General features: G+C 39.6%; 3 protein-coding genes across 15 annotated transcripts; 2 read left to right on the forward strand and 1 right to left on the reverse strand.

Moving 5' to 3' along the window:
- The first annotated feature begins 559 nt into the window (after positions 1-559).
- pax6 (paired box 6) lies at positions 560-18,720 on the forward strand. Of its 11 annotated transcripts, none has more exons than XM_020714754.2 (14): positions 560-743; positions 5,578-5,759; positions 8,157-8,210; positions 8,955-8,978; positions 11,138-11,268; positions 11,521-11,556; positions 11,642-11,857; positions 12,222-12,387; positions 14,886-15,044; positions 15,143-15,225; positions 15,342-15,492; positions 15,960-16,072; positions 16,453-16,594; positions 17,605-18,720. In XM_020714754.2, the coding sequence occupies exons 2-14, from the start codon at positions 5,747-5,749 to the stop codon at positions 17,688-17,690; spliced, it is 1,374 nt and encodes a 457-aa protein (XP_020570413.1). In that variant the 5' UTR covers positions 560-743; positions 5,578-5,746; the 3' UTR covers positions 17,691-18,720. The 11 variants fall into 11 exon arrangements, with proteins under 11 accessions (XP_020570413.1, XP_020570431.1, XP_011490368.1 ...); XM_023953523.1 differs by lacking the exon at positions 560-743 and adding an exon at positions 5,075-5,369; XM_020714771.2 differs by lacking the exon at positions 560-743 and adding an exon at positions 7,894-7,967 and having other exon boundaries at positions 5,481-5,759.
- A 3,584-nt stretch (positions 18,721-22,304) lies between these two features.
- Positions 22,305-75,883, reverse strand: elp4 (elongator acetyltransferase complex subunit 4). Its single transcript, XM_023953526.1, has 10 exons — positions 75,674-75,883; positions 74,466-74,501; positions 68,578-68,699; positions 66,175-66,309; positions 64,682-64,818; positions 61,923-62,007; positions 58,860-59,048; positions 54,817-54,925; positions 52,988-53,094; positions 22,305-22,983 (listed from the first exon to the last, which is right to left on the reverse strand). Exons 1-10 carry the CDS (start codon positions 75,849-75,851, stop codon positions 22,855-22,857), a joined length of 1,227 nt encoding a protein of 408 aa, XP_023809294.1. The 5' UTR covers positions 75,852-75,883; the 3' UTR covers positions 22,305-22,854.
- A 29-nt stretch (positions 75,884-75,912) lies between these two features.
- immp1l (inner mitochondrial membrane peptidase subunit 1) lies at positions 75,913-90,542 on the forward strand. Of its 3 annotated transcripts, XM_020714829.2 has the most exons (7): positions 75,968-76,011; positions 81,025-81,092; positions 82,431-82,541; positions 82,642-82,730; positions 83,263-83,389; positions 89,774-89,884; positions 90,384-90,542. In XM_020714829.2, exons 3-7 carry the CDS (start codon positions 82,437-82,439, stop codon positions 90,462-90,464), a joined length of 513 nt encoding a protein of 170 aa, XP_020570488.1. In that variant the 5' UTR covers positions 75,968-76,011; positions 81,025-81,092; positions 82,431-82,436; the 3' UTR covers positions 90,465-90,542. The 3 variants fall into 3 exon arrangements, with proteins under 3 accessions (XP_004067284.1, XP_020570488.1, XP_020570482.1); XM_004067236.4 differs by lacking the exon at positions 81,025-81,092 and having other exon boundaries at positions 75,913-76,011; XM_020714823.2 differs by lacking the exon at positions 81,025-81,092 and having other exon boundaries at positions 75,992-76,015.
- Positions 90,543-134,996: the final 44,454 nt, after the last annotated feature.

Raw genomic sequence — 134,996 nt, forward strand, 5'->3', positions numbered from 1 at the left:
TTTTCACAACACTCTAGATATTCTTTTGACTGTCTTTAAAAAAAATAATGAACACAAGCGTAAAATAAAAATATAAACCAAAATAAACAAACAAATATCTGGGTTTACATTTAAAACCAAGGCGTTCACATCTGGAACTCAATTTATGAATTTGTACCCTCTCAGCCTTCTTGCCAAAGTGCTCTTGAGCAAAAAGTGAAGTTTTTTTAATTGTGAAATTAATAGTAAGAAGAGAAAAAAACGGAAAAAGGAGGACATTTTTACTTAGAAATTTTGAAAACATGACATGGTTTGGGGTACGTATGAGTACCATCCAAATAAAATGGAAGCAAGTGAAAGCAGTGAAGAGTCGAGTCCACATACACAGTTAGTGGTAAGGTTCCAGCCCCTGCTCGCAGCCACATTGTGACAGTAAACAGGCCGGTGCGCTCCACGTGCAGCCTACCCCGCACACTTCCCAGTTGTGCGCTCTTGTCCTAGTCAAGGTGTGACGTCGCCCCGTCGCTCCAGCCAATCACTGCCAACTTCAGGCCGATGCTGAAAGCAAAGTTGCTGGTAAGAACCTCCGATTTTTTTAACCTCCTCTCGCTCTCACTGACATTTCAACTCCAAGACGGATCCAGCGGTAGACATCTTTTATTCAGGACGTACACGCTTCTATCGCGGAGGACAGATCCGCGGGAGGAAGAGGTGTCTTTACGCACACAGGATACACCGGTTCCTCCTCACCGCCTCTCTGTCCGGTAAGTCTGAGCCAAATTTCCTCGTTTTTTGTTTCAGTTTCTCAATTTGGTAAGTTAACCGTGTAAAAAATGAAATCTTAACCAAATCGAGAGTGCGTTTCTAATGAAATCAAGACGGATCAATGAATGCTGGAAAAAGGGAACATGACTGTGCGCTGCGCCGCTCCAGGAGCGTGCACGCTCAATCTGAGCACAGTGTGTTGCTGTCGTTCTTTTATGGGAAAGAAGGCGCGCAAAACACAGAAATAAATGGTTTTTTTTTATAATATGATGCAGGATTTGTAAAGTTCTACTTGGCGGATCTATCAGCACGCCAGGAATGTCGCAACAGCAGAGAGGATTCCACTTTTCACGAATAAACCCAGTAATCTTTTAAAAAAAGTTTGAGAGAAAAGTAATTTTTCACAACAGTTTATGCTTGAGATATGGTGCCCTTTTTTGCTTAAATGTGAGGCCTCCAATGAACTCTTTAATTCCTCTGCGATGGGATGCTTTCCCATGATCATTTCGATTGCAGACTGTGTTCCGATCAGTCTGGGGTCTGTGGTCGCCTCAGGTCCTGCTTTGGCTCCAGTGTTTCTTCCTGTCACGCTTGTCGAGCAGCGCTGTGACACCATTAGCTCCCGTGTTTATCCCAGCGTTCAGCCTTCTGCCAGGAGAGGGCTTCAGCAGACTGCACACCTTCAGCACCCTGCACATGCAGCACCCAGTCCTTCCTCTCTCTTCTCTGCAACTAAAAACTCCTTCCATTTGAAATACATCGCTAATAGCGGGTATCACAAAATTGAGCGAATTTAAAACAAAAAACGTATTTAAGAAAATGCTTTTGTAAACGTATAGGCAGATCAAGTGACAATAGTACACCCGTTGTATATTTTCCCCCTTGTCTTCAGATGGTCTCGTCCCACATAGAAGCAAACTCGTTTTACCGAGAAAACATAGTGCAGAGAAGCAGCTGCAAAATACCGGCAAAAATTGGAACAGGCCAGTGACTCTGACATCTCATATTCTTACCGACAATAAGTAGTAGCCTAATGACAACATTTAAAAAAAAAGTATTGTTACCTTTAAAAAAATGGGCTGAAATGTAATTTTAGAAAAATGAGAATTGCAAACATGGAAACGTTTAAGTGGCAAAGCCCTCATCCTGATTTTTCCTAGATTTATTTAACAGACATTGATTGATGAGGGACAGTTCAGGTTAATTAGCTTATGAAAGGATTTATACAACATTTTAATTTAAAATAAATAAATAAATAAAACAACTGACAAAAAAAGCAACTTTATATACATTATATATATATATATATATATATATATATAAAATGCAATAGGTGTATTTTTTTATTAAAAATGGTTTGATTTAAATGAGTAGATATTTTTGTTTAGTTGACTGAAAATGACCTAATAAATACATTTACCGTTTTAAATGGATAATAAACTTCATCACTGCAAGAATTTGTGTTAAAGCAGAGAGTCTGTAAATGACCTGTTCTCTGAGCAGTTAAATGAAAAACAAATGTCCTGAGACTCACCACTTCTCTGTTTATTCATAAATCGTATCTAATTTCATATAAAATTGTGGTTTTGTGGTAGAAATATAATTAAAAAAAGGTTTAGGGTAAATATTTAGGTATTTTATCAAACAGAAGTTGTTTCAGTTTGAGAAGAACCAACTGTAAAATCCTCCAAAAAACTAAGGTTCATCAATGAATTCCTCCAAACAAAAACAAAGTTTTTTTTTCTTTAAATGTCCCCTCGTGGTTTTCCCCCTCCGTCATTCTTTCTTTTATTCTTTCTTTTTCGTATTTAAAAGTTTCCACAGAGATACAAATACCGCATTGCCTCAGGGGAAAATAGCGACCAGATTAGGCTTTCCTTTCAAGGCCGGTGACATTAGTTGCTGCTAATCCGAATTGGGCTAATTGCTTTCCTAACATCACCCCCACCCCAAATTCTCCCACGCACACACAAACACACACACACTTACTTTTTGTGCAGAAGAAAATATGAAATCAAATTTTATAAAAACAAACTTTCTCTTTTAACACATTTACAGCCTTTTTAATGGAAATAAGACGTCTAAAAATAAATGTAACATCCTTTTATTTTTATTGATACATTTTGTATAATAAATTAGTAATAAATAAATGAATGAAAGCAAAATCCCTTAAGGGTGGAGACAACATCTTGGGTCATGTAGCGGATTTACAGCTTAACCAAAGAAATCAATAACCTACTGGAGGCATTGTCTCCAAAGAAAACTGCTTGATACTCTGATTGGGGAATCTGTCTTTCAGCAGGCAGGCGGGCCGGTTGGTGCTCCGCGTTTTTGACAGATGCAGCCATGTGACAAGTGAGTGGCAATAGCATTAACACAACAAAGGTGGAACACAGGCACAGCACTTCAGGACTGCTGGATAGTTGTTTAATTTCTGGACGCGGTTTTGGTGAAATTTGGTTTCAAGATTACGTCTAGCGGCTGAGGCGCGCATGCAGAGTCTGGAGCTGACCAACAGCCCAAAGATAACATTCCAAACATTGCATCTGTTGCTCCAAACTGTCCTCACCTGCAAGGAAAAACTAATTGAACGCATTTTTTTCCCTTTGATTTTAGCTCCTCCTTAACCAATCCGCATGGTCCTCTCATTGCTTGACTCAAGGGGTGGCAGGATTGAGAAGTAGGAGGAGTATGAGGAGGAAGAAGGAGGGGTGTGTGTGTGTGGGGGGGGGGTGTTTGTGGTCTAATGCATGTCTAATAGGGGGGTTCCTTGACGTGAAAATGTTAGGGAACCCCCCCCCCCCTTAGCTGATATAAGCTGTGCGCATTCATATAGGCTGAGCCACCAGTCTGAGTGAGATGAAACAAAGCAGGCAGTAGAAACAGATGAATGTGTTCGTTTAGTTTACGGGTTGTTTGATGAAGGAGTATTGGCCAAAGTGTTGTTCCTCACCGCGGGACCCTCGGTGACAGTTTGAGCTGGTCTTCTCAGCTCATTATCTCGCCGGCCCACTGTGGGCCCCATTCAAGCATGGCAGTCGCTCAGTACCTCAGCCTTCCTCCCTCCCTCCGTAGCTCTCCTTCTCTCCCTGGCAGCGTCGTTTGTCTACTCATTGAACCAGCAGTCAGGAATGTGATGGTTGTTAGGGAGCCCTCTTTCACCTCCAAAGTGTTTTATTGATGAGCTGTGACTTCTACTACTTTTTCACATGTCAAAGAAAGTCAAGTGTAGGCCTCCATGACTTCATTTCGAGCCCTACCCCACCAAAAAAAAAGTTAAGAAAGAAAAAAAACAGTTCGTTCCCCTCCCCCATGCCATGGCTGTCCCCTCACTCTTTTCCTGCACCCCCTTTCTGTTTTAGTTTGGCTTCAGCCTCCAAACGAACCTCCCCGGTTCGACCCCTCCTCTCTGTTGTAATGACGGGGCTCGTCTGCGCTGAGACTGGTTCTACCAAAAAGCTTCGAGTGCGCGCTCACGCGGGGCTCAGAGGGGTGGCTTTTGGGTGCGTTGAGGTGTGCGTTAATGGTCGAGTTATTAAACCGGCAGTTTGGGAGCGCGTGGCCATGGCTGCACAGTCATTTGCTGTGCTTTATGTGCGCGTGCTATTTTGCTGTCAGGTCGTAGGAGTGACGTCGCTAGGCCTCACAAATGCGCCCCATAAAAAGCAGCCGAGCTTGCCTGAAGGCTGCGCTCTTTACGCACGGCGTTCTTGTTGACAGGAGGGGGAAGGCAGGGGTCGGTGATGCTTAAACGAATAAACAAAAGCACGTGGGGACTCCCCCCCCCCCCCCTTTCGCGCGTGTTTGTGCTTAAAATAGAAGAGTTTGAAGCTTCAAAACCTATCAATAAAAATGTTTTCGGAACTTTGGATCGTTTCACTCCATTTGATGGATCAATTGCTGTTGTTTAAAACAAATATGCCACATTTACAACTAAACTCGTTTTATTAGTCAAGCTGGCTTGCAGATATGTTGAAGCAACTCCAAATTCAACATTGCAGGGGTTTATTGATTTTTTATACTAATGTTGTTGCAGAAACGTTTCGGGGAAAAAATGGAAATGCGCCCCATTCAGAACTAATTACCGGTACGTCTTTCCACCGTCGGCAGCTCCATTAAAGGCATTCTAAAATTCGTTGTGGTCATAATTTGTTGTTACGAGCACCGAACGCGCACGTGTGCGTGGCTCCCGTGGGTGGGGATCTCCGTCCTCCACGCTGCAGCGCTGCAGCCGCCTCAGATTGGAGCTGAGCGCGCCTGCATATTCCCAGCTCAGCCCGGAAGAATGAAATAGCTTTCCATCCAATGGGCATTTCCGAAGCAGTTGCTTTTGCGGAAGGCTGGGTTAGCGCTGGGTGGATATTTGCATGCGTGGGCTGATTAGTGGGTTGGGAAGATTCTCTCTCTCTTTCTCTTTCTCTCTGCCTCGGCCCCGTTTCCCGCGTGTCTTTCTCCCGCTTGACTGTGGTGCAGGGGGAAGTGTTTATATGGGGGATGATGACAGAGGTCGGGTCGCGCTAATGGGCCAGTGAAGAGCGGCGAAGGGAGGCGAGGAGAGGCGAGGCGCGCACAGCAGACCAGGAACACATACATTAATACACTTGTTCCATCACCAATCAGCATAGGTGTGCTCTTTCTCTTTACCCCCACCTCCATCAACCCCCCTCCCTCCTCCCTCCCCCTTCAACCCCCCTCATCACCCTCCCCTCTTTCTCTTCCTCGCTCTCTCTCATCCCGACTCTCTCATTCGCTCTCACACGCCAGCGCACATCCTCGCCAAACTCCGTGCGTCCTGACATCTGAGTTCACTGTCAATCTCTGTCTCCTTCGCAGGGATATTCCTTCCGTCTCCACCGAAGACCACTGGAAACTATTTTTTCCTCGCGTAAACTTCCTGAGAGAGACTGATCCTGGTCGGCTTTAATTTTTTCCCTTTTTCTTCGGTTTGGAGAACCACAGGCGAAAGCCTACATTTTATCAAGGACTTTGACAACGGCCCAGGATGCCCCAAAAAGGTGAGACTCCGACTAAAAGTTTATCCAACCCTTCCAAGTAAAGTATTCCTATTATATGTATTGTTATTATCACTAGTAAAACTATTATGAACATGGGTTGGTAAGGATCAATGGGCTTTTTTCTCTCGCAGTGTGGACTGAACTATTAAAAAAAAAAGTGCCAACAGCCTTTAGCGCCTCTGCCGGTGTTATCCGCGCGATTGCTGCTTGTTGTGCTCAGGCCCTCGGATAGCTTACCGCTTATTTATGACAGCAAAGAGTAAAGAGTCACGTTGCGCCAGGACAGTGATCATCGTGGAGAATGGAGCGCAATGACCCGTTGAGCAAAGGTGTCAGATTGATTCATGCAGGCAAGTCACCCAAGCGCCTTCCAAAAGAAGAAGAAGAAGAGGGAGTTGAAGAGGAAAAGCTCCAAGCAGTAGAAGTGGAGGAATGAGGCCTGCTTTAATGCGTTTGTTCCAGAGAGACAGATGGAAACTATGCTCATTTTTTCTTCCTCTTAATGACAGAATAAAGTTAAATAAATTATAGCATGATCCATTGGTCTTCTCTAACCCACATGCAGGTATTTTATATTTTATTAAATTATAAAACATAAAAACCTTTTAATGATTTTAAAATATTTTTACTTCATAAAAATAACAGAAATAAAATGTACATTTATTTAAATAAATTGTTTTTTCTAAAAATAATATTTGTATGAAATCTCTATAAGCCTTACTGCAAATAATAATAATAAATCCTAGCATTTCTGATATAAAGTATTATCTTTACCTGCGTGGCTCCTGTCGCTTTCATTTTTTTTAAACTTTGCAAAACAACAAAATAAATATTCGTCATTATTTCTGTATTTGCGTGCCTTTAGGTCGCAGCGGCTCCTCTCTAGCCAAAGGCCTGAATGTTGTGAGCGCATTATCCAGCGGTCAGAATAAGCGTGTTGAATTAACACATTGTAGTTTCGGATTACTGCCGGGAAGCACATGCAGATTAGATCGCAGTTCAACTCGAGATCAGCAGCATTTGAGCTTTCGACCCCAAAACGTCTGCGCAGACGCACGGGGGAAACTGTTATTGGTGTGTTTATATTTATACTTGCAAACATTTTGTTTTAAATTAATCAGAATATTTGTGCGTAAATTTAAGGTCCACCGTGTAAAGGAATCCGTCTGAAACGAGTGATTGGATTCCAACTCCTTCTCACAGACGTACAGACTGTTTTACTCTGCACACAACACAAGCCTGCACCGAGGAAGAAAATGAAAACTTCAGACTTCTCCCTCCCTGGCCCCCTTTTTTATCTGTCCCACGCTCAATAGCTTCTTTTCTGCATTTGTCTTTTCCAATTGAGCGCCCCACTGCGCTGTTGTGTCTTTAAACCCGCTTTACAACCCGCACCAGCAGCACCAAATAACAACCAAATATTTATAACAAGAAATTACTTTAAAAAAAACGTTAAGAGCAAGACAAACAAAACCCACATTCACGCACCAGCAGCAGCGGGGTCACGGTCGTGTGTGAAAAAAGAGACAGTTTGTGTGCGTAAATGTGTGTGTGTGAATGGTCCAGGAGGGGGTGGATACATGCCTCCGGCTCTTTGTATTAATCTGAACTTGTTGGTGTGTTTAGTAGGGAAGCTGTGTGTTTTCTAGTCGCAGAGGTCGAGTTTTCGGTTCAAAGTTTGGGGGGATATGGAGGCAGAAAAGGGGGTGCATTGTTGGGGACCAGCAGGCTTTGTGCACTAGTTTTGTCCCCACTCCTGTTCTGGACTTTTTGTTTTCCCGAGCAGTGAGACGAGGTAGACAGCGTGTGTCACTGTATACTCTCCCCCCCCCAAAAAAAAACAAAAAATGAAAAATAAACAAAGTTCAGTTTACCGTTTAAAAAAGACACGAGGCCTTAAGCACTGCTTTCTGTATTTTAACAATTGGTGAACAGAAAAACAATTATCTGAGATTACGGCTATTTGTTCAGGTGGAATTTGTGCAGTATTGGAATCATTTTAAAAATCTGGCCCGAGTTATCGAGTTATACATTTTTCAAGCTAAACAAAACCAACAAAATCAGCATTTTTTTTAGAAATGAGGCTGAGTGAAGCTGAGGCTGTGCTAATGTGTTGTTTTGCTTTGTCCCATAGGGAGACATTAAGTAGTGAAAACGGCAGATGATTGACTAAATTGTATTAAAGTGGACAGTCAACTCTGTTTCCAGGCAAGTTTAATTAAGATCCATACATACACTTAGGATGTTAACCTTCACTGTTCATCTAATGTTTAAAAAAAACAGATCCGCCCAAAGTCCAACCAAATAAATGATTTGACACAGCAATCAATCAAAGATCTGTACATTACATTTATGGTTTGAATCTAACCACTGCTGTTATTTCCTTATGACACTTAGAATACCACAACCAAGCCACGTGGGAGTCTGGTGTAGCCTCAATGATGCAGAACAGTAAGTTGATTTCATTTGTGTTATGCATATATTTTAGTTTTTGCAAAGGCACCTTTTTATGTGGATGCATGGGAGAAAAACCCACTGACATTTTTGCATTGGTTGTTTTTGTGTGTGCAGAAATAAGCGTGAGGAGGGAAAGTGCATGGGTTTAAATAAGAAAAAAAAAGTTTTCCCTTTAAATTAAAAATATATTTTTTGCCTGTTTTTTTAAATATTAATAATTTTTGTAAAAACAGGTAGGGAAGTTATTCTTGAAGGAGTTAATCACATGCCGTCCTTCTCCAGAGAGAAGCATAGGAGGGAGAAGTGGAGAATAGAGGGGGTTGGGTTGAAAGGGAGATTTTTTGTTTCTGCTTGAGTTGGTATTAAATAATTGCACAGCCGTCTGCATTAGCGTTAGAGCTGGCTGCCAGGCTGCATACGAGATTAGCCCCGCACAGAGAAGAGCCCCTGCATGAAGCACGAGGAATAGCAATAATGTCTTATGTAGATGAGTCCATATTCTCCCCGGACAGACTGCATGAACTAGAAAGAAAATGTTCACATTATATCCGCAGGCCTCACTCGTAAAGGCGCAGGCATGAGCTCAGAGCGGGGAAATAAATATTAAAACAACCATGTTGTCGTGGGTGCCCATAAAAAAACAGATGAAGTTAAGTCTGGTGTGTGTTGAATTAAAAAAACAACAAAAACAAAAAGAAGGATAAACATGAAACATTTTCTCTCTTGCTGCTGGACAAGAGGTGTATGACATCAGTGATGAAGGTGTGTGGAATAATTTTATTACATTATTCTCCATATACCTGGATGCTCTGTGTGCTGTAATCTGTGCGCATTAGTCAGAACACTTTGTCCTGGTGTGTACAGGTGTGATTCAAATCCGGAATGTGTCTTCTTTTACGCGCCGCGGCGCGCTGATTTCTTTGTCCTGCCTGCCAGTTGTCCTTTCACAGAGATGATGGAGCCTTATCAAAGCTGTACAATACCCCCCGTGCTCCTGCTTTGCTGTGGATTCATGTTAATGGGATGCACCCCTGGCTTGTGATGTCTGCAGAGGAGATATCATTGGGCCCGGCCCTTTGGGTTGTCTAAAGGTCGCGACGGCCTCGCTGGCTTTTGTGCTAATAACTCCTGGGTGTATATGGTGGGGAGCGTCCAAATTGACACCATATGTTTTCCTATTAGTCGACGCGCAATAGAATACAAGGCGCATAATCAGCGCCAGCGGGCGAGATTGAGTCTGAGCACTTGAGGGAATTGCGCTCATGATTAAGACTTAACCTTGGGAGTGTTTGATTTTTATATGATGGCATTCACCGACGGTTTTATCGATCAGCAGGATTTATAGGACAGCTATAAATCAGAGGTGTTACGGCGGGAACCCGCCGCGCAGGGACGCTTACTGCGGTTTGGCCAATTTCGTCGTAAGAAGTCTTTTAATTCCACTTAATCCTGGAATTACTAAAAACCTGGAGGGATGATAATGGATTTGCCATCAACCCGATCCATACTAGAAGATTATTACACATTGCGGCCAAAAGGGATGTGATGCTCTGTTAAAAAAGCTTTATATTCAGTCAAGAAGAAACAGGTCCTTCTTGGTATTTAATTTAAATACATTTGCGTTTTTTTAAGGCAGCACATTTCAGAGCAAAGACACCCACCGATTGCACACAACAGGACTGCTGTGGCTGTGCGCATTTGTTGTCAAATACAAACAAGGGGGGAAAAACTGCATGTCACTTTTAATATGTTAAGAATCGAGGCGCGCCCTCGTTTGTGTGACCGCGCGTAGCCCCTGGCCACCTTAAAACGAAGTCTCCCTCCGAGGGTAAACGAGTAGCGTCCAATTTTGTCTGAGTGATATCCAAATGCAGACAGAAAGGGTCGTTTTATCATGCTACTATTTGTCGTGACGATGCGATTTTTAAAAGCAGAGCGGTGTCATAAAGTGACATGCCTGCCACAAGTGCTCCAACTGATCTTTTCAATTAGCCTCCCATGCATGATCCGAGGCGACTTCCGCCTATTTCCAGAAATTAAGCTCAAACTTGACGTGCAGCTAGCTTTATTTTAAAGACAAATGTCAGCCAGGCTCATCATATTTTCCCCCTCTTCTATATTTGGAGCTTATTTATTGCTAAGGAGCCTCTGCTCCCGGAGTCAATGCACCGGGCGGCAGCGCAGGGGAAGGCAGCGGAGACTCACAGAGCAGCTCGCGCACTCCGGGGAGCCTGCTCTCCTGTTTGGCAAAAGGTTTGCGCGCTTCTTCATTGCTTTACAGGAATACAGCTGAACAGTTTGAGGGAGGATTTTTATTATTTTTTTTTTATAAAAGCTGTTGTTTTAGAACAATAACATGTGATTCAGAAAGCCACTTTAGAGACTTAGAGTTTCATGGACGCATACTTATGCTGTGTTTTGATGCGCTCAGAGCAAGGATGAGGTGGTTTTTCTAAATTTCCGAGCATGGCGAGCCCTTGAATGGACTCTATTTATTACAGTGTTGTCAATAGTTGACTTTTTATAGGTAAAGATTGACTTTTTGGTCTTGGTAAAAAGGAATGGAATCCCTGTGATAGAATTAGTAGCATTTTATTTCGGAACAAACGATTGCAGATTAATAATCAGAGAGCATTTTGTCACGTTTTTGTTCTTAAATCTTTGCTCATTTGATACTGTTGTGATTTGATTCCTGTTCTGCATGTGTCAGCTGCTGTTTTGGGTATTTTTATTTCGAGCGCTTTTTTCTCCGGCGCGCGGCGGTTTGTATAAAACTGTTTAAAAAACCAGATAAATGAAACAAATTTTTGTTGCCTTCTTGTTCTGTGTTTAAGTCCTGCTTTGATCATCTTCATGCAATTGTTCCTGCTCGCTATGCAGCGGTGTGGTGGGGTGACTCCGATGCTTTGGTCTCCTCGCAGGTCACAGTGGCGTGAACCAGCTTGGTGGCGTGTTTGTTAATGGAAGACCGCTGCCGGATTCCACCAGGCAGAAAATAGTGGAACTTGCTCACAGCGGCGCGCGACCCTGCGACATCTCCAGAATACTACAGGTGACCGCTACTCTCCTGCCGGACACAAGCTTTGCTCAGACATTCATTATAACCAATAATATGACCATTTCCTCCTGGGGCAACAAAGGCATGACATAACCATTTATGTCCCAAATAATGGATTTGTCAACATTTATTACAACTCCATGACTGGAAATGTAACAAAGACAGCAGAGTGAAAAAGGGAACTTTGGCTGCTCTTATTGAAAAATGCCTAATACACAATTCAAGGCATATTTTCTGTGTTTGTAGACCCATGATGAAGTCCAGGTGCTGGACAGTGAAAAGGTGATACTTATTTGAGCCATCTTAATTATTCCAATAAAAGTCATAAATAATGTATGTGAATTGTGTTTTTTTGTTTCCGATCCAGGTATCCAACGGCTGCGTGAGCAAGATCCTGGGCAGATATTATGAAACTGGCTCCATAAGACCGAGGGCGATAGGAGGCAGCAAGCCCAGGGTCGCCACTCCGGAGGTGGTCGCCAAAATCGCGCAGTACAAGCGGGAGTGTCCGTCTATCTTTGCGTGGGAGATTCGTGACAGGCTCCTGTCGGAGGGGATCTGCACCAACGACAACATACCCAGCGTAAGTGTATTGACTGGAAGTTGTGTGCATGATTTCATTTGCCACATGAAATGACTTTTTCTCACGCAGCGGAGGAAAAGGAGATGAGCATCCAACCATTCAGTCTTATTAAATACAGTGTTTTTTTCAAAGAGTGCAGGCGGGGCGGGGGGAGGAGGAGCGAAGGTGCATGTGACCAACCAAAACACTTTTGTGGGGAGGATCTCTGTAGCCAAATTTTTCGCTTTATAGAATCAGTCTTTTCAAATTATTTCTAAATTGCGCACTTGTTTTGCGCATCTTCACCTTTTGTGCGCCACGCCCCCTTAACCAAACCTTAATCCAGATTTTCCTCTTTTATAATCATATGTCATTTGTCATGCAGGTGTCATCAATAAACAGAGTCCTCCGCAACCTGGCTAGTGAAAAGCAACAGATGGGCGCAGATGGCATGTATGACAAGCTGAGAATGCTCAACGGTCAGACAGGAACTTGGGGGACCCGGCCCGGCTGGTACCCCGGAACATCAGTGCCAGGACAGCCCAACCAAGGTGAGCCTCATTATCTCACCGTGGCGACAGAAACACCTTGACGCACAGAGTGGTTCGGTGTCTGAAATGGGACACAGCTCCAGGCAGAGAAAGAAAATAGTAGAGAAAAGAATAGTTCTAACAATAAATTTAGGTCAAACTACTCCACATTGGCAAGCAGGACATTTCAGATTTTCTATCTCGACCAGTTGAAATGCCTCCACTCTCGCAGATATGGATGTGCGTGACTGCGGATTCTCCTTTCAGCAGAGGTGTGTGTCCAAATGCGCGTAGCTTTCCTGTCCTCCTGATAAAGAGGCAGAGCCGGGGAGCGGTGTAACGGGGGAAATGGAGAGGCATACAAAGGAATGTTTTCCTTCACACGCAATGATTGGTTATGGGAACGACCCGCACTAGTGTAATTGCTCATTAGAGGAGCTTTGTGTGTCATTATGGCAACGAGCAGAGGAGTGTGGAGCGGGGAGAGATGCTGTGGAACGGGTTCACTGTGTTGTCGGCCTCCAATAGGCCAAACACTCAGCAGGTTTTTCCCTCAGGCGCATATATTATTATTATTATTATTATCATTATTATTATTATTATTATTATTATTATTATTATTATTATTATTATTATTATTATTATTATTATTATTATTATTATTATTATTATTATTATTATTATTATTATTATTATTATTATATAAAGGAATAAACAATGGATTGTTAAAGTGTTCATTGAGTTTGAAGTATTTTCCTCAGTGGATCCAAAATATGGTTCTTTAGAGGCCCGGGTAAGCAGATAAAAAGCTACATGGAGAGTGACAGGGCCCCAAAAAGAGGCAAGTCTATCCAAAGAGGAACGAATAAAAAAAACGATTTTGCCTTTCATCTACTGCTCCCTCTCAGAGCCTCGCTGCGGCTGCTTCATGGCTCCAAATCCCCGTCTATAGGATTTAGTTTCTCACTTTCTCTTTCAGTTTTAAGCGGTTTCTGAAGTGTTTTGATCCAGTGTGCACAGCTGAAAGGTGCATCAATTGGGTCGGTATTCCGACTTCTTTTTTCCCCCTTTTTCTCCTGCTTTTCCGCCTCACTGACTGAAGCATCGTGATACTGAAAAGAATGAGTTTATTTCCCAGCGTTTTCTTTATATAAAGAAAACAAATCTCATCCTTGCGTCAGTGGGCCTGGCAGAAGGATAATAGCTACGCACTCACTTCTTTTTATGGATTATCCAGAGTGAAGAAACAAACAAATTTGCTCTCCATATGATTATGCAGCTGAGGTTTTCCTCCTCGGACCCTCACATGCGGCATCCTTCAGGCCTGCAAGAATCAATTAAAACTATTCCAGTGAATTGTCAGCATGAATGATTGCGCACGGTTTAATATTTAGTCAACTTTTACGTATTCCAGAAATATACTATCAAGAAATAAATAAATGCAGATCTCTAATTTGAAACCTGCCGACAGGCTTCAGTGAGATGAAGCTCTCTCTCAGAGCACCGGCTGCTTAATTTCGCATTAACTTCTCGGTGTGATAATGACGTCCAACAACAAGACAGACATTAGTCGATAAGCCTCGCCCCGCAACTGAAGGGGGCCTTTGGGCCCACCGCGGACAAGCAGGAGCAGTGAATAGATTGGCCTTATTTTGTGTTGTTCAGGGGGTTGCATGCTCTCTCCTCACTCATTTGTTTCCAATTGAAGACAGAAATCCTGACTGGCGTGTAGCTGGCCGGGGGACGTGATTAATGATGGTAGTGGGTAAGGGTTAACACACTGGACTCAAAGCTCTGTTGACTGGGATCTTCATGCGCACAATGGCGAAGCACTATAGCCTGTGCGCCTCCACAGAGAGAGGATCCTTTTGTCATCTCTCCCCCCCCCCCCCCCATATATTACACCCACCGTGGGCTCAGTACTCGTCCCTGCGCGTCCATAGTTTAATGGTTTCCCTTACTCCTTAAGGCATTGTATCATTCTGAAAAGCGTCGTCTCCTATTCAGAAGATGGTGGTCACCTCAATGGCTCTACCAGCGCCCATGTGGGAACGGACCAATGAGCCACGGGTCTGCCCCAAAAAAATAAAAAAAAGAGAGAGGGTATCTACAGAGCTTTGAGGTTTTTTCTTTAAAGTAGATTTCTTCAGCTTTGAAAAGAGACTCGCCACATCTTGTCACATTTCTCTCTTAACCTTTTCAGACAACTCGCCATTGTTGCGCTCCCTAAACAAGCTTTTCCCACAATATTTTATAAATAAACCCAGAGCCTTTTTGACATCTCTCCTTTTCACCCTGGCACTCGATCTGGCAACATTAGGGGAAGAAATTACATTAATTCCTCTGATTTTGAATTAAATTAACCATGATGGGGGCCTTAATTAATGATGTTGTAGCGCGCTCTGTACAATTATCTGTAGGCTGATGCAACACCAGGCTGGATAATTAATTATTCAATTACCTTAAGTGATTGAATATTTCCATTAATCGCCTCTGTCTCTCTTCTCCTCCACCTTCAGATGGCTGCCAACAACAGGACGGTGCGGGAGAAAACACCAACTCCATCAGCTCGAACGGCGAGGATTCAGAGGAGACGCAGATGCGCCTGCAGCTCAAGAGGAAACTGCAGAGAAACCGCACGTCCTTTACGCAGGAGCAAATCGAGGCGCTGGAAAAAGGTACCAAATTATTAAAGCATAATTCTAAAATGACAAAGCAAACTTTGCGCATTTAAGTTAGATACTTTATTCATTTTTTATATGTTTGATCTGCGCAGAATTTGAAAGAACCCATTACCCGGATGTCTTTGCGCGAGAAAGACTAGCGGCAAAAATCGATTTACCTGAGGCAAGAATACAAGTGAGTGAGCAGCAATTTGGCCCACTTAATGGACAAAGTAGAAAAAAGTTACATCAGAGAGACATTAGCCAAAATAACACAGACACATTATGATCATCTTTTTTTTTAAATTCCAGGTATGGTTCTCAAATAGAAGAGCAAAGTGGAGGCGAGAGGAGAAGCTGCGGAACCAGCGCAGACAGGCCAACAACTCCTCCAGTCACATTCCCATTAGCAGCAGCTTCAGCACCAGCGTCTACCAGGCCATCCCACAGCCCACCACACCCGGTACGTCTCCCGCACTCAACAGGAACCACAATAAAAAAAACGCAACTTTTTTTATGGTTACGGGTCAAAGATACCACACTATGACTGGATGTTTGCGCAATTCCATTCGAACACATTAGAGTTTGGATGAGTCTCTAAACATGTGGATTCAGACGCGCAGAGAAAGGGCTGCTGTGAGTTCACACCAAGAAGGTGCTTTTCTTTTAATGGATGATTGAACAAAACTTCTCAGCTGACTGTCTAAGTAATTACCGAATAAAGCACACCGACAGAGCTGAAGCTCATGCTCACAAGTCAATCACCTGAGACACGCACCGTGCTGTATCTGTCCGGGCCCATCAGCCTGTCAGCTGGCGCGTCATCCTAACGCACGCACCGCTGCGCGCTAATGAGATGAGCTCCCACACCGGAGGAGTGCGTCGGAGAGAGGTTTCTGTGGTTTAGGCTCATTTTCTTCTCACTCACAGTGTCGTTCACCTCGGGGTCAATGCTGGGGAGACCTGACTCTGCACTCACAAACACCTACAGCGCGCTGCCCCCCATGCCAAGCTTCACCATGGCGAACAATCTACCTATGCAAGTAAGTCTGCTATGACAATGCTTCAGACTAGGATCTGTTTCTGTCAAAACAAACTTCCGTAAAGTGTTTTATTTAATAAAACATGTTTTTATTAACCTTAAATTTACTTCTCATATTCAAATACTATAAAATGGGCAGAAAAACAAAGTTTCTTCATTCTGTTCCCTTTCATTTTCTTTGTAAAAAAACTTAAACAAGATCTTTTCTCCTTGTTATTGTGGAAATGAAAATAAATACAAAATTGGGGAAAAAAAATGTCACAAAGTGCTGTAACTGTCTCAAAAAATAAAAAACAAATAGAACAAAATAAAATAAAGTGGCATTGCAAACAGCTGACAATCATGGGTTGGCTAACTGTAATATTCTTTTCTCACCTTTAGCCCAGCCAGACCTCCTCTTACTCCTGCATGTTGCCTACCAGTCCGCCTGTGAATGGGCGGAGCTACGAAACATACACGCCCCCTCATATGCAGGCACATATGAACAGCCAATCAATGACCACTTCTGGTACCACCTCAACAGGTAGGCAGAAAGTTCTTGCTTTGTCTCTAAAATAACGTGATTGGGAGTTAATTCCAAAAAATGGTGCAAGCTGTCAAACAAATCTGCCACCTCTCATGTAATAAAAGGGGGTACTGCACAGCACACATTAATTGATTGAAAAAAAAAAACATCAGATAGGTGGGAAGATCCACTGCACTGCATGTGTTTCAAAATAAAGGCAAAAAATATTATTGTAATATTTTTAAAGTTGCCAAGCTTATTTCCTTCATTTATTTGTGTTTTCTCGCTCATAAAAGCTGAGCTTTAAGTAAAAAAAACACATGTCCTGATCATATTCATGGATTCATTTTGGAGTACACTCTAACCTTCTTGTATGACAGTTTTGCACATTTGCTGCAATATAGTTTCATTTTTGCATGTGGATCTGCACAAAAACAACCCATTTGGTTAGACTAAACCATCTAATAGGTGATTGATGATCTGTCAGAGCGGCGCCTTTTCTCTGTCAAGCTCGTTTGAGACATCTCACAGTTTATACATGTGAGGGTCAATATTTCTACATGGCATATTATTCCCTCTCTGCAGGAGCATGAGCAGCGTTCATTTCATTGGCACTCTAGGCCATCATGTCACCCCTACGACTCTGCCACATAGTTTAGTTCCACCCCATTAGGATGCTGTTTCTGAAAGCCATATATACTGGTTATAGTCATGAAGAGTTAATCATGCATAACCACATTTCCTCTGTGCTAAATTGCTAATTAATTTGATTCATTTGCTGTTGTACTCTCTGTTTAAATGCCATTTCCACCGCCTCAATTTATCGAGCTTGCAAGCGCTTTTACAGTCACAGTCCGCAAGCCCTGTGACTCATTGTAGCCTTGTGCTGCCTGCTTTGCAAGCTTTTAAAGCACAATCATCTGCCTCACAGTCACCAGTCACCCTTTCTATTCTTGGTGCAACTGTGAGTTTTTCTCATTTGACTTTTTACTGACGTCTTGTTGTTTTTCCTCTCATTATTTCTGCAGGACTCATTTCTCCTGGAGTTTCTGTCCCTGTCCAAGTCCCAGGGAGCGAGCCTGACATGTCTCAGTACTGGTCAAGACTACAGTAGAGAGAAGAGCTACTTCACCCTGTAACCACCCACTCCACCATCGCCCTCCGGCAGTGCTCCTCACACATGCATGGCACAGGAGAGTAGAGACAGTTGAGAGGAGGCAACAGAGAGGACAAGGAGGAAAGAAAAAGAGCCTTGGGACGTTTGGGCTTTGTTTTTTCATCGGGACAGTCTGCTGTTCTGTAGGTCTGGGCAAATTCAAATGAGGACAGACGAAAGAACAACGATGGAAAAACGGAAAAAATATGGACCTCTGTAAAGTGCCCGGTGTTAAGTTTTTATGGAACAAAAACTTATCTGTTTTTTTTTTTCTATTTCCATCTACAGTCATTGTTTCCTTTTTTCTCTGGTGTGTTTGTAAATGGCCATTTGTATGTTATTATGAAAAAAAAAAAAATGAAAAAAAAAAACCACGACAAAATCAAGTACTGATAGATGGACTGCTAGAAAACCATGTTGGTTTTGCGTTTGTTTGCAAGAGGAGAACCAGAGAGATTCTGCCATGACTATCTTTTAATCCACTTATATCGAGACTTTGTAGCAGCCTTTGCATGGTCTCTGGATGCTTTCTGCATATCAATGAAGACGAAAAAGCTGGAGTGAAGACTCTTACCATGTTGAAAAAAGAAAAAAAAAGAAGAAAAATATTTATTGGTTATATTTCCTAAGAATGATTATTTCAGAGGGGAAAGTCAGACTCCATCCACCCATGAGGCGGCCTTTAGGGCACTTTCGACACAGGCTTAATTTAGCTGTCTTACTCAAAGAAAGGATGACCATCAGCAGCCAGAAAAGATGGCAAAAGAGTGCAAAACTATTTTGGACCTCTTGTTTCAGTGGCTGGATAGGTTCTACCTGGCGGCGATGAACACTTGGAAAACAGGCATAAAAGAAACCTGTAGTCTGTAAATGGTAGACTGCATCTTCAGTATAATCCAGTTTGTTTATGTCAAAAATGTAAAGTACTTGTCTTCCCGTAAAATCTTCAACAAAAGATTTCTAAAAATAAAAGTTGATTTCATTTATATCCCCGAGAATATTTTATAAATGTTCCATGCATAATGAAATACATTTCTTTAGGGTCAGGTACAATTTGTCTCTTAGGTATAGTTGTAATATAGTGTCCTATGGTCAAAAAATGTGCAACTAGAAATATTTAATTCCTATAATTATGATTAAACATTGCTTGACAGAGTTTTAAACTTAAGTGTTTGGCAGTTGTTTACAAGTACATATCAGATTTAATCATTGTTGATTGTAAAACAGACCAAAGCCTTTGTATTTCATCTAGTACACTGTTTTTTTTGTTTTAAGATATTAGTCTTGTGTTGCAAAAATTTTGTAAACACATTCTGTTTAATTACATTGGCTTCGAGTCCAGAAGACTGCAGTCGAACCCCGCAGTCCTTATTTATAATTGAAGACCAGGGGAGGGTTTTTCTAGCATCATCTGTCATGCTCTTTTGAGTTTTTTTTTTTTTTTTTTTTGCATTTCTATTTCAGAGTGTACAAAGAACATGGACACATAACTGGGTTTACGTCAGCATTGCTTCTGAGATAAAAATGTGTACACGCTGTCTCTTCAATATTTCAATTTAATTTTATTTAAAATGGAGCTTTCTAAATGTATTTTGTGAAAACTATAAAAAACATTTTGTACAGTAAAAATGGTGTCTTAAAGAAAGCCTTTTTGCCTAGTCAATGCTGTGTGGGTTTTTTTACAAAGCGAGCAGATTGCTGCAAATTTGAGCATCTTTTGTCCTGACCGGTTCAGCTAAAACAGCCTGTAAAACAGATTTCAACTCCTCAGATTCCCACCGAACAAAAGTGACCAAAATAACAAACCTCCCTTTCTATAAGGGGCTGAAACCAGTCGACAAAGACCACACAACACACCACCGAAGCACAATGAGAAAGGTCAAGCAATTCACCATCGCTGGCTGTTGTTTTAGTAGAGTTACGATGGTATGAAAAAGAGAAGACAAAAAAATACAGAAGCAATGAGAGGGAGGAGGGTGCAGAAGAGAGCGGAGGAAAAAAAAAGTCATGGAATAAAGCAGTCAGAGCCTGGAGCGAGGCAGAGGAGCGATTGTGTGGCAGAGTGAGTTATTTTGCTTCACTTGCTGCCTCAGCAGGGGGGTTGTGTGTGTCAGTGTGTGTGTGTGGGTTTAAAAAAGGGTGCGCAGAGAGTGACAGCCAATCTCTGAAAGGAGAAGATATCCAGGAGAGAGTAAGGTCAGGTAACATTCACACAGCATGCAACAGCACCAAACGTCTGGCTACAGTGATTAATTGAATTTACACGTCTCACTCAAAATGTAACAGGCAAATTTGATGTTGGAGCAGAGGAGATTCTTTCAATCTTTAAGGAGGATTTTTTTTTTTTTTTCCTCTAATGGAGTGGATTCATTTAATCCAGTTTATTGCAGAAATGGAGGAATGCTGTTTTGAGTGAATGAAGATGGAACGGCGGCGCAGATTACATGACTGCACTGAGACAGAGCGGGAGCATTAATAATTACAGAGAGGGAATGAAAGAGATTCAAAATGCAGGGAAGACTGCAATTAGAGGAAGTCTAAATAATACACAGCTTTGGGGTAAAATGGTTTAAATGTAATTCTCACTCGAAACAAAAGTAAAGTTTCCGTCAAAGTTCTTGAGAGCTTGTTTCGTCTTTCATAGGATACAATGATTTTGGCCTGCAGAAGCCTGAGCGTCAACTTCCTGTTATCAACTCCATTTAACTGATTGCTTTTCTTTTCAAAACAAGCAAGATCTCTGTATTTTGCCAATTGAAATAGCCTTTAATCTCATCTGCAACATGTATTTAATTAAAAAAAGAATAGATTTGACAGAAATATTTATGGTAATTTTTACGTTTGAGTCCTCATTTGTGGGATGCAGTGTGACACACCAGAACATGCAGGACCTCTGTTAAAGCAGCTGTAGGAAAACAGCTTTGGCCTTCATAAAATATCAACAGAACATGAGGGACAGCTGTCAAAATTCCCTGAAATCACACTTTTGCTGAAAACCACTTCAAAGAACAAGACTTATAACATTTCCTTGCTTCAAATCTAAAGCTATCCTTGCATTATTGTGGTAAATGTTTTCATTATGAATGCATTTAAAGGAAAGCAGATGAAAATAATAAATAATTAGGCTTCTTAAGTGCCGGCAAACTTGATGTAAAAACACTGACATCTTGTGAGACATGTAACACCTAGGAGTATGGTATAATTGAAACAGATTTTAACAAAATGTAAGGCAGAGAAAAAAAACAAACAAAAAACTAAAGGGTTCTTTTAAACAAATTTGCTCATATATTTCACACAAATCATTCTTATGTGAAACAACAATAAGATGAAAAGAGATACTGTTAAATTAAGAACTGCTTCTGCCTCTTAATACAAACCATTAACATCCAATGAAACTTAAAATTTGCATAAAAGCTTCTGAAGGTAGGAATTCTTTCTCTTGCTTGACTTAACCAATTTAAAGTTATGTCAAATGAGCCACAAAAAAAAATAAGAATAAAATAAAAACGGTGAAAAAAAACAACAAAAACCCATAATGACCATTTATTGTGAAAATAAGGTTTAATTCCTATGTAAAAAATCCACACAAAAAAACAACTCCTCCACACCAGGTGACATGGCACTAACTTAAAACATTTAGTTTTAAGGCTCCTATACCTCAAATAATGAAAACAGTTCATGTAAATGACACTTTAATATGAAAACAAAAGTGTCCAACCAATAACTTAATAAAAAATACATTCAATTCAATATAACTGCCAATATAATGGTGATGCATTAGGATCTAGATTTTGTTTAATCTAGGATTTAATCACCGTAAAGAGGGATCATTAAGGATTTCTGATGAATTATTGCTGCTCTGCAGAAACTGTGTCATAGAAAAAACAGTTTTTTTTTATTTTGGCTAAAAATGGCACAATCATAATTAAAAGACCACTGAGCACACTTATAAAATAGATCAAAAGATGATCGGAGTGGGACTTTAAAGAAATGTACAGTGTGGTTAGGTCAGTTTTATTATTGGCCAAGATTCCAAAAACAAGGTGGACAGACGTACCTGTGAGTTTAACAAAAGAAAGTTGGATTCACGTTCAAAGCTGTCAGGAAACCCAACACTACCTCAAAACATGCTGCAGATGTTTACCGATACTGCCAGCGTTTAAAGGTAATGATATTCAAAGTGACACCATTGGCAAACCATGAGAAACAAACAAAAATAAACAGACATATTCCCGTTGTTTTTTTTTCCTGTCATCCTATGACCTAATTTGTTCTTTTGGGCTTGTCATTGCAAAGCAGCTCATCTAGCAAACATGCCTGATGAGGTGTGAAGCCAGCACCCAAATACAGCCCTTGCTTGGTGCCCAAACTGCTGCTCCTCTGTGCTTACTGGAGGTTCACGTCACTCACAGGCACACAGGCAGGGTCACATGCAGGCATTCACACCTGAAACCAGTCAGCCAGAGCAGAAATCAGACCTCCACTGACATGATAATGGTCTTAGAGTGGCAGTTTTCTCCTCTGAGTGGATGCTAACATATAGTTACGTAAAGATGGAGAAAAGAGTCCGTGCCAGGTCCTGTTTGTTTATTTGCCTTCTTTTATTTTATTTTAAAAGGGGCATTTCCATTGTCCTACAGAATACATGGTATCCTGACACAACTGTAAGTGGTGGAGCAGGGAAAATGCAGCTTCCTGTGTGGTAAAGTCAGCCAGAATTGATTCAATTATTAAACAAGTTCCAAGCTGACATTTGTAAGCAAACTTGCTAGAGGCAAAGAAAAAACAACAACAACTACATTATCAAACCTTAAATTGTTGCCAGCCTTAGATGAAGTGGCTGAAGTACCACTCCAAATACTTCCCATGACAACTTGGAATATGAGCATTGTCAGTCAAAATAAGAGTTGAAATGTGTGAGTAAGCATGTCCGTTAAGAGTTGAAGTGTTGTGGATGTTTAGATCTTCACCCCTGGCTGGGTCATTTGGCAGGTGGTAATGGCTGGTTGGGTGATTGCAGTTGACACTGCGTGGGTGAGGGAGCAACCTGTTCGCTGCAGCAAAGGGGACATCAACTGCAGCGTTCCAGGTGTTGGTTGCCCGTAGGGACTGTGCGAGGCCTCTAAAAGTCCAGGTGTTTGGCGCTGGAAGTGGCAGAACTGCAGGCCGCAGCCGCAGTGGCCGCTCCTGCCAGCTCCCCCTTGCTCACACGGCTCACCGTCTCGGATAGGTCTGGAGGCAAATGCAGTCGCTGCAAAAAAAAAAAATAAAAAAATCAGAGGAGGCAGTAGGAGGAAGAGTTAATGTGAGGGAATGGAGCACAGCAGAAATCATGACGGAGGATCAGCAATACAGTAGATAATACACTTCAGCAATGTTTATTCACAGAGAGGCATGTTGGGCTGAAATTGCATTAGATGCTTCAGCACTCCCTTTAACACAGGCAGCATGGAGAAAAGCTGCCAGCCTGTTGCTTGAGACAGCTTGTTGCACTGCTGAGAGAAAATACCGTACGATATATGTTGCAAAAGGAAAATCACACAATAAAAAAAGAGACAGCGAGAGCATATGTGAGCACAAACAGACGATCCCGTTCAGCTCACACCACAGTCTTTACACTCAAGTCTTTCAAGCGTTTTGCAGCAAAGCTGATCTGTAAAGCAGCTTCCAAAGTACAAAAACACTAAGCGGTTAATGAGGGCCCCCTCATAAACACCTCCCAACACGCACACAAGCAAACATGCTAACCATTACTAAGCTTTTGATGAGCTACACTGCCCTCCTCTCACCAGAATCAACAAGAAAAGGCCACAAACAAAGTCCTGAAGAGCTCTTCAGAGCGTGAGAGGAGGTGAAGTATCTCCCGAGTCAAGTGAGCCCCCGACAGTGGTGTTGAGTAGCACGCTGCTCGAGTGTCTATCGAGGACGTTTAATCAGAGTAGAGCTGTTCAGGAGACAAGAGAGTTTAAACCCTGTAATTTGCCCCTGAAAGAATCTGCCATGACACCTGAAACCCGCTGGTCAAAGCCAGCGCTCCCACCCCATCCCAGCCCTTCTAAATCTTTCCTGCCTGCCTGCCACATCCTCAGCCCCTCCAGACATCCAGCTTTAGGAGAGCACCTCCACTCCCACAGATACTTATCTTTTGCCAAATCACCTGGTGTTTGGATACAGGCTTTTAAAGCGTCATTACTAAAAGATAGTTAAGGACTACGCAGAGATGTCACCCCCTCAAGGGAAGACCACTTCCACCTATTATTCAGAGGTAAATTTAAAACGTTTTCTAATTTTGATTTGCCTGAAGGACTAAACTCCTGCCCCTAACTCTGACAGTCCAGGTGTGAGCTCTGCTGACATCGTCTCTGCTGTTAAACCTAATGGCTCTGTGAGTATTTCAGTGATGTGCTTGTGAGGTAAGCAGAAGAAAGAAGAGGAGGCCTCTTTGTACTGCTCTGAACATTATCTGAGGCAGGTGGGACACTTCAGACGCTTCTGTAATTTAACACAAGATAATAAAGGAAAGGGTGCATAAAAGACAAGTGGAAGGGTTCCCAGAGGGGGTAAAACAGAGGAAGGCTACATAAACAACACAAATCAGTGGAATTCAAATCAATGCCTGCATTATTACAGAGAATAGAAAACTAGATTCCCTTTTTAGAAGATGCAATAAAAATACAAACACCAAAAGAAGAGATTGTTTGGGAAACACCGTAAATGAGGCCAATTCTTTCTAACCCCCCCACTTTTCTAGCACAATCTCACATATTGGCCTTGAGGAGGCCTCCAGAAGCTCTGCTCTGCCTCCATTCCTGCCAAACCTCACCTGCATAACCTTTCGTGTCTTCAGCTCACTCAAGTGTGATTGAAAAAGTAAAACAATGCATTGATCAAGCCTGGACTCAGTCCTGCTTAGTGCACTGCAGCGGAAACACAGTAGAGAGGGGGGTAGGAGAAAAATCAATCACATATACATCATGCTCGCTGGGTGAGTAAAAAAAAAAAAAAAAAAAGATATCACACCGTTGTCTGGCTGTCATTCACCCACGGGCCTCGCTACCGTGTATCTGTTTGGCTCGTTGCTATTTGGACCCACTGAGCATGTGCAGAGCGAAGGTCAAAGCAATCCAGAAGTGCAGCTCAACTCCTCTAACCTTTGAGTTCAGGGGCAGATGAGAACAATCAATGGTAACATCAAAGTTGCAGGGAGGAGGAGACTAAACCAATCGACCGCTTTGACACAGTAAGGGAAAAGACAAGCTCACCACGGCCAACATCCAATCGCACACATCACTGAGCGCTAATCTGAGGAAATGATAACTACCAAAACTTATCTTTAACTAGAGTCCAACACACGAAAATACTTCAAAACATAGTTTTAACATAGGGTTTTTTTTTAGTTTAAACCCTTAAAGAAATTTAAGGGTTTCTCTTTTTATTTGGAGAGCCACAAAAAACATTTACACTGATGGCAAAAGAATGGGATGAGCACAGGACTCTGACAGATACGACCAGTGAGGCTCTCAGGCGGCTTCCCTGTGACCTGCTCCCTCCATGATGTAAACAAGGACATCCGGAAAACCCTCACAGGCATGGTGGGGTGTATGAGTGTGAAGTCTTTCTCTGCTGCCCGGCAACCTTCATGAGGGCGGAGAATACGGAGGAAAAAAAGAAGACGGGGTGGAGGGGAGATGGTGGGTGTTGGATGGGAGTGGAAAGCAGTAAAATAGACCATTGGCTGTGGTGCGCCGGTGGTGGTGTTGGATGTGAAAATGGATATGTGCCACAATGTTAGTGCGATTAATGTGTGTGCAGGCGTTTGTGTGATAGAGCTGTGATGTCAGTGCTCCCCTCCCTGGTGGCAGACTGGGGTAAAGGTCTGAGGTTCAGCTCTGCTCCACAGCCAGAGGGGCTGGGGCCATGCTGGCAAAGGGGTGAGGGGTGACAAAGCTCCAAACGAGCGCTAAGCACTTCAAATGAGCCCTCAGGGCTGGCCCACAGACTAGCTTTGCCTAAGAGGGTTACTAATATGACCCAACAATGGTGATTCCCTTCAGCTAACTAAACATACCAAAGAGCAGATCCTCTACGGGCTGAATAATAGTGTATTAAAATATACAGTGTAAATATGCCACTTCTTTTCTTTTTCTGTTTGCACTTACGAGACAAAGATTCCTAAAACGTCAGTGTCAAAAGCATTCCTTTGGTGGCAACTGCTTGCTAATGACCGACCGGAGCATTAGTTGCCAATTTAACGAGTCACTTCTTCACTAGAGTTTTTGCCATTCTTGAAAATGCCCATGTCTGTGTGGGGCTTAGTATAATGGGACACTCAACACCTTGTTGGAACACATGACACCCGGTCTGGCTGTTTAGATCAGATTAGCTGAACACAAAGATCATTTCTGGAAGTGACAAGAAATTAACCACCAACACCAACCTAAAGCGGTTTTCTGGTCAGCATTCTTTCTCCAGCGTACATCCGTCGGCTCACGGACCCTCCAAAACCTGATGTTTTCCGATTATTGCAAAGAGCATCATCTAACAGTAGAGTAAGTTTGAGTACATATAATTATTACTTTTCTGATGTGGAAGTAAACCCGTAAATACCAACTCAGATGAAAGTTGTGTTTTCAGCATGTTCCTCTTTCTGATGATAAAGGACATATACAAAGAACATTAAGTTCAAAATTGTATTTCAGAGTTCTGTATTTTCTACTGAGTAGTGTTTGCCACATTATTAGGCACATATAAAGACCTGTGTTTTTAACAAGATAGGGAGTTAACGCATTCAAGTAAAGTTTGTTTTACAGTCTTAGTTATTACATGTTGCAAACAAGGTCGGGAGTTAGAGCTATTGTGAATAATGCAGCTAAAGCTTCTAACATGGCTACCATGTAACATGTTCTACAATTACTGCGAATGCAGTTACTAAAGTCTGACTAATAGATTGACTGATAGATCTCTGACTCTTTTTTTTTGCTTAATGTGCCTTATTGTTTGGTGCACCTCATATATGAGTTTGAAAATAGATCATTCATTGGTGGTGTGACTTATGTTTCGGTGCCCCCCCGATAGCACAGAAAAAGACTGTATGTCTTTATTCAAATCGTTGTGAATCAGGAGCAGACAAAAAAAAACAGTTTGAAAAGGAGCTTTTTAGTAATGTAGAACATGTGAACAGGCGTGCCAAAAGCTCCCTGTTCCAAGCTCTTAGCAACGAGGAGGGGTATGGGGTTGCTCCAGGCCAACGGTCTCGCCCATAACTCAGAAGGGAATTACTGCCGCTCTGCAGAAACTATGTCCTAGAAAATGACACACATTTTTTGATTTTGGCTGAAAAATCATAATTAAAGGATAGGGAATGCTTTTAAAATAGATCAAAAGATTAGCACAATCTGATCCCAGTTACTACTTTTCTATGGTCACATAAAAATACAATTTAAAAAGGAGTCATTCTTTTGTATTTTCTTCAAACCATAGAAAAGTGTTTCTCTGAACAATAATGAGTAATTTGCCAGCCCAAATGGCAAGTTCCCTCTGCATTAATAAGGCACCCTCTCTCTCTCTTTACCCATCTATGTATTCCCCTAATGGCACAGCTGCAGTGTAAACCATTGAGTATGACTGTGATGCCAGGTCACAGTCTTCAATGTCCACCCCTTTTTCAACAAGCAGAAAAAAGGTCAAATGGCAGTGTAATGCTTCTTGGCCGAAACGTACAGTTATTTGCCAGACTTCCCTCTCTGTTAAGTATCTAAAATAAGCTAAATCACCTTCCCAGTACTCTAATCCCTCACACCTCTAAAGTTACACAGCATTGTGTGGGAAATCCTTTGCTAAACCTAAAGGGAACTAGAATTAACTTCACTTCGCCAAAAAGTCACACAATGAGTTGATGGTTTATTTTTTTCAGTTTGAAGTTAAATCAGATTTACGTTGGTAATTTCAGAAAACACTTCCTCTGCTTTGCCTGAAAATAAATGCAGCAACATTTAGCAGAAATCCCATCACTTTGTTTTGGTAATTCTAGCTCCACAGCTCTCAACAAAAGCTGACAAGAAGCTCTGCCTTACCCATTTTGAGATAACAAAGACTGAAACAAGAACCTTGGCTGAACCTCAACAGCAAGTTGCAGTGTAGACAAATCAGCAATAGATCAGTTCATCTAAAAAAAAAAAAGTTTTTTGACTAAATGGACATTTTTTGTTTGGATATTTTTTTTTGCTTTTTGCAGTAACATAGAAATCAGCACTTGTTTAACAGATTTTTATCAACGGAATTTAAAAAGATTCATAGCTTGCAACTCCGTTTTGATCCGTTTACACATGATGCATCATTAAAGTTAAATAGGTGATGGTCAGCTGGTCACTGTGTCACCTGATGCCTGATCCAGGATAATCTGAGAAGCAGGCATACAGACAGTCAGGCACACTGACAGATAGATACAGACACAGGCTCCTCGTCTCTTCCACTTCATGGCCTAATGAATCTGACAGAGTAGGCAGCAGGCAGGCAGAAGGATGAGTAAGCATTTTGAGTGTAATTATATTCCCAAACACAGAAAGAAATGGGAGGGGGGGGGACTAATAAGTGTTTGAATTTCATTAGAAATAAGCATGTCCAAACAGGAAATTGATTAGCTGACAATTTTTTAATACCTCATGGAATGCGTATTCCCTTTTTCCTGAACAGCTTGCTCCTCATTTACCCTTCCTGCCCCCCAGACTGGCAAAAACCAGCATTTGAGGCTATCTGTCATTTTAGCATGCATGACATGCATGGGAACCATCGAGCTCTGTGGTGCTCACCGATGGCAAACAGACAAACAAAGGCCAAAGTGTAACTGCACTGTAACACAACGACTTGACTTGCCATCTCCGCCATCGTCATCATCTTCAACCAGACCCTCCTCTGGGGTACTCTGCTTGGGCCTGTCATGAGCTTTGACAGGGAAAGCAGTGTGGGGCCATTTAGTCTCTTTTCTGTTCAGTTTTGTTTCTCTTTGGAGGGCAGTGTTGGTGTGGACTGTGGGCGTTGTAGGGTGAGGGCATGTTGACCCTTATAACAAGGGGAGGTTTGGGGGGGGTATTTGGTGTTCTGGACGTGGGCACAGCCAGGGAGAGCTGGGATGCCCCTGGAGGGACATGACGCCTGGGGAGAAAGGGAGAGGGGTAGAGGGCGTAGAGTACAAACATATCTAAGTGTTGCTTTCACTACAGATAGGCTCATAGCAGAAAGCAAAGCTGCATGGGTTATGACAGCATGTCTGGGGGACCTCTCATGCCCTCCACCCCTCAAACACATTTGACCCCTTAAAGTATGACTCTCATTCAGATAAGAGCAGGTCTTTCTGTGTTGCAGAGATGGCAGGTTGCAGTAATCAACACTTGTGACTTTATGAAAGTTTGAGGGGGAAGGCTTATAAGCTATGGGGGACTTCCAGAGGCACTGCTGCTAGTTTTTCCCCAAAAGTTTTTGCTCTAAAAATAAGTTTTGACAGTTTAGACAATGCCTTAAAACTTTTCAAAAAGTAGCTTCATATTGAAAAACAAAGAAAAGAAAAAAAAAAAAACAGCTGGGAACGTATACAGCACCTCTGAGGCTAATGTGTAGTTGGGGACCATGCTGGTCCTGAAATCAGCAGGTTTATGGGCTAAAGCCCAGGTACCAAGTACAGCTGTTTTGGGGGCTGCTAATTCACTCAACAACTTGTTTTTCTCCACTGTCACACAAGGAGCAACATAAAAAACCAAACATTACCTCCCAATTTATGTTGAGGAGCACTTGTGCTTTTTTTGGCGTGCATCTTCATGTAGTGTTGCTGAACCAGGGAGAACTGGGAGAAAGGTCCGGACAACAGTAAACTTTCTGAGAGGCCTTCATGGCCAAAGCATGTAAAAATGAATGATGCGTAACTAATGGACTGTAAACATAAATAAGCCAGTATTTTGATACATTACAAAGTCAACATTACAAAGACTAAGTTAAAAGAACATTTTTTTTTGCACAAAATCCACTATAATGCCATAAGGTTGAGGTTTGACGCAGTTTAAGGTGTCAAATTCTTTCACAATCTTGAGCTATTACCCCAAAAGTTAAATCTTCCCTTTCCCCTCTTACCAGTTCCATTACTGTATCTGTCACCAAAACTACAACTTACGAAAAAAGTGTTTCTGAGAATATTTATGCAAGCAATGACTTATTCATGGCTTTTTTTTAAAATGTTGAATTCAAGTGTACACATCCTTGAAAAAGAAATAAAAGGCAGAGAAGACACTCGCTGTCACTCTCCTATGCATGTGTCACAGAAGTATTTACAACACAAGCACACAATGTCAGGTTGTACATCTAAGGTTTCCCAAACTCTGTCATAGCTCCCGCAGAAAGTCCCATTTTTCACCCATCATTTGTCCTGTGATAGAGTTCACGCGGTTTACAGGCATAACATTTGGCAAAGCGAAAGGTCGTCTGGAGGTTACTGTGTCGGGCTGGGTAAGTGGCTGACAGCTTAGGAGGGGTGGGAGGGTGGAATGACTCTCACAGAGGAAGTCTCTTTACCCAACAAAATAAATAAATAAATAGGGAATGGAAGAAAATATTACAGAATATCATTCACAATAAAGAGGTTTTCATGAGAGTCACTACAGGTCTCATGTAATGCTCTTTTTTTTATCCTCTTATTTTTCTTCCACATTCAATAAAACTATGAGAAAAACCACAGGATCTTCTTTGGTTTTTTAACAGCAAAACAGAAGGCAATGTGTAATTTTCTGCAATGACTGACACGAAACATCGACCAAATCCTTCATCATTTATTAGTTGTATACTCAATCAAACTTCCTAGACAAGACCATGTCCTAAACTTCCATAGGTTAGAGTAGAAGAATTAGTAGACAGAAAAATATGGAGACTAAGCCTAAAAAAGCAGAGGACAAAAAACTATCTGAGGCTATAAACAGTATAAAGATGCAAAGACAACTGCACAAGTGATGGTTTGATATCTGCGGCTGTGTGTTTGAGTAACAATATGTAGACTTGTGCGCATCCATGTCTGTCGGACTGCCGGGATGAATAAAGGGGGGTGGGTATAATCCATCACCAGTTGATAGTCCTCACAAAAAAGAAGCCCTTTCAGCTGAGAGGACGGCCCTTGTGCGGACAAAGACCACCATACTGGGGACTTCATAGGACCCAGCTGAAAAGGTGTTGCCCAGAGTAACCTCATTCACATTAACAGGCATGCTGGCCAAAGCCAGTCATTACTGCTGACTTGGACCAGCCGGGCCACACATAGACCAGCCTATAGATGCTGCGGCCATTCACTCCACATCAGCCCACAGGCAAACGGCCTGAACTCTGCCACTGGGGAGCATCTAGAATTGTAACTATTCTATTTCACTGTCTGAGGGAATTTTAAGCAAAGCAGAGTTTTAGCCAATACAAGTTTTGAACACACCATTTATGTTTTATGTTACCGAAATATACTTTGCAGGAAAATCTTTTTCCCCCCACATTTCTGCAACAACAAAAGAGAATAAGGATAGATAAATATGAAGCTTTTAATTTAAAATTCAACAAAATTAATGGTAGGCTAACTAATTTAACATCCATGGAGTAAAATAGGTTCACATCCAACAAGAAACATCTTCCATTTACTTAAAATTATGAGCTTTAACTAATGCTACCGTGTAAGGCATCAGGCATGACGAAAGAGTTTCTACAGAGGGATGGTACCAAAAACATTTTTGTAGTTCCTGGATATTTGAATCTGAAAATGTCCCTGCGTTTAGTTTGTTACACATTTAAGCTTATGTGTCATCATTTAATGTTTTGAATAGGCTCATATTTTTAATAATTAAAGATGTTTCATCAGACCTTTTAAACACGCCACATCTAGGATCAGACTGAAGGGCCTCCTTTGCCTTTTTGCCTTCGCAAAGAAGCACAAGTATTTTTGAAGCTGTCACCATTTTAATTTTTCACAAGGCCTATATTTTTGACTTCGTTCCAAAAATTCTTTTATCAATTAAAAGCACATTTTAATCAAAAAAATGCAAGCATAAATAATTATTGACATTTTTAAATAACGAAATAAATTAATTATGAATGTGATAGATTTCATTAAATAAAAATCTGTGATAGATTTGTTGCATTTGTATTCATATATTGCATTTTAACATTAAACACAGAAATGCAATAAATTTAAACCCCGGAAATAAAAAATAATTTAAGTTGCTAATTTCTTATTTAAAATGTGTTTTCTTTAAAAAAAAAAAACTTGAAACATTTCTTTAAAATAAGCAGAAAATAAAACAGCCACTAATGCTGAAATGTTTGACGGAGAAACTGACTAAGAATGTTTTTTTTTCTTTTACATAAACTCATTGTTCCATTCATTTCACCTAAAGCAATTCTAAATGAAGTTCTTCTTCAACACAAAATGAGAAAAAAACAAGTTTTCACTTTAAGAACACATGCTTCTAAAATTTCTTCTAATTGACTTACTTGGACACAAGTTTTTTCTACAACAGAGCCCTCGTGATACAAGAAAAGTTCAGTCTTTCAAAGAGAAATGAAGTTGGTACATTTTAAACTTTTTTAAGGAAAGCCAAAATGATGCAAACAGAAAAGATATTCCAAATCAAAGATGTAACACACAATGCACAGAATCTTTTGGAAAACAAATTATCATTCATACCTGTTTTTTTCTGTTATGTCTACCCTTTTCCTGCACCCAGTGCTTCCCTACACTCTCCTTCCTGAGTACCCTCCCTGTGGGCAGGTGGTTTTGTAAATTTAGCCACATCTAGGTGAGGTGTTTCCTGGGTAGACTGTTGGCAAAGCCACCTTTAGGGTGTTCACAATGTCAGAGGGAATGAGGCATCACCTCAGCAGCCCTGTCAGAAAATTCACCACCTTCCATTTCCAGCTGAAGCCCTAGGTCCTCGTAGCAACATGGATTATGGGGGAATTTTTTTGGACTAATTTAGCCTGAACACACCAGCCATTACCTAACCTGGAGTGCTGACTGAGTGCTAATTGTGAAGCATTACTAAAGCTTTTAAAACAGTGATCCGGTGCCTGAGGAGGAAACACAGTGGAATTGAAAATCAGAGAGACAATGCTAATCTTCCCTGCAAACTGTCCTTTTAAAGGTGACACTGCAGAGGATTAGCGGTTAAAACATAACGCTGACAAACCACAAGATCATTCAGTCTTGATTGTTTAGAGGAAAATACCACATTTCTGGTACACATATAAATACATTTCAATCTAACAAAGTTCAGAATTCATAACAAAAAATAAAAACCAAACAAAATCAATAAAAAGAACGACTGCAAACAGCAAAACAGCAAAACCCAGAGATCAAAGATTTTTTTTTTTGCTATAACTAATAATGTAACGCAGTGAATGCATACCACCAACAGTTTTTATCAAATAGGAAAAAATAAAGCCATTCCCAGCCAATTAAAATTCATATTTGCTTTACTCAAGAGAAGAAAAAAAAAAACTTAAAAAAAGGAAAAAATATATATATACCCGGTGTATTTTTCTAACATTTTATTTTTAAGTAATAGGGGAAACTGTGGACCAGTGAAATCCTGAAAGGCTTTGCAAAATATCTTTAGAAAGAATAAAAAAATAAAAATAAATGTGCATCATAGAAAAGTCCCTAAAACTTTTCCATCAATAACTGAAACTTTTCTGTGAAGGGCTTTTGAGAGGCTTTAAAGCCATGACACTTTTTGTAAAGCTTGAGCTTTACTGTGGTTTGGATTATTTGTCAAAAACCTTTGATCACAAAACCACAAAAGCTTGAGGCGACTAATGAGTAAGAATATTAGTTTGAACTTTGTAATTAGTGTGCAATTATATTTGATGAAGCACATGAAAAAAGGAAGAGTAAGTGGTGAGATGGATACAGAGTACTGTTCGTCTGAAAAGAATAATAAAATTGGAAAGCGGTCCAATGTGACTATCAGATTCTTCATTCTTCCCAATTTTGAGTTGGGCGTTTTGCTGGGAAATGGGCGGCCTGCCAGATTGGGGCCAAGTCAGAGTTGTCAGGGGATTACAGTTCTGCCTTGCTCACTGCAGGGGGTGCGGAGTGGGCCTCAATTACCCCGGAGCGGCATGTTTGATTTGGCCCGGCACTTTTGGGGACAGACCAAAAGCTGAATAATGCACCATTAGCAACTCAAAATCCTGCTCTAAAATGAGTCCACTTAGGCATCACATACAGTAATTGTGTGTCTATCAAAGGCTGGCAGGTCCACACCAATTACTCTGATAACAACAAAACAATCTATGCATAATATTATAAGCTGAACACCTGTGGGCAACCACACACATCTCTGCTTTACGGTTTCCAATTCCAACTGCCCGGTTAGTTGATAGAATCAACTTAGGATGTGTTACATGCTAATTCTTGCATTTTGTAACTGGAGGGGTTAGATTGTAGACGGAGGGAAAAAGTCTGTTTAGGAAGACTGAGGGAGGGAGATCCCTGCACTCTGCCAAGAGTAAAGGCTGTGCAATTGAATTTCACAGGGTATGAGGCAGCAAATGGCATGTAAAGGCTGAAGCATCAGACTGTTTCTGCTGTACAAAGCAGACAGATAAGGGAGGTGTAAGTGACATCATTAGAGAACTTTGCAGGTCATGGGGGCAGTTTAAAGCTAGCAGGAGACTATGAGAACCCAGAAGCCCTCCTTGTACTCCTCCTCCTTGAACAGCGCCTCGGTTCAATATACTAGCACACATAAACACTTAAAAAAAAACACAAGCTTCCATATAAACAACTAGTCTCTGTTTTCTCTTTCTATGCACACTAAGAAATGTCCAAATTGCAGACTCCTCACCACCAGTGACTGTGTTTGCCCACCTGGGGATAGAGGAGAGATTCTGGTCGGTGTCGAGGAGACAGCAGTGTGGTACTGCTCAAGCCAGAGCCCAGCTAAGTTGCGTCTGTCTCAGGGTTCTTGGGTAGCAGAGCAGCCAAGTGTGGATGCACCTCATTACCTCACTCATCCACACACCAATTACCCCTAAATAAATACACCCAGCTCACAGGCAGTAACAATGACATCCAGCATGAAAAGGAAAAAAGGATGCTGTTCAGAAAGCATTTGCACGCACAGAAAAGTGCTTTTGGATTGTGACGAAGAGAAGAAGTTCAGAGAACAGAAGTGAAAAGAGGAACATGCGGGGGGCTACTAGTCTTTTAAGGAGCCCAAAAAGAAATGGAGAAAGAGAAAGAATGAAACAAGTAGAGAGCAAGCAGAGTGAAGTGATTTCGAAAACGATAATTTCTTGCTAAATTTCACCCAACACATCCGCAAATGATTGTTGTGCTGAGGGAGGGGCAAAGTTTAATTGTTTTAATGCGCGCAGCCATGAGATGGGCTATGCTGCTGACTAAAATGGTGATCACCGCATATTTGCATGTAAGGGGGATCGCCTAATACATAACGGCAATGTGTCTGAAAGCTGTCAACTAAAACAAAACCCTCCTATAGGCCCACACTCCAATCATCTTTTGATGTATTGTAAAAACGTTCCCAGTGGTATTTTTAATAGCGTTATGCTGATTCTAGCCAAAGTAAAAATAAATAAATAAATAAAAACTAGGTTTTTACGACATAGTTTCTGCAGAGCAGCAGTAGAAAGTTGCCTCTGAGTTGCCTCTGTTGGTGCAGAGTGAGCCTGCCTTCAAGCCACAACCGATGCTAGAAAAATGGAAAGCAGTATTGGAGCTATCCAGCCGTACAGTTTTGAGCTGGATGGCAGCTCAGACGATGAAAATAAAGTTGTTCATAGATCTATTTGTCTGCAAGTGGATGCATTGGAATGGTGCGGGGCAGGGAGCTTGTGGCCTGCCGATGGTAGCACCTTCGCCACTGCTACAAGCTTTTCAAATTGCATTTTTTCATCTGCTCCCATCTTCATAACCGTTTGGAAAAAAAAAAACCTGAGTTACCGTTGATTTTCTTTATGTGTGTACTTCGTCAAGAGAAAAATGCCACAGAAATAAGTTACAAACAGTAGAAACATGATTTTTATTGAAATGGGACTTCAAAACAAAAAGGGGGCTCAGCTCCCATGAAGTTTGGCAAAATAAAGCAGCCAGTGTGAAACGTAACAACAAACTAAAGCAATAAACAGGAAAAAAAAGACAGTCTGAGCTGTTAAAGGTGAAAAATCTTTGTCATGGAGTGAGAAGAGGAGTGAGGGATGAAGTAAAAGGTGTGTAAAACAGAAAAGGAGACAGATGTGTTTCCATGGAAGGGAGGTACAAATGAAAAGAGGAAGCCAAGAGATTTTTCATGCCACCCCCACCCTCACCCCACTCTCCCACCTTCTTCCATGTGGGATCTTTCTGCATGAGCGACTCTGTCATACCTGGGGGACAAGAAGCTCTCTCTCCCTTTCTCCGTTTGTCTCTCTCTCTGCCCCAGTTCCCCCCCCCCCCTTTCCTCTTGCATCTCTGTGCTCTGCTGTGTTTGTGGTGAGCCAAGCCTGCCTAGCTATGTGGCTTTGTGTGGTAAAATGCCTGAAGAACTGATTTAGGCCAAAGAATAGCCTCAAGTTTTACCATACAGGCGCAATATTTATCCAAAAAATGTCATGATGCGCGTAAGTCAAGCAAAAAAATATTCGTTTGTAAAATTATTTTGACCAGTTTTCAAATTACCTGGAAGTCAGAGCACATCCAAAACGTCAAAATAACCCATAAATTAACCTGACCAGAGGCAGATTCCTGGTTAACTGAAACAACGGTGAGAACATGTCAGCCTTATGCTCTGTTGATTTGATCTAATGAGGAGAAGTTGATGGATGGAATGGAAGTGAAGGAAGCAGGTTTATTAGGATTCTTTTGTGATGGGAGGCTAATTGAGGGAGGGCATGCTGCACACGACCGGTGCCACAGGTGGGTGGAGTAGCACTGACATGCTGTGGCAGCCTAGCCTGGATTCCTGGTGTACAGCTCACTTCTCAGCTGGAATCAGACTGCGTGAGTATCCCAGGCTCTGTCACACAACACCACTTAGTCAAGGCCTGTGAACACCTGCTGGGATTCCAGAATCTCTCCTACTTCAGGGAATCTATCAGACACATTCAATATTTTTAGACTCTCTGCTGTTAGTACTTTTAGTTTTGAAATATACACTTTTTTCAACAATAGAAAATAGTTAGAATTTTTAAAACAATTTCCTTTGTCAGTGTTTCCCAGCAATAACCCGTGAATATTTCTCACACTACCTCTGCTTAAGAGGAATGCACAAGAGTTATGCAAGATTGTTGAGCACACACCCTCAGACGCTCCATGATCTGTGCATTTACTAAGACGGACAAACGACAAGACGCTTAACTGCTGTTGTCTGCATCCATCAAAACATGTCCAGTGGGCAGGATTACACTCTTCAGTTTCTCCTTCTGTTTAAACCCAAATCATTTTTGGCGTAAACTGTGTTTACTGACACTTTACCCATGCCTGCATGCATAGTTTGTGAACTTTCTAAAGCAGATACACAATAAAGTTTTAGCTTAGTACTATATATTTGTAAAGTTTGGAGAAGAGGAGACAATAAAAGCATGATTTGAACAGATTAAAGGTGTCACTTAAAGTACTCAAGGGAAAAGAATATGGTACCTTGAGGGCATAAAGCAATTCACTACATGACGTTCTACTTGAGCTTTTACAGACAGTTTTACAAATTAAAAAAAATTATGACAGAAAAAAACACTTAGAAACTCAACCCAACAAACTATTTATTAAATGTCAAATGTGCTAGTGAGCAAAATGTATTAGCTGAGGTAAATACTTTAACTATAGCTGGACGCTGTAATAGCTTATTTTTTTGCCAGTATGTTTTTTTTTATACTATGTGATAACAATAAAATGAAAAAAAATGTGCGTGCAAAATAAATGCCATGCAAAGAGTTGCAACAGGTGTGCTTTATCATGTTTGCAAAAATATTGAAAAACATCTTAAAAACATAAAATATTTAGCAGGAACAACATAAATGGTCGCTCTGGTTCAGTTGAACTGTTAGTAGGTTTTTTCGTGTTTCCCAAAAAATACGTATAACTCATCAAATTGGAAAATCTTTTGCAACATCTTACATATTTGTTTTGTCCTCATGGGTAAACCTTACTAGAATTCATTCAGTTACATTTTGGGACCAAGAATGCCAAAAGCACCAGAGGGGAAAAATGCAACAAAAAACAAATTCAGTGCAATATTAAAAATAACGGAAAGTATAAATTGGTGAAAACAGCTTTAAGCAAAAAATAATCATACTTTTAGCGTCTCTTTATCTTACTTTTAAAACACTAGATTACATTCTGTTGTTTTTGGTGATACATTAATTATATCAGTGCTATATTGTCAAAATTAGAAATGTTTCTAAATCTGCTTTTTACAAATTAAGAAACACATTTTACAATGACTTACTGCTGATCACAGATACTGCTTAGGAGCAGAAGTGGAAGGTCTAAACCAGAATCCCTTTTGTGCTTTTTCATGCAAATGAAACTTTGTATGCGTCATTATGATCATGTCAGGTGTGATATTCCTCTATTGTTTTCGCATGCTCGCAGATCACTTCAGGTGCCTGACCTGTTAGGACAGGTTTTGGTGAAATTTGCAGTGGGAAAATAGGGTTAGAATCCTGCCTGAAGTTCTGAATGTCAGCATCCATTTAAGTCATGCATCATAGCTTCATAAAACTCATCTCATAAAATGACTATTTTCTATTTTTTTCTGCTCACCTAAATAACCATAAAAATGGCACAAGGCTGTTAGATAGAAAGCCTACATTTAGATTACGGTAGTTTAAGAAATTACCAAAAACATCTAGATGAGTAAAATATATTACAAGTTTTTCACAAGAATCCTTGAAATTCTGTTTTTTGTATTCAAATTATGAATTAAATAGACCATTATTTAACTGTTGAATGAATGAAGGCAATTTCAAATCCTTTCTACGAGTGTTATCACACACATTAACATGGTCTCATACTGGAGTAGACACAGCCAAAAAGACTTCTGCCAAATCTGCCAAATCCCTAAATTAACACCTTTTTTGGGGAGAAAGCTCAATTTGGAACACATCACACAAACACCACAGCTGGCATTCAAGGGTAAAATTAATTGCTTCAGATACATGTGCTTCCTCTCAAAGTGCCGGTCTTATTTGCATTGAGGAACATTCAGCAGAAGTAATCGATGCACACACAAAATGTGGCCACCCAGTGACCCCGGCCCCGTCTCAAAGTCTCCTCCCCGTCCTCAAAGCCCTGACGGCAAACACAGGTAGTGAGAGCAAATCAGACTGCAACAAAACACAGAAACATGAATGGGAAGCATTACAATGACGGGCTGCATGCAGGACAATGGGCCAGGCATTAAACAAACGGCAAATCCCAGAATGGGCTCCAGGAGTATGATACAGATTACAGGCACCCAGTCCCTGATGGGGAGCAGGGGAGAGGGAGAAAAAAAGAACAATATTGCAATCTGACAGCTGACGTCTTCATATAAATGTATGAATTTACATTCCAATTAGAGGAAATTTACATCTTAATCACAGCGAGCAGTGTGTCGGTCCCCCGGTTAGTGTGTTGCTACGGTAATGAGGTGGGATGCTGCTGTGCTCTCTCATCCAGACAGTGATCTGTCAGCAGACGACACCTCCCTGTTACGAGGGAGCTGTACCCTTAAATGCAGCCGCCACCACAATCCAGTCATATTTGTGGAAAACTTAAATACCAACAAGGTGTGAGCTGCCAGCCGAAGATAATGCGCCAAATACGGACTTTGAAAAATATCAAACATATCTTAAATACAGTGCACTGAACCGGGAGTGTCTTTAACTGTCACTCAAGTGACAAGCTTTCAGCACTCAATGATATTCCATTTCTAATTTCCATACTAATAATGGGTATATTATGTTTAATGGTTTGACTTTGTTTTATGGCGTTTGAAATGGATGGTGAAACTGTCTGGAATTACTAAAATCTTTCATGTAAACAACTCTCATGCTGCTCTGACAAAAAAAACAAAAAAAAAAAGTAATGTAAAATGGTTGAAGAGGGATCTGTGTTTCTCATGCAACCATTTAGAACAGTTCATATTTATAAAGTCCACACTGACCCCAAAGGCCACCCTATGATCGGAAGTCAGGCGGCTTCTTTTATAAACTCTTTGAAAGACTCAAAATTTAGGGCAAACTCAACACTGAACAAGGTTTAAAGTCTCACTTTTTTTTTTGCTTTCGAGCCATTCTAAAAGCGTTCCCAGTGGTCTTTTAAATGTGTCTGCATAGACTCTGCAGAGCGGAGGGAGTTCATCATAAATTTGCCTCCGATTTGTGGGCGGGACAGTTGTTGTGGAGCAACCCCAGTGTATTTTCTACATCACCATCACGCTATTTTCAAACAACAGTTTTTTTGTCTGCTCCTGATTCACAACAGTTTGAATAAAGAAATAGTCAGCAATGAAACTTTAAGCTAAAATTTCTTTGTAAGTGCTCGCCATCATCAGAAAAATGCTACAAGAACATGTTAAAAACACAGTTTTTATTGGAGTGAGTTTTAAAGTTTCAGATGTCTATTTGAGGAAATATTATGAATATAGCCAATAACAGGTGCATAGGTTTTAAAATAAAAACCATGAAGACAAGCTTTTAAAAAAAAGATATATATTTTCAAGAATAAAATTGAATAATTAGTGTCAATTTCAAATCCAGCAAGACCTCTTTTAATGTTAAGGTCAGCTTTTTTAAACTTGAATCCATAGCAATCACTTGTACAGTAGCACTAATTGCTGACAATGCAATCAGGAAGAGCAGATTAGCCACAACCGAACAGAGGATCCCATAAAGAATTTTAAAACAGTCCTTGGCCATCTTCATGCTTGACTTCAACGCAGAGCTATGTTAACAAAAATTGGAAGGAAATGAGGCATGGCTTCTTTATCAGCTACCTCATAGCCAATCAGACTCCCTTGCCAGAGACACTGCTCTAATGGCCGATATCTATGAAAGCAGCCCATTACTGAATACTGCCTGTAATTAAGACAAGTCAGATGACACCAGGCCAGTGCATAGTCTTCTATACGTTGGCTGCTGTAACCGCCTGGAGTGATAAAACACTTGTATAGTACAGTGAGACAAAGAAAATATATGCAGACTTGCGTGACGGGGGGGTTTCCATGTCCAGGATAAGAGTTGAATTTTGAACCAAAACATTCTTGGTGAGGTGTGGCTGGGACTACTCTGCAGTGTGCTGCAGGCTGTTTACCTCAGGTGTTCTGACACCAAAGATCAATTCCCACGCATTTTATTTTTTGACATGTACTTCCTGTCTGATCGTGCAAAGGCAGCACACCTTTTTAAGTGCCCATATTAGCCTGTATGGGCATTATCATAACGACTTCTTAAAACAGACAACAGCTCATCACCAGCGTGACTTTGTATCTTTAAGCAAATGAGGGGAAAAAGGAAGAATAGTGTTCAGTTGGGGCAGCAGAGGAAAGACAGAAAAGGAGAAACACAGACAGAAAGGACCAGACCGTGTATGCAAAGTCACTGTTATAAAAAACATCTTGTATAGGCTGGCTTACACTGCTACAGCTGATGTTGTACACAGTCATCTCAGCACGCAAACTGTCCTCGCGACCACTTCTTCTGCTACATAACTGACTAGCTGTTAATACAGTCCTTTATCTAAAAACACGGATCTAAGGAAAACTGTTTTTTTGTGTTTTTAACATGTGTTTTTTTTTAATGATGGAGGAAATACATAAATAAAATTAAGCTCAAAATTGCATTTCTGAGTATTTCTTTATTCAAATCGAGGTGAATCAAGAGCAGAAGGTTAAAATGCTGTCCAATTATGTTTGTAGTTATGAGGTAGAAGCTACAATCAGCAACCACAAGCTCCCTGCTGCTCCTCTCCATTCTGACGCATTCACTTGCAGACAAATGGATCCATGTACGTCTTTCTCTTTCATCCTCTGAGCTGGAATCTGGCTCAAAAGAAATTGTACGGCTGGATAGCTCCAATATTGCTCGTCATTTTGGTTGCACCAGTAATGTTAGGTTGGGGCTGTAAGCTAGCGGTAGAGAGTGTAGAGAGATGAATGGCGGGAAGTGGGGGCGGGCCAACCCCGCACCTGCAGTCTCGCCAACAACTCAGAGGTGAATTTTTAATAAACACCTGCCGCTCTGCAAAACCTATGTACTAGAAAACGACATAAGTTTTTTACATTTTGGCTAAAAACGGCGTAATCATAATTAGCTGTAAAAATAGATCAAAAGATGACTGGAGTGGGACTTTCTAACTTTAAAAAGTAATGAACTTGGATATATCTATTTTCCCTGAAAAAGCAGCTGATAAGACTTTTACTTTTCGTTTATAAAAATACTTCATACAAAAATACCTAGAACATGATTTGAAACGTTGATGCAAATTTTTTTTATAAAACAACAAATTATGCATGTAAATTACTTAAATCCGAGATAAATGCCAGCAGAGCGACACACATGTTCAAGTACATTCACACTCCCACAGTGGGCGATGAAGCAAGCATACATGACATGGCCATTCAAACAGTCTGTGTAAGTGAGCATACAGCATCAGGCTATCAGATCACTTCCCTCTCCAAACACGAAGCCTTTAATAGATGTGAAACCCTGGATCTTTTCACACCACTGAGTCGCTGCTCACACAGAAGAACAGGAGGCGGAAGAGGACAGTACAATGAATGGATGAAAGACAGAAACAATGAAAGAAATTCCACTAAAGGCTGTACATTTACCGTGAAGGGATAAAGCCGAAGAACATGGAATCGGATTCGATTCAAACAAATTCTTTGAGAATTAACAGAAAAAAAGTCATCGGGGGGGGGGAGAAAAGATTTGGAAGAATCTTCAGACTAACATATGGAGTAACCTTTGTGGCCTTCTGGGACTTGGGTATGGTGGTACGGTTATGTGGGGGGTGAAGTGGGGCGGGGGGTGTAACGCTCCAAGGACAGTAGGCACGCTAGGGAGAAGTGAGCTGTCACCCCCCATTATGATCATCGCATGAACTCAGAAAGGGGGAGGTAGAAGAGGATAGCAGGCAAAAAAAGAAAAAAAGAAAAACACTGCTTCCTTACTAACCGCCATCTACAGCCATCCTTGGGCCTTAACTCTACCGTCTGCAACTGCCTCCTGGGAGACAAATGCACGCAAGTCATCCCCTCACTAGCAGTGGGGCATGAGCCAGGACTTGTGTAACAAGTTTGGCCGTATAAGCGTAATGTATGGATTTTTAAAGAGCAAAATAACCTTGCAGGATGCCCTTAAATGATTCCGATGGAGGACTTGAAGGGAACATTTCAGCCTAACTAATATTGTTTTACAGGACCTATAAAGTTCCTCAAACTGAAACTAGATTGACAAAGTTCCAGCAGCAAAAACTCTAGTTTTGTCACCTGATCTATAATCTGTTGTCATATATGTGCAAGGTTAAGAAGCGTTTTTCCAATTTAACCTTCTGCTGCCTATTGTGTCAGTGTGGGAGAGCTCTGCTTCGGCACATTCTGTTCCCCCAGATCCCAGTCCTAACACTCCTGTCACTCATCATCAGTCATCATTGTTAGGGACAAAAGGAAAGTTTGGTTAAGCCACACACTGGAGTATTCTGTCATCCAGCACCCCTCCCCACCTCTACCTTCACCATGCTTGTGTGTTGGCCAGCGTAGAGGCACACACTGATAAACGCACAAAGAAAACCGCCTCATTTTTGCTGCATAAACAAAAGCCAGTGACTCACGCGCTCACCCCAATACATGGACGGGGTCGCAAACTTTTCGCTAAAACGCCATCACCTTGCACCTCCTTTAACTTCCCTTTTAAAGTGCAGCCTTGTCCTTCCAGTGGCCCTCTGGCTCATCTGCTGCATATAATTAAGTCTATTCAGGGCTCTACGTGTCTCCTGTCCTTCGTCATCTGGTTGGGCCTTTCAGTAGCCACCTGTGAACTTTTGAGGGACAGGGACACTTGCCCTCATAAAATTCATGAGCGTCACACAACATTCAGCAGCCAATAAACTTCCCTCAATGCCAACGCAACTTTAAACAACTCTATGTAAACTGGTGGGTAAATCCTCCTTGAACACAGCCACATTTACAGAGGCAGGGGTTAAGTAGCAATGATTAGCTGAATCGAGTGTCTTTATGGTGTGCTTGAAAATAAAGAAAAGGCAGAAGTATCACAAGACTTAAAGTTTTCGGCATGGGGGGCTGCAATCATAGGAAGTATATACGGTAAATGGGTATGCTGCAACCACATAAGACAGTTGTTTCTGTCTGTATTGACTCTAAAAGTAGTCATTTTTTGCTATTTACACCGTAACCCTCTGTTGCTGCAACAGGGAAAGGAATGTTGCTCTTCATCCACGGCACATGGTAAAAACATGGATAAATCAAAAAAGTCTGTTCTGTCACTGAAACTTCAATTGGTTTATTTTTATTTCAAAATAGGACGCGGAAATAAAAGCAATGTAAATATATATCAAATCTATTTGATTTATATATAAACAAAAAAAACAACAGAAAATGATGCAATTTTTTCACATTATAATTGTTCCAAATCATAAACAGACATATTTCCCTTGTACATACAGTGCACACATATATCAAAGTGAATTGAATTGAGGTTGAAAAAAATGATAAAAGGAAGAAAAGCATGATTATTCAAACCTCTGATTTTGACATCATATCTCAGAATGTTCAGATATTTTTTGTGTTTAATCTGTTTTAAATGGGAATTTATTTGTACATAATTCCGGCCGCCCTGTGAGCCCGAAAGGGATAAAATGGATTAGAAAATGAATGAATGAATAAATAAATAAAAAACACTATTTTCTTTATCATACATTTGCTAATGCCCGTCTTTAGATACAATACATTTTTGAGATTTTTTTGGATTGCATTGAACATCATCAGTGCTAAGACTGCAACTGTCTGGCAGCCAAATAACCTGCTTTGAGCACATATACTTACACAAACAAAATTATTTTTAGCTTCTCTGATCAAGTCGAGTACCTGCTCATACAAATGGAAAAACAAAACATGTTCAGGCTTTTTTTCTTCTTCACACCCTTTGGTGATTGTCATCTCCAGGATAAAAACTCAAATGACATGGAAAAGGTTTAACTCAATTGATCAACATCCCATTTATTATAATGACAATAACACACCAAACCAAAAATGAGAAAACATGCCAATTAATACACATGCACACTCCTCCTCCAAACGTCCGTCTACTCCCCCCACCCCCAAGGACACTGAGTGGTGAGACTGTGGGAAAGTTATTTTTAGGACTCATGCAGCAAGCCTTCCAGAGTTTGATGCTCCTGCTCCGGATCAACATTCCACCTTTGAACCACTCCGACCATGGAGCCATTTGTGCCTAGGATGGCAATTTTAACTTTTTCTGTGGACTGGTGGCAGAACAGACACCAAGTCAGCCTAATTTTTGACCCACACTGCTGTTATCCACTGTCACTTTGTGATGCCACAATACAAAGACAAATAAATACAGGTTGGAAAAACTTTCATATACAAATTTTTTGTGGATAAATATTGCGTTCATTAGTGATTTACTCTATAAACTTTAAGAAATGTGTGTAAGTTTATGATTATGTACTGTATGCATAAAACTAATTTTCAACAACACTATTATAGTCTGTCATCAGAATAAGAGTCTAGAATGAGATACAATGCCAAATGATGAACATATTTTTTTGTGAGTTTTATTTAAAAAAAAACAGGATATGTATTAACTCATAAACATCTAAACTTACTTTGACAGTTTCTGAGTTTAATGCATAAACAGGATACTCACCTTACAGAGTAGGGACTCTCAGTATTACCGACTTGGACAAACAGTTTATGAACCTAAGGCCAAATTTGGAACCATTTCCAGAAACTTACTAAATAACAACAAAATCATAAAGTAAGAGACAGTAAAGATGCAGATAAGTACCAAAGGGCCAATTATACCCCAGTCACTTCCATTATGATAACAGAAACACCATATGAACACACATTCCCTTTGGTACTACAATATTCCCATGGATGTTTGGTGGCTCACATGTTATAGCTTCTTCCCTTTTCTCTAACTGGAGCTGAAGTCAAAGAGGGCTACTTTAATCAGGTCTGAGTCCACTGCAGCCAGTCTAGTCTGATGGGGGCTGAATGGTGCATGGACTATGTTAAAGGTTCACTGCTCACTGAGTAAGCAGCATCACTTCCAGGACGAGTTGAGGCAAACTGCACTCTTACTCAGGCTGGCAGAAGGAGCACATGTGCCGTGTTTTATTTTGCTTTAATAAAGTCCGTTTGAAAGAAACACTGCAGTGTTTGGTTGATATACAATGAACGGCAGCACTTTTAGCTGTCCCAAATACTTTCTTACTGAGCTTTGACTCGAGTGCTGCACACACAAATGTTACTGCTTTAGTCTCCTTCGGGCATTAGATAGAATAAAAACGCTAATTTGACTATTGTCCAAACTAAAACCTTGTTACAGGCCAATCCACTTTAAATTCTCAAACTCAAATCATCTTTTCATAAATTGTAAAAGCATTCAAGTGGTCTTTTAATTATGATTAAGCCATTTTTAGTCAAAATGTAAAAAAAAAAAACAACTAGTAATTTCTAGGACAGTTTCTGCAAAGCGACAGGAGTTCACCAGAAGTTTGCCTTTGAGTTGTAGGTGGAACTGCAGGCACGGAGTAAGCCTGCTTTTATTTCCCATCAACTCTCTGTTTACAGTCTCTCCCGCTAACTTACAGCTCCGCACAACACATCTTCTTCTTCCACTTTCGGCTTCTCCCATCAGGGGTCGCCACAGCGAACAAGTCGCATGGTAAATTTGGCAATGTTTTACGCCGGATGCCCTTCCTGACGCAACCTTCTCAAACCGGGCTTGGAACCGGCAGAGGTAGAGAAGGGAACAGGGAGCAGCCCGGAGTCGAACCCTGGTTTTACAGACGGAAGGCGCCGCAAACCAGCACGAGCTACGCACAACACATACCTAACATTAACAGTGATACAAAATAGGCGAGCAATATAGGAGCTATCCAGCTGTACAGTTTTGAGCCAGATGCCAGCTCAGACGGGGAAAGCGTAGACATAGATGGATCTGTTTCTCTGTGGGTGGATGCATTAGAACGGAGAGGAGCAGGGAGCAAGTGGCCAGCCGATTTTTAAGTAACTACAAGCTTTTTCAAACAGGATTTTTTTTGCTGCTCCTAACTCACCATAATTTGAATAAAGACATACTTAGAAACACAGTTTTAATCTTAATTTTCTTTATATATGTCCTCCATCAGAAAAGTGCAACAAGAACATGTTAAAAACTGACTATTTGGTTCTTTTGTTGTCAGACACGGGTTATGTTGGACACATACTTGACATGATTCGACGGGCGTCTTCCGTCTTCGTCAGAGTTGTCATCAGATGGTTGCGTGTGACGTATGTAAAAACATTGATTGTGACTGATGACGACTAAGACGGAAGACGTCCGTCGAAACAAGTCAGGTATGTGTCAAACATAACCCGTGTCTGATAACAAAAGAACCAAGAAGTCAGTTAACATCTACAGGCACTATGAACTTTATTGCACTAACCTGTTAAAAACACCAGAAGCACAGTTTTCGTTGGAGTGGGTCTTTAACCAGCACACACAGACTTCACGTCGAAGCAACTTTACTACCAAAAGAAGTCATTACGTCTGTTAAATTGAGTTATTAGTGAACAGGACTGATTGGCTTTTTCAGCTGTTAGAATTCATTAAAAAAGGAGTACTTTGGAAAAAGTTAACACATTTCTACAACACGCTTGAATCACTCCATAAGCAAGTAATAAAAATACATGTTAACATCATCCAAGTGGCCAAGACTTGGCAGACAAAATTTACAAGCCTGGTCCTAAGAAACAAGCATGCATGTTTGCCGAGTAGATAAAAATCCATCTTTAATAATAGATGTAGATCTGATGTATGTTGTGAATATTGTTCAGCTGAAGGGTACAATTGCGTGCCACTCACTGGCCTGCACTCTCTTTTTCATGCACGCACATAACCATAAGCACACCTCATTCCCAAATGCAACAGAGGCTGATGTGCACCAAAGGAGGAAGTATAAATTATTCAATTGGAATATTATTCCAAAGGTCCTTTCACATCTGATTGGCTGGAAGCACAGTCGGGAGTCTCAAGTAGTACAAAAACAATAAAGCTTCAGGACATCAGGTAAGTCTCTTAGTTCATAATGTTATCTGCAATTATCCGCACCTCCAAGGTAATCAATTACAAATATCCATTCCTACTTTCCATTTAATTTTCTTAGCACTGGGAATTTACGTTTAAGACCAAGCATTTCTGGACAGAAGCAGACAAAGAAAAATAGCATAGACATACATTTATTTAAATGCAGAAAAAAAGCCCTTAGGACTGAGTTTTCCCTTAACTCATTCTGCCCCGTACAATTCCTCTTTTATCTCCCTTTTTATTTGTCCCAATAAGACTGTCGGTGCCTCAAAGGAACAGCCCTCATTTTAATTAGACCTGACCTGAGAATCACTTAACTGCTTCTCTACGCCTCTGTCTTCCCCCTCCTCTCAGAGCCTTCGCTCTGTTCCTCACATAGGTCCATTAACACCCTTCCCTTGGCACCCACAGGCTTCAACAGGGGGCAGACACAGGCGCTGTCTTAAAGACATTTTGAGGACATGCCAAGAAACATTAACCTACTCTAAACACCTCATTCATTCGCTTTCATTATAGCATCATTTTTCTGTAAATTGTCTCTTTTCTCAGCTCCATCATCCTTTTTGTTTATTTTATTGCTCCTTTTTGCCTCCATTGTTTTCATGAACAAAACTATACTGCTGCAGGTTTGGTTAAGTTGGATGGAGGGTTACTGGTTCACTCAGGAGGACAGATGAGGTAGATTTAATTCACACTCAAAAGAAATCAACAAATCTGCTTCATTACTTTTTTTACATATTAAACCTTTTTCCAGTGTAGGTTAAAGCTTTTTATTTTGATTCAAATTTAAGATGTCAAATATTTGGGCACAGCACCAAGAATATAAAAACATTACACAACATTGTAATGGTTCATATGAACCTAAGGCATATCCAATCCCAGTTCACAGCATCTGATGAAAAAAACATTAACGCACAATCTGACATTGGTGTGTAGTATTTGTATGTAAATCACAGAGGAGCTTTCTGGGGTTTAAAAATTGCCTATTTTGTCTTTGCTGAATCTCTGCTCTGTGAATTATAGAGCTATATCTAATGATTGCTTTAGTAGTTGACTAACCTCTAAGTTATTTGTATGTTTTCCCCGCATTAGCAGTAACAGGAATTTCATCAATTATTTTTAAACTTTCAATATATATACCTATACTTTAACATAGATAATAATGATAGAAAACTCTGTTACACAAACTACAAATTAAGAACAAATTGGTGCACAGCCCTTCTGCAAGGGATTGGGGGTTCAAATCTACTGCTAGACAGTCATTGTGTCCTGGATAAGACACTTAACTTCAAAATTTCCCTAAATATCTCTTTTAGCTGCTTTGTATAAAATAATCTTTGAAAAGTTTCCTAAAATTATGTAAACATTTCTTTTTTATGAATTACACAGCAAGCATAGCACAGTGTTGTGCTACAGGGACCTCCAAATAGGCTCCATAATAGAAGACTAATTTGACACAAATCCCCAACCTTACACTGTATTTGACCCTGTGACCTTCCTCTAGCACCCCAGTACCCCACAGGCACATTGCATGCCAGTTTAAAGGGTCAAGCAAAGGTAAAGGGAATGTAGTTGCATGCCATCTGCATTCTTCAGTGCTTCATCAGCCAAACATTCTTCATTGTGAAACTAATGGCAAGAGACTTTGTCAGTTAAAAAGGACTAAATAAAAAATTTCCCATGTGCTTCAAAGAGCTTTATGCAGAATTTCTTTGATTTTGGAAAATACTTGATTGCATTTACTGCTATGTAAGTATTTGTGTATGAACTAGAAATGTTTGTAAGTATGTGTTAATCTCGTCTAAACACCTAACACTCCCCTACCTGCTCAGACAAGGCCATGGGTTAAATCTGGCCTTAGGGCATCATGGCTAATAACTGCTCATCAACCGCTGCTTGAACTCTTAGAAAGTCAAGTGTTCCAATTGTAACCTTTATGTTAAACTTTGATTTCAATGTTTAATTGTTGCTAAAGTTTAAAATAATCCTATCGTGCAAGTAATACAAACTTCTAAAGATGAAACCTTATCCTTGTTTAAAAAAAAACTATTTTTGTAATACCTTCCGCATTCCTCAAGTTCTAGGTGATCCACGTTTAAGTCAAACAACAGTTGGAAAGTTATTAGCACAACTTCTCGTGTAGTTTGGGTGGCATGCTGCTGCCTGATCCAGCTGGTGAGGAGCTGGCACTGTCAATCAACTGTCATTCATCACCGTCCCACACATATTAATCCAGCTTGGTGTCATCCAAAATCTTGTTGCTCTCACTGCTTCTCAAAAGTGAAAAATCTGTCAAACGTTCAAAAGATATGTGTGCACACAAAACAGAATGTAGATGTTTTTTTCTGTTGTTAGGAATAATGTTCCTTATCGCTCCAGGTGATAAAGTCTCAAAACTCGGATAAAACAGATAATGAGGCGGGATGGTGTGGGCTGTCACAACACTGAGCTAAACCGGCATCTTATGTGTCAATCAGCTATCTACAGAGCCAGATGACCAACAGGTCAGGCAGAGTTTACAAGGATTCATGCCTTTAGAACTTCACAGAATTCCAACTTTAGATCCAAATGTATCAACTGCAAAGAGGAATAAAAGTCAACACGTTTGCGCAAACAGATAATGAACCAATGGAAAAATGTGGACACCATTTCCATAAACGTACTAAAAACCAATATCTTTGTAACATTCTCCTACCAGTAGTTATACATTTACATCAGGAACATCGATTCACCAGGGACAGTGAGAAAGTCACAAAACTGGTCGCTATGATGAGTAATAATTAGTGTTTTGTTGTGTTGATGTATGATTGATACAGAAGAAAAATTCTCTGATGGTGTTTGACACATATGAATGAGTCCTAATCAAAATTGACCTATAAATTAAGCTTCATTTAATGTCAATAAGAATAGCAACAATAATAAAATTAAGTCTCATGCTACTGGCTGATTTTATACATTGTATTTCCATTCCAATGTATTCAAGAGGATAAAAATGGGGGGAAAAGTGGAACAAGGAGAGCATATAAAGAGATAAATAGAATACCGTAGTATCCGTGCCCCACATAGCTACCAGGATGCTCAACACCTCAGCTTATAGTGTCTCTTTAGTCTGGCCATTACAGAAGACTAAAAGGTCATTGAGGATAACTACCTTGACTTTTACAGGCCTAATAAATCTACACTGGATTTTTTGGGTTCAAAGAGAGGAGAGGAATGGGGTTGGGGTAGGCAGAAGAAAAGATTAGGATAGTGAAGGCTGGTAAAGAAAAAAAAATGAAAAGGCGTCGACCATGGAGGACGTTTGGGGGGTAGGGTGGGCATTCTTTTCTTCCTCTTTGAACCCTGCCTAGAGACAATAGCACTCACTTAGAGCCAAGGACCACAGGGCATGATAAGGTAATGATAATGTAATGAGGTCCAATCATGAACCTGAGCTAAGAGGAGGGCCTCTTAATTTGTCTCTGGAGTGGTAGTTCAGAGACAGATTGATTGGTTGGAGTGAGAATGATGATGTGACATATGCAAAATGGATGCGTCTGACAAGCACAGAAAAGCTCCTCTCCAACATTAATTGAACAACCATTGAATTTGATGGTGTCATTACTAAGTATGCACTGTGCTTCTTTTGAGTGATGTTACGCAACGATACTGAAAAACCAGGTTGGACCTAGAAACATACACCAATTACTTTTAACACGTTCAAGACAGCAACTGAGAGGCATTAACAGGAAGAAGATGCCATGTATCCAGTTGTTCTGAAGATGGTGACAGATTGTGTTAATAAAAAGTACACTACACCACTGCACTGTCAAAACTTGACAACAGCCCACATGAGCTTCTTTGTTATGATTTTCAGTAGCCTTCAGCTGCTCTTTGTGTCTGAGCCAATCAAAAACAGTCAGGTCTGGATAAAAGTATTACAAACACAACCACTACTCTCCTTCAAAGTATGCTATTTTCTACCATTTCTATCCAGTGTATTTTTTATTTAAAATAATAAACCTTTTTTTTTTTTTTTGCCAAACACAAAGTGTTGTGTTTAGACAAAAAAGCACAAACACACTCCGCAACACATCATGGTGATGACATTGTGGCTACTTGTTGATGCCAAAATGTTGTTTTTGTGTTTGGGCAATAGGAAATATTTATACAGTACATTTGAGTTGGGTTAAATAAAGACTGTATGACAAACAATAAATATAGTGAGGTAATTTTTTTCTCACAACCTTATCATGCAGCCCATTTTTTTGGATAATTCTTCGATTTGAATCCTAAATCAGTCACATTATTTGCCTCAATGTGAAACAGGAAATACTGGTGGTGAAGGGTGGCAGTTTTTCTTCCGAGTCTGACTAATTTTCCAAACAGTAGAAAGTGACATGCAGGAATGTTTTCTAATGTTTTCAATAGACTTGAATATTTAAGATTTTCCCTTACTTAGATCTCCTCTTTCCCAATGGCAGCATAGAATGCCACATTTTCAGTTGTTTAAATCGTCTGTTCCTGTTCTGATGCTGACAATGTCAGCAGGCTCAGCAATTTACTTTTATAACTTAACCAGTTGTAACCATTTCTTCATTAGATATTTATGATTTTAGACAGACCTTTCTCACTCTGTTGCCTTTTGATTTAACGCTATGACAACGATGGCAGAACCACTGATCAATAGTTGCACATCTCGACTTGTCACTCAATAAGAGACAAAGGTACACACTACTTGGAGGAGTTTAACTTCTCAGTAAGATTTCTAGTGAAATTCTTTTGGAACTTGGTTTTGATCGATACTAACAAAAACTTAAATATTTGTTTTTCATCTATTTTGTTCAAAATAAGCCATGACAAATTGAGATAAAATAATAATAAAATAATTCCAGAAATAAACAGCAAAACTCTCCCTAAGATGATTAAACTTTAAAACATACCTCAATAGTAAACTGTTTTCTTTTCAGTTTAAAGGCCAGATCCTTGTGGTCTGGGAGATGACTTGCCAAACAGTTCAGACGAGGTACCTGACGTACATGCAGGAGGCCTGTGAAAAGCAGGAAACACCAAAGATGAGTTAAAAGTTCAACAACACACTGTTTGGTTTCATGGTTTCATCTAAATTCCCCAAACAAAAATGTATATATGTAACGTCTGAAAAATTAATACTAAACATGAAAAATTGCACAGTTTACGGGATTGAGTTAAAGATTAGATTTTTTTTACAAAGAATTGTTAAAAATGGATTTAATTTCGTAAGAATAAAGAGTGAAGAAACAATTGACGTAAAGTCTTATAGCAGTAACCCATTTCCAACATTGGAACAAACATTTGGCAGCTATTACGGGGTAAAAGACGAACAAATACAGAACTTATAAAAGAAGTGGGTGAGCCGTTGACTCATTTTCAACACCTTTCTCGTCCTTTTGTTCCAAGATTATCCCATCGTCCTAAAACTAGATGAAAAGTAAAGCAAAAGCGTAAGAGAAAAGGAGATATTGAGGAAGTAATGCAGAAAGGGAGACAGAGAAAGTGGGGGATGGTAGGTCCTCTCCTCTGTGCACTTGGGTGATTTTCCCTTGCTTGATTTGCAGTGACAGGCTTCCCAGCATGCTTTGAGCAGCCCTGAACTGCTGCCGCAAACACGCACGCACGCGCAACCACACGCACTCTCACACTCGCAGCAGATGCGCTTGCACTCATGAACACACATCAAAACATTCATAAGTATATTTCAAAACACCAGAATTCTCTTGCCGGTTAAACAGGGTCAAAAAGTATTCTTGAAGAAAAAAAAGTTGAATAAGAAAACGCAAACATCGGAAATCAAACAACACTTCTGCCGTATGAAGGGATTAAAAAAACGAAACTGTGCCAAACACTTATTTGATGTAGCACATCAACTTGAACCTCTTGACTTTACAATGAAGATGAATGTGAAGAGACATCATGTAAATAAAACATGCTGCTGTAAAAAAGTATAGTCTGACACTGAATCTTTTCATTGAAATGCCTTTATCGTCACAAGTAGAGTCTAACACTAGGAACAGATGATGGGCTAAATCTGAGGAAAAGTGCAGGTTTGAGAGGCAAAGCTAAAAATACCCCATTGCTCATATTGACCTTTATGGATATAGAGTGATAAGATTAGCTAAGACTGAAGAGAGGGGGAAAGGAATGATAAAACTTTTCAGAAAAAAGTGATAGTTGGGACTAGAAGAGACTAAACAAACCAGGAGCCCTCCCTTTCCCTTTTTCCTTGGTTTCTCACTCTCCAACCATCCCCTACCAGTGTCCTCTCTCACTACTGAAAGCTTTGCCCTCCACTTATTACCAGAGCATGCTGGCCATGGAGACATTGAGCGAGGGATGGAGAGATGGAAGCAGAGAGGAGGAGAGAGTGATGGTGAGAATATCGATTCCCCAGTGTCGGTCTGCTCTGCTCTAGAGCCTCAGGGGTAAGGGACTCGGGATGGAGAGTGGGCGAGGCGAGAGGGAGAGGGGCTGTGCTGCAAGGGGGGGGGCAGGGATGGAAAGGGTGAGGGTGCGAGGGAGAGGGGGTACAGTGTGGCAGCTGAATCCCCCCCGGCCTGTCTACTGAGGAGTACGTCTGATTGAGCAGCAGCACACTAACGCGCGCTGACAGCCTGGCCTGCAAGGGGGATGCCCTGCCTCCATCCACAGACCAGCCTCAGCTTTAATGCACTGCGTGTGTGTGTGTGTTTGATGGAAGGGAGACAGAAAGATAAGCGAGTGCGTGTGTTCTTACCATGGTAGTCTTTGTAGAGAGGGTTGGTCTCCCTCTCTGAGCCTTTGAATGATTCCAGGGCAATGGCATTGTCACATAACCTGGTTATGCTGCCCATGAGAGCCCTGTCCTGTAGGATGGAGTTGGAGCAACGTCGAGGGAGGGAGAAAGAAAGGGAGAGAACATGAGCAGGTAATTAAAAGCCTCCTGACGAGCCATCAGTGTTGCAATTAAACCAGGTCATCACTTCCTGTGGCCAGGTCACCTCTGACCATGGCTGATTGGAGTTTGATGGAGTATTAACAGAGAAACACTAATCAAGAGTTGTACAGGTGATGCTGGGGCAGCCACAAACACAGACCATTCACCAGTAACACAAAAAGCCCAGCAACATTGCTTTAGCAACACACCAATATATCTTAACATGACAAAATAGCCCACTTTACAAAAACAGTTAGCAACTGGTCTGCAATTATAAAGCTGTCCAATTTAGAACTTGACAGAAAATAAGAAAAGAAAAAAAACTTAACCATGGTGAAAGGAGCTCCCCCTACTGGTTAGGTCACTGACTTGTTAAAACAGGATGAATGAAGTCTAGAGTAGATAATAAAACAAACAAAAAGGTGGAGGTATGGGTTAAAGAAAAGTGGATTGGATGGTAAAATAAAGAGAGCAACATAGGGACAGAGGGAGAGAGGAGTCTTGCATTATTAAAGCTTCTGCCTCCTGAATCATTCACATCCTTTTTTCTGTGTTGGTTGCCACCGTCTAATGCAGTTTTCATGGCTTCATGTGTTTCCCCCACTCTTTCTCCTACTTTTCATTTTTGTCCTAGTTCTAAAGTATGCATATCCAACCAGTCAGTACCACGGCACTTCAAGGCTATCTTAGGTCACTCATGTGCAGCAATTAAAGACACTGTAGGAGTTTGGATCTGACAAATTATTCAGAACATTAATGGCACAGTGTACCAATAACGTGCAAGAGAAATGCCAACTAAAACATTACCTGTGTCGCTTAGTGAAGGCTGTAATGATTCTTCTGTACACACTTGAATATAGAAGGGAGGCTTTTTGGCAAAGAGTCAGAAATGTCAGAGTCAGACGGATCCAAAGTGTTCACTGTGAACAGATCGTTCACTGACAGCAGGATCAATAAAACATGCATTTGCTGCTCCTTGAAGGTCAAAGAAAGGCGAATGTCCACCATATTATTGTTGTTTTTACACTGCTTTCAGAAATGAAAGTGTGTGGTTTTTGAAAAGACATTTTGGTATCCAGACTGCACCAAATAAACATCCAAACTTCACCTAACTACACTGACTAATAATGAGGGACAGTTATTAGTTTTTCTGCAGCAATACTTCAACTATGAACACAAAAGTCATTTGCTTTAAAATTATAGAGAAAAAATAAACTGTAAACAAAAAGAAAAAAGCTGTGTGTGAAATATAAAGCATTCTTTTATGTCATAAACATGCTGTTACTCCGTTTGATGGAATGTAAATGTATTAGACTGCCAGAAGAACACACCCAGATTACACAGAAACCAACGGGAAACGTGTTCTTTTTTCAGTTGTAATAGTATTTGGGAGTTCAGAGCCTTTAATGCCAAAGGGTAAATGAAAATGTATGGCCGTTATAAAACTCTGGCAAACATGTTAATAATGTTCATCTGAGTATGTGTCACCCAGTCTGACCTACTAAGATTTTCTCTGCGGTAAACCTACATCTATACAGACAACATTTTTGTTGTTTGAGGAAGAAAGTTATGCACAAAGAAAGGTTAAATAAATAAATAAAAGCTAATAAACATAAAAAGACAACATTTGGGTGCACTATTAACATTTTGAGCAAGTATCTTCAGTTGGACGCTTTTTGTGCACTAAAAAAAGGAGACAAGGACAGGTGCTTACATTTGCAACATAAACTCCTGTTTGATATGAAAAATTTATGATTAAACAGAACAAAATAGAGTGAAATTGTAAATTGTACAAAGAAATAATGTGAAACACACAGAAGAAAAGGAAGGAAAAAAATGAAATAAATAACAAGCCTGATTAAAACTCTTTCCTAAAAAGCTCAGAATCTTCTTTTGAGTTAAACATGAAAATATTCTGTAGATTACAGCCAAGAAGCAGCTTCTGCATGATTCACTGGAAGTCCTGAAATGATCTCACTCAAATTTTGGCCTAAAGAGGCTTCAACAGGGAAACCTGTAAAGGTCTGTGTATTGACTTGATCAGTCCAAGCCTGTTGAGCTTTATATGTTTCCAGCCAAAGCGAAGGAAAAAAGCATCCACAAAAAAAGAAAAGCGTCAAGATGGTAGGATCATTACCAAGTTTTCCTGCCACTGCTGTTAGAGGGACGTTTAGTTTATCTTTATTCTAGGTGGTTGGACTAAGTACTAATAAAGTATCTTTATTTTTCAATAAATTGCAAGATCCATAGCAAACAGTCATCTGTCTTGTTATTGCAAAGTATTAGAACAAGAAATTTATAGAACAAGAAAAATCAGTTGTAATAAAAATCTGAAGCAACAAAATGTAAAAAAATTCAAGTACCTCCAAAAGTCTTCCACTGACTCTGTAAATGAATGAGTTTAAGAGGAAATGTAAAGTTCTGTGTATGGACTGGGTGTGGTTGCAGGATGAAGGGAAATCCGACTAGGAGCGGCCTAATTAATGTTTCAAATGGACTGTGGCACTGGGCTGCTGTAGGGAGGCTTTCAGGGAGTTGCTTAGCTTTCCAAGCTACTCAATAATGGATTGATTATTGTAGACTAGTAGGATTGGGCTAGCTGGCTGAGATAAAGTTGTATCAGCAAGCACACTGTTACTAGTCTAGACAGTCCACCAAAGGCCATTCTCCTTAACCTAAACTCATTATCCCAGGAAGTGACATAGACATTTAAAATAGCAGTTGCTCAAAAGTAACAACACTTTTGCTATGAGCTTGTAGATCCTTTATCAATTTTTTAATGTCAACTAGTATATTTTACAACAACATAAAGGAATATTCACAATACTAGCTGATCATGAGGTCATAAAATAACAGCAGATAATTACCTCTATGTTGGCTTAGTTACAAAACACCTGATTCAGTCCAAAATTCCCCCCTCTCTTCGTTCCCTCTCATTCACTTCTCTCCCCAGGGTGGGAAAAGGGGAGGAAACAGATTAAGGGCTTGGAAAGCTGGCTAGAATGGGAAAGGGGGACTGCTCCCACCACAGCTGACATCTGCTAGTTAGCCACTCTACCTTTTTGACTAGGCCAAAGCCACTGAGCACTAAGCATATAGGCCTGGAGCCAGAGTGTGTTGTGTCAACACAGCTGTTTTCTACGTTAAGCACTGACCTATATCTTTAAATAAAGAGATGACAAATAATGCAATGTCAATGCTCTTGTGAATGAGTACTCCAAGGGTGGTGGAAGTGTGGCCAGGTTACTTCAGAAGAAAGTCTCAGATGGCCTTTGTGGTGAATGTGCTTCTATAGTGGACTGTCTGGGGGAGGGCTGTGGTTTACCATATGCCTTAGCAGATGACTCCACCTTCACACTGAGAGACCAGACTGGACACAGACGCATACACAGCCCACCCCACCACAAACACAACTAAGTACACACACAGTTACAAGGAGCAATATGTATAAGACATCAAACGGCTTGTAAAGGCAAACACAATTTGCATGAGTGGTCATAACTTAAATCGTCAGATTAAAAGGACGTTGACCAGGAGGTGCACTTTTTAGAAGGTCTGGGAAATGCTGCATGGAAGAAGTCTTGCAGGCTTTAGTCACATCAAGATGGTGTTTAACTACATGATTAAATCAAGACCCAACCTAGATAAAAGTGCAAGGATTTATAGGTCAAATTACCACATCTTTAAATTCTAACTAGAAATATTGTAACTAAAATGAATGCTACCAAGTTATAAATAAGAGTTCAGCAAAGTACAGTAAATTCTTCTGTGGTAAACAGAAGAATTTGGAATACCAGTAAAAGGCAATGGGCTACTAGCCCCTTACACCAACAATGCACAAAGTTTTGCGGGCAACGTCTTACCTGAATGAGGTGAGAAGGTACAGTAACAACGGCGACTGACAGGGATGTCCTCAGCAAGGCACGAAGTCCATAAAGAAAGGAAGTTAGTGCATGGACGTTTTTAGGGTTGTTGTAACAACACAGGTCATCTCCCCACAGAGCTGAACCGAGAGAGTGAAGTCCAACACGCAAAATGTTGCGTGACTTTGGCTGTGAGAGGACAACAGGAAAAATAGTTATCTCAGTACTGAGTATAGTCATCTCAAGTTATATAAATGCAAAAAGAAGATAGTGATGCAAGACACGTAAATGTAAACGTAACCTGAAAAAAAGCACTTTAAAGTGACTTTGGAATGGTGCTTTTGTTTTAGGTTTTATACATTCAAACTTGTGTAAGAGAGTAACTGGCCAGTCTGTTCACCAGCACAGACGACCAGAACACTGTGCCCAAACGTGAGTGGACACAACTGCCCAATCACAGAGGCCATCTGACACATTCACAATGGACCTGTCAGAAAGGCTTCCAATATGGCCGCCACCCAGAAACCCCAGCACATTCTTGGCACAACTGTGATGCTCCCCAGCCAAGAGAGCTTGGATAATGGTTGAGTGTCTTGCCTTAAAACTCTTCTACCCCATCAACTGTCCAACTAACACAGAAAGAGTCACCAAAAGGTGTTGGGATATATATCACTAAAAGAAGGAGCCAGGCAAATCTGGGAGACGTTTGTAGCTTACACTTCCATTCCCTTTCAGACAGGGTTACTTCAGGACAACTTCTGATTGCTGAAGGAACAACGAAGAGTGATTAATAGCAAAGCGCTGGCTTAAAGTGGATCACTTTTTCTTTTTTTAAGCTCCTTTTCTCCTCCCCCTCTATTACCTCAGCCCTCTTAAAATCTTTTTTACCTCACTCCCTACTGCTTCCTCTTGAAGCAGTATGACCTAAGCTTTGTTTGAATCAAAATCAGAATAACAGGGATCTAAGAAAAACAAACGCCATTGTTTTGGGGATGTTTCAGAAATGACGCATAGCTTTCCACAGGACAAACACTGGTCTCTATACTTGTCTTTTTTTTTTTTTGTTTTGTGTTTTTTTTTCCCGCAGGCTAACTGTCCCATACTCTGTTGGAGGTTTATAATTGTGTCACTAACACTTGTCTTTGTTCTGGAGTCTTTATCTATTTAGATTTTGACAGTTTAGAAATATATTTCTATGTTCAAAGGCTGGCAAAATAAAACGGTGGTGACAAACTGTTGCTGTGGCAGCATAAGGACAGCAGGCCAAACTTAACTCCTATAGTTTACCCTATAGAAAAATATGAGAACTGTGCCAGGAGGCTCTAGCCAAGGACAAAAGGCCAACAATACAGACTATAACAAGTCTGGGACTCCTAGCTTATTACTCGGTAGTTCTTGAGATCTATACTTTTCATATCACACCGGCTCAATTAAGACAGAACACTGTATTAAATAGTTCAGCTTTTAAAAAAAAGTATGACATGTAATTTATTATGTTAACATTGGCATAACATCAAATTGAGGCACATCTTTCATCCATACTGGCCATTTTTATGTGCCAGTGCCCATGTAGCTCCACACTGGTCTGCATTCCTGGACTGTGCCAACATCATGTCAGGTGGCCACACTGCTTTAATGATGTCAGCAGTTAATCTGCTGTTTGAGTGACAGCACTTGGGGATGGAAGGTGGGGGGTAGAGGTGGTAACAGAGGGAGTCATGGCTCCAGGTGACAGGCAGAAGGGGAACAGAATGAAGGTGAATATGGACATGTGTGCATGCAATCAAAAACAAGGCAGTTTTCCATTATTCTTTATTTTTAAATATCAAGTGTGTGCAGTGTTCTACAGAGTTACATACAAAATGTTGTGAATACTGTGTTAACAAAATTCTATGTCTAATGAAAAAATATATAAAAGAGCAACACCAAGTTAGACAGAAAGGGACTTTGTAGCATTTTGTAAAATGTTTGAAATTATTCTATTTTTGATCAAACGATGTCTGTCAACAATAATGATCCAAATGTTAAAAGAAAACTTAGGATACAAAAGGACATTAGGTAAACTTTACTTCTGTTTTTGGTAAAAAAAACTACAGAAAATAATGTTGAAAAACAATATTAAAAGGTAGGTTGAGTTAGTAAACTGCAGCTGAATTTTAAAATATGTTTCAGGAAACTAAACAAACCATCCTTTTTTTTACAAGCGGAGATAATTAAAACCAGGGGTGTAACAATTAATTGACCTAATCGATAAATTGATCTATATATCATCCAACCAGATCAATCTGTCTGAGGCAAGTTGATAATCGAATTGAATCGACCTAAACCATGATAAATATAATATAATATAATGGAAAACACCATTTGATGAAGGACAGGTTTATTTTACTGTAACATAAAACTGACCAAGTGCCATCAGAGTGGACAACACACACACATGATGGCATCAAAAAATGATCAGGTCATCATTTCAGTCCAATGTGTGGAAAGACTTGATCATACAGTGTGGTAGAATGTTCTAATTATGTTCTCTTTGTATTATTTTGATATGGAAAAACAACAGTAGGCTGAACTTTATGTAACTAAAATGTGAATGGATTTGTCAGGTATTAATCTCTGAGTCACACTGGTTGAATTTTTGGCTAAAGATGTCCTTGATTGATTTTAGGCAAGTGAATTCCATCGTCAAAATGAACCAATGCCAACTGTAAATCATATCATCAACCACATATGATGAAATGAATCAAATCATTGTTAAAATGAAATTGTTAAACACTTAATAAAAAATATTAAATGTTTTCCTTATTTGTATAAAATTATCTGTAGATTACCACATTGAAGATTGAGCAATTTTTTTTTTGTTTTTTGTGAGCGTCAATATTTTTTTGCTAAGATCAAAAAAATGTTAATGCACAAAGAAAGCACTTCTTAATCAGAAAGTATTTAATTAACTCGAGATACTCATGATTAAAATATGCTTGCCGCACAACATCAGGTGCAAAAGATTTTGAATTCAATTAGAAGCAAAAACAATCAAAACAGTTGGGTTAATTAAAATCTTACCAAGGGGGCAGTCAAATCAAAGCCCTCTCTTTGTATAACATCCCGAAGAGACTTCAGCAACGCAGAGTAGGACTCCAGCTTTGGACTGCACATTGGACAGAAAAAGGCAGACGGGTAAGGGGAGAACAAAACAAAAAAAAGGTTACATTTTTATAAAACTATGCTAAGCTTATCACTGCAGCAGCCTAATAATGTATGACTACAGCATGTTTTTCTTGACTCTGCTTTTCTGGACCCATCGAAGCAGACAGATGATCTATATCAAGAGGTCCAATTAATTTATTTGCTTGATTAAATTACAACATGACTGGTCCTTTGTCAGCTCCCCAAGGATCTGATTGTGCCGAGACAGACAGACAGATGAAACACACGTGTGCATAAACATACACACAACAAAGATGAGATGGACAATAAATGGGCTGATATCTAGAATTAACAGACAACAGCATTCTGGTGTTTATTCAAGGGTAAAATGTGCACCACTGACAAGAGGCAATCAGCACCAACTGAGTGACACTTAGAAACAGTGGAGTGGCGGATTACAGCTAAGCCTCTTTATAAAACCATATGAAAGTCAGTATAAATGTTAACTTCGTCTTTACACCGAATGATCTACTTAACAATGTGCACCATTGCAATGACCAGTCTGTAGTGACTCACAGTGGGCTGCACCATCATCTGCCATTTTAACCTCAAGGCTGCAAAGCAGATACACATAGGTTGATTACGCACCAACGCTCTTGCATAAGGCACCTAAATACACACTTGTGTTGATTACACTTGGCCATCTATATCCATCAACTCTATTTCAGTTATTCAGCACAACAATGGTGCCTCCTGACCCTGCTGTGGCTAATGATAGAGCTGGATTGGTGAAAGAGGGACACCTACCCTCCATGGCCTCTATGCTCGTGCCCCAACTCTAAGGTAGGGGGCTGGGAAGGGGTGACATGCAGATGAGCAGGAGGGTGCCTCTGGTTGGCAGCAATTGTATATATAGATGCCCCTACTGAGTGCCACTCCTTCAGGTACCAAAGAGGTCTAGGTACTTAGCTCCGGGGGCTAGTGCATCAGCTAATTAGGATCATACATGGAGAAGCTTCTTTATCTCGGCGTTCCTCTTTCAGCCAGGGAAGAAAAAAAGAGAGAAGGGGGATGCTTGGTCTTAAACAACAGGATCTGTATCACCTAGAGAGCAATTTGTGCCAATTATGCCTTCAAGTGAAACGGAGCAATTTAACAGCTAGGGTATCAACATGGGGCTGTGGACACGTGCAAGGGGAGTTGACTGGCTTGGAGTTTGTGTAGTACGTGTACGTACAAAACATGCTGAATGTGTGTCCGTACTTAGGCGGGCTCTGGGGCACAATGGTGTGGTGCAGGTGTAGTTTCCAGCTGTCAAAATGTCTGCAAGGTCTGTAACCCATTCACAAGCTACAACAACTATGTCCTTCTTTCTACTGTGCCCCATGATTCCGTTTTTTTTAATTTAACTATCAGACATCACTTCGCACAAAACTGATACAGTCAGTGTTGCTAACTTTATGTAATACAATTGTGGAAATCTAAATGTTTTACGGGATACCAGCAACATTTAATGTGTTTGTACTGGCAGTGTGTTAAACATTCTCTGTTTGCTAATATGAAGGAAGAGGGATTCTCTAAAGCCTCCTCCACATCCTCTGTGATCCAGATTGCTGTATTTACCCAGTGTGTGCGAGTGTGCCTTCCGTGTGGCTTTGTGTGCTCAGCAGCGCTCTTTCAGTAAAGAGCCTGCATGACCTCTGAACCCTAAGTACACTCAACACAGGAGAAATCAAACAGACGCTGAGCAAACAAGACCCTTATTTGAGTAGACATACGCAAACTTTCCGAGAGGCTGAATGACACGGCTGACAGTGAGCAACACGAAATAGAGGCTGAGCCACATAGATTTTTTCTGATTATATGTAGTGTAAAAACAAACGGAGGTATTAAGGATCTAAAATATATTTTCAAAAAAACTTTTAAATTTAGTATTTCAACAGAACTTGTTGGAGGCAGCAAGAATGTGTAATGTTAATCTATTTTAAAAATCAATATATTTTAGTTAAAATGTTGTAATTGGTAACAGACCAAAGAAATACTGATTGACTTTTGTAGAACCAACAACATAAATAGACATGTTAGATTACTTTGTTTTATTGTGAAACAAATGTATGTTCACAACAAAAAAAAATGTAGAGCTTTTCTTATTGAAGTCAATATTAATACATTCTGATATTGGTTTTCATTTTATATTAATCTGACTTAATATTGATTAATCACAAATGTAATGTCTTGTATGAGAAGTGCGTTAGGAATAAAAATCTTACTTTAATTTCTCCCAAAGCAATGAAAATTTATGAATGATCCTTTTTACAAAAAAATGTTAAGGCTAGTTGGTAGTCAGATACTGTATGTCGCAGGTTCAAACTTTCATCATTTTTTAAGAAAAGGCATGAAAGTAAAGTAAGGAAAGTTCTGTCCTCCCATGTTCCACATTCTTCTCACAGGGCTTTGACAGCATGTCCTCCTTAGGTCGTGCAGGTCTGCCTGCATTACTGTTTTCCTTATGTTCAGTAAACATTGCCATGTTTGCTTGCATGTGTTCTGCAGATAAAGTCTTATTTGTGTATGGCTGATTTTGGGGGACGATGTCATGCTTATGTGACTGTGTTGTGCAGAAGGTGTCAAATTGTTTCCTTTGTGTTCTGCAGAGTCATGTCTTATTGTTTTACCTGTGCGTGCCTGATGATAGAGGTGGATGCTCTGGATGGTAAAAGCGGTGCCACTTAGCTGCCTGGCGAATTTCCGGCTCCATGGTCTTGGACACATCATAGTAGTGCCCAAACCGAGAAGAGGATGCCAGTGCACTCTGGAAGGGTCAATAAAAATGTTTTTGATATAATGTTATTGTTTTATGCATTTCAATTAACTATTACATTTTAAAATAACAAATTAGAACCAAGTCGTTAAAAACAAAATATGCTAAATTTACATTTTTTATAAACATTATTTTAATGCAAAAGCTTTTGTTTATGCTTCCTTTTTTTTTGAAGAGTAGCAAGTAACTACTATGACTGAGCACTTAATCATTCTTCACATAAATGTCCACTTCTGACTGTGAAAGCAAACGTGTCAGGGAAGCAGGGGAAGGCGGATGTTTTCCTGCAGCTGAAAGAGAGAGTTTTAGCTCTTCTCTCTCTGTGAAACCACAGATTCCATTGTTAAAGGGGCCCTTAATCTACTCCTAATCTGGATTAGGGCCCCCGGTGTGTCGCCTCTCCTGGCAGGACGAGGGGGTCAGCAGGGCAGGGGGGGGTCAGAGGCTCATCTTCTCTTTGTGAGATAGGCAACCCGCTTAGCGTTCCATCCCCGCCCTGACGGTCTCACCTTTGATCTGATGTCTTCATCGGCAGAGCAACACAGTGGGCAATACCAGAAGAGGTGTGTGTAAGGGGAAAGTAAGCGTTGACTCTCGGGGAGAATTTGGCATGCAAATCCTCTACTGAGGCTTACTAGCAGTTTGTAAAGACGATTTTACAGGGGAAGGGGGAGAGGTGAGAAAAGGACACATATATAAAGAAGTTTCCAGCCAGAGAGAAAGAAGGAGAGGATCCCCAGGGATACACTGTGTGCTGTTAATCCACATAGCGATATGGATTATAGATCGACGGGGGTAGACTGCAAAGACGTAGAAAGGGAGGGTTGGTTCTCCTCAAAGCGGAAGAAAGAGTGCAGAGTTGCCGACCCTAGCAGGGGAGAAAGGCAGGGATTTGGGGGAAGACAGAGGCGCAGGTCTGGGTCATAGGGTTGAGCGAACAGACATGTCAATGGACAGCCTGCAAAGTACTCTTGTTTCCCAGGCTAAGCAGGGGTGCAGGCGTGCTTGTATGTGTATATATGTGTGCTGGGACCAGTGAAAAGCCTAGCTATTGCCAGATAAGTGTGAATAATCTGGTCTAGCCCTAAAAAGAGAAGCCAAAGCCTAATTCACTCCACAAAGAAGTTTAGAAGCTGATGGATTTAGATGTCAAGACAATTGTCAACCTACTAAAACCAAAGAACCACTACTGTCCATTTTCTTCCTATCATTAAGAGAGACACATGTTAAAAACTCTTATTGAAGGCAGGTCATCCCAAGGTGACTTTCATTTAAATCCCATCGTTAAAAATAGCTTACAATTAAACTAATGACATTGCAAATCCTCCTGAAACTGGATCAGATTACCTGTACTTTTGGCAGATTCTGATAGCGCCAAGCAATCTTCATGGCATCCAAAGTGTCCTGAGGCTCACAGGACATCCTGGGTTGTTCTCCAGGTCTATGGATGGCAACATCATCCAAGATGGGTGCTGGGAGCTCCTGAACATAATTGTACAATTAACAACAATCTATTCGTGGTATACTTGGCCGAACGTTTACCATCAATAAAATCAGATTCGAATTTATTAATGTGTGTGTCACACATGATGAGTTCCTATAGGAGCAGTCTAAATGAATGAAATTATATTGTGGTCATTTATGAGTGGATGAATTGATGAAAATGTACACAAAAGCAAAAAAAGATTCACAGATTTAGATGAAAAACTGTAAACGTTTTCCTATAATACAAACTCTTGAATCCGTTAACCCATAACACTCAATAGGCCCTCCACGGCGTCCAAACCACATAACCAATTTTTAAGGGCATTTCTGACCTCATGTCAAAGATGCGCTGAAAGTCCATTTCAAAAGGCTTTTAAAGTGTGGATTCCAAATGATATAACAAATCTGATTTTCCTTGTTATGTTATGGTTTCACAGTCCAAGACTTTCGATGATCATTTTTCTAAGAGTTTACCCCCATTCGCAGCAGACCCGATGGACATTTGTTACAGGGAATACCTGAATGCCCAACGTTTTATCAAGCAAAACGCTTTATAAACACCCATTGTCACATTAAGTAAGGTCATTACATCCTCCTGTGGATGTATGCTGAATGTAAACAGTTGTAAAAGAAAAAAAAACGCAGCTGAAATACTGGATGGATTTTCATGGTAAAAGTTGGGTATAGCTTGGGTTTTTGCCAAAATACATAACATGCTTGTGAGGTGGCCATTCGTGTTTTATGAAAATACATTGTTTTTGAGTGATTTGTGCTTCTTTTTTATCTTGAAACTTCAGAAATTGCAATACAAAAATGCCTGAGACATTAGACTGAATTTTAAAGTTAAGGGTTGCATTTCACTTTGTTGCTTCCTGAATTTCTTCAGTGTTTTTTTTTAACTACGCAAATTAAATTCAAGATAGAAATTGTGATTTTCCAGTGAAATAATGTTTCAACTCAGATTCTTTTTTGCTTTATTTTAAGTCTGCTGTGTTTATACAGTAAAGCAAAGTGAACAAAAAAAATGCAAAGTCATGTAATGAAGGCTGTGCTGAAAAAAGCAATACTATCTAGACGTACAGTTTTAAACCAGATGCCAGAAAAACAGAGACGTATATGGATTTATTTGTTGATGCATAAAATGGAGCGGAGCAAGGAGCCTTTGGGTTGACAATTGTAGTTTGTACGTAACAACTACAAGCTTTTTTCGGCATTTTTTCATCTGCCCCTGTTTCACCACCATTTGAATAAAGAAACACCCAGATAGACTGTTTTAATATTATTATTTTTTCATATATGCCCTCCATCATCAGAAAAAAAATAATTCAAGAACACGTTATAAACACCTAACACTCAATTTTAATTGGAGTCGGTCTTTAGGGTGAAAATATAAAGTTAAACTCAAAAATAGACACAAAACAAGCCAATTACCCTGGAAGGGTTAAGGAGCAGTCTCCAAAAACAGAAACAATTTAAGGAAGGTAATATGCAATTAATATTAAAATAGTTTCCAAATTGGTGGAAAACTGTTGATTCTTTAAGTGGAACAGTGTGTTCCTAAGTTGCCTAGCAGTCACAGTCCATTCTCACCTTTGACCCATTCAGACCTGAGTAGCCAATAAACCCACAGCGGCAAAATGTTGATCCACGTTTAGTCAAGTTAACTGGATTTCTTTTTGTACTTTTTATGTGCTTCAATGCAATGCACAAATGGTAACCCTTGCCAAAGGTAATTGTGAGAATACAAAACAATGTGAAATATTTTTGCCGGATTCCCCCCTCTCATAATTAGTCTTTGATATGCAAAGAGAGGGTGATGCTATGACCCCTCCCACTATCAATCAGCAAGACAGAGGCCCTCCTCCTGTGTGCTGGGTGGCAGGCAGCTTCTTGAGATACGGTTTTCTTTACAGATTGATAATCCGGGAAACATTTCAACAATGCCACAACCATGCCACCCTCGACTCCCGAAGGTAGTCCGGTTGACCCTGACACAAGGGGGAGCTGATTATTGTTGTACCATCAAAAGCTCATAAGAGGAAAAAAAATCCTATTTGCCTATGACTAGATGGTAAATAAGATGTTATAAAAACAACTTTTGACAGAGTAACAGTTACACTGGACACTGTAAAGGTGATATATTCAGGTCATCCTGGAAGCTTTGTAATTGGATTGTCAAAGCTTTTAGAGTAGGAAAGAAAAAATGCTTTTTCAAAAATGTTTCCACCTAAGTACTATGAGTAGAGAGGAAACTTGGTCTCATACCTGTAAGATGTCGTCAGGGTCATCTTGAGCTGCTGCCACAAAAAGTTCATGTCGACACACAACTCCTTCGGCCAGAAAATACTTGAAGATCATGCGAGAGAAGCTATCATATCGGTCCTCCTCTTGCAACAAAAAAATGAGACAAAAACAATCAGTGTTTGTGAAAAATGTTGTGCAACATTGTTTCCTTATACGGGTAGATCTTGAAAACATTGATGTGATACAAAATATAAAGCTTCTAACTGTATTCAGACACATAACCACAGATCTAGCAGTTCATGCTCCCATCATAACTGCGGACAATAATTGATGTAAGGGCAAGTTTCGGTTAAACTTTTGCAGACAACACCTGAGGTGGCCTTCGAGGCTCCACAGTAACTCAAGTGTTGCTTTTTGATCTGACAACTAAAGAGAGGAGATGACGTCTTCATCAGTCTTGTTAGTGTAGTAACAGAATCCATGTCCATTTTCATACCCAACCAGCAGCGGAGGTGGAAGGGAGACACCTGCCGCAAGCACTCATTAGACCCCTCCCACAGAAAAGACAGGTAGGGGTGAGGACAACTGACAAGTGGAGGTGAAGAAGGATGAGACAGCTGATGTCCTGAAAATGTTTCCTTCTATTGGGTTCACTGGAATGTTAGCTATTTCTTTTCTTTTTGTCAGCAGCGGCATCCTTACACTGCTATGGTTCGGTTGTCATTCACATCAGCTCTCTTTCCAGTAGAATAAGCTATGTAACAAGACAGTAGATGTAACTCAGCCACCCAGCAGCTCAAACTCACCAAAACTGAGCTTGCATTATTACTGTGGAACCCAACTGAGCTGAACACATAACTCTGTCCAGCACGCTGCTGCTGTTTCCTGTCACCGTCAAGATTTTGTAAAGATTTTATAGGCCTTTCTTTGCAAGACAAACAGTGGGCACAGGGACAAAAACAGCAGTGACAGTAAGGTAATGGACATGCAGCTGACAGCTTGGGAATGACATCCTGCCTTGTCATCCTTGGACATCCGGAGAATTCTTCTCCCTCCCACGTTTCTGATCTGTGTCCTCACCTACGGACTTCGGATGGCCCAGGAAATTCCATGGCTCTTCAATTTGTTGTCGGTGGGGCTCCCTGTTCTCTTATTGATGGGTTTCTAGGTCAGCAGGCCTTTGTGGCTTTCAGCAGGCCCCACAAAGACTCCCAGATGGGCCCTCTCAAGATGGGGCTTATTGTGGTAGTGTTTCTATGGGAGCCTTACAAATGGAACCTCCAGGAGTCATTAGGCTGTTGAGGCAGGGGGTAAGAGGAGGGAGCGGAGGTGGTGAAGTATAGCAGCAACAGGGGGTGGGGGACGGTCATATCTTTGAGGTACATCAGTCACTTTGGACAGTCATGGTATGATTTTTTTTTTCATTCTGACTAAGGTTTCAAAAATGGGGGATGCCTGAGTTTCATTTGCCTTCAAACAGAGAAAAGGACTGAAAGAGTCATATCTGTTACTGCTAAAGGGGGGGAGGAGGAAACATATTTAGGTCAAAATGTTTTCTCCTTGTATGTCTTTGGTGTATGAAGTAGGACGTACTCATTTCTATGTGTGTTTGCAACATAAAAAACACAGTAAATTTAGAGGGCAGCTCTTTTTTCTACTATGATGGTTTCACAATACGTTTTACTTCTATTCTTTTATTATTTTTTACTGTCAGCCAAATTGTGAAATTATTTCAGGGAGAAGTTGCTTTCACAGTTTTAAAGCTGCAGTTTTATTTAAAATGTGGTCTATTTGAACAGTTGACCTTCTTTGAGGCTAATAAAAACCTCAAGTTGAAAAAAGAATCATTTTCTTATTTATTATTTGACACTTTTTTTTGCAACTTTAACAATATTATTATTTGTTGTGCCTCTGGAATATCATTAATGGAAATTATTCTTGCAATGACACTAAATATGGCAAATATCTTAATTGGAGGATTGCAGGTTCAATTTCTGCCTTGTGCCAAAGTGTCCTTGGGCACGACACTGAGTCCCACATTACTCCTGGTGGCTATAGGCTGGCAATGTATGTCAGTTGAGCAGTCATCTGTGTGTGAATGTGTGTGTTCATTGGTTTACCATGTAAACAGTTAACAATATTTATAGTTAATGACTGATGTTACATTTAAGCAAAAGTGGTCTAACTTTGAGGTTTGGATGTATTAAAAGTTTGGTAGCTTTGTTCCTTTACTTGCAAGTACAAAACAGATGAGAGATCTTGAGACAGCAGCCATACTGGACTAACCCCCACCCCACCATCACCACCACCACCACCATCGGGTGACAAATCAGGACGGACAGCTCAAGACACTTCAAAGGCAGACAACTACCAGTCTGATAATTTTATGTCTGCGTCTCACAAACAGGCCATCACAGCTAAGGGGGCAGACTGTAGAGGCTGACCGCCTGAAACAAACAAACAAATGCACACGCCAAGCTCCCCCTTCATTCAAGCCATCCGGACAACAAAACAGTCACACACAGAGCCCACTGTGTGCATGCATCCCTCTTTTTCCAGACAAACACATGAGAGTGCGCACAGACGCGGTTCACCTTTACTGTGTCTCTCATTACCAGATGAAACCAACCGTACATTGATTCACAAAATGGAAGGGAAGAACGCATTAGTGTGTAATCACTGACTCCTGCATCGATTGGGGGGGATGAATTAAAGGGCAAAGCAATATCATCAGTTGGTATAGGCCTTGGCAAATTACAGCTTCAAGGCGAAACATGACTACCTTAACCTTACTGTCCACCAGTGCATATAGCCTTGCCTGCGATGAATGATAATAATAATAATCATACGGTAGAACACATTTATGTCAACAGAAAACCCACTTGCTTTTTATGGTATTCTGAAAACTTCAGCAACACATCTGCAGACGAACACATTAATTAAGGATCTTGCTAAAAGTGTGAACACCTGGGATTCTAGCTTGAGACCTACAGGTCATCAGTCCATTAGCCAGGCTGCTATAGAGCCACCATACTAACTATGCAGGATCTGCTAAACATGGTTGTAAAAAGGTTTTTCAAAATGAAAAGCCTTTAAAGTTTGTCAAAACGGAAGTTTTATTCAAACATTTTTTTTTTTTTTATAAATTTTTCTAGATTTTTAAACAGTTTGAATTTGTAATTTAAGAAATTTGACCTTTAACTCTTTTGACATCAAAACTAGAAGATAAGCTCATTTCTAGAAGAATAAATAAGATTAAATATGTCTAACAAACAACTTAGTTACAACTTTAAGAATGTAAAAATGATTAGTATCATAAATGTCTTTTGCAACTATGTGCTGGGCCTCGTTAATTCTTATTTGTTTGTAAAACTTTCTACCTTGATAACTAACATGGATCTGATTCAGATCAAGTAATTGACTTTAACTTTACATCCTTATTTACACTATTTTATGCTCCAGACCTTAGAAAAGACAAAACCAACAAGCTATACTAATTTGTACCTTGTAATGAATTAGCTACTTTTAACGTAATAAAGTTCTATGATAGTGACATTTATTAATATAAGATGGGTTCAAAGTTCATATTTTAATGTTAGTGGGTATACATAACACAATGTTAAATATCAAATCTTATATAACAATGGGGCTGAGTTTATAAAACACAGTGGAGGCTACATTTCTTTTTGCCACCTAAAAAAAAGAAATTGACAGTCTGTCATCAGTCTTTCAAATAAAAGCGATAGAAAATCACAAAGAAAATCAAGAAAAAATACTTCAAATATCGTATATAAATTGATTTGCATTTCGTTGAGGGAAATGGGTATTTTAACCCTCATGCTGGAAAGACTTAGCCCTTTGCACCCAAACTCCTCTTTAGCAGCCCCAGAGGTCAGACGTTTCTTGCAGTTGATGGCCAGATTTATTTACACATCAGAAGGAATTTTGATCCACTGTTCTTTGCAAATGACTAGTCTAAATCATTAAGTTTGGTGGCTGTTGCTTGGTCACAAAGGTCCAGCTATCTCCATGGGTTTTCCATAGAATTGCAGTCTAGAGACTGGGCCCACTCTATGACCTTGATATGCTTCTTCAGCCATTCTGTGGTTGCCTTGGTTTTATGTTTTGGTTCATTATCCTGTTGGAAGATCCATCCACAAATGATTCTGTGGACCATTTTAAGCTTCCTGGTGGAGGGAAGGAGGTTCTCACTTAGGATTTGACGGTACATGTACAGAAAAACACCCCCAAAGCATAATGTTTCCACCTCCAAGCTTGACAATGGGGATGGTGTTCTTGGGGTCATAGGCAGCATTTCTCTTCCTCCAAACAAAACGGGTTGAGTTGATGCCAAAGAGCATTTTCTCCCAATCACTCTAAATCATGAAGGTGTTCATTGGCAAACTTCAGGCGAGCCTGATCACGAGTCATCTTAAGCAGAGAGACTTTGCAAGCACTGCAATATGTTAAAGCACTGCAGCGTAAAGTATTACCAATGGTTTTCTATGTGACTGGGGTTCCAGCTGCTTTGAGATCATCAACTAACTCCTGTTATTTTAGACCTATATCTCACTGTTATCGTAATCATGGAAACCCCATCGCGTGAGATCTTGTTTGGAGCACCAGACCTAAAGGAGGATTGATGGTCATGTTTGTAATTATTGTAATTTGGCACAATTGCACCAACAGCTGTCACCTTAACCCCCAGCGTTTTGCTGATGGTCTTGTAGTCCATTCCGGTCTTGTGCAGGTCTACAATCTTTTCCCTCAAATCCACCGAAAGCTTTTCAGTCTTTCTTATATTGGAGAGTTTGGAGTCTGACTGATTGACTGATTCTGTGGACAGGTGTCTTTTCTACAGGTGATTAGTTCAAACAACTGTCTTCAATTCAGGTGACAGGTTAATTAGGACTGTGCAATCAAGAAGCTTTAATGGCTACTAAGGGATTAAATACTTGTTTTGCTCAATGAAAAACAAATACATTTCTTTTAAGTTGATTTCTTGATATGATTTCAAGATATCAACTATCTCTCACTATTCAAATGAACATACTATTAAGATGACAGTCTGTCAGTTTTTTCTTAGGCGGGCAAACCTACAAAATTAACAATGGATCAAATACTAATTCCCTTCATTGTAATCAATTCAAATTATTCTTCAGATAGAGAGAGCAATATATTTTGATCAATTTATGAACCGATTCCATTTGAAAGAAATTTCTTAAATATTGTTCAAGTAAAAGAACAGATTTACCGTTTGTAATATAAGTTCCACCCTTGTTCTGTCTTAATCACTAGTACTGTGCATTAATTTTCTTGACTAAATTGAATTGACTTAAAACAGAAATGTAACAAATCAATGAAGTTCAATTAAGTGTGCCATTGATGCCCATCCATATTTAAGACATAGGGTTTTCTCCAGATCTGTGCTGTTTTTTTAAGCGTAAATTGCTGTCAACTTTGCAGACAATGTCATATTTCCTGAACAATCATGGAAAGTTATCTAGTTCATTGATTCAAGTGCTAAAAGAAAAATCTTATTTCAATAGCAACTAAGTTTCACTAGATGGATTTGGGAAAAAACTAAAAACAAACTGTATCTAAAATGCACAGCAGAGCTAAAAGTTGGGATTTCTCCAGGTTATTTACTACATTTGTTTAAAGGAATTTAAGGCATGTATGTTAGGGCAATCATGTTGTTCTCATAATGCAGACAATTTCTATGAGATTAGAAAAACGCTTTTGAGCTGGCACACATTTTTGATCTTCCTTTATAAAGTGAGAATATAGAACGAAGACATGACATTATACACAAGTTGAAAATAATGGGATTTATTTTTAAAAACCATATAAATAGGTTTGAATTTAAGTTGTGATTTATAAATAAAAAAGCAAAGTGATATTCTCACCAATGAGAAGCACTGTTCCAACAGCTAAACCACCACCTGTTAAGAGAAGAAAAATCAGCACTTTATTATAAACAACGTCAAAAGTAGGTATGAGCTGATACCGGTTGCATTACATTGAAAAAAGGGGTAATAACTGTAATAACCATGATAAAGATGTGTTGATGGAGCTTTAATAAACATACCTGAAGCAAGAATTTCACAAAAGCTTTCATTTAATTTTTATTTTGAAATATTGGATCATTTAAAAATATTACTTGGCTATAGAATTTTAGAAAAACTGTGATTTGATCCTGTCAATTTATTTTTCTTTTAAAATACTGAATAATTCTAAATATTAACCCTTGTGCTATAGGCACTTTGACATTGGGAGTTGGGTCATCTAGACCCCACAAGACAGTGCGCTGAACTTTTTTCTTCAATGATTTGTGATCTTCAATGATTTCCATGGATTACATTAAATCCTCTTAACCTTTATCCACCTTTGTCATGGTAGGGAGGGGGTGGGGTCATAGGATAGCACAAGGGTCAAAATCGAAGTTTTAAAAAAACATAATCTGAAGCAAGAATTTAACTAAATTTGTACTGGGATCCAATCAATTCCTTATAGTTTTTTAAACAATGCAGAAATCAAAATGATATTACTTTGCAAAAATCCCTTTATAAATAATTTTGATAACCTTGTGAGCAAATTGACTGGGTAAAGCGGTCATTTGTTTACCTTTATGATAATTGTCACACTTCTTTGTCATGCAATATTTTTTCATCCGTTTTCAACGACAGGTGATTTTAATATAGTGTTTATTTTTCTAATAAATACAGCATTAAGTTAAAGACATGAATTTAGGAACAAAATCAAGCGCCTGATCCTGTACCATACATGTCTCTTGTCTGGTTTCATAAATTAATCCAATTAGTCCAATAAACTGAATACAACATGTTACACGTGTTTATGTCAACACAGGCTCTACTGGCGTGTAAGAAATCAGAATCTTTATCTGCTAGACATGAAAATAACACAACAGTAACTTTACAAATGATGTTTATAATCAGAGTAAGAAATGCTTAAAACTATCTATAAGCTCCGTTATCATTCAACGGGACGTTTCCGTAATATACACGTGTTGCTGCTGTTGCTTTCTTATCCACCTGCATAAATTAAGCAAAACAACCGTAGCTGAGCTCTGTGTTTTTCTGAAGAAGACACTAACCGAGGAGATAATCGAGCGACGTCACGCCAGACGAAACTAATAGTTGCCCGTTTTGAACCGATGGTCTAGTTCCAGGTATGGAGAGTGACTTGGTCCTTGATTTCTTCTGAAAACTGGTGAAATTTAACGGCGAAAATTCAGCTGGGGGTTTATCCATACTCTTCACGGGGGCTGCCATGTTGGAAGTGACGGAGTGACGTCAGGTCATGTTGTTGCAAATTTCCACCAATCAAGAAGGAGCTTGAACGGTCTCGACCAATGAGGGCTCGGAATATTCCGAGGTCGCGTTAGGAAACTGTCACAGTTTGTGCATGGTAAAAGCTTTGAATCCGGCGTCGGTAGGTAACCAAAGTCTTCATGTTTTGTTAATATAACAGGAATTGCGCATATGTTTTGGCATTTCTTTGATATAACAAAGTATTTCAGAGCTCCAAAAGTGTCTGGTTTCTCCTTGGCGTTCGTTGACATTTCCCTGTTTGCTTTGTTGCTATTCAATTCGTAAAACAAAAAAAGATTCTTAATTTAGTTACACCCCTCTCTCTGTTTTTAAATAGCTCTAGTTTCAGAAAAAATCCTGATATAACTTCATCTGCTGGTTGAGTGACACGTAATAAAAAAAGATGTTTCTCTAGTTTTTGTTCAATATAACGACATGCCAATTGTAAGAGCGAGAGATGATAACAGTGAATATTTTGTTCCCTGAATTGGTTGTTTTTGGTTGATTTTAAGGAGTTTTGCTCAGCCAATAAACCTCTATTTTACTTATTGATTTGTGAATGTGTTACATAACATACTGGATCAATTTTGCTTAATTTTCAGATATAAACAAAACAACAACTATTTAATCCGCTCACTTTTAAAATAAAATTAAAAACCACTGTAAGAGGAGCTGAACAGTAAAGCAGTTTAAACAAGGGACCTATACCTATGTATCAGTTTCATACATTCCTCAAATGAGTAACTGATTTTTTTGGTCGTAAGATGAAAACAATAAAAAAATGTAACAAATTTATTAACTATTATATGTATTTTTTGCTTTTACTTTTTTAACTATAGGGACTGCATGACATGATCTATGTACATTTATTGAGTTTTGATGCGGAGTAAGGTATATTACTATATTATATACTTATTATATGTTTTTTTTTTTAACTTGTCCTGTCCAACAGCTGGGCAGACAGATGAGAACTGAAGGCCTCTTGTGTTGGACATATTTTACTTTAACAACAGGGGTTATTAATCTTCAGACAAACCAGAGGTATGTCTGAATAAACCCCTTTTGTAATTGAGGCCAAACTTTATTAATTTCAATCATGTTTGAAAATCTTTGGTGTTGGACCGGACGGAAAAGGAAAGGAGGGAAGAAGTGAGAAGGATGTTAGAGAGAGGGGGGGGGGGTAGGAGGGTGATACATTTTACATATGTGTGATGTACACGTCTTTTGTTTAATTTTGAATCTAGCTGAGAAATTGTTTTTTGCTCGTCACCTACTGTACATGATTAACAGACAACCTTCTGATATTTCCTGTTTCAAACTCAAAAGTACTAATTTTTCAGTTATGTTGTTTTTTCTTTTTGTTCTATTTGTTAGCATTGCTGTTCTCTTTCAGATTTTTGCCGCTGTAAGCATCCTTCTTCAGATTTTCAAAATTTTATTCATTTTTTGTGCGTCTTTTTTAATGGAGCCTGCTGAAGATGTTACATTTCTTTGTTCAGCCCGGCAGCAATATGGATTGGTCTACCATGCACATTCTAGGCAACAGACATAATCTGTTCCCAATTAAATCAGGCAAGAGTAGGTCACCCTGGACAGTTCTATTTTATGCATTTCTATTTGGTGCTGTTCTGTTGTTTTGCAGATCTTATCAGTTGCATCTCAGAAACCTCCTTCAAAATGTGGCTTCAGTTCAGGTGTCTCTGCTTGTTATAGATTGCATCAGAGCCATCAGCTCCTTAGTCGGTGCTAAAAATAACAAAGCAATTATCAACCTTGATAGAAACATGTGATCTTTATTTCTGGATAACAATATCACTTCCGTACCCTCTGAGATCTCCTAATGTTTTGTACGGCTTGGCATTTGCTGGTACGGGACACCCCTGTTTAATTTGCACATTATAATGTCAACTATTAATGCCGGTTGACTGAAGAAAGATCAGTGATATCCTTAAGACAGCTGTAAGAAGCTTTATGTGGCTGAGAAAGGCCAGGGGCAGCAGAAGATCTAGGATGCTGAGATACACCCGAGGAGCCAATCGCCCAACTGCTCACTTTACAAATGCTCTTAGCAGAGATAGTCCTGCTGTTTGACAGCATTGTTGAGACTTACATGTGTTGACAGGGGACCAAGCGAATATATCATGACTGACAACACTGGGCATTGTGGAAAGCTTATACGAGCAAATAAGATGAGTTGACTGACCTGCATCTTGAAAGAAGCAAAGCTTGCTTCTGTGCTGCATCACCTACCAGTACAATTCTTTTTTCTCATCCCATAGAAACTGTTTAATCGAAGACTCCACCTTGGATTTATTATAAATTTTTGGACTGTAGTAGTCTGTTTCAGTCCAGCCATTTGTAGTTGAGAAAAACATAAATAAATATATTTACCTTTTTTAGTGTCTGCTCACACTAAGGTCTCTTTTTTTTTTTTTGTTGCCGTTCTGTCATTTTTTGTATCTGATCGAAGTTTATAATAGCAGTAGTCATAACATGTCAGGCTTTTCCTGGGGGAGATTGTTTTAGTTTTCTTTAGTCTAACTCCACCATCAGTGTGGAGCGGCCCGACTTTTCTGCTTCTAGAGGATACAAGATTATCATCAACACTTGGATTTGTTTTGTTACCATTCAGAAGAAAGCAATAGCTTGGGCACAGTCTCAGCAGAATTTGTGTGCAACTAATTTTGTCAGGGGTTTTGCTCATTTCTATTTGTTCAAGAGCTTATATTTTAACCAGACGGTTCTTCCGTAGTCAATGAGTCATGTTTAGCTTAACTCTATAAATACAGAGCACATGTTCTCGTAGAATAAAGGGAAATCTCATTCTTTAAAAAAAAAGTAGATGTCTGTCATTGGCTGGTGTTGAAATATATCCATTTGTGTCAGTGGATAACCCAAACCTCTTTGTAAATCTGATACAACGACTGATAGGATCTGTTAACTCTCAGCTAGGGCCACACAATCACACCGGGTCAATACAATAAGGCTTACTGACTGATTTTTCCATTGAATGTAATTGGCTGGGGACTGTGTCAGCCTTCACTTCCTTTCAGTTCTTAGCAGTTGTATTCATATCACTTGATTATTATTTGCTTCTGCAGTGATTGTTGGTCTAAACCCTAAAGCTCCTCAAATGGTAACCCTGGTCAGCTGTTTCACGCCTTTGTTGGTGCTGGCATCAATGAAAAGAGCAATATGGAGATCCGTCTTTTCAATTTAGCTTCTGATACATGGCAGACCGAGACACTACTCCTTCAGTGGGACTTTACATCTGTCACTCCTCATCTAGCCAGGTGTCTGTGTTTAAATCAACAGGATTAGCTCTGATTGCACTGATAGCTGAAACAGACCCCCCTGGTTGCCCAAGCTCCTCCTTTTTATAGCTCACATTAAGATTAAATCAAGCTGCACGCAACAGGAATAATGCCCTGACCCCCCTTTTTGCCTTCTGCTGCCCAGGAAGACATCAGAGGTGGGATCAGACCCCACTCTGGTCTGACTGCTACAGGCTCCCTTCCATCTGGGATCCTCGGGGAGAAGAAGAATATCTGACAAGGGGCTCGTAAGCCTCTTAGCCCCCCTGTTGCCAGGTTCTCTCTCAGCCCATGTTTTCCTAATTTAGTTGTGTAAGAAGTCCACTGCAAGACCCTTGTGTGCTGTCTGGATTGAAATTCTCTTTGTGGTTCTAATAGACTGGTCATGTATATCAATTAACACTACTCAGCCATGGCAGGGTCAAATCTCTTGAGACTGGCGGCGATAATTCCTCACCCACCTTTTCCTTATGGCTTTATTAATGTGCATTTAAAAAAGTGTCAGCTTTGGACAATCTGTCATTGGCTTTGTTTTTCTTTACTGGTGCTTTTTATTTTTATTTTAGTTGCTGATAATTTAAAAGAAATCTTTAAATAATCTAATGTATTTACTCTATTTGCTCTAGAAACGTGAAACAGGAAGTTGTTTAATTTTTATCTCCCTTATATGGCAAATAAGCCTAATTATTTTATTTAATATAAACCTTGTTTACTCTAAGCATGCTTTTGTTTTAATCAACTTGAATAGGAAAATGAATATCCCATCTATTCTAAAAAATAAAGTCAAAATACTTGGCACTTTTCTCTTATTCATGTGCTTTGAGTTGGTTTGTCATGAATGAACAGAGCACCCAGCCTAAGAGGATCACAGAGTTAAACACACAATGACATGTTCCCTTCTGCAGCTATTCATAGGGGATCCCCCTGATCTCCCCACTGTAGCGCTGTGTAGTGGTACATGGAAGCCAGCAGCCATAGATGGTTCTGCAGAGATTTTTTTGTATTCCCATGAACATGTTTGGTGTGTAATCCTGGATTAATGGAGAGATTTTGTGTTAATTTACATCTGTAATACATCATTCAATTAACACTGCTTATCCCCCACAATCACATTGGGTTTGAGCGCCACAGAGATATTGTGGCTTTCCTGACTCTTTGCTTGGGTGATTTGGACATAATACAGATCCAATCAAAGGTCTCTGGATGTCCACCCTGTGCTAAATCCCAAAGGAGTCACCATTTTACATGTTATGCCCACTGAAAAATATAGGTGATGCTTTTGTCTGTGCACACACACACACACACACACTTTCAACGTCGTGGTCACCTCAGAGAACGAGGTGGCTGCATATGGACTCTCTTGATATCAGTCACTGGCCGTGTGATTTTGTTATGCAAAGTCCCCTAATCCCCACCTATGATGAATGCTTTCTGGAATGGGGAGGTGGAGGGTCGGGTGGGTGAAGCAGAGATATGAGAGCAGCTGTATGGGAGGCAGTCTACTGTGCTTTACTAATCAATGCTAACTAACATTCCAGATTTTCAGTCAAGGAGAAGAACAGACATGTGAGATCGAGTGCTACAGTACCTCAGTGGTGCTGGATCAAACGGTTGCAAGAAACTTGTACAGTTTGCTTTTAGCTAAATAAAACCTTTTTTTAAAACAGACAAATTTGAGCACTATAGTTTTTATGAACTAATGGAGAACTTAATTCTTTAGGTTACTCTAAATCAGAACATGCCTGGATGGACTTTTCATTTGGGCCCTTTTCTCAGAAGTATAGAATTCTCTGTAACTCCTCAAGCTTTTTCATTTCCAGCTCTTGAGAAAGGCAGATGGTTGCCAGGGGTAACCGAGGAGCAGCCTGAAGAAGCAGAGAACAGGGAGGTGAGAGGATGGAGTTGGTCTTTTCTTGATCAGAAAGGATGACGAATGGATAAAAGAGAGAAATTGTGCTAAAGATGAAAGAACAGATAGAAGGTTTAATAAGCAAAGTCTAGCTGGAATGAATGAGAGGGCAATATGTGTGTGTTAGGGAGAACAGCAGAGGGGGTAACGGGATTAGGTGTAACACCTTTGGCAGGGCTCAGAGAGCCACCTGACACCCGGTCTGTTGGGAACCCGGGGAGAATATGAGTGGAGGTGGTGGGACAAGGGAGAAATTGGGGGTCTAATCCTTGTCCATCTTGGGGAAGTCATTCCCAGAGCTCTGAGGATTTGGAGCTTTGGTTTCCACTCTGCTTGCTTTGGTTAATAATACCCTGGGAGGGAGAAGAGACATGGAGTGAGAACAAGACAAAAGGAACAACAGAGATAAAGAAAAAGATTTTTTTTGTACCCTGTGGCGGACTGACAAAATAGCAGCTTGACCTAAAAGATGCTTGAAGTGCACACTAACATCTAAGCTATGCTTGATCTATTGTGATACAGTTTCTGTTTGTGCATTTTCAGGTGTGTGAGAGCACAACAGAATGTAAACTGGCTTTTTTTTCCCCTCGGTCCATCTCTCAGTTTAAGTAAAAGTCAATAAGTAGAGTGGATCTGAGATGTTTGCTCAGAAGACACGTGGATGCTCTTTGTGTGTGTTCAAGTGACAATGTTTGCAGGGCAGTCGTAAGGCTGCCAAGGTGTCTTTGTGTTTCTATGGTGCTGACAGAAGTTGATAACAGCTGTAGTGATTGTGGCGGTCGTGGCGGCAGCTCAGTGGCAGGGACTGGCTGCAGACAGTACAGAGGAGTTTGGCTTGAAGTGTCACAGCTTCTTTGTTTATCCATCACCTGAGCGCAAGGTGTTGATAGGTTCATCCTAAACAGGAGCAAAGTTCGGAGCAGTTTTCTGGTGTGAATCGGCCATTCAGCCCTCGAGAATGAAACACCAAAGAATGTGGCATCCTAGCTGTCGGCAAGCTGTGACAACCATGTCCACACCTTCAGAAATTGAACCTTGAACAGACTCTGCTTTAAGAGTCAAAGGACAAAAGGCTGCTTAGGAGGGAACAAGGGTTTACAGTAGGGCTGCACGGTATGAGGAAAACTCGCGATATGCTATATCAGTGATCAATATTGCGATAACGATATCATTTGCGGTATATAAACAAATAGCAAAACAATCTAAAACATTATTCCCATTTCATTGCAAAAGTTTACAAAGTTTGCGGTAAATGGTCAGGCCTAGTTTGCAGTATCAACATTTTTCCATATCCTGTTTTGTTCTTCTCTTCCGTAGGTGGAGATGTTCCGTCAGGTGTTGGGAAAGACTTTGGGCTTTGTCGGTTACACAATCCAGTATGGATGCATTGCACACTGTGCCTTTGAATACATTGGAGAGTTTGTTGTGGTCAGTAATATTTCATTTACAATCTCTTTTCCTGCTGTGTTTTTATGTTTCTTATTTTTCCCAGGCTAATGATAGTGTTTTGTTTTCAATTTTGATTTAGTGTTCTGGTCCGTCCATGGAGCCCACGATTGTAAACCATGACATTGTCTTCAATGAGCGCATGAGTCGTCATCTTTGTAAAATAGAAAAGTAAGTTTTTGTCTCATAGTTCCAAACAATGATACACTCCGCAGCTATTCTGTTCTTTTGTGTGATGAATGGGGATGCAACATTTCATTTTCACCGTAATTCGGTTGAAACCTCAATTTTTTTGAGTAACGGTTTTGTTTCAGTTCGATATATGCATTTGTGTATAACAAACAAAAGCAACAAATTCAGAAAAAACGCTTGTTTTATTTTGTTGATAAGCTTGTAACGATGAAGACAAACTCTTCAGTTGGCTCATGCTAAGCCTGGAGTAATTTAATAACACAATAAATAATGAATTCTCCTTAAATTTTATCAGAATTGTTTAACACTGTTAACATAAACAGTGCAGTAAGGATGCAACGATTCAATTTCCTCACAATTTAGTGAATGGTTTAACATACGGTTCGGTTTGAAACCGAGAATTGTGATTACCGGTACATATACCTTTTCTAAAAGCTCTGTTTTCTACTAATATGAACTATCGGCACACATTTACTTAGGAAATTATTGTGTTTTTTTTTTTTTTTTTTAGGGGTGACATCGTAATTGCAAAAAGTCCATTTGACCCTCATATGAATATATGTAAAAGGGTAGTTGGATTGGAAGGTGACAAGGTCTGCACGGGTGCTCCATCAGATCTGTTCAAGACCCACACGTATGTGAGTACTCTAACATATATCTATTTTCGAATATCCTGTTATTTTTAGTTTTACCAGGTGAGGCTTCAGTTTTTCCATCAAACACTCACACTTGAGTTAGTTTTCTTCAACATCAAAATATGAAATCTAAAGTAAATGTAAGATGTTTTGGTCCAAAACACTTGTGTACTTCATCCATAAATGACAACCAGAGTTTGCATAAAGCAAAAAAAAAAGAAATCTTATTTTACTCATTTATTTTTAGTTCCACACATATAACAGTCTATAGACTTTCACAGTTGTTTACATTTTAGAGCACGCAAATCCATTTTGTGTCACTGGTCAAAATATCAGCTTTTGACAACACCTATATTTCCTCAGAACAGTGATAAAACCAAAGAGTGAACAGGGGTTCTGCTGCCAAAACCACTGTCATTGCTTTTCTATTACTACTCTTCCCAACACCCACGGCTCAGGCCTGCAATCTCTCTGAAGCCTGTTAGAGTTAGTGCCAGCCGAATGGACAGACTGATGGCTGGGAGGAGGGGTGTCTGCATGTGTGTGTGCGTGTTTGAAAGTCCACAAACCAAAGGTTGTGGATATGTTGCACGATTTTGAATTTATTTTGTATTCTATAGCCTATGAGCATGCAATTGAATGAGTTCAGCAAAACGCCACATAAGGCCAAGCCTGCAAGATTCATCATCAAATAAAAATGTAAATGATTAGTTTTGTAGCTTTTTGTCTTCATCTCAGAGAACAGAGGAGTGAAATGTGTGAGAGTCCTGATTTTCAAATATAGTTAAAAAAAAAGTAAGCAATATCTTGTATTTAAGTGTATGTTGAAGCTAAGATTGTGCACGTCGAGTTACCTTACGTTCTTTTACATTTTGCCTAATCTTAAGTGTTAACATTCCTGAAGCATCTACCACAAGGCGATTTCTTCCTAACTGGAATTTTTAATAAAAAATGTCCACAATTTGTGTATGACAAAAGAAAATATTTAAAACACAAAAACTTGACAAAGGTGTAAAGGAGTTCATTTATTTATTGTTTGTTTGTCATTGAAGTACTGCCTCTTGACTTGTTTTGTGGTTTTAAAATTTTTAAAACTACTGAGACATACACTTATTTGGGTCCAAAAGACTAAAATCTTAAAAGTACAATCTGACACTAAATGGTATATATAAAGCACTTTACTGCCTTCAGGCCCAATAACTTTACAGTTACAGCTAAATTCACCCATACACACACACATTCACACACTGGCGGTTCCGCTGCCGAAAACTGGTGGCAATCTATAACCACCAGGAGGTTCAGTGTCTTTCCCAAAGACGTTTTTTCACATTAACAGGTAGGACAGGTAGCCAGATTCAAGAAATTAGGTTCAGTTAGTTGATCATTTTAATCAATGCCATATTGCTCAGAAGCTGTTATCTAGTCTGTTTCTGTGGTTTATTTTACCCAGCAATGCCAAAATCTAATATAATTTCAATTTTTAAAAGATTAACAGATTAAGCCACAGTATTCTCTTTCATCAGTTAAACATATTCAACTTGTAAGGCAGGTGTCAATCATTTTTTAAACCCATCCAGTGGAGTAGAGTGAAGAACAGTTAAAAAAGAAAGACAGAATTCCTTAAATTATTTGGTATCACAGCTTCCAGTTTACTGTATTTAATTTAGTGTTCAAGTTTTAATTTAGTTTGGAGCATTAACAGATGAAAAACAAAGTTTTTTATTCACATAGTTGATTAGAAAAGAAATCTTTAAACGTTACTTAACAGATTGAGGGTGCACATTATAAGGAAAACTTGCGATGTGCGATATTTGTGATCAGTATTGGGATGACGGTATGACTTTCAATACATGAAGAAATAGAAAATACATCATTTCCATTTCACGCCAACCTTTTTATTTAAACAAATATGTATGATTACCTAAATCACACTCCTAATGACCCATGTCTACATTGTAGACCGCCATCTAACTTAAAGAAGCTCCATTTGATTGGTCAAATCTGTAAAGTGTTAAATACTTCAAGCTGCAATGTGATTGCTTTAGCATGTGTTTAAGGTAACATTTTTTGCGGTGTCTTTTGCGATAGAGCTATTGGACAAACTGAAACTATGCTGAAGATAAATTTTCAGCCTAGTGCCTAGATGCCTTTTTTGTGTAAAGGTGCTGTTTTCATTTTTTTCCCTACTGATACCTGGATCATTACAATTTCATACAGCTTGATACATCATTTATTTTTTTAAATTTTTTTTTAGTTTTGCTTTTCTTCCAAAGACAATGATCCCCAGCACTTAGCAATATCCAGAATCTATGGAACTGAGAAAACACTCGTTGTTCACTTAGATGCTTGAACCCCCTCTGGGAGTTTACTAGTACAGAGTATGTGTGTTTGTGTCTTATTATTATGGTGGTGTAAAGCATTCTTGGTGAATCTGTGAAGATGAATTTTCGATGGCAACGTTAGACCCTGTCACCACATCCTTTTTAGTTCTGACAGATGAACACACCCTCTCCAAACCCAAGAGATCCAACGACAGGCAAATTGCTCTTTCACCTTTAGGAAATCATTTTTTTGCCAGAGGTTTTGTGTCAAAACAATGACACTTGATCCCTAATATTATACCAGAGGATGAGAGAAGATGTGAAATGAAAAAAAGAAACCCAGACCTTCTGTTGGTTACTGCTCAGATTGGCTTGGGTTTTATTGTAGAATAACTCCATAATGGTGTAAAGTATGACAGGAAAGCTAATTCCCCTCCCCAGTCATGTTAACATAATGAGCAGTATAATGGTGTGGCTGCTAAACAACAGTGAGGAGCTCCAGTTTCAGATCTTCTCAACACGTCTTTGACAGGTACACAATACCTGGCATCGACTCAGCCTGCAACTGGTGGATGGCTACATTCTTCTTCGCCATCCATCACAACTGAGTTCCTGCCAGAGCTGATCAATGGGAGTCCACATTAAATTAACTTTAGTGATATTTTGTGCCTTTGTGGATATTTAAAGACACATGGAGGAGTGTTTGTCTCTATCAAACACCAAATGTTGATTCTGCTGGACTGCTCTCATTCCTCTCCCTTCTGTCAACTCAGGCTTCCTGTTTATTCTTTTTTTTATTTTCTTTATTTTTTTAAGTGTTCTATCATCTTAGAATTAAGTCAGAGTGAACATTTGATTTGTGTGTATAATATTTAGCAGACACCTCATCAATTGAAATCCTTAATCCTTAAGCTTTAATTCAGTGTTCAGTTGGGTTTTAAGCAGTTAGGTGTGCAATCCACTGACTTTTATTTTGGTAAACTTGCACGTTACAATTCTGTAACAATCTAGCACTTCACTTTTTTCCATAGCTTTTTGTTGTCTTAGATAAAAGAGAGCATCTTTATTTTCTATATTTTATATGTGAGCATTAAAAGAAAAACATTTTCAGTGTGAAATTAATTTAATGAAATCAATCTAGCCTGAAGTGAAAGTAAAAATTTCCTTTAATTTATTTTTTATTTATGTTTTTATTAATTAAAAAATGGCCAAAAATGTTCCCACCTCTTGTTGTTTACAAGGCAGCCTCTCTTAATATATAGTCCAATCCCTGGTTATCAAATTATTATATACAGTTGTTTTAGGCTTCACTTTGAGAAGCAAAATTGTAAAAAAGGCTCCTTTTTCATATTTTTTTGTTACTTATTTTTAATTAGGTTGAACTTTTTATTGTGTTTTTTAATTTTCCATGTTAGGATCTTATTTACTCATTTTTGCACCAAAGCTTTTATCTTGTGTTTGTTTAGACAGATGATTTTTACATAGGAAATTTTATTTCACTCTACCCAGCTCTCTCTTTTTTTTCCTACATATTTTTTATCCCTTTCTTACTTTTTAAAATATTGTTTGCTCTTATTTAGACGTTGCTGAAACATTATTTTGACCTCAAAAATCATCGGCTAAGATAAGAAAAAGGCCCCGCCTCAATAGACACCGTTTTTTTTGAGTGGGTATTTTGAAAATGACAACCTTTGCTGTAATTTAGCCTTTCAGATTTTATGACATGGCTGCATCTGTCAAGTTTATTTTATGAGAAGAAATTTGCTCTCCTTTGCTTTTTGTTGCCCCATCACTCAGGCTGTAAATTGAATGTTTACCATTTAGATCTGGTATGAAGATACCACTCAACAGTTTTACATACATAGTTTCTTTTTCATTTTCAGGTTTAAGCATCTTTATTGCTGACTACGACGGTATATGCATAACAGCAACATTTATTCTGCTTGGATATAAGATAAACACCATAAATACATGAAAACAGACTCTAGACAAAAATCAAGGCAGCACACGCTGAATAGAATGACCAGAGACAGCACAGAGGCACATATTATGATAGTAGAGGAGTAAGTAGAAATAAATATGCCAGGATCTACCCCACCAAGCAGGAAGGACTTCAGGTGCTGGTTTTGCAAAGACGTCCCTGAGACAATCCAGTGCATAACAGATGGGTGTAAGATGCAAGTGGGCGGCAAATAAATGGAACACCATAAACAAGTGGCTGGCATAGTGTACAGAAAAGATGGAATGGAAGTCCAAAGGTCAGGTTAGGAAACCTTTCCAAAGGTAGATACAGACAGGAGAAATGGTAAAGGATAACAGAGTCGACATAGTAGAGCTGGACAAGAATGAGAAGAAGGTTGTAGTGGTAGATGTAGCGACTCTAAATGATAGTACAAGGTAGAAGGGTCATGAGAAGATCGAGCATTACTAAGGGCTGAGATGAAAACATATGTAGAGTGAAGGTAACTGCAGTCCTTGTGGTAACTGGAACACTTGGGGACCCCCCCCCCAGAGTAAATTCTCTGTTGGAGGACCCAAGTTTGAATCAAACCACTTCAAGGTCCAGTGAATATATTTATTGCATAAACCTTGACCGGAACAGTTCCACTCTGTCTTTAAGACATAGAAGTACAACTTTCTTGAAATTATTACAAATATTTGTCTCTATTCATAACTCTGCATAAAATCTTGTCATAGCTTTTTGGTATTTTTCGTGAGTTGATCAATTTAGCTTTGTCTTTAATTATGAACTGTTAAATAAACTTGTATCCACTTAAATTAAAACCAAGTTTTTATCTGTATATTTTCCTAAAAAATTAATAGACCGTTTAATCTGTTTTCTAAAAACACAACTATATAAACAAACCTCATTAGGGCTTTTAAGTCTTGCCGCTTTTCTAAGTCTGTTTAGCTTTTTATGCCTTTTCGCAAAACTGTGGTCATCTGCCTGAGATTTTCTAGACAGTCTACCAAGATGCTTTTAAAGGGGAAAGGGGGGATCTTGGTTTGGCAGATGACAAATGGTGATGTTTCTTTTTCCTGTGCTTGGGAGCCAGCATATGTTACCATGTTAATGAGGTGTAATGGTGAGAATCCAGCATGCTGACATATGGTTCTCAGATGACTCCTTTAATGATATTCATTTGTATCGTTGTTATTCAGTGAGTTGTTTACCTCATGTCAGGTCAACATGTCACCGGTTGTGATTATGTCACATAATCTGTCTCAATTATCAAATATGAAATGCAGCACTTCACTGTCGGGCCACAGACTTATTACACAGCTGAGAAATCAGAACAAGGAACAAAAACACAGGCAAGAATGTGACATCACTTTACTGTGGCTAATATTTTCTTTCAGGACTTTTGTCATTAAAAAGTTAGGCAACACAAAAATAGACTCGTGGATTGTGATGCCCATTATGACAATATAATGTGTTGTTGATCCTGTCTGCACATATAGGGGGGACAATGCACTTAATTAGGGCCTTGACAAGCCTACTCTCCTAAAGTGATGAGATTAATCATAATTGGTGTCACAGTGAATTAGAGCCCGCTTGGATGAATGCCCCACTGGCAGGTCGGACCGCGGTGGAGACCCTTGGACGCTGCTGCTAGCCGCGGCTTAGCTCTCTCCCTCTCCCCCCGCCCTCTTTCTCCCTTTGCTCTGCGATCTGAGGCCCCTCTCTCTGGCTTTGCCCTCTTCTGGGTAAGAGGGGTGCAGGTCTCAGCCAACAGTCTAATGACCATGTTTGAAGTTCTCCTAAATCCCTATCCTCGACCCTGTCCGTTACCCATGACCCCTCTCCTAAAACGGTCCGGGGTTAAAGACGGATAGGCAGGTCGACGTTAGGATAAGCTGAGGAGGGAGGGACGGCTGAGGCAAATCTTTGGGATAAGGGGGTGGGGTTAGGCAAGAATCTCTCTGCATAATGGAGAAACTAACTTTCATGAGTTCCATGCATTCTCTGCCATTTTTTTTTCAGTTTTATAACAGTAAAGAATTTTTCATGCTCTGTGTTTGAGATTCTTGATCATTTTGTCCTGTTTCTGTGTGTTGTTTTCAGGTTCCAAAAGGCCACGTATGGCTAGAGGGGGATAACCTTACGAATTCCAGTGACTCAAGAAACTATGGCCCTATTCCGTACGCACTCATTAGAGGGCGTGTTTGCTTGAAGGTAATAGGCGAGGTGTTTTGGCTTCTTTTTTTTTTTTTTACAAATTTGAATTAGCTCACTCACGCATTTGCCTTTCGTATGCTAGCATGGTGCTCGCACCATCCTAGATATTTTTTGTCCTTCTTAAAATGTTCTTGTTCGTAATCTCGTGTATTGAAGTCAGTTAGAAGTTTTAAACGATTGTGTCTGATTAACCAAAGCCTGGACAACATATTGTCTAGCTTTCCATTCTGCTATGTTGTCATGTCCCTGGATGTCATAGCAACCATGACCCTGGAAACGGGTCAGGCAACCTTCTGTCTATCTGATTGGACAGCGGCACTCCACTGGAGGCCCTGCCACGACAGCTGACGAAATAACAGGATTTTCAATGAGGTCAAATGCATCATTAAAAACCACATTAGGGAGTGTGTCCAAGATTGAAGCCCTTGATTTAGTTATTATGCAAGCCTTATTATTTTTCTTTAACCCCTTGTTACTTTTTCTTTGTCCTCCACAGCTCTGGCCACCGCACAGCTTTGGCACCCTGAGTGAAAGCCCAACCAAACGAATCATAAAGAATCAGAATAACTCTGATTGACTCATCCACTTTGTTGTTGTGTGCACAGCACAGTCTTTGGTTGCACACTATTTTAAATAAAATATTTATTACACTTTCTGTCCTCTGAACTTTTTTTTATTTTAAATTTTAAGCCGTAATGCCAGCTTCATTCCCTTTACTAATTGCACTAGTCCTTTATTATCAGGCCTCCCAGCGTTTTTAGGATTTACAGTTCATTCTTTATAGCAGCACTATTAGAAGAGTCGCGTGTCAGTGGTTCTTGTAGAACTGCTTTTGGCAGAGCTGGCAGCACCAAGCATGACATCTTTGAGTTTATGCACTCATTGGTATTAATTCTCTAATAAACAATAACAATTAAAGCCTTAGTCAGATATATTTATAAGCTCCTGCTAGAATAATTATATCCGGCTACAGTTTGAATTGTTTATTAAGGAGACATAAAGCACATTTGCAGAAGTAATATGTCTATACAGGAGGACCACAGTGATTACAGCTCTATTCCCCTTGAAAGGATGTTATTAAAGCCATGTTTACCATTTTCTTTTATTATGGTTAAACAAAAGCTCTTTAATTGTTGAATAATTCATTAGGCTGCAAATGCAATTGGAAAAAAAAGTTTTCCATTTATCCATACAATATTAATGAGCACTTAGTAAAACACGACTTGCCTCTCTGTGCATTACTTGACTGTGTGTTTATATTCACAGTTTTTTCCGTATGCCAAAAACATTTTTTTTGTTGTAATTGTTTTTTTTAGACAATTGTTTAAGTAAAAGAAATGACTGGATGTAATCACCTTAGTTGTGAATTCTTATTAGAAATTCCCCTTAAAACCAAGGATAAAATGTGTTATTACACAATAACATAAACATCCTGTTCTCTCTTCTACAGTGATCTTAAAGCAAAGCAACTTGAAAGCAGAAATGTGATCAGTTGGAAAAAATAGGCTCTTTTGATTTTTTTTTTCCATCCTGCTAATTTCACACAAAAAAAGACTGCTCTTCGTAAGTCTCAGACCTTCCTGAGCATGGAGGCATAGCGCCACATTCACAAACTGAGCTCAGCTGGTCATCCTTTAAGGCAGAGAGGGTCTCTACTCCTTTTAGCTCCTCAGGGGAAGCGAGTTCTGGGCGGCCGTGGGTCCCTGTCCAGCTGCTTCCTCTGTCTGGAGGGGACCGTTGGGGTCACAGACAAGGCTCTCAGTGACACTGAATTATCTGCCTGAGTGTGAACGTGCCCGCTGGAAGGGACATTCAAGATATTGCGTGTCTGCATGTTTCTGAAAAATCTTTATGCAGGGAATTGCTTTAAGCGCATCTTTGTTCTCAAGGTTTTAACATTCATCTGTTGCATGTCAAACATGGTGCCGCTGTTCAGCTGAAATGATGACACAAGTAATCTTAGCAAGTCCATCTGAAGACGCTGCCCTGTAGAAAAAGAGATGGCCATTGTGTTGTAAAACTGAAACTCCACTGAAAATAAGCACATCTGGTATTTGGCATCTTTTATTCTGATCCACTCAGGGGGATTTGGCACCAAGAAAAACTGCTCACTTAGTTTAAGTTATAGGCTGTTACATGAACCACACTTAAAGTACAGTATATTGGATTTGCTATGTTATTTTAAGTTGCGTTAAAGTTCTAAAGAGATGACTGAGCAGAGGTGTATGCCATTATCATGCTGAGTGGACACAAAGCTGAGAGTGAGGCAGGAGGAGATAGAGATGAGAAGAAGCAGACAACAGACAGCTGTGCTGAGCTTTGCAGCGCTGCATCGTCAGGCTGTGAGCTGTCAGCGAGACGGATTTGTGTGTGCTGCCGCTGTGAGAGAAGATGAGAACAGAAGAAAAGCTTGTTACTTTTTATAGCACACTGCCATTATTTCAGATACATCTGCAAAACGTGGATTTTCTTTTAAAAAAAGTGTGAAAATAGTAATTCAGTAAAAGTATTAAAGTTTGATTGGCACAGTTGATGTAATTTTGCAAAGGTAGGCTTGTATTTTTTCTGTAAATGTACAGCAGGGTTGTTGACATTCAAATGTTTCATTATTGTTCCTCTACTTGATAAGTCATGGGAAAAAAATTTAAGTTAAGAGGGTATTTTATTGGGTGTTTTTATGTTATAACCCTGGATATGGTCTGGATTGCTAGTATAGTGGGCATAAATGCCACCTTAGAGTGAAATTTGTAGCAGGACAGACAAGCTTTTAGGGAATCCTTTGATTATTTTGTCCAGAACAGCTGGAAACGATCAAATCAGAGGATTTTTGGCAGCCAAAGTAATACTTTTAACCATGTAATGTAAAATAATGAGGTGTGTTGCAGGCATTTATTTATTCTTGCTTAACGTACCTAACAAAACTTTCCTAAAGTATGGAAGAATGTAGCTCACATTAGTAAATAATGACATTTCTGTTGCATTGCAGCAAAGTGAAATGGTGAAAACTACTACTTCACCACTTATAAAAGCATAAATACATGCCTAATCAAAGTTCCTCTATTTTATAGTATTTTTAATCTTACTAATACCTCTCAAGAGTTTCAATCAATAAAGATTAACTTAATAATAATAGAAAATTAAAAAAAGTTGTGCATGTAAGGATGTGACGTAAATAACCGAAAGTGTGCAAAATGCATTTTGAGATAAGGGGGAGAAGCAGACAATGTTATTTTACTGTCATATTTTAGCTTTTAGAAGAACCAGTCTATGGAAACAAACCTACAGTGTCCCAGTGTAAGCTTACTAAGATGTTTTTTCTCTATTATTTTATCCTAAATAATATAATAAACAATTCAAATGAATCTCTAACTTTTTTTTCTTAATTTTATGGTCAAAGCATAGAGCTCCCTCATATGTTTTCCATGTTGAGTTTTTTGCATGCCTTTCAGATTTTATTTTATTTACTGAAAAGGATTCTCAAGCTTTTTGCAAAGATGTAATAAAAGAGTTAAAAAACAGGAAAATGACAGATAACTGCATGCAGGGGCGGACGGGACAAAAAGGAAGTGGAGTGGATAATAGCTGAATATGGGGCAGAGAGAAGGAGTATATGTTCATTTTAGGTTAATTGAATTTTTTCAAAAGTGCAAATATGTGAAAAAGAGGAAGGGGGGGAGGTAAAAAGAATGAGAGAGCTGCTGTCACTGGTAATAGTCTGGTTTGTTAGATTCTTTTCTTTTTTTTGTAAATGCATGTTGGAGACTGTGACCCAAAAAATAAACTCAAGAGGGATGCTGCAGGATTATTCTACTGTCCAAATACCTTCTTTGCACAGACACAGCATCAACAGGAGCTCACTAATCAAAACCATTTCATATTTTATCACTTATAAAAATCTCCTCTAAGAATTTTTTTTAACTTAAGACGAAATCATGTAACTTTGCTGCATGAATTTGAGCAGTCTTCAGTTCTTCTTGTTTTCTTTCTTCACTTTCTCTTCACGCTCCCCCCGCTGCCATCCGCTTGTGTTTCTGCTAGCCGATAAGGGAATTGCTTCTTTCACTGAAGGATCCTTTCATTCTCCCCCCTTTTAATCAAGCCTGTTAGTACTTGTTAATTAAGACATCACAGTCGCGTTTGATCACTCAAACTCTTCAGTGGGAGAGGGATGGAGACAGCTAGCCAAAGAAAGCATGAAAAAAGAGTGTGTTACCTCTTTCAGCTCTCGTTCAGTATGTGAGGATGACTGAACAGCTTCAATTGGGGCAGCTACACTTCCTCCAACTCGAATCTGCCAGCCCTTGAGGCTCATGGTGTGTATGTCTCCCAAACCAAAAGAGATCAACCTCCAGAGATCCATACTTGGCAGATGGTATTGGAGGCTGGCTATCAAACTCCATACTGTCAGTTTGTTGTGATCATCACACACATCAGGCTATCAATACTCACAGCCCACTAATCAAAGAGTTTGGAACACAGAGACTTCCAAACAACTCTCACTTTGTTTAATTGAAGTGTGGCTCTGAACTTCTAAATGCTGAAGATAATATTTGAATACTTCTGCTTCTATGATAATTAACAGGACAGCAGACCTAGAGGTTTTGCTTGAACATGATCTTGCCTTTAGCCTTTATATCGCCCCTCCCACTCTGAAGGCAGTTTGGAGTTTCTCAATTCTCTAATGGAGCAGTGGGGTGGGATTGTGAATTTCTATTGACTTTTGAGTCCAATGTAGAACCAGGATAGTTACTAAGGGTCTGCAGAAAAAAAAGTTATGTGACCTCTATCCTCAGGCAGAACAGGGAAGGGCGTGTGACGCTTTATATCACATCCCTGACCTACATCAGCTGAATACAGAGGAAGGGAAAGCCTAACTGGAGGCAGCTCTCATGTAGTCGAGACGGTTGCAAAATAAGGTGTGGAGATTTACAAATCTGCTTAAGCTGTTTTGTAAAGTCAAAACATGCAAATGCAGTTTGTACCTCAAGATCTGTTCTGACAACATGACAAAAAGACTTGCAAATGACAACTTAAAAGTGTTGCATAGTTTATTGGCATTTCCATTATGAAGCATCTACTCTAGAGTGCCAAAAAAAGTATCATTTGTTTTATCTGTGTGCTGTTAAAATACTTAACAGTAAAAAAAAAATTTGCTTAGAGCAGTCAAAGTCCTCAAACAACTCCAATTTATTTAACAAAGGAATCTGTAAAGCTTCTGATTATTACAACAACTCAGTCTATTTAGTTATTCATTGTTACTCCTACCTCAACCTTTTATTCTATCCATTTTGTTTACCTCTGTCATATTTGTATATGTTTTCTTTTGTGTCTTTAAAGCTTATATTTAGTTTTAATAGATTATTGCAATAAATCAAGTTCTTAACAATTTTCACTCGGTTCTGCATTTGGATCCTTTGACAGCCTTCCTGCATGTTCAGGAGTTAAGAGTGTGTTCCTAAAGCTATGTTCACACGCGTTCAAGCGGACGCTTCCAATGAAAAGTCTTTGGAAATGTGCGTAAATGTGTGTTTCAAGCTTTTGTGTTAGGGACACAAGTTTCTACAACCGTTTTCGGGCGTTCCAAAGTGCTTGGCCATTGAACGCTCATTGCAAAGTTAAACCAGGTTTGACTTAGATCAATCAGGGACTTGGATTTGGTAGTGAGGCATGAATGGCTTTCCCTTTAATTCTCTGAAATCCCAACCGTTTGAAAATTGATTACGGGGGTGAAATTAATAATGGTAAATGGTGCTTTTCTACCTACAAGGCCCAAAGCGCTTTTACAGTCACCGACCAATTCACCCAGTCACACACACATTCACACACTGGTGGCCGCTCCGCTGCCAAACACAGGCACCCGCCTACCACCAGAGGCAAGGTGGGGTTCAGTGTCTTGCCCAAGGACACTTCGACTCATGGGCGTGTAAGGCGGGAATCGAACCTGCAACCTACGATAATGGGTCGACCGCCCTACCGTTGCACCAGTTTGTACCCGGTAGGAATTATATGACACAAAGTCTTTCATATTTTAGAATTGAGCTGCGATCAAGATTTACGAGATTTGCACTGCTTTGGCATTTTGCACTAAGCCTCTTTCCTACTAAGAACAGTAGAAAAGTAAAAGAAAAAATATCCCTCCCTGCCTGTCCAGTGTCAACACCATGGGCTAAATGTGCAATCAAGAAAACGGGTTTAGTGTATTCTTGAAATTACTGTACCTCAAGTGCCTGGTGTGTACATGGCTTAATAATTTTTCTGCAATAAAGAATCCAGTTACTTGACTTTCTAAATGGTCCATCAGTTCCTTTCTGAGTCAGCGTGGTCCATCAGTTCCTTTCTGAGTCAGCGTGCGGCTGCTCGTCAGATGTGTAAAGGTACACTGTGTGTGTGTGTGTGTGGGGGGGGGGGGGGCTGTGTATCTACAGTCCCTGTGGCATGTTCTGGATCATGTAGATGCACAGCCCTTTCTGCCTGGTTTGCTGATGGCGGCTGCACTGCTTCCAGACAATTTAGCAAAGGAAACTCCTACGACAAACATAAACAGACAGAGACTGATCCAGACAGTACACAATCAACCAAACACAAACAGAAACAGATGCAACACATGAGTGGAATAAAAACTTCACTAGGATTTTTTTTTTTTTGTAGATTTGTATGCAGTGATTTTTGCTATCTTTTTACCCATGTGTACAAACGGATTATTTCTTTTAACAAGGGGTTCATTTGCCTCCATAAAAGAGGAGGTTAAAAGAAAAATAAGGGAGGAGAGAAACAATGAATCAGGATGGAAATCCACTTTTGAGAGGGGGAAGCACCTGGGTGGTGCGAGAGAGCTGGCATGGGGAAGCAGGACATTGCGTGCGTGTGTTTGTGTTCCTCCTTGGTCACTGTAGTTCAGAAGCTGAACTGTGTCCAAGCCATGGTAATGATGCAACCAGCCACCACAGATGACAATAACCACCAGTCTATTGCTGGCCAATTACTGTCCGCAGCAATTATATTTCCAATTCTAAAGTAACAAGGGAAAGTGGCCCAGCTTAACTAATCATTTCAAGCAATTACTTTTAAAACTAATTAGATGTCAGGTTTGGCCGCCTTCGTCTGAGCTGGGGGTGGGGGGAGTGGGGTTCTTGTTTGTGTTTTTGTTGGTGTTTTCACTCTGTCAGATGGGTGGACTTGAAAGGAGAGCAATATCAGCAACAGTGCAAGTCAAACATCATTCACAGACACCGATTGAGAGGCTCTGTCATTATGGGAGTTTTGTGAGTTCAGGGAATCCATTGTGTACAGGAAAATGCTGTGTTAGTTCTGTCCATGCCAGGCACTTTGCTCTACTGGTAAAATGAGTTCTTAGCGATGTCAGCTGAAATGCTTTGAGGGAGCAAAGCAAACACGGATCTCCGGAGGCATTGGACTGGAGAGAGGCGGATGAGAAGAAGCAAAGATAAAGCTCCTTTTAGAGTCAGACATTAAAAGACATTAGCACAGGATTTTATTTATGTATTATTTTTTTGTATTTGCTTCAAGCTGCTTGAGGTTACAATGACGTGTTTAGATGTATTTTATGAATAGTAAAAAATACATCAAAATATAAAAATAATACTTTTTCGATTAAATCATGAAAATATTTTAAGTATGTGTTTAGAAAGGATACAATTTTGTATGCAAATGGGATTTTCACAAAAGAAAATTGACAACTTGTTCAGTTATTTTACCTACAAAGCAAAACTAAAAGCAGGATATTTAAAAGAAATAAAACATAACTTTGATCAAAACTTTGCATCTTAATTAAAAAAAACTTGAGTTACAATGTGGTTACATTAATGTTTGTTCATTGCCAAAGCAAAAAAAGTTCAAACATCGCATGTTTTTACCCTTAGCTCAAATTTAGTACAATATGCCATAGCAAGGTTAGTTTTTAGGTGAAAAGGTTTGCTACTCAATTTGCTTGCATCAAAAATCAAAAAGCATCATAAACGATGCAAATTTTAACAAACATTAAGAGGTGTGTGCTCAAACACTGGGTGTTCACCTGTTCTGTAACATTTACAGCAAATGTAATGTACAGTCGGGACCATAAATATTTGGACAGAGACACGTTTTTTTCTAATTTTGTTTCTGTGCATGACCACAGTGAATTTTACATAAAACAACTCAGATGCCATTGAAGTGCAGACGTTCAGCTTTTATTCCATGGGTTGATCAAAAAGATTGCACAAAAATGTGAAAAACTAAAGCATTTTTTAAACACAATCCCTTCATTTCATGGGCTCCTAAATAATTGGACAAATGAAATAACTGAAAACAAAATGGCCATTACTAATATTTGGTTGAAAACCCTTTGTTGGCAATGACAGCCTGAAGTCTTGAACTCATGGACATCACCAGATGCTGGGTTTTCTCCTTCTGAATGCTCTGCCAAGCCATTACTGCAGCGGATTTCAGTTGCTGTTTGTTTGTGGGCCTTTCTGTCTGAAGTTTAGTCTTCAACAAGTGAACTGCATGTTCAATTGGGTTAAGATCAGGTGACTGACTTGGCCATTCAAGAATATTCCACTTCTTTGCTTTAATAAACTCCTGAGTTGCTTTGGCTGTATGTTTGGGGTCGTTGTCCATTTGTATTATGAAACGCAGCCCAATCAGTTTGGCTGCATTCACCTGGATCTGCGCAGACAGTATGTCTCTGAACACCTCAGAATTCATTGGGCTGCTTCTGTCCTGTGTCACATCATCAATACACACTAGTGTCCCAGTGCCACTAGCACCCATGCACGCCCAGACCACCACACTGCCTCCACAGTGTTTTACTGATGATGTAGTGGATCATGAGCTTCTCCACGCCTTCTCTAAACTTTTCTCTTGCCATCATTCTGGTAGAGGTTGATTTTGGTTTCATCCGTCCAAAGAATGTTTTTCCAGAACTGTGCTGGCTTTTTTAGATTCTTTTTTTTTTTTTTTTTTTAGCAAAGTCCAATCTTGCCTTCCTATTCTTGAGGCTTATGAGCGTCTTGCGTCTTGCAGTGTACCCTCTGTATCTTCTTTCATGGAGTCTTCTTTTTATGGTAGACTTGGATATTGATACGCCTACCTCCTGGAGAGAGTTGTTCACTTGGTTGACTGTTGTGAACGGGTTCCTCTTTACCATGGAAAAAATTCTGCAATCATTCACCACTGCTGTCTTCCGTGGACGTCCAGGTCTTTTTGCGGTGCTGTGTTCACCAGTGCTTTCTTTCTTTCTCTGGATTTACCACACTGTTGATTTTGCCACTCCTAATACTGTAGCAATTTCTGGCATAGTTATTTTTCCTGTTTTCTCAGCTTAATGATGGCTCATTTCACCTGCATGGAGACCTTCTTTGACTGCATGTTGTCTGATCACAGCAAAAATCTTCAAAATGTAAGCACGATTCCTCTAATCAACTCCAGGCCTTTTATCTGCTTCATCATAATGACATAACTGTCATGGTGCCTCTGTCAGACTCCTCCCCCTCCAGCTTGGCTCCACTCTGCTCCTGATTATTCTCCAGCTGCCGTCACTCAACTCATCAACCTCTGCTGCTTAAAAGGAGACCCAACGCCAATAATCAGCGCCAGATCGTTGCCCTTCTTTGGTGACTAGCCTGGTCTCGTCTAGCTCTAGCACATCTTGTTGAATTTCTAGTTCTAGCGCTAAATCTTGTTTCCTTGTCCCAGGAATCCTGTCCAAGAGTGACGTCAGCACATTCTCCAGCCTGCTGTCGGGAAGGATCAGTGAACCGCCGCGTCCGCACCTCCAGCCGTGCCACAGACTATCCATCTGGATCACCTCTCGCCAACCCTCTTTGCCAGCCTCAAAGAAAATAATAAATCCTTCTTACCTGCCACGTTCCGGACCTCTTTCTGGGTTCCAGCATCTGGGTTCGCCCTGCCTTGAAGTCATGACAATAACAAGGGAATTGCCCACACCTGCCCATGCAATAGCATGGAAGTCAATTGTCCAATTGAAATGAAGGGATTGTGTTTAAAAACTGCTTTAGTTTTTCACATTTTTATGCAATCTTTTTGTTTAACCCATTGAATAAAAGCTGAAAGTCTGCACTTCAAGGTCATCTGAGTTGTTTTATTTGAAATTCACTGTGGTAATGTACAGAAACAAAATGAGAAGGACTGCGTTTTTGTCCAAACATTTATGGTCCTGACTGTAGGTCTCGCAATTAAAAACACATATTACAAATTAAAATGTTTTAAATTTGGCTTGAAGTCATAAAAAGAGTACACAGCCTTACAAGCAAACAAAACCACTACAACGCCTCTAGTAGCTGTCATAACAAGCCACCCCTGATGGAGTGGTGTCTCATTAATAGGCGGCCTGCAGCAGCAGCTTGGTGTTACCTCTTCCACTTGCAGAGCCACAGTGACAGCTGCAATTTTATCAACAAGCCCACTCTGTTTAAATGGAGTTGGTGGATGATTGTAAAGAAGCAATTCCATGAAATCCTTTAGAATTAACATACAGGCATTGTGTTATGGGGAAGTGTGTGAGTCAATGAGGACAGATATATTAAAGCTTGGTGTTTATAGATCAATTTTGCAGATTCATTGGTTAGAATTTGCTTATTTTTCAAGATCTTCATGATAGCTTATTCTCAATAGAAGACTTATAAAAGACCCTTGCTGATGAAAATTATGTTTTTGGTGTTTTTAAACATGCTCTTGTGGTATTTTTCTGATGATGGAGCACATGTATAAAGAAAATTAAGCTCACAATTGCATTTCTGAGTATATTCTTTTTTCAAATCATTGTGAATCAGTAGCAGAAAAAAAAGGCCATTGGAAAAAAAAGCTTTTTTGTGATGTAGAAGATACTCTAGGCAAGATTCCTGCTCCACTCTGCAGTGAGAAGGGGAATGGGGCTGGGTTGCTCTGTGCCAATGATCCTGCTCATAGCTTATGGACGAATTTCTAATAAACTCCTGCTGCTCTGCAGAAACTATGTCCCAGAAAACAACACAGGTGTTTTGATTTTAGCTAAAATCGGCATAACCATAACTAAAAAAAACATTGGAAATCCTTTCACAATCGATCAAAAGATGATCGGAGTGGGACTTTAAAGAGGCAAAAAAAAGACCAACTTTAAACTATTTTTATTCACATTAATACATTTTCATGAAGCTTAGTCTTTCTTGGAGAAACTAAAACAGATCTGAAGGCTCTAGATTTGCTCATGAAGAATTGTTCAAAAACATGTAGCGTGCATGAGAAAAAACAGCATGGAAGACAGACAGGGACTCGTTGAGGAGAGGGGCAGTAGTAAGCAGAATGGGGAAGAAGAGGTGCTTTGATTGACAGTTGTCTGGCCTGGTGCCTGCTGAGGTTGTTCCCCCTGCCGACTGCTATTATCAGCAGAAGGACTTCCCCATCGCCTTGGCAGCAACTGTGTCACCCCTCTCCCCTGGAGGATGCTATCCCATTTGGGAGGAGATGAATAGGGGTCCCTTCACCCTGTATGAGGTCTCTGCTCTCAGAATCTTTACAGATGGGGCACAGTGGAGTAAACAGACTTTATGTCAACAAACACATCCCTGACATTTTCTTAAGATCACTTCAGGTCTATCAACACAGGATTTTTCAACAAAAGCATTCTTAAAACTGTGTGTCTTTGTGTGACAAAACAGCTGTGCATCGCTCATTACCAACATTTTCATTATCGTTTTTTAACTGATGAAAGTTTCTCATGACATTTGTCCCCGTAACAACATTCATGCCTGTCTGGGAGTATTTTAAGAACGCTGTGCATTTGCTAAAGGAATGCAGACATTTCACAGACACGCAGACAGCTGCACTGTTCAGTGATTGGCATGTTTGATGCGCTCTGTGTAACACAAGTAAATCCTTCACACAGGCAAGCGTGCGAGACAAAGACAGAAAATATCAGGAGACACTGACAAAAAAGGGAGCGTGTGTAGATGTCACGGACAGGTTTATTAAATTTAGGTCTTTTGACAACATCCCTGCAGCTGTGGCTGTGGAGAGCCTCTTGACTCACTCTTAAATTTGCATGCGTTGTTCCATCTAACTCTTGGATCAGCTGCTAGCCGGCCACCAGGAGAGAAAATTTGAGGCAGGCCACACTGCAGCACTGACGCCTACAGTTTGGAGTTCATGTCCAATATTGTCACACATGTGATTTTCCTCCATTAAAGGGCCATCTGGGTAAATGGTAATGCTTTTATCAGCAGCATTGTACCCTAATGTGGTTAGTGAGTGTGATAAGTACAGAGGACAGCATCCCCGGTGAGGAACAACAAAGATGTTTTGTACACCTTGTGCATAGCCCTACACCTGAACCTACTCACCTACTGTCCGTTTCAACCTTTGGTTTGACAATATTGGGATTGTGCAACACACTTTAAATCCCACCCCATCATACCCACATAATCACATTCTTCATGCAGTCTCGATTTAGTCCTAGTTTGTAAGGAAGGGTGGTGGTTAGCTTCCTTGCAGGTTTTAATGGCTATTGGAGCAATCATCGGTGATCAATCTTGTTGCTTGCAGTCACAGCAACACATTATCAATTTATGCAAACTCAATCTACTCAACCAAGCAGAAGATCTAGATGCATATTTTATGTTTATCTCTCCCAGATCTTGTTTTAGTTTACCTTATCATGGAGCAAAGTCTTTAAAAAGGTGACTAAATCTCAGAGGCAGCTCCTGCATCCTTACACCCCAATGCAAGTGATGCAGAAATTATGAGATCAATATATATCAGAACTATGACTTTATCTAACATAAATTACAAGAGACAAATATGCAGATGTAGGGCAGTGTTTGTTGTTAGTAACAAATGCAGCATCCCAGGGAGATTCCAGGAAGAGGACAGTCGTGGAGGGTGTCTGCATTTAAGTACCTCAATCATGCACCTGTCACTCCGCTTCCTCACATAGACGTCAGTGTTTGCCTAAATGAGGGCTGACAGAAGACATCAGTGCTGGTTTGTGTGCAAACAGCTTGTGTGGACAGGCTCGTGCAGCCAGCCTCATTCTGCACAATAATGCATATTTTCTCATATTTGAGAAAGGTCTTATTTTAGACTGTTCGGAGAAGGAAAGCAGGACACGTCTTCCGATGTTGTTTTGTGTCACTTTGCTGATAGTTCATGTGCATGACACTGTGCATTTAGGCTAATATATGGGGCTGTGCAGTGCACTTATCATTCCTTAGTGGTGTGTTTCACTGTTACAACTCAGTGAAAAAAAACAGCTTACAAAAAGTATCTGGGTGAGTTAAAATAACCTTTAATGCATTTGCAATTGATCCCCTATTTGTAAAAGCTCAATGATTTCAGCATCATGTATTCCAAGTCACCCGAACAAAGTTTGAATGCAGGTTTCAGGCAAGGCTGGTTCCAATTCAACTGTGATAAATGGGCAGATAAGACAATCAGTGCGCACTGTGACATAGGGCAATGTTAGCTGTCAGACCAACACTCTGCTGGGGAGTTCAAGCACATCTATGGTCCTGCAGCCAAGGAAAATGGGAGAAACACAAATGCAAGGAGGTGTCTTTTAGCCTGCATATGTAAATATCTCTAACTACAGTGCCAAAGGGGATTTCCAGTTGAATTAATATTCCTTTTTTACATTTTTGGCCACAAATATGTTACTGAAGCCTAGAAAGAAAATTTAAGTAGAACAAAATTTCTTTTTACCTAAGACTCAAGGATTTCTGATTTGAAAAAATAGATTTATGGAAGCTGTGTTGTTGGCAGTAATTTCAGTTTATTCATTAGAAACAGGGAAAAACTTTTCATTGCAAATCTCATTTTCAGAAAACACCAAAACTTTGTTGTGCTCACAAATAAGAAAGACGTGTCTTCTATCTGGCCATTTACCAAAACTGACAAACAAGAACTATATATTTCCTGGCATTTGCTTTGAAAGGTCAATTGTTTGCTGCCACCAGTGTTGGCATGTTTCTTACTGTTAATGTTGCAGTCGTTTTAGCAACTTCTTTAAAGAAATATTTACACAAACTAAAATAAAATACCACAGATTATCTTAAAACATCCTTAATATTTAGTATTTTGTTGTATGGTTTTGTAGGAATTGCACAACAAATCTAACATTTATGAAGGATTCAATGCATACAAAATAATATGTAGCAACTTTGGAGAATATTTTGTATTGATCAGTATATAATGTACAGCAGATTAAATTGAGTAAAGTTGACTTTTTACAATGAATGGATAGAGTTCAGATTTTAGTTTAGAAAGCTGGAAGAGCAAAAGAAAATCCATGTTAAAAAGAAATGTGGGTATGACAACACTGCCACCTAGAGGGCCCTGAAGGCTTAAGATGAGGATGCCTATTCTAAAACAGTTATGTTTGGTAGAGCAAATAGTCACTAAAATGCTTCCACATCTCAGTATCAGGCAGCAGAGACAAACCACGGCTGCAAGAATACATGTTGGTTTTTATGCACATTTTTATGTGTTCTCTGCCATGGCTATAAAAAGGTAGAAGGATGCTGTTGTATGGTTACATCAGGTGGGGCCATCTACCGAATCCCATCTGTCCTACAGAAATAAACCCAGTCGAGGCTGACCTGCTTATTTTCTGTCAGATAGAAATGCAGGCTGTGACCCTATTTCAATAAAAAAAAGGGGGCTCACCTGTGAACCAAGATTACCCTGTTCAGGTGGGACCAGCTTTGACCTGTTGCCACAGGGACCCTTGTTTAAGTGGTGTGTGTTCGGAGGGGGGTGGGGTCACAGTGTGGCCATCTGTTGTGTGAGTGTGTGTGACTACATGTGTGTATCTGTGTTTACTGTACGCTATGCAGGTCAAAGGGTACAAACAGAATACATCAGAGAACCTTCCCCATTAGAAAACACAACGCAAACAGAAAGGGCCCATGAAAATGAGTTAACATGCAACAGCAAAAAACATTTTAGGGTTTATTCTAAAAGTAAAAATAAAATACTAAAATTAATTGTTTTCCAGCTCTACAGCAGAATCAATAAATGCAAGCTATTGTCTTTTGTTGTCATTTTTGATAGCAACTTCTTTGTTATGATCAGAACGGATCAAAGCTGTGAAAACATGTCAGTGAGTACCATATGTGTAATGAAGATTCATTTCTAAGACCTAACCCCTTGATGTCTGAATTTATTTCCAGTTATGATATAAAAAATGTCATTTACGTTTTTGCTTACATAGAGATGCTAATTTAAGGTAAGTTTGGAGCAGAAGGGGTTTGATGCATGTTTGCATTAGTATGCATCAAGACAAATTGATGGATTGTTTATTTTTTATGGATCGTTGTTGCTATCATGCTTGCCTGCATGCTTTCCTCTCCTCTCCTCAATCAATCAATCAATCAATCAATCTATCTATCTATCTATCTATCTATCTATCTATCTATCTATCTATCTATCTATCTATCTATCTATCTATCTATCTATCTATCTATCTATCTATCTATCTATCTATCTATCTATCTATCTATCTATCTATCTATCTATCTATCTATCTATCTATCTATCTATCTATCTATCTATCTATCTATCTATCTATCTATCTATCTATCTATCTATCTATCTATCTATCTATCTATCTATCTATCTATCTATCTATCTATCTCACCCACACTCTCTCTCTAACTCTGATGTTTCCACATCTGCGACATAAAACGGTTAAAACAAAATCATACACACTAATTGGAGCAATAACATACAACGACTCAGACAGGGAATGACCTTTGCTGTTCATGTGAAGGGGTCTTACAATCCATACTCTCGGGCACATATACGGATACACACTTACCTCTCGAGACCATCTGAAAAGACTAATTGAGATTTAAATTGGTTGGAGGCCTGGGGGCCTTGTTTGACTGCATGGCTTGTCTGTGTCTTGTTTTTTGTCTCTCTAAGGTCATTTAGAAAGTGCCTGTTTAAGGATGAGTGATTAACAGAGATGTCCAGGGGCTTCAGACTCATCTGAAGCTTCTTAGAAAGGCAGGATAGACCTGTTACAGTGACATGGCTGAACAGTGAAGGCTCCGGGGCTTTATTCTGTACAGTGGGGATGCTGGTGCAGCTGTGAATCAGTGTAATGGAGGCCTTTGTGTTTAAACTGTGCATGCGAAATTAGATATAAAAGCTAGATTTGTGAATTGCTCAAGTGAGTACATTTCTGCAGTGTTACACTGTCTGACCCGAACCCTTCAATACCATAAGACAACAAGTTCCCACATTCAAATGACAGCACTGAGCACACACGTGTGTGCGTGTGCAGGGGCAGCTCATGCACATAACAGACAAGCATTCAGCGCAGCAAAGTCCTCCCGTGAACCTGACATCTAATTTAACAAACACCAGTTTAAAGTCCTGTTGACAAGAAGCAGGAAGCGAGAAGAGAAAGAGGATATGACATGAGGAGAAATCGGCTCCTTCTGTTCCTTGTCACTCCAGATTATTGAAGACTTACCCAACATGCACCTGGGGGAATCAGTGTCTGTCCAGCCGAGTTTCTCTGTCTTACATTGCTCTGCTTCTCTCACTAAGACACAAACACATGCACTCCTATCCTCCTTCTTTCTCTTTTCTCTAATCAAACGCATATCAACTGTGTGCTCTAATCTGTGTTTTCTTCTTTATCTTTTTTTTTTTTTAAATACAATTTACATTTTTGTGTTCCGGCAGATCCAGAGCGGGCATGCACGTCAGCTTGTGTGTGTTTTTACATATGTGTACATGTGTGAGCAGATGTTTGCTTGAGGCGGTCTCGCATGTCCGTCCCTGATAGCTCAATGGAAATGTGGGCCAAACTTGGACTCACAAAAGAACTTTGCATCAAGGAGAAAGGAATATAAATAATAGGACTGCAAATGCCCCATCTCTGCAAAATCCACAATTTTGGGCTCGCTATTCATTACCTGACAATTTATCATAATTTAAATTATTTCGGCGTGTTCAAGGAGGAGGAAGAATACATCTGTTAATAGCGTGAATCCTTGATAATGTCCCTGTAGAATGGGGCCCTCATCTGATATTAATAGGTCTTAGGAACACAGCTGTAGTTATGAGTGTTATTTATACATTTTAACTCACAAAGCCAGCTTACCTCAGTGAACACCAAATATATTTTGTCAAACTCTTTAATGGTAATTTAATGAACCGTGACCTTTGGATGACAATTAATGGCAAATGTATTTCCACAGTGTTCATTTATTACTGACTAATTTTACCTTGCCTGCATTTTCTCCTGTGCAGATTTTCATGTGGGCCTTGTTTAAATGAGCCCTTCATCATTAGTTAGTCTCACAGCACAAAGACTCCTCTGTTCTCTGCATTTGAAAATCCACCTATCAATTCTTAATGAATATGTTTATGAAAAGCAGGGCCTGATTTGTTAGCTGCCCTTTATTAGGAGATGTTTTGGCTCAGAAGGTGGACTGGGATCATTACTCAGGAAAAGTTGAGCTTTAAAATAGGCATCACAAAGAGCATCAACTTGAATTCACCTCTGCTGATTAAAGTCCCCACTCCAATCATCTTTTGATCTATTGTCAAATCGTTCCCATTTGTCTTTTAACTATGTTTATGTCGTTTTGAGGCTAAATCAAAAATCTGTGTTTTTTTCTGGGACTTAGTTTCTGCAGAGCTGCAGGAATTCATCAGAAATTTGCCTCTGAGTTGTGGGTGGGCCTGTTGGCACGGAGTAAGCCCGCCCCCATTTTCCATCATCTATCTGTTTACACGGCTATCGTGCTATCTTACAGCAACTCAACAATAACCCAACCTAACATTGCTGGTTCAACAAAAAATGGGAAGCAATATTAAAGCCTTCCAGTCGCACAATTTTGTGTCACAAAAACGAAGACGTACATGGGTCTATTTGTCTGCAAGTAGATGCACTAAAATGAAGTGTGACAGGGAGCTTGTGGCCCGCTGACTGTAGAACCTACGCCACAGCAGCTAGCTTTTTTAAATAGCTTTTTTTTGTCTGCTCCTGATTCACAATGATTTGAATAAACAAAATACTCAGAAATGCAATTTTAAGCTTAATTTTCTTTATATATGTCCTCCATCATGAGAAGAATGCCACTGGACATGTTAAAAACATCAAAAACACGATTTTTTTATTAGAGTTGGTCTTTAATTTATGAGTAGAATTGATGCTTTCAACATTCAGAACTCAATATATGTTTTTTTTTAAATCAAGTCAGACAGTCATCACAAGATTGCAGAAATGTCCAGTTTCCTCTTGCTCCTTTTTTTCTATGCAGGCCTTCTCACTGTTTCCAGTCTATCATACATCCCCCTCTTACTGGGATCAGTGGGGCCATCACGCGCACACCTTTGATGTCTCCCAGAGTTAAGCCGGTTTTGAAGTCAGATTAGTGAATTGTAAACACCCTTTTAGACCTTCAGACTCTCCGCAGAATGAGAGAGAAAGTGAAAGAGTTCTGGGATTAACCCCCTATACCACAGCCCAAAGGTTGGCCCTCGGAAAAGCATGCTCCATTGTACCATAAGCAAAAACAAAAACTTAAGTGCTTGATTCGTATATCATCTGCCTCCTTCTCTAATCTCACCGCTTTTCATTTGACTTTAGTTTGTTTTTTCTTTTTCTTTTTTTTAATGTGGGGAGTGTTAAAGGGGGAACTTCTGAAAAGACTGGATTGGATCAGACAGTAGAAATGTGTGGGAGCAAGTCTCAAACACAGACACATACATGCACACGTGTACGGAGAGAGGGCAGTGTTTTTCAGACCAGAAGCCCGTCTGTCTATTTCACATTCCATTAGTTCCTGGAGCTACATCAGAGGGCAGAGAGAGCACACAGACATTCCTGCAAGACGCAGATGTCAGGATCAAAAGTCAGACTGACTCCTGTACGCAGCAGGGGAGAGAGACGGAGAGGAAGAAAAGAGAGGCGGGAATAAGGGAAGAGAAAGAATTAATGTAGGGGGATGACAAAAAGTCAGAAGGCATCTTTTTATTATTTTTTTCCCCAATGTCTCATGTTTTCACGTTCAAAAAACATTATTAAAGCCTTGCACAAATCCTCCAATGTTCCACAAATGAAAGGCCTCTGCTGAGGGTTCCCATCTGCACCTGTAATGTTTTGTGTATTTACTGTTCTCTGGGCCATTGTTGCTTTTGTTACTTACCGCTCTCTCGCTGCCAGGCTGATGGGAAACCATGCACCATGCTGCCTACATCTTGTGCCTTGTTTCAGTTATTAAAAGGCACGGGACCAGATGGTGTGTGTGTGTGTATGTGTGTGTCTCCAGGTCTATACTTTGGCTCCGGGCTCTTCCAGAACTGGCACAATCCCAACTGGGTCACCCATGCAAAGTCTCTCTCCGTCTTTCCTCCTCCTCTTCATCAAGAGCATCTGTGTAGGCCTTTACAGAAGGCATGTTTGTGTGCTCATAGTTAAAAAAACTGTATGTAGGATAGGTGTGTGATGGTGGTGGGGGGTTGCTGGTTATACAAAACTACTCTTCAGAAGCACATGAATTTTGTTCTGCACATGACCATGTCTCCTCCTGGGTCTTCCTCTCTTTTGTGTTATTTTTCATCTGATTAGATTTATTTTTTATATATTTTTTCCTGTCTCTTATCTTAAGCCAGCAGCAAAGAAGTCTGGCTGACATTCAGTGAAATGATCAAAGGGATTTGTTTTTGTAATTTCACGTGTGTGAATATACTGAAGTAAACGGATAGAGCAGTAAACTCTGACACTCAGAGTAAGACAGGAGTTGAGAAAACCCACAGGGCCACCGAGCCATCAAGACAAATGAAAGGAGGAGGGAGGAGCTGTAAACTGTCATAAAAATGTGTACCATGTGTCCCAGAAGCAACCAGAACTTGTGATTTCATAGATAGGTCTCTTAAGAAGAGAACCACTGTTGTTTAATGTGCGCTCAGAGATCCGACTCAGACATGTCAGTGTTACATTGAGCAGACTTGAAATAAGACAGTATGGATTCAGCTCAAACTGTTCCTGCAGATTGTTCTTCTATCATCCTGCTTCTATTTTACTTTGGAGATATGGACTCGAATTTGACAAGGTGGGGGGGTTGCTCTGTTTCCTTTAAGCAGCTCTTTTACTTTACTTGATCTCTACAAAAGTAGACAGACTTTCTGTATGAAACTAATGAATTCTTTGTTTCCTCACGTCTTTACCTCAATGATCTAAAGTTGAGGAAATACTACAGATAGAGGATCAAATAATTGTATTAGTTCCCCGAAGGCAATTTAGTTCTCCGGCATAAAACAAGATAAAAAAAAGACATGACAGTAACAACAAATACAGTGTAAAATAAATACATTGAATAATAAAATAGACTATAAAACAGGAACCTCCCAACTGTCGAGTGTAGCCACTCTGATTCAAAACTTTTAAGGCATTTGTACCTGTTTGTACCGATTTGTTTTTCTTGCTGGTACAATAAATCGATGACCTGAGGGCAACGTAAAAAAACTAGAGGTCAGGACATATTCATGTGTTAAAATGATACTTTTTTGCCTTCTGAACCACCTGCCTCTCCAACACAGAGTTCAAATTCTTTTCTTGGATGCCAGTGAATTTTGGACACAGTTTAATAATGTTATTAAACATATTTTTCTCTTTTACACACAGTGTGCCAAACCAACAAAGAAAAACATCAAAGGGCTCACAATAAAGAACTGATTAAAAATGCATAAGATTTTATTACAAACTTTAAAACTTCATTGCATAATAAGTTTTCGTAGCAATGGATTTGTTTCATCCAAAAAATGTGCAAATATTTTCTTATTATTCAAATATGCAATGTTTTAAAGCCTTATATTCCATCCCACAAGAGAAAATTAATGTAAAGTAAAAATAAATAAAGTTTTAGGATTTGATAATACCATCTTAGGCTTTACAACAGAAAGGTTTATTTAAAAATAAAAACCTTGTGAAAATGAATGGTTGCTTATTAGAGTGGTTTTGATTTAAAATGCATAGTTTTCTGTCAGCAGTGTCATGTGATCCTTTTAATGACAGAGTGGATTATAAAAAGTGTGTGTCTTTGGAAATATCATGACAAATGTCCCTCCTATAATTGGTATGTATTTCAAACAAATAGTGTGTTGTCTGGAAATATTGGCGCCAGCAAACCAAAGTGATAATATTTAAAAACGACATTTATTTTAAGTGCATTTGATTTTAGAAGTTCTGTTTTTCGGCCCTTGTCTGTATGCACATCCCTTCTTGCCTGCACTCCCACCTGTCTCTGCTAATCTGGCCCTCCACCACCTGCCTCTCTCAGCCTGCGGGTAGAAGGCCCTGATTACATCTGTCCTCACAGGGCTGAACAGATCAATACAAAGTCACTGTTCAATCCAGTGCAATCACAACTGCTTGCTAATAAGAAGCAACAAAAGTGCAGAGATAAGATAAATCCTGACAAGAGCACTGATAGAGCTCTGCTCTGGTTTAATCAAAGGGATAGATTCATTGAGTCTGATGATGCTGAGAGCTCCAGCTGTCCTTTGTCACTGCTGGGTGGTTTCTTTTTTCGTACTTACTGTAAGCGAACTCTGTCACTCTCCTTTACTTTCATTGTGTTCCTTCCACACATAGCATCTGTCCTTTTTGTGTCTCTTGCTATCCCATTGTCAATCTGAGGGGCTCTTTCTATCTCCCTTTTGGGTCCCTCTTTTTCTCTCTTGCACATTGCTGTTTAATGATGGTAATTTTCCACCCAGGTCCGAGAGTGAGCTGATGTGGTGAGGCTCTTGGCCCCCCACTGTTCCTGATGAGGCATGATGGGAAATTACCCAGAGCTTCTCTGTTGTCAGATAGTAACTCGCTGTTTGGTTGTAATAAGCAGGCAAACCCCTGCATGTGTGTTCAGCATAGACACACACACACTTACTAAGACACCTCTGATTGTGCGCATTAATTGCTCTGTGTGATATCACCACAGTGACCACAGCTGTGTGGGCTACGCCTTGCTTTCCGGGTCACTTGGGTCATCAACTCCTCAGAGCAGCTACAGCACAGTCAGACACGACAGCATATAATGAGAGTTCTCTGTTCAGAGACCACTGAAACACTCTCTTCTTTACATGCATCACTTCCTTTCTTTTGCTTTTCCACTCCGTCATGCAGTCCTCATCAACATTTCCAGGTTGTCAATGCCACTGCTGTGTGTGTGCCTGTGTGTGTCCCGCCGTTTATTGACTGACACAAAACTCGCACAGGGCTCACTGGGACGCCACTCCAGGGTGAGCAGTGATGGTGGAGAGTGGAAGAGTATGGTGCACGTTTGGAGCTGGGGAAGGGGAAGGGTGTTCTCCTGTCACTGTGGTGTGTCACCTTTGCAGCAGCGCTGTCACCAACAAATGGAGCTTTAGTGGAACCCCGTAAAGAGAGTCCCGCTGAGGTACTGTTTGAATCAGCTTGGGGCCAGTGGAGGACTGCAGGTTCTGTTTGATCAACATCAGCGTACCATGCCAGGGTGTTCACTGTCATCTTAACCACAGATGACCATCAGGGTCAACACACTTAATGGGCATTTATGAAAAATAAATATTCAAGGAAGCTTTTGCAAAATATCAAGAAAGAAATATACAATATTCTTTGTTGCTACAAAAATCCTCTGCAAATGAAAGATACAGTTAGAAGTTCTTCATCAATTGAAATAAATTGAATATTAAATATGTGAAGCTGCTGTCAAAAAACATATTTATTATTATATTGTACTACGTCCTTGCATTTTAGCACCTCGCTGTCTTACTTGAAGTCCCCACAAATATGTGTAGCAGGTTAAAACAACTCGTGTTCTGTATAACCGTAGTGTAGACCACATCTGAGTGTATTTGTTTTTCAATACAAGAATTACACAAAAAAATATTAATTGCAATATTAATCTGACTGTTAGTACCTTGTAAACTACCGAAATATAGACACACAGTTTGGAAAATGTGCCCTTCTTAGAATGACCAAGACCGAATTGTTTTACGCTGATATGGAAAGTTTGAAACAAGTCTTTTATGTTTTTCGTGCAGTAATGAAGTGAATTATCTAAGCAAAACTTGTAGTGTTGAGTGTGTTAAAGACAAGAAACATCACAGTTATTTTAATCCAATTCAATTCAGATCGTATCAATAAAGCCAAATTGTTTTGTAGCCTCTACAAGTGACCAACAGATCACATTAAAGTGTTTTCAGTCCTGAATCCTCACTTACCAAGCAGTGGATGATTAGTGCAGACAAAAAAGTCCCTCTAAATGGGAGAATAAGAAAAGACTTCTATTAGATCATTTGAAGTCAGTAAGTTAGGAACTCTAATGAACAGAACAGAGAATCTGGAACATCTGTTGTAGAATTTAGTTAATCACAGCAATAAATTCAACAAAATTCTGTTAAAAAACAAAAGATTTGCAATTGAGAGAGCAAGAAGAAGACAAACAGACTCAAAAACACTGGAACATATGAATGAACATATAAAGGAGATACGGATAAATAACTGTATACACGATACACACATTTATTGGTTGAAAAAAGTGAGGATGAAAGGTGTACACTAGGGGAAGTTCAGAAAAACAGCCTGAATTGACAGCTACTAGAGCATTTATCTTACTTTGATGAGGTAGTGTGGGTGGGTGGGTGACAATTCTGCAAAAACAGGCATAGCATTTCTCTGCACCCTTACCTCTGGTCCTGAGAGGTGGGAGTATTTTACAGCCTGCCTCCTGTGTGCATCTTAAAACAATCCTCAACAGTCTGAGCCGTCGGCAGTAAAAGAGAAGACATAGCTTAAAGTAACTGTAAGCTTGATTGAAAAAGAAGATTTTAAGTCTGCCCTTAAAAACAGAGGTTGTATCTGCCCCTTGATCTGCACGGTTGATTCCCCATAAGATGAGCCTGATCCTTGGCTCTGTCCCCCATTCTTGTTTTAGGAAATTCAAGGAATAACCTGAAATTCTTTCTGTCTGGAAAACTTGGAACTTTGAGCTATTTGAAGTAAAGTTAAGTTTTAAACCCTCACTTAATGGTAAAAGTATTTTAAAATCTATTTTGCTTTTAAAAGGAGGCCAATGAAGACAATCTAAAATTGGCGAAAAACTATGTCTTCTAAGAATTTTCATGAAAACTCTGCAGTATTTTGGACCAGCAGATTTTTTTAAGGTAAATCTTTGAACTACCTTTTAATAAAGATTTACAGTGGTATATTCTAAAGTAACAAATGTACTAATGTCTCTGTGTCTGTCTGAGACAAGAAAGCACCGTGTGGTTAGCCTTGAGAAGCTCCAAGACAATAGTGATTTATAATAGTTGTTTAAAACCACAGATGACATTTAATTCTTAAATATTTAAACTAACATGAGGGTATTGCAAATCCAGTGATTTTAATAACAAATCGTGATGATAAAGTTGATCTTTTTTGGATAAAAAAATCTCCCTATATATGATTCTGAAGTTCAATAGATCAACATGTTAAATTTATTTTTTCAGTTGAAGGATTGGCTGCTGTGCACCACCCCAATTTAACAAGATGGAGATGCTGTTCTGAAAAAGGCTTTGTCTAATGGATAAAAGTCTGCATTCTCCCTATCACTGTGCCGCTGGCTGAATGTAGGCAAAACGGCAGGGCCCGGCTAAACTGGTGTGACTGAAAATAGCCTTACACAAGGAAAAATCCATCCCACACACACCCACTCACACAAACCCAGAAGCCAGGAGCTGACAGTAAATAAAACCAGAGACCCTCCTTAATTATCTCTTTGCCTGAGGGTGAAAACAAGGAGAAAGTGTGTCAGTCTCTTCCTGCACAGGACGCTAAGTTGCCACACCAGTGTCAAGAAAAAGGGGGCTACAGTGCTACAATTTGTGTAAAACTGTACTGACATGGATTTTATTTGGGTGTAACTTGATTGTTTAAATTCTTTACATATTTATTATGTGCCAACTAAATTCTGGAGATACCATAAAAAAACAGAAACCACCAAATAAACACAAGCAGCACTGAAAAACAGACAGACATCCTCTGCAGTTAAAAGCAGTAAAGAGCAGAATTTAAAACTAGGCCAATACTTTAATCAGATATCTGAATTCATTCAGGTGAAAAACATAATTTGTAAAAAGAAATAAAGTTATAAAAAAACACAGTATTTATCTTTTTGCCTCATTGTCTGAGCCTAAATTAGGGTTTAACAACATGCCACCTCTAATCAGCATTTATCCCTGAGTTAGTGAGCATAATTTCAATCATCCTCATCTTTCAATGGCAAAAATGTCTTTATTTTTGTTGGTAATTTGATTTGATAGAATTTAATGTTCAGTTTTTTTTACAGAATCAAAAAGATCCACACAGAGCTGGAAAGTGGCTTTCGTGTTGCTGTAAAGTGGTCTGTGTAAAACCTCTTCTTCTGAGAGTTGGTCTGGAGGGAAGAAGAACCTGAATGCTGAGAAAAAGAGCCTTTATAGTGGTACACTACTGACCCCTGCTGGTGAGAGCTGTTCCATGTGGAAAAACAAACAAAAACAGTGGAGGTTGCAATAATTGTTTATTGACTTATAAAGGTCACATGTTTGCTTAATGACCTCTCAGTGTGTTTCTCACATTCCTTACCAATCTGTTTTTGTATTTTTATATGTTTTCAATTATATTGCATTTTTCGGATAGAGATTACACAATAAATTTACTAAAACTCAAACTTTAAATGTGATTGCTTTTTTGGACTTTTCATCTTATGCAGACAATTTACTTATATTTAGTTACTACAAGACCTGTGTTCATATTGATTTCAGGGACGTATTGAGTTTTTCAGGTAAAAATGGGAAAGGATGGGGTAAAAGGTCTTGTAATTAGGAAGATGTCTTGAATTGATTTTGCTGAGTTATATTTACTGCAGCAAAACAAATATAACAAAGCAAATAATTATATTTAGTAAGCAATGCTTGGTCTATTAGCCAATGTCCCTTGGAAGACAGACTTGTTTGTTACACCGGAATGAAACAGATCTTTATGAGCTTTGTTGCTCAGTAGATGCCACTACTGTAATCCATTGAAAGAATGGGCTTACTGGTGAAAAGAAAGATCTCTTTTAGAGCAACTTCAAGTAGTTCATAGATCACAAGGCTGCTAAATGAAAAGCAAATATATTGAATTTAACGTTAAAGACTGAAGGTAAAATGATGATGTAAAATATATGTAGAGTTCATCTTCTTTGCCAGCAGCTGAGGTTTGTATGAGAGGCTATTGTTAAAGAAGGCCAATAACTCTATAAGATCAGACAGGCACAGGACACGCATCAGAAGCGGCACATGACAGTGACCCTGCAGCCATGGTAGGCTATGAGTGGACTATCAGTTGACACTATAAGGAAAAGCCCATTTAACAACATTAATTATGCTTTCTTGGCACTAACTCTATCACTTTCCTTTTAGCCCGAAGAGGTAAAGCCAAAACTTGATACTACTTCTTGTAAAAAAAAAAAAATAAATAAAAAAAAATCAATCTTATTGACTTTGTTGTCTTTGGCATGACCACATCTGACGATTTACAAACATACATTTTCTTGGGTTTTACAGTTATAAAATGTTTATCTAATTTTTTTCTTTTAAACAGAAGCTGTAAGACATACGATTTTATAAATTTGCTGACACATAATACCATACGAATGTCTTAAAATCAGTTAAACTGAATTACTCTGAAAAATATTGCCCTGTAATATAACTAACAATATGACAATGTTGTTTAAATTGTTAACACACCATTGAAATTTCCCTTTTAAAATGCATAAATTATTCCCTTTTTCATCCATTCTGGATGGGTCTTTAAAGGTCAAAAGCCACCAACAGTTGAAACTTAATACACACGTATCTTGTACACAATCCGGATTCTTTACAGAGCTTTTTCAAAGGTTCATGATGCAGCACCCTCTGGAGAGAATGGGAATCTTGCATGAAGGCACATTGAGAGCAGACCCCTGTGTTGTTTTTATTTGTCCATCTATTGATCCAGCCAAATATTTCTAAGTGCTGTATCCTGTTCAAGTCTGTTTTTTCTATTAGAATTGTTTCTGGTTTTGATTATGTTAAAGCACGAAAACTGAAAACGCTTTGAAAAAAGTACACTTGAAGTTTATTTTATTACGTAGACTTGAGTGAGTATAGTCTACTCTAGACCTTGTATGTGTAGTGTAGGAAGTATCCTAGTACTTCTTGAGACTAAATTGGAACATTTTATGTTTACAGCACACAAAAAGTAAACTTCAAGTACTGGTATTCTGTCTCACTTTGAGTATAGAATACTTGAAGTATGCTTAAGTAGATTACGTTTTGCTCAGGGAAGTTCAGGTAAAATAGATCATCTCACTGAGTCAAAATGTGAAGACCTTCTTTGTGTGCTTTTTACAGTCAAACACAAAATAACAATATGCATAGGCTATATGAGATTGCTTTTCCCTGCCAAAGTCTGGCTGTTTTCTCACCAACCTTTGGGTGTATCAAAGTTCAAAGAGAGAGACAGTTACTAAAGGGCATTTGGCAGAGAAGACAGTATTTTTTTTCTCGAGGGAAAAATTATAAGACCATTCTTTTTAGACCTTAAAGTAAAGATATTCAGCATATTTAAGATTGTTTCCTTACACTGTCCATGTCTGCTTTGGCATTTTCAATTAAGCACAGTTTACCCTGTGACTCTGCCCAGGAAATTTCAACTGATTACTAAACCTCTGTTTTCATGGCCAACATAACATGCTTATTTCTCTCACCGATTATCCTCACTATTTATGGTAGATTAGCCAACTGCACGACTGGCCAACCCCCTGACTGTGCAATCAACGGAGAGCGTGAATGAATGATCAGCCATTAGCAGGTCGGGTGTGAACTGTGAAAATGGGTTCTCACACCAATGACTGCAGGAGGCCTTGATTTGCTATGAGGCTAGCACTGGCAGACCTGTTAGCAAGGCCTGCACTTGGTACACTGTGTGGCAGTGCATTAGCTAGCATTAGCCTGCCCAATGTAATGCAGTGGAATACAGACTAGTGTAGCGTGTTGAAGCCCAGTCTAGTGGAGTGCTGTGTGCAAGATCATAGTAAGACTCCTTGCTAGCATATGCTTGTGTTTAATGCAGCGACCTGCTTCTGCATGGTGAGTTTACACATACCCTGCAGTGAAGGTAGTGTGTGTGTGTCTGTCTGTTTGTGTGTGTGTAATATCAGTAATCAGTGTACCTCACACAGACAGAGTATAACTAGGCCCAGTTTGGTGAGAGTGCTGGAGATCAGCTCCACTCTCAAGTTGATTATTTCAATCCCTCTGTGATGTCTACGTGTGGTTATGGATAATAAAACTTGAAGCTCCACTTTCAGTGAGTCTGAAGAATGTCAAGAACCAAAAGTTCCAGGTAAATCAGACATATGGCAATCATTGTTGTTTGCTATTCATTGTGTCTTATTTCATTCTCTAACCCCCCCAGGGACGTCTGTCTTGGAGCATGGCTGTGCATTACAGAATTTACATACAGGACAGAATAGATATAGTTTTTTAGTGTAAAAGGGTTAACTAATGGATATTATTTGGGTGTGGGTGTCTTTGTAAAGTAATGCTGGGAAAGTCTCTGTGGAAGTGATACTGTTAGAACTGCCAGCATGAAGGCAAAAGCATGTTGAGGCTTTAAAAAAAATGGTTTTCATTGAAACTAAAGGATTGAAGCGTTCAAAAGAAGAAGTTTGCCAAAGAAACATGAAAATGACAGCAACTGACAAGGAGAAATTGGCTTATAAGGAAGATTAAAAATATGGTACCTCCTGCTGAAAACCTGCCAGACTGTTCATTTTTATTTTATTTTTGTAGTACTTTTACTGTTGTTGCCTGGGCATAAAAGAAAAAAGTTTGAGAACAAGTTTCTTGAGTTTTCAAACTACTTAATTATTCTGTTTTTTGTATTTGTGTATGCCACAGCATTTTAAATTCGAGATGAAGTTGGCAGAATTCTAGGGAGCTATGAGGGAAATAAGGCATATTAATCATAAAGTAGAAGCTAAACAATGTCTGATAATTTTATTTTAGATATTTATTGAGTTTAACAGTATTGCATAACGGAAATTGTAAAAAGCAAGAAGGAGTGAAGCTGCTTTTTTCTCTCATGCTTGTTTTTTTTTTCTCCACCTTCAAATTCCACACTAATTTCACAGTGAGGAGTCTGTGCTGACATGAATGATGGTTCAATGAAGTCCCTAAATTCAGTGGACCCGAGGCCGCTGAATGAACCCACAGCTAACCAGCATTATTCAGCTTGCTCATGCCTGCATGTGCACAGTGAATTCAGTTGTTACTGTTGCCCATGTGTCCCACAGGAGCTCAGGCTTGTTGGTTTGCAGCCAGGTTTTAGTTCCACTCACTTGTCTAAATGCACACATGACAGATAATGCAAGTTCCCTTTGGACTGCTGTGGAAAAACCCAAACTATTATCATGTGTTGATTAAATTACACTGGTTTAGGAGTTTTTACATAACTGACAGAGATGATGAAGTGAGAATTTTTCCTGGAATTATTGTAGATTTTGAGTTGCAATAATTGTCTATTATTGTACAAGGAAAGGCACAATCCAAGGCACAGAATAACATAGTAGTTGTATTAAAATGTCGTCATTAAACATAAAAAAAAAATTTTGATTACAGTTTTGGTTGTAAAAGAGTTGAATTGCTCCATCCACAGCAGTGGAGACACAAAGCCTTAAATTTCACAGTAAATTAGCTCTATCTGTTCCTCTCTCCCAGCTTTCATATTCACATCACAGCTCTTATTCAAGCTCCTCTGTCTTTGCTAAAACGTCGTTATTTTTCAAAATCACTGGCAGATCACTAATTCAACCATCTTACACCAGAGTGCATGTTCCTGAATATTAGCATCCAAAGTTCTGCTCTGTATGGATATCCTCTTTTTGTGCAACCTCACTTCCCAGCGAACTCATTTGTGGAGCATGGCCAGTGGCTGTGTGATACAGAGGCTGTGTAATGAGTGAGCTTTAAAGTGAGTAATGGCTGAGCTTTACTATTAAATTCTCACAATGGAGATTTGTCAGATTAGTGTTGCTTTTCCATCTTATTCTTGACGCCTTGATGTGGCATTAAGTCCGGTTACCCGGATCTTTTAGAAGCCTTGGGGCTGGGATAATGAGCAACAGGATGGCTACTGCAAGAAACAAATACTGCAGGCGGTCAATGTTAAGTGTTGGTAACTTGATTCACCTGATTTGTTCCCATTTTTGCAGTAATGTTTTCAGCCACATTAGGTATTCAGCACCCAGGCACATCTTAAGCTCTAATTCAATTGACTTGGAGATGTAAACACGTAAATGAAGATATTGGATGGGCAGATTGTGGGGGCTGTAACAGTAAAATTTAAGAGTTTATTTGCAGCTTCAGGATACTCATCAAAGCTAAGCAATGAGAAGTTGAAGTAGCAGCATGCTGTAATTGTCTGTGCATGGCACAAAAGCACACAGAAGGAGAAGGAGGTCAGTGCACACCCAGCTAGTGTCCCATGCTTACTTGGGTGAAATGACCCATCAATGGTGACATCTTGTTTCATCAATTTCTGCTTGTCTTCACTTGTCTGGGGTCTCCCTTTCGCCCGCCCTTTTCCCCTTTTGCCTCCTGAAATTCATCTTCTGTTCATGTCTTCCATTTCTGTTCTCCTGGAAGTGCATGTCTGCTTGTTTTTTTGTATTTCAAAGATATGCCTCAGCTTTAGGCTGCATGCAGGGATATGCAGTTTTTAAGCAGGTGAGAGGCACACCATGTAATAATTAGTGAATTTCAATTAGATCTTCATAATATATCATAGATACCGGTAAACAAAGAAGAACTACAGCTGGTTCAAAACATTTAGGATTTTGCAAATGATTTTGTCTATTTTTGAAATACAGCATTTGCCAGTTGAATAAATAAGTCAAAATTTGCCAGTATTGTAGATAATTTGGGAATTGACTGTATTGACATTGGATGAATAATCTTTGATGTCAATCATTGGATTCTGAACAGTGAAATTGATGTCTGAGTGCACATTGACTAGAGTTTGCTTTGTCCACCTAACATTTTTTGCCAAACGTGGACAGTTGGGTGGCACAAAATTCAGTGAAAATTTTGGTGAGTTCACCTTACTAATAATGCACTCATTTGACGTCTATTGAAATCAAAATAGCTGATTTAACTGCCCTCCATTTCCCCTTATTGTCATAAATAGAAATAGCAATAAACAAAAAGTTTTGGGGGTAAAAGTAAAATGTTTATGTAAAATCTGATTTTAACATGGGACTCATTGGCAAATTGCTCACTTTTTACACCAGCAGTCTTTTGAGGAACTGCAGCACTTCGCTCTTTCTTGTTGGCTTTAAATCCATGTATGCATGAAAGCTTGGTAAAAATACGAGTCCAATAGGCCTAGTTTTTGTTGGAACATGAGTAGTAAGGTCAAGGATTAACAATCATCTGTCAATCAAGAAAAAACCAGTTCACAGTTTATCAGGATTTCAGTCTCAAACATGAAACAATGAGGCTTGGGTGGAATGGTTTATATTATACATTGGAAGAGAAGCTGGTAAACTGACTTGATTTCAGTTATTTAAGTTTTTATCAGAGGTAGTGCTTCTGGCTTTAAACTTGCAGCTGTTGTAACTGTGTGGTATTGTACAGACATTGCAGTCTACTCGAAAATTGTCATATGAAAATCAAATGATCAAAACTAACTTCACTTTTCTCTCCCAGTGTGAATGTGAACATCTAATGCCTTAGCATATCTGCTTCCAGCTTAAACAGGCTTTGCATTTGGAGACAGTCTTCTCTTGACTATGGCCATTAGGTGTGGCTGATGAAGTGGCGGCTGGATGACTCAGCGTGTAGAACTGCCACATGGGAATCCAGGGTTTGTTTCTCAGGGGACACAATGAGTTTCATCCAGTGTTGGTACTTGGGTAAGACCCTTCGTGCTACTGTCCAACTATATAACCACTTGGCTGGTCCCCAGCATGGATAAAACACAGATTTGCATCAGGAAGGGCATCCGGCGACCCCTGAAGGGATATGCCAAAAGGTGAACTACAACAACAATGAAGTGGCCCTTGCTTTCTTGACACCTTGAACATATTTGACCTTCCTGCTTTGACCTCTGACATCAAAAAGATATTTTCTTTTTTGGAACATTCTTTGTGAACCAAAAAAATGCAATGCCTATCCCAGCAATTCAGCAGTTTTTGAGACCACTTCAGCATTTCTTTGAAATGAGTTTTTTGTGAACATATCTAGTAGCTAAAATCTAAAATAAAACTACTAAAATGTGCCAGGTAAAATTAGCAAATGTGTGCATGCCAAGCAACACTGATGGCAATAAAATGTATGCTATCATGATACCAGGAGATTTCTGTTTCATTTAGTCATGTCACCCATATACCTGTATATTGTACAGCTTAAATCCTTCCAAAAACTGTTGTAAAACATTATTACCCTGGGTAATTAAATGTTAAATTAGCTGTGCCATTAAAAAAAAACCTGAATGAAAAAATTAAAAATATGTACAGAATATTCAGTAATAATTGTTGTCCTGTTGGTGTTCAGTAAAAAAAACACAACAAAGCATTGTAAACTGCATTGTAATTGCCTATGTCAGATGTTTGTACAAGCGAGTGCGTGTGAAAAACCAGGGGGCTCAGCTGACGAAGCCTCTCACTGGGACACTGTCAGGCCTAACCTGCCGCAGGCCCAGCTCTCAGCTCCACCTCTGACAGGCTTCATACTTATTGCTCAATGACATTCGATGTTTTCCTTCAGTTTTCTGTAAGATTGATTTCCCAGATATGTTTGAAATATCTCCAGAGCCCTAGAGCAGAGTGACTGGCACAGAGAAGAAGAGAGAAACAGAGGGGTGGTGCAGCAAGGCAGTGGGGGGGGGGGGGGGGGGGGTGGACTGAGGGAGGAAACAGCAGCACACGTGAAGAACATCCACCAGAGCATCCTCAGGATCACAAACATGGGAGGAAACTGTTACTTTTGTTGACAAATTTATGAGAAAACATTTTGAGGGATTCTATAATGTGAGGAGGTAAGCCTACTCAAGTGGTGGTACACAAATAGGTACTTTATTTGTTATACACATACATTAATATATTTGGTAGACATTTAGCAAAGAGTTAAGAAGAAAAAAAAACTTGTTAGAAATTAAAGCAATGAAAAATCAATAAAATAACTTAAAAACAGACAAACAATACATATCTGAAACAAGCATCTGGAGAGAATGAACTAAAACCAAAACTGTACTCTGTATATAACTTTCATATTCTTGAGGAAGTAACCAAAACATGGTTTACAGCATATCAGTTCAGGAGGGTGTGTTTCAGAAGAAGCTAAACTAAAACAATTATACAAAACTTAAATTACAGACAGAATCTTGTTTGCTGGAAAATAAATTACAACATCATGACAATTTCTAACAATGTTTGCCGCTGTGTGAAATCTAAATGCAAAGAAATGAAGGCTTAAAAATGTATGATGTAGTCTACCTACAGTACATAAGAAGGACTGAGCTGTTAAGGAAACAAGAGCACACCTTGCTACGTTATGAGAAATATGGTAAATGTTGAGGAAAAAATAAATAAATAAATCTAAATTAACTTGAGAAGAAGACAGATCCATCCAAAAAGTTAAATTAAACCAAACCTTACTCAAACATACTAAACAAGCACATCATCTCAATTAACAAAACCTAATCTTAATATCACAGCTGGAAACATTTATGGAGGATGGTCACTGTAAATTACCAGGGGGTTTGGTAAAGCTTCAAACAGTACCTGGACACTACAAAAGTCCCATTCCCTTCATGATGTCACAGCCCAGGGTAAAGTTGACTTCCTGCTGTCTTGTACAAATGGCTCCGCCTTCTGCCATGTCTTTGAGCCGGACAGGCCCAGGTCCATATGTAATCAAACAAGACAAGTGCAATTTGACCAAACAACATCAGCTAAACATGCACACTTCCTCTTGTTTGTACAGTTGTCAAATATGAAGAAAATATTTTCACAAAAAACAATATTATGTTCATCTGCACAGTTATATATTTTTAAAATATGTTACAAAGTGAGACAGAACATTTTCCAACAACGGCCATCATAGTATTCATAGTACTGATTTAACGTAGTATTTTGTTGTCACTGTAATCAATTAATTTTCTATAACTGTGAGTTTCCTCACAAGCAAACTGCTCTACTGGTCTGAAGAGTTTCTTCTCCAGACGGCATGTTTCAGCTCCTTCCACAGATGTTCAAAATAACATTTCAATACTTTGTTCTAAACCATTTTCAGCTGTTGTAAACTGTTTTCTATGATTTTCTTTCAAATCTCCTGAGACAATTTATTCCTAATTTTGGGGTTCATGTTGGTGTGGTGCTCACCAATTCATCAAACAGCACACTGAGTACTACTGTCATCCTGATGAGTTCAAAGATGCCTACGATGCCAATTAAACGTTTAACAGGTTGCTGGTAAAATTCGTTTCCTTCATTTCCAAAGGGACCACTAATTTGTCCCAGGATGTTTTTATTGGTTTGTTTTTTAAATAATTTAGTTGTAGAACATTTTTGGTTTATTGTCAGGAATGGAGGGGAAACCATTTTCTTCCTCTGTGCATGACAAACATGTCTTCATGTTTCTGTCCTGCCAAATGAGGTGTGTTACTGTCTCTATGAAATGAAGAAAATTCTTTAAAAATCCCCTCAACAGCTTGTATATTTTCCATCACTTTTGTATAATAGGTGCCCAATGACACATTTTCAGATCTTTATACCAATCAATTCAGGTTTGTGCATAAAGTCACAATAGAGTTGATATAATGGTTTTCCCTCCGGTTATCATTAAGTGCAGAATGTGCCACTCTCCACCAAGCCGTTTAAGTTGGTCACTTAACAATTGGCGGACAAAGGACTAATCGGATTTCTGCTGGATTGAGTTATATTGTCCCTAAACAATAGCTGTTTTACTGGGAGAAGTTTCCGTGCAATTTCCCTCTCCTTCAAAAGTGCAATGTGAAAGCAGGTGGCATTTCCTGCCAAAGCAAACTAGGTTTCATGAATATCTTGGTCTGAATAAACCCGGACTACAGAGAAACCGACGGTCTTTGAGTGCTGCAAACTGCAAAAATAAAAAAACTTTGTACAATAATTCTTAAACCAGGTTTCAAAACAAGCAGTAGTTAAAAATGAATGAAACAGTGGAACTAACTCCCTGCACTCTTCCTTTTTGTGTAAGAAAGCAGTTCCATGTGTATTCTGTTGAGCCAGGTGCTCTCTACATTGACATGTCTTAGAAGTAACATAAATATTGCTTGGCACAAAGAAATTCTTAGGGTTAAACATAGCAAAAAGTCTTCTGAAGTGAAAGTTTTTGATGAGTTTTGGCTGAAAGATAATCTCACCAAGCCAGATCTAAATCTCCAAAAGTTTCATGGAGAAACTGAATCCAAACTTCCCAAAATACATTTTAATTTAGAATAGTAGCAATTTTTATGTTTGTCAATTCATTTCTTCATATTCCTTTGGTTTGATTTCTGTCGTGGCATCAAGTTCCTCTCCCTGCAGAGGTGTTTGTCATGATCGGATGGGGCCTCACCACGAAATGTTCCCCTTTGTGAAAACACAACCTCAGTGAACATTGCACCATGTCGCATCTCATCACTGAACATTTGATCACATTTGCTGCTTTGTTTTCTTTTGAACAAGGAAACGGGAAGGGGGTATATCTACTGTTTTAAACTCTTTAATGCAATTTAACAATGCCACGTATTCTTTTCACGTTTCATTGGGGTCCCTTACGTGTGAAATTGCAGAGGCTGGCCTTGCCTATGCGACACGACACAGTGGAGGCACGGTAGCACTGAAGCGCCAGATGTGGGAGTGAGAGCGAAATTAATTGCTACACATTGTTCAGTGGGTGTGTGCGCACCTTCAGTGAATTAACCGCTCTCAGGGCGTGACGGTTTGAATAACGGGAATTAGGTATGAGGTCCCTCACTCACAGCTGAAGCCAACAACAGGCATTGCATTCAATTAGCTGATTTGCCCCTAAATTCACATGCTTAACTTGTGATTTGTTAGTGCGGAAAGATGGAAAACATTGTTTTTTTTTTGTGAACAGTTCATCGCATATATTTTTCTCTGGCTCCATACGCAGCAGCCACACTTACAGTACACCTCTTCTGAACTGCTAATTTGTTAAGTCTGCTTTGCATCTGTAAAAACAGGAAGCACTTCATTTAGTACCGATACCATAATTATTTTTGAGAACCAGTAGAAAAAAAGAAAAGCTGTGAGAAACAAAAAAATGTTATTATCTAAAATTGCAAACATTGTTAGTGTTTGACTTTTACATTTTTCAGACTTCAATTAGGTGTTTGGAAAAGATGATGTACTCTTACTTATTAAAACATATAACCTTTTGTTTAATTTTATTTATTAGTTAATTTTACAGGGATGTTGAACATTAGAAAGCATCTCTGTAAATGCACCAGAATTGGCCAAAAGGCTTTTTTTTCCATCTGTTGATATTGGAGAGGGATCAAATTTGTCTACATTAAATCAAATTGAAGATAACGACAAAAACACAGCATAAACATAAATGAGAATTGGAAGTCAATTTCAACATTGTAACAGGGTAAAAAAAACAATGTAAAGATAAATGAGATAGAAATATATAACATTATGAATGGGTAAAAACGTAATGTGAATATAAAAGAACAGAAACATTTTAAGTTGATTAAGAATACAATGCAACAGCAGAGACAGATATCAACTTTGTAGAAACACTACTGATGAAACATTTTATTTAAGCCTTTATCCTTTATCCATATGAAGAATGACAAGAGACAAAATCTCTTAAAGCATCAAATGTCTCCTGAAATCTCTCAATACTTATTTGATTTAATCTGATTTTGTTTATCCTTACATCTGAAGAACTTCATCATTAGGACCGATATTTTGTATCATGTTGCTCTGGGCCCACAGCTACTATCCCAGCAAGCATTTTTTGATGACAGTAACCCACACTGTCAGCATCATCTGTATCAGAAGAACCAGTGGTGGCATGCCCACCTCAACTGTGACCCTGGCAGAGGCTCCTACAGAACAGACAGAAAAGAACACCTCCTCCCTCCACCTGCCCCTCCTGCCTCTTCATTTTTCTGGGCAATGGGAGAGGAGGAGGCGATTTGATGGAGAGGTGGTGGGTGAGGGAGGGATGGTGGGGGGGCACGCTGCTTCCCCTGGGGCTGCCTGCTGGAGCGAGGTGACCCAGCTTGTCGCTCGATGACCTGTGAGGGGGACATTATGAAGTGTGAGTGGCTGTCACTCTAACCGCTTGTGACAGCAAGGCTCCCGGCACAGCTGTGCCAGCCTGCCCCAGCCAGAGACCCAGGGCTCATGCAGGAGGGGGCAGGAGAGAGTCTGCTGTGAAGCAGCCACAAACTGGGGTGGGGCTCATAGTGTCTGTAAAATCACGGGGGGGGGGGGGGGGGGGGGGGGCAGAGGGAAGAAAAAGGTGAAGGTGCCTAAGACTTACTCTTGTAAAATTTGGATTTAATTTGATTTGTATTTGGGGGACGGTTCTTTGACACTGTAGTGTTTGAGTACTTTTTACAGTTTTAAAATTTCCTAATTCATTAACATTTCTGGCATGTTTAAAACATCTTAAATATGTCAAATTCTAATATTGTACAACTGGACATAGTTAAAAAACTTTAAAGTAAAAAAAATAATAATTTGAGAGCTGCTTTCACCGTAGAATAAATCAAAGTTATACAAAATTAGAATAAACTTCATCTTTTTAACATTAAATTTGATCATCAAATGTATGGATTTGCTTTAATTGGTAATCAGAAAAGAACACTTCTTCCCTCCATCTGCCCATCTGGGCTCTTGAGGAAAGCAAGGGCCAAAATTGAAAGTTTTTCAAAAACATCTCTACTATGAAATCCAAAAAAAAGACAACATATGTCTTTTACATTTTTTAAAAACTATTATCAAAGTCCATGAGTAATACTTTATTTGTGCCAATTAAAAGTGTGCAAACGCTCCCAACACTTTACTTAAAACAAACAAAAAAGGTTGAACTATGGGAAAAAAAATATGGGACAAAATCTATTTTTCACAAAAGAAATTTACAAAGATAAAACATTTCTTAAACATAATGATCAGTTTTGACATTTTGATTGAAAAAAAATAATTTTCAAAACATATTTTTACATCTGAACTACAGTAAGTTGCCAAATCGGCTGCCTATAATAGAACAAATGTGGAAAAGGAGGTGTTACTATGAACTTTAACTTTGCTACTTGAATCAGTGATTATAAACATTTACCAAAGTATACAAGGTAAATGACCGATACATTTTGGTAAAACATGTGATTTATTATTTGTAATTTTAGTTTTAAGTTTTAGTAGGTTATACAAATTAGACCCGAGTATTTTTAAAATGATGATTAGAGAAAAAGTGGATCGTATCTCAATTTTCCACTAGTTTTATATGGAAGAAGACAAAGACCAAAATGAACATTAGCTTAGTAAGGGAAAAAGGAACATAATGGTTTTAAAAAGACATAACTGCCTATATTGTCTTAATTTTGGGTTTGAACTTAGGTTTGAGTAAAATGGACTTCCTAACATGCAGCAGCACACAGTTAACACCTGAGCATGGATCTCAAAAGTTCCTCCTTTCAGTGTTTTTCATTCTTTTTTAATTCTTCATTTTTTGTTAATGACTGAACACGTTTTCAGCCAAACAATATTTAACTAGATTTTACAATTATTGTGTAAAATGTTATAACATTTCCTCTTGTATTGTTTTGGCCTAAATCCTTCCTTTGGATCTACCCCCCCCCCCCCCCCCCTCTCTGTCTCTCTCTGTGCCCCTCTGTGTCCCTCTGTCACAGTTGACCTGTGTCCTGTCTCTGCAGGGCCTCTCCTGGTAGCTCCCAGGTGGTGTGCTGTGAATGGGTTGGGCAGAGGCAGGAGGCAGTGCCAGCTCTAGTGGTGCAGAAAGAGGCACACCAGGCATACAGGCCCAGTGTCCGCAGTAGCAGCAGCACACTATCCCCCTGGCTGCTACATTCACAACCCTCACATATGCTCACATACACGACGCTGCAGCCCAAACGCACAAATACACACCAGCTTCAGCAACCACATCCCAGATAGGTTTGGTCCAACTGGGACTCCCTGTTTACTGGGCCAAAAAAATATGTTTACAATATAGAGGAGCTCACACATACACGTGAAGTGCACACACTCACATGGAAGAGTTAAAAAATGACACTGACTTGATTACTGACTTTAGTTTTGTAAGGAAGTGGTTTAAAACTAGGGAAATCTCCTTCTTGCATCAGATATTTTTAAGTCAAGCTAATTTTGTTGGCCTAAGATCAGAACTTCAGCAAGTGTGTGCGAAGCGAGATGAGAACTGAACGCATCCCTTTTAGACCAGTGAACTTTGGTAGATCATATTCAAATGTCAGGGAGTGTGCAGAGTGATATGACAATACACAGATGTGGTGTGGGAGAGGCACAGCAGTAGGTTGGGTGTCACAAATCAAAACATTCATAAGCGAAATGGCTTGAAGTGGAAGAAGGAAGTTTGTGATTTACATACTGTTTGATTGTCGTAGACTTGAGTGTTCAGCCAGACTTCCTTGTTTGTGTGTGTGTGTGTGTGTTTGTGTGTGCGCATTTTGACCTCTGTCATACTGAGAGACCCCCAGTTGTGCTCTAGTACCCAGCCGAGCCCAGTGAAGCAGAGTCGACATGCTCACTGGCATTTCACACACTCAAATGTGTGCGTGTAAACACATACAAATAGGATTTGTCAAGCTACACCAACACACACGTGCACACACGTACACTCGCTAACTGAACAATAGTAATAATGCTTCTGATCCATTAATGCCTTGCATGACACCTTCATGTAGCAAAGTGCCTCTCAACCACATCTTACCTTTTATAAGTCCAGCTCTGCGGGTCAACTCACCCTTTGCTATCTCTGGGATCTGAGGCAGACTTCCGCCTTAAAAGTTGAACGCCACCACCTCTGATAATCAGAATAGAACCTAATTAAGCTCGTTCAAGCAGAAGAGCGCCTTGCCTTTTTGCGTGCATGCAACATTTTTTTTTTTTGAAGGGATGGGAGCCTATACTGTTTCAGCTCATCCAACTGTGAGATTCTCCTTTCCCCTTTCTAGTCCTGCCATCATCTCACTAATGGTGTTTCTATCTCTTCTCCATAGGAGGTAAATGAAGCTTTTAAGTAGGGCGGAGGGAAGGGGGACCGCTGAAAAGATTAATTGACTTTCTGCAGGGCTTCACTTATCCTCCACTGGCACCTTTGACTTGTCAGTGTATTTGTTTTTGGATTGCATAATTATATCACAATCATTGCAGCAATTTGCAGTTTCTCCAGGACTGGAAATCTCAAACTGCGTCCCCACAAGCCATTTTACCATTATTAGCAACTTTATAATTTTATGCCATTAGGGCAGATGTTGTAGGCAATTTTTGTTCATTTTTTCTCTGTTTTATTTTTAAAAAGCAACAATTAGACATTACACAGAACTTCAGGCTTTAAAAATTTGAAAAAATGAGTACTTTTTCACTTTTGTTTGCACAAATAGTCATCTTAATCTTTTGATGAATGAGTTTTTTTTTAATATTCCAGAATAAGAGTATTCAACAACAAGTTACAGTTTTTTTAAAGTCAACTAGCAGATGCAAACTAAAATGCTAAACAAGACAAAAATTTGGCTTGTGTGTCCTACAACAGACTGGCAACCTGTCCAGGGTGTACCCCACCTTTGTCCAACAGTAACCCGGAAAGGCTCTAGCAACCCCGTGGGATTGCAAGATATAGTAATTCCATGGGGTTGCTAGTGGGTTGTGAAAATGGATGCACAGAAAACAAAGATTCAGAGAGAGGAAAATGCTAAAAGTAGCGTTTAAACTGTTGTCTTTTCTGTAAATTTCAACATCAACTTGGGGTTTACATGAATGTTTTTCATTTAGACTGATGTATTAATGAGCAAAATGTTTCAAATGTGAAATCAGTTCATCACCTGATTGTTGTAAAACGTTTTTTTAATACGTCAAGCACTTATCTCTACTTTTCCTCTTTCATTTTTAGAATTATAGGTCGCTATATTGACATACTTGGCAACAGAGATAGTAGGACATTTTTCCTTCAGTGTTAGATCTCCTTTAAATCCTGTCGTTACAGCTGCAGATCGATGGGAAGTGCAAACATCAGTCAAAGGTCACACTGTGCCCATTTAGACAAGGTTTGTATAGTCATGCTAAGTATATTTGACTTTACATATAGTTGCATGTTTGAATAAAAACAAAAAGAAAAGATGTGTTCAAATGCCCCCCCCCCAACACACACAAACACACATCCCATCTTATTGCTGCAGACCCCACCACCCACAGCTGCACACACTTCTCCTGTCACGGTGATAATCTCTTTGTCAGGAGCCGTCTGTTAGAGATTTGTCCGTCTCATTCTGTGAATGTCCAAGTGGCAGGTCGAGCTGTAGTGCCACAGGGTGTCCAAGGTTTGTGTGCATGAGTGTGTCTGTGCGTGTGTGTCTGCATCCAGTAGCGTAGTTGGTGGAATCTCCACTCCTGTCAGAGCCTGTATATCGCTTGACTTCAGCATTCTGTTTTGTGATGGAGTTGGCATGTTGAACATAGGAAGAACAGATATACTTGGACACAACATTGCTGTAATCTCATTTTAATAGCATGTACTTATGCTTGTTCTGTGCTGTGTTTATGTCCTTGTCAAGCCTCATCTTTATGACAGCTTAATCAGATATTTGTCGGTGACTGTGTGTTATCTTCTCTGAATCTCTAATGAGTTCTGTAAAATGTTTCTCTTCAGTGAGCTGTAAACGCTGTTGTAGATTCTTCACCACTAGATGGCTCTGAGCTTTAATTACAAGGTAATGAAAAAGGGGCTTTTATCTGGAATCAATTTTCTATATTTCTATGTTTATTTTTTGCCACACAAAATACGTTTCATGTTTAATAGCATCAAGTCTATGCTTCTATTTGAAAAATGATTTTTTTTTTGACAGGCATAAACATGAATTATCCAAAAACTGGCAGGATTGTATACATTTTTCTTATGGAGTGTGAACAATACAGGCCTTTTTTAACCATTGTGCTATCCTAGGCACTTCAAATTTGGGAGTTGGGTCATCTAGACCCACTAGACAGTGCGCTGAACTTTTTTCTTCAATGATTTGTGATCTTCAATGGTTTCCATGGATTACATGAAATTCTCTTCACCTTTACCCACCTTTGTCATGGTAGGGAGAACACGTCAATGGTCATCTTGACCCCATAGGATAGCACAAGGGATAAGATGAATAGCAGACTGAGAAAACTCCTAGATTTTGCTCGTCCTCACGGATGTTAACAAAAGTATTCCTTATTTGTCACCCATTAATGACCGTATTAAACTCGGACTTTTGACAAAAATCTTTTAAATGCAGAATGAAAATTGCTCCTCTAAACTCTAAAATTCCAACTATTACAGTGAAACTTGAACATGAAATCTATATGGACGTGAATTAAAATATTCTTTGGAAGTGTTTTTATGTCTGTTGTGAATTTGGGGCATTCATTTTAGGGTAATTGGACACTGACATGCTTGCATTACAACCACTTACTGATTATTTAGTCTGATCTGGCTTCAGATACTTTTCAAAGCTGTGGCTCATATCCACTAAAGGTTCGTCAAACTGCTTCAGATTTTGTTGTTCACCTTTTAGCACATCCCTTCAGGGGTCGCCATGGTGAATCGGCTTTCATTGCTTCGCGAAAGTCATTTGGCAGAGATGTTTATGCCGGATGCCCTTCCTGACACAACCGTGTATCTTATCCGGGCAGGGGACAGGCACAGGGAGCCCCAGACTTAGGCCCTCCTGCGGTTAGATAGCTGGTTTAGCAAAGGGTCTTGCCCAAGAAAATCTTTGAGAAGTTGAAAAATGTTATTTCTTTACGGTGACTAAGATTACCTGCACCAGGATGCACCAATAGTCAGTCATGAAAGATTGTTCAAACATGTTGACCATTAGGATAGAGGGTCATTGCTTTATATGTTCCATCGATAAGGTTTACACAGTTTATAACCTGTTCATCTTAGTTGATAGATGTTAGAAAGGAAACAAGAAATATTCTTTTGTTTTCTTTACTTACCCGGTCCTGCCCACTGAAAAACCATCTGGCCTCACTTTGAACACCTCCAAAGACAAATGATTATGATATGCAGGATTAGAAGGGGTTAGTCAGGAAAATTGTATTTTTAGAGGACCAAAATGCAGAAGACCAAGGCGTGTGGTAGTAATTTAAAAAACGTGACAAACTTTAAAAAGAAAAAGTAGACTGTTATGCAGTAAAATAAACTCATAAAAAACAAGAAAGAATGATTCAAATGAGGACATATGAAAAGTCGAAAAGAAAACAAAAAGTGTCTTGAAGAACAAAAATCATGGAAACCAAAAAAGTCTTCTTAAGATACGATTCATAAAACCATCAAGCCAGCCATCCCTGTTATGAAGATACAGTGCACATTTCTAAAACCAGATCTTACAGATTTCTTGTGACGGATTAAACTGTTTCCATTTGGTCATTAGACTTTATGTAGATTCAATCGTGTACCTCGTCTCTGGCTCGCCTCTACTACTGCTCCTACACCTGGCTGTGGCTCCTGTCTCCGGCTCGACTCGCGCCCCCGACTGTCCCCCAAACTCCGGCTGGATGATGCCCCTTTTGCTGGACTTTAAATATGTAGTTGTAGAGTTGTAGAGTTAGATAAAGTAATTCTCCTCTATGAGTTCTGGTAAATCGCCTGTCCAGTTTAGCTTAGTCAGTTTTTTAGTTGAATTTATTCATTCATTTTCCATTCCGTTTTGTCCCTTTCGGGGTCATGGGGCTACTGGAGCCTGTCCCGGCCACTTGTGGGCGAAGGCAGGGGACACCCTGGACAGGTCGCCAGTCTGTCGCAGGTTAGAATGTCCACAATCACACACCCATTCACTCTATGGACAATTAACATATTAAGCATGTTTTTGGATGGTGGGAGGAAGCCGGAGATCCCGGAGAGAACCCACGCATATACAGGGAGAACATTTAAACTCCACACAGAAAGGTCCCCTATTGATGTTATGTTTTTCAAGTGCCCCAGCCGGGATTTGAACCGGGGGCCTTCTCGCTGCACAGTTCAATTTAGTATTTTCCTATTGAATTCTATGTATTCATGATCCTTTTGATTTTATGTTTTACTTTTTCAATTACCGATACGAAGCCCATCGAGACGACTGTTGTTGTGAATTGGGGCTATACAAATGAAATTAAATTGAAATTGAATTTGCCATAACATCAAGGATGATCATGTATATTAATGGGTGTGGGTCATAAAGAGTTATTTTTTGTGTGCTTCATTTGTGTTTCACCTTTAACATGCATGTACCATGTTTACCTTTTTGTGTTCGAAATAGACATTACTGTTTCTAGATAAAGAGTCATGAAGTTGAAAGAAAATAAGGAGATTTGAATTAACAAAAAGTAATTTTCCAGTTCATTTTGAAGGTCCCTCTTTTTGAACAGTGACACAGATTCCGACAAAGCTGTAATTGTCAGGTTGAGTTATTGTTTCTCAGAGCTATATTTCTCTTTTACCTTTCATCCTTCCCTTCCCGACACCTTCTCCACACTCTTTCTCTTGTTTGGTCTCTTCTTGTCACTCCACTGCAATCATCTTTGCAGGGGGGCTTGTCATCTGTATCTACTCATATCCTGCAATCCTTTCTGTGCAGAGCACTACTGCACTTAAATGTCAGAGCTGATGAGTCCGACACACCCACCTGACACATCCGCTCAGCGCCTGCTAAAAGCTTTTATGAAGTGTGAGCATGGCGGTTGATATAAATTAAAGAGTCTCTCCACCACCTTTTTTTGGGGGGGGTATGGCTGTGAAGGGACAACTTCTACTAAACAACAGAGCGAGAAATGTGTTGTCTATTACTGGTTGCCATCTA

Source organism: Oryzias latipes, chromosome 3 (genome assembly GCF_002234675.1).
Source record: "Oryzias latipes chromosome 3, ASM223467v1".
Lineage (NCBI taxonomy): Eukaryota > Metazoa > Chordata > Actinopteri > Beloniformes > Adrianichthyidae > Oryzias > Oryzias latipes.

What these genes read in the sequence shown, in the direction of transcription:
- pax6 (XM_020714754.2), top strand. An exon ending in GCCAGGACAGCCCAACCAAG is followed by an intron (nt 12,388 to 14,885) that starts GTGAGCCTCATT and finishes CTCCACCTTCAG; the next exon opens with ATGGCTGCCAACAACAGGAC. An exon ending in CGAACAATCTACCTATGCAA is followed by an intron (nt 16,073 to 16,452) that starts GTAAGTCTGCTA and finishes TCTCACCTTTAG; the next exon opens with CCCAGCCAGACCTCCTCTTA.
- elp4 (XM_023953526.1), bottom strand. Translation starts at nt 75,851, where the DNA reads ATGGCAGCCCCCGTGAAGAGTATGGATAAACCCCCAGCTGAATTTTCG. An exon ending in AGAATCTGCCAAAAGTACAG is followed by an intron (nt 64,819 to 66,174) that starts GTAATCTGATCC and finishes TGACCCTTCCAG; the next exon opens with AGTGCACTGGCATCCTCTTC. An exon ending in TCTCTACAAAGACTACCATG is followed by an intron (nt 53,095 to 54,816) that starts GTAAGAACACAC and finishes TGCTTTTCACAG; the next exon opens with GCCTCCTGCATGTACGTCAG.
- immp1l (XM_004067236.4), top strand. Translation starts at nt 75,985, where the DNA reads ATGGTAAAAGCTTTGAATCCGGCGTCG. An exon ending in AAGCTTTGAATCCGGCGTCG is followed by an intron (nt 76,012 to 82,430) that starts GTAGGTAACCAA and finishes TCTCTTCCGTAG; the next exon opens with GTGGAGATGTTCCGTCAGGT. An exon ending in GAGGGCGTGTTTGCTTGAAG is followed by an intron (nt 89,885 to 90,383) that starts GTAATAGGCGAG and finishes TGTCCTCCACAG; the next exon opens with CTCTGGCCACCGCACAGCTT.